The sequence below is a fragment of the Typopeltis vanoorti genome, chromosome 4 (assembly GCF_054136105.1).
Source record: "Typopeltis vanoorti isolate ZY-2024b chromosome 4, IOZ_Tvanoo_1.0, whole genome shotgun sequence".
Taxonomy (NCBI): domain Eukaryota; kingdom Metazoa; phylum Arthropoda; class Arachnida; order Uropygi; family Thelyphonidae; genus Typopeltis; species Typopeltis vanoorti.
In genome coordinates this window covers 20202899-20347077 of record NC_143552.1, presented here as the reverse complement: position 1 = coordinate 20347077, position 144179 = coordinate 20202899, and positions in this window count along the sequence as shown.

Sequence of the window (144179 nt, the reverse complement as noted above, 5' to 3'; positions counted from 1 at the left end):
GGCAGTTGGACGTGTCTTCAACAGTCCCTCTGTTGATTCTGTGTTTTGTGCAACATGGTCCCCAACACGCACAATCAAAAAACCTAGTGAAGAATCACGGAAAAAGAGGCGCGCAATTGATCTTGCAACGAAGTTGCAAGTTATAAAGCAACATGAAGCTGGTAAGCCCGTCAATGTGATCGCGCATGACTTCGGATGGTCTCATTCTACAGTGACGACCATTTCGAAAAATAAGCATAAAATCGCAGAGGCTGTGAAAGGATGCTTCCATTAAGTCGACGATAGTGACGAAGCAACGACAAGGTCCTATCGGAGATATGGAAAAGCTACTTGCATCATGGATAGAGGACCTGAACCAAAAGCGCATACCCCTTCACCATAACTGCTAAGGCGCTAAGTCTCTTCAATATGCTGAAGGAGAAAGTAAAACCCGATTGACTACGAATTCAACGCTTCTTCCGTTTAGTTCACGAGTTCAAGCAGCGTTTTGCACTGAATAATGTGAAAATGTATGGTGAATCCGCAAGTTCCGATGAAAAGGCTGCCGAGGAGTTTGTGGAGAAATTGGATAAAATTATTACGGAGGAAAATTATTTGCCATAGCAAATATTTAATATGGATGAGACGTCCTTGTTTCGGAAAAAAAAAATACCCGAGTGGACATTCATCCACAAAAAGCTAAAATCTATACCTAGTTTCAAAGCTATTAATGCCTTTATTACGATTCTGTTAAGGGTAATATGGCTGGATATAAACTGAAACCATATGGCAGAGTGAGAATCCACGAATCTTCAAAAACATTAGGAGGCATACTCCCAGTTCATTATCGTTGCAATAAGAAGTTGTGGGTGACTCAAAAATTGTTTGAGGATGCCTTAATCAACTGTTATGCGAAATAAAAAGCTATTGTGTGAAAGAATATGTAGAATTAAAATTCTATTAATTCTAGATAATGCTCCAGGTCATACGTCTTATAGCGGTGATCTTCACCAAGTTCAAGGTCATGTTTCTCCCTCCAAACACTGCTTCATTGATCCACCCGATGGATCAGGGAGTTCTTGCAGTGTTTAAGGCTTATTATCTACGGAGAACCTTTTCACAAGCCATTTCTGCTACCGAAGGAAATGACCACCAGACTCTCATGCATTTCTGGAAAACATTCAATATTTATCATGCTATTAAAAATATTGCTGTGGCTTGGGACAAAGTGACCTCTCAATATATGAGTGGCATACCTGGAAAAGGCATTAAAAAGGTTTGTGCATGATGTTGGAGGTTTGTAATAGTGGGACTAGCAAACAATCTGAATCTCGAAGTGAATGATGACGACATAATTCAACTCATAGAAAGTTCCTCTGCATAGTTGACCAACAAAGAATTGGTCGAACTGGAGGAACGTGTTGCAGAAGAGGAAAAACGAGAAAAGGAAGAGAGAAAAGAGAAACAGGTAGTTAAACAATTTACAGTGAAGGGTCTTGCAGAAATGTTCTCTGCAGTTAGCGATGTTCTCAAAATGGCTAAAGACATGGACCCCAATGTTGAACGCGACTTAATAAGAGAAACGAAAGTACATGATGCGTTCGCTTGCTATGAACAAATTTATGATGAAAAGAAGAAGAGGAATAAGCAAAGTACATTGGACATTTTCATCAAAAAAACAAAGGTTACACCATTAGAGTCACAGCCTGATCATTCACACAGGGAAGGTAATGAAGATGTGAGTGGGGGAAGATTTGGGTGATTATTCTCCTGTTTTATAGTGGCAGTAACACACAGTACAGTTTTATAATAAGATTTAAAAATTAAAATGACAGTATACTTATTACGGTTAAGTCCCTAACCCCTATAACTCTGTTGATTTAATGTATTGACTTACGTCCTGCCGGCTGGAACGGAACCCGGACGTAAGTCGAGGGATGACTGTATTTGGAGGAACGTCGTCGGACATGCAAGTCGCGGAGTGCCTGATTTCTTTCACTATGCCATTACTTACTTCCCAATCATAAATCTCATCGTTAACTCCTGATCATAATCGATTATTTTTTTATTTAAAAATTCTTGATAACCTAATTTCTCTTTTTGACTTAAATCAGTGTTTCTTAAACTTTTTGAAGGTGAAGAACCGTACCTAAAAATATTTATATAGGGTTCCTCAAGCCTCTGGAAATTTTCATTAACAAATTCTCCGAAAGTAAATTCTGATAAGAGACGTTACGGGCACAGTATGTTATTCAAGAAAACATGTGATAAATAATAAAGTGTTCTAGACGTAAGTCGGTTTAATAATAAAGTCTCGATGCCTCAGTGGCTGTTGGGAATCCACTGTCATATATGCGAAAGAGAACTCTCCGCAGGCACATCCTAAATGCCCCTTCACTTCAACAACCGTATATTCGCCATAATTTTTTTTTATCCACAGTTTATTAAGTGAACTGTTGTTCAATTTTTTTTTTTAATGTTACGACCTTCAAACAGTCATAACATTATTAATGCCTTCACTGCCGTCCTGGCGAACAGATAGACTGGCTCTACACACAATTTTTGTATTTTGTGTATTCACTGAGTTATTTTTCAGAAATTACATAAAATACAAATTATTTATGTCGGCGTGCTCTTAGCAAACCCTACACTATCATCTCTTGAAACTAAGATACAAATCACTAACAACATTCTGTTTGTATTCGACTTTTTTTTTCGTATTATAAAAAATAATTCTTTTTTTTTTCACTTTGTAAAAAGCAATTATCATGTTTTAAAAATCCCTAACCATTATTTTAAAAAAAAGATGAAAATAACGTCTACTTAATTTGGGTATTTTATATGTAACTCTTTATTATATACTAAATAATTTAGTTTAGTTTGATTATTATAAACGTAGCGTTATATTCCAATATTTTCATAGCTAAATTCTGTTTCGTACATTAATCTACTCTATCAACCAAGTGATAGAGTAGATTAATGACGTCACGAAACAAGTGACGTTTCAGACCGCTACGCCTGCCGAAGCTCGAGTTGAATTGCATAAATCAGTGTGAAAATTTTTACTGCATTTTTTTTTAAATTTTAGTTTTGACATAGCATGATGTGGAGTAGTGAAGTTCTACAACATCCTGTGACAGAGGGGGAAGAACTTATTTAAACAAAATCAACAAAATATTACGAATTAGTTTTGGAATACTAAACTATCTCTGGAAGTCCTCCTCTCACCACCTCTAAAAAATAATTAAAGAAACCACTTAGTGTATGAAATATTCTCATAATGGTTTGATTTCTCTATTGCTTTTTCTCCATTGCGTTATCTGGAAGCTTATTAGATGAAAGACCCTTCGAGCATACAAAAAAAAAACAGATTTGCCGAAACAGCGACGAGGAGTGCACTTCTTGTTACGACCATAACCACTTCCACGCACTTGACCTTGGGATACGTCAGGTGTGGTTCGTCATTACCTTGCCCTCAGGTCGCGTGTGCTAAAACCGGTTACATCTGAATGGAGGCGGAAACTACGGGACCCACTGGAAATTTAAACTATGACCAGCAGCCTCAAGTTCGATGCGAATCGAGATTCGAACTTCCTTTCTGCTTTTCACAAAAGGTCCGTTTTCTTAAAGAAACTATTACGGTCGTCAACACAGTATCGTATCGTTCGGGAACAGTTCGATTAGCTACAAAATACTTATTCACAGAGATACTTCAGTCCCACCCACCTGATTTAATTCTGTTAAAAAACTGCTACCGCACTACATATTTAAGATGCATTAACATCTTGTCTTTGAGTAGTTTCTCCTCCCATTCCCCCCCCCCCCCTGTCCCCGAGCAATTAGCTCGCACGTGACAAGTGTGGTTATACTTCAGTTCTTTATCGCCTTCCCAAACACCAAGGTTACACCATATGGCCGCAAGAGACAACAGTTCAACTTTACTGTCTGAGATAAGATTAAGTTCTTGCAGGCAATTCATCATTACTCTAGGCAACCCAGATATCGAAACAAAAAAACAGCGATTTATTTAGTGCACATGAGATGTCATTCCTTTTAAATATATGAGTCTGTCGATAACCGCATATTGGACTGAGGATTGAATTTAGCTTCGATCTGTTTAACAAAAAAAAAGTACAAAATGAAAGAATCGACAATAGTGGACTGCTAAACTTACGGTACAGATATAAAATAAAGAACACCAAGAAAGCCATGGGATGAGACGGAAATAGGCCACTTTGCATAGGAAGGTGATGATGAAAATGAAACGATAATGAATCCAAATATGCCTATGATTAATACTGTGTGTGTATTAATTTTATCTCGATAAGAGCACCATTGAGATGTCGGCTCAAATGCTAGAAATCACAATTCACTTTTTTCTTTTCTTTTTTTTTTACCTATTTACTTCGTTGGTGAGAACAAATTCTGATCTTCCCCTGGGACGTATAAATCATCGCGTGATGTCACAGCACTGTTGAAAAGACACGGAGAGATCAAAAAAGTACCAACTTGATAAGGGCTAATCCTCTCGCCCTAAGGGACAATCGATTTCCCTCTCCCGCCAAAATCTCTGAGAAGCAGCAGGAGCAGACCGTGAAGATGTCGGTAGGATAAGCGATCTCCCAGATCACATGCAGCTAGTTAGGAAAGTGCAAAAACTCGGAATTATGGTGAAAACCTTATTCTTGAAATTTTCATTCTTCGTGGTGATCGCGTGTATCAGTGAATAATTAAACAAACTTCTGTTCTCGTTATTAAGGGTGTAAATGGCAGGAAACGAGAACCTTAATGCCTACTTTTCTCAGAGTTCTCACACAACTCTTACTTCGGCGGTAGGGCGGCATTTTAAGGCATTCAAAATCATTCCAGGTTTGGTCAACGCAATGACCTTAAAATCGAGCGTTTTATTTTACACCACTGCGTGCATTAACACAGGGAAAAAAAAAACAAAAAAAAAAACGACCCCTCATTGTAAGATGCGACATAAAGAATTATATATATATATTTCTTTGTCTTAAAAGAGAGGGGGGGGATGTTTTGATATGAACAGGTTAGATAGAACAGCAGCACATTTTATTAACAGGCTTGATCTAAAGGTTAGATGAAAAGTGACTAACCTAGGCTATGGCACATGACCATTTTTACCGTCTTGTGGGATAAGAATTTGCAAGAGGTTTTATCACTACTTCAGACTCCTTTTAGAAGGACGGTGGTCTCACGCCACACGATGAAAATTATTGGCTACTTAAAACTACACAAATATTCGTGCTATAGGATTCGAACCCAGCGCGTTAACGGTAAGTCTCAGCCTGTAATTCACTAAGGACTGCACGTTACATCCCTCTGCGTATGTTGGAGAAGAATGTCTACTCATCATTGTGAAACACAGTGAACAGAATGACCAACTGGCGATGCCTTCCCACAACTGGGTTGAATTTTTGACGAAATTCGAGATATAATTTGTCATCAGATTCATTTCGGAAAACTTTTAATACTTATCATGAAATTCTATGAACCGTATTAATGTTATCAACAGCTAAGAGAGCTCGCATCGCTGCCCTCGCTGATAATGTTCCCACTAATAGCAGCAGCAGGTCATAAATAGGTGGGTTGTAATCGTGTGGATTAGTAGGCGTTCGCGTGCCCTTCTGTCGATGTCTACCAGCTGGCTTCATACTCGGGTTTGCTTACTGAGGGAAATGCCTCATTTTTTTTTCTTTTTGATAATTTAATATCGTAATACTGTTAATAGAGAAGATTTGATAGTTCCAACTACGACATGGTCATAGCCAGAATGCAATTACTGTTTTTAGGCTGGACATTTAGAGTCAAGAGTGCTGATTGTATACCCTTTTAAGGTAACTAACAACAACAACAAAAAAAAAAAAAGATAAATTTTCTTTAGTAGGACAGCCATCGGTAACAGCGGTAGCATTCTGATGGTGTCCTAGCTACTGAACACGACAGTTTGCAGCTGAAAAGCAAGCTGGGATATGCTTTAAGCCTGGCACGGTGCCACAGTACCTTCTCCCTCCTTTAACTTGTTCTACAATGGAAAAACAGCCCGGGAGAGATTGCAAGCAGAGAGCCGACACACGGAATTACTAGGATCGACACACACGCGCACTACTTCAATGCTTCAGATAAAAATCGAGAACGAAATCTCAGGATCAAGAACTGCAGGTTATTCGCAGTTGTTGTTAAGGCGTCGGATTTTGAACGGATAGCCTTTAGATTCCCGCCCCCCCTTCCTGTTGACAAATTCTGACATCAAAAGATCATTGTCCAAAAATGTGATGTCACATGACTAAGCGATTCTATCGTAAATATTAAATTACAATCAGTGCCATAAAAATATATTGCAAACCGCCGTATAGAAAGACTCTGCATGACTTTAACCCCTCCTCTACAATATATATATATATATATATATATATATATATATATATATATATATATATATATATATATATATATATATATATATATATATACTGTATATATACATACACACACACACACTGTATATATATTGAGATCTTTGTCGACATTTGTCGAGCGTCTTCATTTTTGGCTTGGACTGTTCCATTTTTTTTTATTTTGTAGATGAAATTTAGCCAAACATTTATAAAATGATACCAAGTAATGTTTCCGATTTCGGTGAATGAATTTTCATAATTACGATGTTTAATAAACTTCCTGTCATATAGATTTTGATTTTAATCGGAATTTTAAGCAGGAATTAATCATAAAGAAAATTACATATCTAATGAACACGGCAGAAATAATTTCAGTTATGGTGACTGAACGACTTCACTATAGAAGACTGCTAAACAGAAAAATGAAATCCACCTTTTTTTTTTTTTTCCATTGTCTAAAATCATGTTTCTTTCTCATTGTTTATATACCGTACATACATAATGAATTACGTCACTATACAAGAATGCTATAACGAAATCCACCTGTTTTGATTTTTAAAATAATTTTTTTTTTCCTTATCAGCTTATATATTGTACACATATAATGAATGACGTCGCTATACTGGAATACTATAATGAAATCCACTTTTCTTGGTTAGTCATGTTTCTTATTGGCTTATATACTGTACACATATAATGAATGACATCACTATCCAAGAATGCTATAATGAAATCTACTTTTTTGATCATTTATGTTTCTTCCTTATAAGGGAGGTTTTTTTTTTTTTTTTTTTTTGTATTGGCTTATATATTTTACATACATAATGAATGACGTCACTATACAAGATTGCTATAATTAAATTCGCCTTTTTGGATTGTTTAAAATAATTATTCTTCCTTACTAGTTATATATTGTACGCATATGCTTTTCCTATTAAATAATGGTTGAATTAAAACTAAAATTTAAATTATCTGATAAACTTTAGCAGACATCACAAATATGTAATTGAACTAAACTGAGTCCAACCGGAGGTGCATTAAAATGTGCGCACAGACTGACAAAATAAATCTAGTAAGTTTATTGGTGGAACGCACTCACGAAGCCTAATAAAACAAATTCAACACTTATTTTTGCTTACCTCCTATCAACGAAAGTAACAGCAGAGTTGCTAACATCGGCTTGGCTCACCGAGAACTGCAGACGAGGTAAGCGAATAAAAACATTACAGGTGCAGACTCGTTATTCTTAAATAAACTTGTTTTATTTAAGAATCGTTTTTAAGTAAATTTATTCGCATCGTCTTGTTATAGAATTACTCAAATCGTTCGCATTTCCTAAATTAATTTTCTTTTTCTCGTGATTGTTTTCGGATCAAAAAGCTTTCGTTAATCTTATCAAGACGATTCGCTTTCTAACACTATGAATTCTTAAAAAGCATTATCCCCTTTATAAATGTTAACGTGTGTTTTCTTTGAGTAAACACAGCTGAAAACATCGGGCACAGTGGAAGCGTGGCGATGCAGCTTTCTACGTACATTGGGCCTAATCGCTGAAATAAATTTCCGTCTCTAATTCAATGGAAAGCGGCCTACAAAGTGGGTAGAAGGATGACAAGCAGGCTTCAGATATTTAATTACAAACTAATTAATTTCTGGACTTAATTAGTTCGAGGTTAATGGTAGCTGCACTCTGATGTCATTGACATTTGTTAAAAACGAAGTTCGCAGTGATATTTCAACTACGATATTTTGAGGAGCTGGCAACAATGTATTACGTGCTTCTCCAATAATAAAAGACAAAACTTTATCGTTAGAATGGGGGACGCGTGTCACGTGGTATATGCACAAGCAGGCACGCACAAAAAGAGTGGAGAACGAATTATTATTAATTTTAAGAATGTTCTTAAACGTGTGCAAATTCGATGGGCACATTTTACATGCCGGAAGCACTCGACGAATTAAATGTTTCTCTCTGCGGCCACTGCCATTTGCGAGCCAGTTTTATGTTAAAACTGCCTTCTTTATGCCTCTGCATAGGTTTGAGTGATCTGCAGGCCAGCTGAGAGTAGGGAAAAAGTCACTCTATCATTTCCTTTGTAATTTTTCCCCATCTGCTCGTGTGCTTGGAGAGCACCTGGCTTTCCCCGGATTGCGCCCCCTTTTGGCTATTGAGGAAATCGTGTTCCCATTTCAGTGGCTTGGAACGTGTCCTTTTACTTCGTTTCCCTACTCTTAAGCAAGCAATTCACAACTGTCTCGATCCCCCAATACGACATCGAAGTCGTCCGATGGTTTAACTGCAGGATGAGTGCTTACATTTATTTCTTTTACAGAACCATCCGCTTTTATTTATTCTCCTTCAGATATCAACCAGGAATTTAAAAAAAAAAAGAAAAAAGTTTTCAGTCAATTTTAAAATGTACAAGAATGAATCACAGTGTCCTTGAAAGCTGTCCAAATTTTCCGCTCGAGACAAATTATTTTTTCTCACATTATCTGTTTATTATACCTCCACGAATGATTCCCATAGACCACTTGAAGCAGATACAGAAGAGCAAGTCAACTAAGTTGGCTTCAAACATTAACAGTTTGTACAAAATTACCAAGAAATGATTTAAAGCCATAAGAATTTTAACCGAAACAACTTTTGAAAGCATCTATTTTATTCAAGTCTCACAATATTCTATATACTCGAATCATATAGCTTCCAATTCTATATTCTTAAGATCAGAAGCTAAATCGTCTACGAATTAAGACTTGTGATAAAGAAAACCCAGTTTGAGTAAAAGGCATTTGCTGAAAAGGATTTTCAGAGTTGACAACACTGGTGTTCTTCAATCAACTGTCCTGTTAGTAACAAAAGTTCTTGAGCCTCAAGGAGTCAGATGTTGAAGAGTGAAGTCAGAAGGTCATCTTTTCGTTATTTAAACCAAATCGCTTCTATTATAATTTAGGTATGGGAAAATAAACTTAAAAATGTTTAGACTTCCCCCCATACCATTTCTGATATGTAAAGGGATGTACACGGCGCTATGACAGTACCACATGGGTAAGCTGACATAATCACTAATCTCTTGTCAACAATTTCCTTCTAAATTAACTTATCACTTGTCAAGACTCCAATATTGTCAGATCTGATATATTTATCTTCTAGGGTACTGCTGCATCAATTTAACTATATCTTGTCTTCCTCTGGGTCTTTTCCCCTGCCATCTTGGCATCAAACACCTGTGTTGCGAACCTTTCCTCTGATAAATTGGGAATCCTCAAGCTCTTATGCAGTCTTATTTGTCGCCAATCATCGTCCTGTATCTTTCCAATATTATGACATACAGATTTATTGTGGTATAAGAGAAGGGGCCCCAATTTTGTAACTCCAAGTGGATGCTGCTTATATATCTGCAAACATTCAGCTCGCTACATATGCGTCGACTCACCTCCTGGAAATATTTTGAAAGAGATGAAGACGTAAAGGCCAAAATAAGCACATAAAGTTCTTGTCTAACCATCTTTATGTTAGCAGGGTCCACACCAGTCATAAACGAGGGGGTGATTGATTTATGACAGGAAACCGCTGTAGGTGGCGCTTCGTTCTTCCCATTTTTGCAAAGGACGAAGAGCGGTCGTCGGAGTTAAGGAGCCCGCGATGTGTACCGAACTACGGACGTGCACTCTCCTCGCCTCCCTGTCTCAATTTAATGACACCTCAGTAGCCCGAGGGTGATCGTATAACACGGAGGCCGCCTCTCCCCACAGCGGTTGTTGGTTTAAGTGCAATACTGAGCAATTTTCTAATTCCCTTCCAACTGCGGTGCTCAAAGTACTGAGAAGTGATAGCCGCAAGCAAGTGCTGGTGGAGATCTCGGTTACCTAGGGAAAACTTTAAGAATACCACAGACTACCAAAAAGTGTCGTTTCAGATACACGAGTTTATTTTCCTCAGGAGTTGGTCGCACTACTAAAATTACTTCTCAATAACAAGCAAATTTCCTTAAAAGTTAAGATCTAAGAACTCGTTCGGAAACTTAATTTATGCAATACGGACTGCTCAAGTTACGCTATCTAGGGTTCTCTGTGCGCGTGTATATACAAGAAAGACAACACTTCTCCCCTCCCAGCTAATCGAGGGGAGGGAAAGCATTCGCAAGAATAGCAAGCCAATATCGACATAAACTTATTTTAGAAACATTGAAAAGAAACATAATTTGTTACTTTGGTATATTCTTAAAAGCAGAGAGACTTAATACTAGTGCTTGTAATCAATAATGCATTTAATGCATACAGTTTGTACAATGAAGATTATGTAAAATTCATTTTGATAAAACAGGATTTTTTACACAAATCTCTGTATAACTGTTTGAAAGTTCGATGTATCATTGCATATATCCTCAGGTAACTGTTTCATACAAATATGACCACTGAAAAATAAGGTTTGCCAATGCAATTTATATTTTTCTCTGAAATAATGATGTAACTTATATTATACTTATAAATTATAATTCAATAATAAAAAGGTTTAAAAATTTTTGTTTAATTTTAAAAACACAGAAGACATCTTTAAATTTCTCATATCGTAAAATTACAAAAATTTTGACACGAGCGCTTCTTTTGTTGTTGAGGAAAATTTGGAGATGCGGTGATGATTAATACCCTTGGAGGGTAATGGATGGCAATGCTGTAGCCAATGAAGTTCTAACTGAGGCTCGGCTATTGCTGTTACCCTCCTGCCATGATCAGAGCTTTAATAGCTCAATAACAACTTATCCCTACACTGTCCTCTACAGATAACGGGGAAGATGAAAAGCATTCTTGCTTCGCCCCTTTAAGCCAGTCCTTATAAGGATAAGGACTTCTTTTGTTGTTGTAGATAGAATGAATTAAAAGTCCTATTTAGGACTTCCAGGGTAACAAATGGCAATGCTGTAGCCAATGAAGTTTTAACTGAGGCTCGGCTACTGCTGTTACCCATCCATGACTAGACCTTTTTAGCTCAATATCACTCCATCCACACAGATTTTCTTCATTCAGATGACGGGATAAAGAGTCATGGACTCAGTCCATCGCCCAGTTCTTTTACGAACTTCTTTTGTTGTAGCCAATGAAGTTCTAACTGAGGCTCAGCTATTGCTGTTACCCTCCTGCCATGATCAGAGCTTTATATTCATTTATTTATTTTGTTTAATGGGTTGGGTCGTCAAGGATCTTCTATTTAAACTATTTCAATGTTATTTATGACTTTTATGTGCGTGTATTTATTACTATTACTATTATTCGTGACACCTCCAAGGAGTCCGAAGACTCATCCCGGGAGGACACCTATTGTACAACTCTCCGTCTTCACTACTACACAGAACCTCCACCTTATGTTTAACAATGTTTTTCTGTAAGTTAACGCAATATAATACTAGCATTTATTTATATTATACGACATTTAATTATTAAACATCGTACGGTGAAGTTATTAAAATTATGTAATGTATTATGTAAAATCCAATTTTACAAAATATATTTTACATAATCCTCCTATGAATAAAGCAGGGTTGTTACACAGTTCTGTGTATAAGTGAACAAGATGCACTTTATCCATGTATTTCATTCTTCTTAGAAATAATGATTTTAATTTTTTATATTTTTAATAAATATTTTTAAAGCTTTTTTTTATTTATTTAAACATAATATATACTTTTAAATGTCCCATATCCTTAAATTACAATTAAATGTTGACATGAGCTTTAAGGGTCTGATACGGTTCTTGGATATGTTTATATTATATAACCGAGTCTTCTTCCAAACTAACAACAAGACATTTTGGAGAATCTTAGTGTTTAAACTATTGCAAAAGCACGTCGGCATCTAACCGGAAAAGAAATGGACGAATATATACAGCACAGTGTTTCTAGGAAAGATAAAAGAATAATGCAAGTACCGATAATGATCACTGAGGCAGAAGTGATCATGGATGAGAGGGATTGAGGCGACGCAAGCCGAACAAGATATACAACGGGATCGATACAATGCGGCTATAAGAATGCAAATGAGCTTGGCGAGAATAATCATTGCGTCTGGTCTAGGATGAGTGCAAGAGTTTTGGATTTGATAATAGCATTCCAGGATGTAAAAAAAAAGTGTCGATTTTTCCGTAAGCTGATGAGAGGAGTCGTCAAATCCCCGTAAGGCGGTTAGATATTTGTGGGTTTCAGCAGCTAAGATATATGTGAACTATAAGCAGGGCGATTATGACGCGCTCAATGGGGGAAGCGAGGTATAATACAAATGAGGAGTGGGAAGCGATCAATAGTGCCTGGGGGGGGGGGGGAGAAGAGTAGTTGAGGAACGAATGAAAACAGTTGTTAGAAGGAAAATATTGAATAACGAAATAAAGCAAGCATTGTGGATAAATATGGTTTTATGGAAAGGTGCAAGGTGGTGAGAGAAAAATAAAGACTGAATTCAGGGCCGGCTGGAGGTTTTGTGGAACCTCGGGAAAATGTTATTAGTGGGGCCTCATAATATTTGCAAAAAAAAAAAAGAATTTTATTTTGTAAAACATAATTTACAAACATTAAATACCTATAGTTATATACTAAAATATTTCCCATATCAATACATTTCTGAAACATCAAAAATTCTATTATCAAATTTTCTTAGAAATTTGAAAGTGCGGGACCCTCTAAGCGCTGGGCCTCGGTTTGAGGCCAGAAAAACTGATGTCTGAGTCAGCCCTAACTGAATTAAGAAACACGGAATGAGAAGAGTACACGAAACCAAGAAATTCTTTCGTTTTGCGGCCATTAATGACAGTCTCACCCAAGTCTGTCATACATTAGCACTATGGGTGGGTTAGGAGTTAGTCATTGAGGAACCCCGCTCTAGAAACCAAGGATCATTTCAAACCAGTGGCGCACCCAGAGGGGGCCAAGGGACCCTGTCCTCCCCCCAAAGAAAAAGGAAAAAAAAAAACACTTCCAAAAATCTTTTCCTAATTAAAATTCATTTTTTTTATTTATGTTGTGTCGTGTCTTCTATTTCTATACTACTTATGAATTAGCGATCACTGCAGATGCTCAGTCATAGGTCGCATGCGATGCGTAGTGTGTATTCTCAAATCGTCTACTCAATTTCCCCCCCCCCACACACACCACCACCCAAGATTAAATCCTGAGTGCGCCACTGTTTCAAGCCATTTCGGGATTCCGATTAGCGCGGTGTCGTCTCACGCTAATTGGTCATATTCATCAAATACTTAAAGGTAAAATCTTATCGGCTAAGATTAAGTCATATATTCCGATGTGTTTTTATTTGTTTTTCTTTTTAGTGTCATTTTGAGATTTACAAATCAAAACGTCAAAAGTGGTATAATAATTTGGAAAAAAAAAATACCTAGAAAGACCAATCCGTCTAAGAACATATGCAGAATGAAACTAGACATATCCATATAAAAAGCATTACCTTCAATTACACAAATATTTCCACTTCTGGACACACAAAGGCTGTCGAGAAAGCCATTCGCTTCTCATCAGCAAGTCTCAGTGACATCGTACTTCCTAACGGGAAATTTCTAATGTATTCTGCTTATTTGTTTTGTCGTCAGTTGTTCGTGATGGCTGAATTATTACTTAAAAAATAGTGCCCAGGGTATTTCCGAAAATACGGTAATACGTGGCCTTAATCGAAGCCGAATGAGACCATCGAGATGGATGAATCCCTGGCAGCAAACAATGATGTCCCATTGGCTGTGAATCAATCAACGGAATTAATTTAGATCGACCGAACAAGAATCTTTTTTAAAATCTGCGTAAGTGCATCAGTATTTATACACTAATGATAACACGTGCTTATTTTTGTATAAATTTGGCGTCTCGACGTTGCTGCATCCAAGGACAGTGTCTTGTTCGCTCCGCCCTACTTACGGTTCTTTTCACAGGGGCACGCATGCACCCCACTTTTAAGAAACCGTGCGGAAACAATTAAGATGCCTTGAAGGTATTCATTCGTCTTGAAGTACAATAACAGGGGGGGGGGAAACAAACTATGAATAGGAGTTTGTAGGAATGTATATTCCTTTTATATCACTTGATAGGTCAAAGTGTTATCAAGTAATCGTAAAAATACTTTCAGTCTCACTTCCTCAGAATGTTAGCTTCTATAAGATGAATCTAACCTTAAGGCCAGTAAGTATTCCCCTTCTTAATATTTTATTTGGGAGTCTCTTAAAGAATATATTTATAGTCATTTGCTATCATCAGCGAGTTCAAATGGAGAAAGGGGTTATGTTCGCTGTGAATGAATTCTTAAAACGCCATCAACGAAGATGTTGAACTGCATACAGATGCAATGAAGTGCGTTGTGTTTTGACGACACCCTGCCTGTTATATTAGCTCCTCCCAATTCCTACTGTTCAGGAAGATATCCTGGCTTCTACCGATCTTGAGGGACGGAAATTTAAAAAAAAAAAAAATGTAAAAAAGAAAAAAAAGTTTAAACAGATATCAGATTACAAATATGTGTGTGAATCGGCGCCTTAAAATCGTCTAACCCATTTTCAATTCTTAAAAAAAAAAAAAAAAAAAGAAACGCGTGACCTGATCTCAAACTTAACTCCTTTCGCGTGTTGCAGAAAATGTGGCCGAGTTTCAAGCTGTTGTTATTCCTCTGTTATATTTATTGAGAAATATGTAAGTCGTGGCAGTTGTATATCTTTGAGCGACCTCTTGTGTCTTGTACATAAAACATCAGCATGTAGGGCACGTAACGCCGAGAACATTTTTTAACTCTATCGACAACAGAATGTTGGAAGTAATTTTTGTCAGGACCTCCCTCATGCATAATGCAGGGAGTGTTTTCAGCCTTGTCATGTAATATCGAAAATACACACGGACTATTCACATGGCGATTCCTTGTAGGCGAATATGATGCATGTGAGAAAGAATATATTTATGTCCGCAGGTAGGTGTGCTAGAATAACCTACAAAAAGCATTTATTACTCGTTCAACTCGCAAATGCCTAATTACGGCACACTTAGTAGAAATAGTGTCAGCTGCTTATGAGTTTACAATAGAACAGCGTAAACAATGCAGTATTTTCATTACTCGCCCAACAAACTGTCTGCTTCCTGAAGTAACCTATCCATCTTCTCCGGTTAAACAGTAAACAAACCAGTTTACTGGGACAGCTTAGTAAAGACAAATTATAATTGTTACAGCAATGGGCTAAAAGATATTTTAGTTGATATTAACACATTGCTCGAAGGTGGAATATGAAGCTACTAGCATCTATGTGGATTTTTTTTTTTTTTTTAATCTACAGAATGTCTCTGTTTCTGCAAAAGTCATTTCGACGCTGTGTCTGTGGCTCCGCACTTTGTTCTGTGTATTGGTAATACTCAATTCACGGCTCACGTTTCTTAAGTGCCTCACTTCACAACAAGGATGGAAAGAGCGTCAAGACTATGGAAATGTGACCTACCTCAGTAGGAAGAAGACTGAGCTAGACGCTGTCTACGAATCGGTGAGAACCTTTTTTAAAAAAGAAAATTTGACGTCGAGTTCTGATTGTATTAAATGTGAAATAGTTACAGCAAAAGCAAAGATAGCTAATCTTTCCTTAATATTTCCCGGATATTAACTTTACTGATGATTTTTTTTTCCTCTAATCTGTCTTTTATGGGACGAAAAACTCAAAAACTCGGAGAACTCCCGCTGTCACCGCATGGGATCGGATAATTCACCTTCAAATATAAATAATTCTTCATTCGTATTTTCCATTATTGCACGCGCAACATAATTTCGAACTTCTTTACATCTAAGAGTGGTTTTCATGAACAGAAGATAATCCCTTTGATTAAGTCGCGCAAAGTGTTTGAACTGCGCGGTCACCAGCGGTGCAGCCAGATCAGCAGACCCGAGTGTCGTTCTGAGTCTGGCCACGTCTCGGTAACGGAGCACCACGATGCTGATCGCAGGAAATGTTAATGGAAAATGGGTGGAGGGTCTGCCTGCGGAATAATTTATTGGTCTCTATACCTCAAGGTCCCCTATTTAAAAAAAAAAAAAAAAAAAATCGTGTGCAGCAATTTACCTGTTGGAGGTGCACTTTTCGGCCAGAAGTTTCTGACTCGCTACCGTTTTCTGTCGGTCACTGCCGCAGTCTGTCGGCCTCCTAATATCACGACACGTTCATTATCCGAAGGGACATTTCCTCGTGTGGCGTCTTGTGGGAAAGTGACCTGATGGCGTCGAGTGAGCTGTCTGAGGAGCGAGAATTCGGGTGCGTGGTCAGGGTACCGATAAATGCACGGTAGGAAAAAGGGGGGGGGGTTCAAAACTTGATAGCATTTCTTTTTAAACTTCTAACCGTCACCTTGAGCGAGTACACGAGTGGGCTAAAGGATGTTAATAGTTGTCGGTTACCCTTCTGTTATCTCACTTCTGACGGTGCTAAGTTAAATGGACGGGGAGGTCGAATTGCACCTTGAAGCCAGGGCAGCCTTTAAAAGAACAGCTAGGGACACACACTAACACGGGGTTTTCTCAACAGCCCTGGGACCCCGCGGAATGTCGCGGTCAGTATTCTACTTTAACGGTCTTTTAATTCCAGGATTAAAGACGCACACAGAAATAATATTCTGTTATCTGGGGGTTTCTATTCGTGTCTGGACCACACAGATCTAAAATACGCGATAGTTTTGAAGAAGCAGGAATCGCACAGCACGCTTTTGTAAAGAAAAGACTACTGCATCGGCTATTTTGACACAAGTTTCTGTTACAAGAACGAATGTGAGAGGTTGTAGACTCCTATTTAATTTGTTTAGCGTAATACAGATGAAGTAGCGTTTCATAAAAAGGTTTCGAAAGAAAAATCAATCCTGACAAGATTACGCAACTCTCTTCTCGGCCTGGGAAGAGTTGCATAGAAACGATAAATGCTACGTGAGAAATATGTTACACCTAGAAGAAGAAAGATGCCGTGTTTCTAAAAGCTATTTTTTTCTGTGCGAGGAGGAGAAATGTTTGATATTGCAGTTGAAGCAACTGAGACTATGAGGCTGGTGTGCTCATGTCTTAATTGCGTGTGTTGCTCTGTCCGGTTTGTCTGCCTTGTCGGATAAAATAATAATAATAATAATAATAATGGCGATTTCTCCTGCAGGAAAAAACTGGCCAATTCGCCTTCAGTTGGGGGAAGTGTATCGCAGTTTTTTCCCGTCTCCTCTTTGCTCCACCCTTTCGTTCTTTCACATTTTCATGAGATGAAAAAAAAAAAAAAAAACTAAAGTCAAGTGAGTGGGTTGCTAAGTGTCTGTTGAGCAGCATCTCGTTTTAAGGATTCATTCAGCCGTTGATTGCATTTCTGACGGTGTGCTAAACGAGAGGAGATAGAATACGGCACAGCACTACCACCACCCCGTATTCCAATACAAACTAGCAAAACTAGAGGATGGGAAAATAAAAATTCTTAGCAAAACAATTTCTGTCACCTGCTTAGAATCCTCAAGAAGTTTCACAGCATCTGCCTTTTAGTATCCAATCAGACTTCACACTAGAAATATGACGAGTCTCACATTTCTTCTTAGATTCCGGTTCACCTTGAAACGTCTTAATGGCGTCCACATAAATGCCAAAGCTTTACGTGTCTGAATATAGGAATGCTCGTTATATTTCTTTTGTTTCCTCCTTTTAATAGCTTATTATTTCCACTTTTAAGAAATCATTATGGGTGCTTTAAGAAAAGTTTCAGCTTAAAAATTTTGGTTAGTGATTCCATGCTTTGTTTCATTGTTCAAAATCTTTCCCAGAAAGCTCAAGAAAAAAAAAAAAAAGACAAAAAAAAATCAGGATCACGGTTGTGCTTCAATGAATTAACATTCAAAAATAAAATACCTCGAGTAAATATGATAAGACTTAATTGTTATTCTTAAGGCGTGTTAATTTCAGTTCCTGCGTTAAAAATTTCTGTAAGTACTACATTTCATTAAAATCTGCCGAACTTGTTATATGCGTACGCACGTACGAACGAAAGGAATTTAATAGGATACTCACTCATTTCCCGAAATGCACCTAAGATCGACACGTATCTAAATTTATATGGGCCGGAGATATTAAGATTCGTAAACACATGAATGAAGAACCGACAGTCCTTTGCCATCTTTGTACATAAAAAAAAAAATAAAAATAAAAAATGAATAAAGCACAGCTGAGTGACCTTGACCGCAGTATAGCTGGCATTGATTTGTTTCCTTCCTTTCGCCAAATACTTGGATCCATTTCTCTTTAACAGTTCCGTTCGCATATGCTGCCATTAAACTAACCAATCAGACTGCATTCGTACGCATTTCTTAATCTCAAGAACTTCATCCCTGACTTCCCCTCATTTCTTACATGCGCGATTTCTTTGTTTGCACCATTTATCTTCGTATGGGTTGTCGCGTATTCTTTGACGTCATTTCACTCGAGGCACATCTTCAAAGGGCGTTTAAGAGTGAAAAAGTTGTTAAAAAAAACTCTTTTGCCCTTTATCTTGGAGGATCATTGGGAATACGGTGTAATTATAAGAGGCCTAACTCATGACAGAGGACTTAAGAGAGGATTACGACCACCAATACAATAAATTGCGACAGGAATTTTTTTTTGTTTTATTATTTTCACCTTTTAAGCACTTCGCCGCTGCTATGGAAAGGATCTAATAAGAGAGAGAGAGAGCTAATTTACCGCTTATTATCAACGTACGGATAACTGCAGCAAGGTTATTTTGTGGCACGCGTCAGACACACTCTCTGGACAATCAGCAAGTTTCTCAATAAACCAGACGGGAAGATCCATCAGAAATTATACAAGAAGGTATAAGTACAAGAAATCTGACAAGAACGCCCACAGGAATAAATAAATCGCCGCTTGTGACAGTTTCATTGTACTCACTGTTTGTGCTGGCCCTGCCAGGAACTTCAGAGTCCTTCTGTTTGCTATACGGCAGTCGATAGCAATCGAGAGTAGGTTAAAAATGAACTAAAAGGATCAAAGATTAAAATTAATATCTTAGGCTCTATATTTCGTTTATTGGAGAAATCTACCTTTCAAGTGCATATAATTCTGGGCTACTGCAAACTATACATAGACAAGAGTCATTTCAGCAGGTCTGCACAGCACGCATGCGTGACCAGTGGGATTACGTAACAGTTTGCACCTTCATGTCTGCTGTAAGCCAGACTGAGTGAAAATGTCTACTCATTTTCTCTCCATGGGAGGGTTACCACCTGTTCATTTCATGACATCTCTGCTCGGAGGAGTTTCCGGTTTAGATGAGGATTTGCATAATTTAATAATATATGGATATTTAACTGATTCATAATTTAAAAAGTGCCAAGCAAAGTTTCTAATATCGAAATGTTGAGTAATTTTACAATAAAACTCGCAAATATGGAGAAATAATAACTAAACCTGGAGTCTCTGGACTCTAGGTGAGGTGGTAGCCCATTTTTGATGTGCTGTTGTTGTATTCAAACATTAATATCAATAGCAAGATCTCTGTTCCGATAATATGAAACAAGTAGAATAATTACCATATCAATTTAATTTATTATCTTAGAAATAGGAGTGTAATTTGAATTTTAAATAGAACATATGGCACAAAATTATGAATAGTTGAAAATACTCTTTAAAATTCTAACACTTTAATATATACCCATAAATATTTCATATGATATTATTACAACATTTTGTACAACTTCCCACATTCTATGGGATGATGGAATCAATCGACCGTGAGATGCAGTGATTGATTCATTCAATCCAATACCCTTGGAGGGTAATGGATGGCAATGCTGTAGCCAGTGAAGTTCTAACTGAGGCTCGGCTATTGCTGTTACCCTCCTGCCATGATCAGAGCTTTAATAGCTCAATAACACCTTATCCCTACACTGTCCTCTAGAGATAACGGGGAAGATGAAAAGCATTCTTGCTTCGCCCCTTTAAGTCAGTCCTTATAAGGATAAGGACATTCTATGGTTGCTAGGTAGTGACAGAACCGAGGGTAACAGATGGCAATGCTGTAGCCAATGAAGTTTTAATTGAGGCTCGGCTATTGCCATTACCCAGCCATGACTAGAGCTTTTAGCTCAATAACCCACGCATTCTCTGCAATCAGATGAAGGAATAAAGAGGACTCGGTCCATCTTCCAAAAAAAAAAAAAAAACATTCTTTGGCGTTTGCAGAAAATTATGAGCATGTTCTCATAACGTTGCTTTTTTTTGTCAACACTGAATATGTCAAAGGGCGCCTTCAAAGGTCATTAGCGATTACTAATGCAACTGATGGTGTCTTTATCATGATAACTCCGTTTCAAGCGTACAGTGTATTCTAATCTAATTTTAGTTATTGTTTCTGAACTATGAAACAGTAATAAAACACGACATAGATATATTTCGCTAAGTAAATATCAGCGCAGATGTCGGTGATAAAGGCCCATTGTCTTTGTATTTCCAGTCCACGATGAGCTGTGCATAATAAATACCAGATGACATTTTCCAAACAGATTATATCTGCTACAAATTGACGCAAAATTCGAGCATTGCGACGAATAAAGTCAAAAAAAGAGACGGTCTCCTGGTGTGTATATTTCTAACGAAAATGTGAATAATCTTAATATCGTCAGCGATGATAATCTCTACGCCAAAACCCCTTTTTTCTAACCATGTATCAGCAAGACAAAATGTACAAGTTTCAAGGAAGTTTTCGTCGTCCGACGGCGACGCAGGTTTGAAAGCACAACCGTGACGGCAGTCATGAAGGAAGACAAAGGCCGACTCCCTAGAAATAGGCCTGGAGCCTGTAATTTCTGGCTGGGAATTAGGGGTTTCACCACGGAAGGTCGTTACCAGTTTGTTTCCTTCCCCCCTTCGAGTTCTTCCTGCACGGTTATTATGATGCTTTGGGGGAGAGTCTAGAATTTTGAAGGTACGTATTAAACCCACGGAACGACTCTCTTAATTTGGCTTGATGGTCGCCAGCAGGCAAAAAATAAAATGAATGGATTTCATTTAACTCGAGGTCTGTGGTCAATTTCTTGTTGATAAGAAGATAAACGGAAGGGAATTTATTCCGACATTAAATAGCACCTTTCTGTAAGCAGTCAAAATGAATAGAATAGGGAAACCGAGTGAACGACAAGATAAATTATGTAAGAATGGTGGTGCTTTGCATCCTGACCGTTTACTCGAGTTGGAACTGTATTTCCATTGGGATTCGATTCCACGAACACTGAAACAAGAATTTAGAGTAATCGAAAAAGAGTTTATTATTAAAAAAATCCAATAAATAACAGAATATCGTTTAACCCTAATTTATTTAATATTCGATACAATTTAATCCAGCTCTCTGGATTAAAAGACATGGATTTAGATGTTGGACGAAATTCAAATCCTGTCCTACATTAGGATACTTTCTACCTTTGGGACGAATTGGCCGATCGCGGACGAAGACGATATTTTATTTATTTTGTGAATGGGGATACTTGCAACATATTTGCTGGTCTTCCTGGACGCAATAGAACCCAATCTTCTGAACTGGAAAGATCTGGGTTCAAAACCAATACACACTGATGTGTGAGGAAAAAATCAGTGGAAATTTAAAAGACATTTCTCTAGTCAAGCATTCGGAAAATTATATTAAGTTAATCATCGTGGTTTGGCTATTTTGAATTATTATTATTCCTGTTGATATTTGGGATTTTTTTTTCCCGTTGCATACAGTTATTACTTGATTTACTAATGAAATTTATTTTCTTGTAAATAATAATACAATTTAACATTTATTACGTTTTGTTAAAGAATAATTTAAATATTTTATAAAATTCTAAAAATATAGAATACACCTTTAAATATCCCATATCATCATATTACAATTAACTTATGCATATATAGCTGATTCCCCGTGTGGTTGCCGGGATAAGAATAGCGTCGACGTAAATCCATGCGTGTCGTAAAAGGCGACTAAAATGGACACAGAGATTCGAGAGTTTGAGTTCGCTCTCTTAAGGTTTTTGCCTTAAGGGAGCAAAATTTGAGTCTCCGGGAAAAGTGTTTTCCGGCACGGTCCGGTGAGGGGCTTTGTCGGTGAATGCTTATCTTCGGAATTTGAGCGGTTCTGCTCGGTGGTGGTGGGTGGAAGGCCATCACTGAGTGGAGCCAACGCTGAGGTGGACAGTCTTTCGCCCACAATTGAGTGGCCTAGGGATCGTCCGAATTTTTAGAGACGGCTTTACTTAAACATCGCCGACGTAAATCCATGCGTGTCGTAAAAGGCGACTAAAATGGACGCTGAGTTTCGAGAGTTCTCTCTCTCAGGTTTCTTCCGGAATTTTGCTCCCGGTGAGAGGGGGGGGGTTGCCCTGAGAGAGTATTTTGAGTCTCTGGGGAGGGTATTCTCCGGCGTGGCTCGAGAGGGGCCTTGTCGGGGGATGCTTTTCCCTGGAATAAGAGAGGTTCTGCTCAGTGGTGGGGTACTCGTCATTGAGTGGAGCCAACGCTGAGTTGGACGGTCTTTCGACCACTATGGAGTGGTCTAGGGATCGTCATAATTTTTAGGGTTTGCTTTACTTTAACACGTTCATTGCCAATCACGCGATGCGAGTTCTCACCAAACGGCCAATCACGCGTTATCGCGTGGACGTCGCTAACTAAATAAAAAAATAAAAAAAATTTGGCCACCACACGAAATTCCAATTTTCAGCTTGGCAATGAAAGTGTTAAAAAAGCAGCAATGTAGCTAATGCATGTCGTACGAGGCAACTAAAATTGGTATCCAGGGAGGGTAATGCTGTAGCCAATGAAGTTCTAACTGAGGCTCGGCTATTGCTGTTACCCTCTTGACATGATCAGAGCTTTATAACTCAATAACACCTTATCCTTACACTGTCCTCTACAGACAACGGGGAATATGAAAAGCAATCTTGCTTCGCCCCTTTAAGCCAGTCCTTATAAGGATGTAGCTGATTGAAATGTATACTCTCCAAGCTCACTAAGGGCGAGCAATTAGCTCATAAAGTTTTATCCACTCACAGTTTCTCTCAAGATAGCGGGGAATATGGAAAGCATTAGCTTCAACCCTCGGGTCAGTAATGTTGTAAAAAAAAAATAGCTGGTTTGTTTCTGTTATTTCAAAAAAAACGATGCCTTTTTTTTTTTTTTGTAACTTCTGTTAGATCTCAGACTACAACTTCAATATTCAGGTAATAAAAACATTATTTACTATAAATTATACGCTTAATTGATCTTCTTCCACTCGCTGAACCTCCAGTTGGCTAAAGTAATAGCTATTTAATTTTTAATGATAAAAGTGTGTGTGTGTCTGGTTCCTTAATATTAAATGCAAATTTTAACTGAACAATATCTCGCTCATTTTCTTTGCAGATCGAAGTACAGTCTTCTTTTCCAAATGGGATACAATTGCGGTTCAACTTCCGCAGTATTGTCTAACAACGCTGCATGCAAGTTTCGGTGTACTCGCAGACAGATCTATAATTTATGTTTTACGTTTCCCTGCAGAACCAATCATCAGAGGTTCGTAGACTGCTAGTAGATCAATATGCCGAATGGCTTCCTATCTTTCTCCGGATCTATGGATAAAGCACTAATTGTACCGTTTGCCCTTTGTCAGTGTTTTTCTCTTCGTTCATCGCGCTCTCCTCAATCGGCGAAATCGTTGACACAATAACATTACGTTGTAAATTCCAGGAGTTCAATTTCCCATGACCTTCTGTTCTAGCTCAGCGATTCCCGATGTCCTCGGCCACACTGATCGTCCTGACCGCCAATGTAACGAAGGGATAGGAGCGCTCCCTGGCATGTAAGAAATTCATGCTTGAAGAATTTTGTCCCTCTCTTCTCTTTCGAAAGGTAGTTGCTGTGGCAACGCAAAGATGAGGAGCAGCTATATTAGTAGAGCAAAGTAGAATTCTGTCACCTTCAGTTCATTTCTGCCGGAAGCATTCCATTTGAGGTGTGATTCTGCCTCCATTTCATGAAGCAAGAAAAAGAGCTCGAGAATGTTAACACCAGTATGATCCTTGAGTTAAAATTAGAGATTAAAAGCATTCTTTTTATTTCTTATTGTTTTACGTTTATGTAATATAATAAAATAGTTTTGTGTCGTTATGCTATCATGACAACAATAGGCGTATACCAGGCAGCTGGCTGAGGAATTAGCATATACTTCCGCTGTCAGCAGCGCAAATATAATGCTGTGTTATCAAGATAGAAATCGGCGATATTTTAGCATGTCGAATGTATAGCTGAAAAACAGCGAAAGTGATTTTAGGAGCGCACTTTTTTTTTTAATGTGAATCTTTCTCTCTAAAGGGTTTTACATAACCTATCATGAGAATTCTAGCTAGAGCCCATACATGGAACTTTTTTCTTTTTTCAAACTACTTCGAGTTCTTAATAAGCATGGTGTCTTACACTGACTGATGAAATTCATTTACTACATAACCCTGCGGAGGTCGCGGCTGATCTGACAGATACATGCAAATTGTTTATATAAATATTCTTACACATATCCAGTGTATAGCTTGGAGGTCATGAGTAGCTGCGCATGAATATATTACGAGTGATATTCCACACTGTTTATGCGGTCAGTTTTGGTTTAACACGTGTTATGCAAAGGTGTGTGATATTTCACAGTAAATTGTATCTGAGAGATACCGCAAACTTCGATGTCAGTATACTATCGGTTTAGTTTTTTTTTTCTTTATTCAATCATTTCTAGATTTTAAATGAAAATAAATAAACCATCATGTATTATATTTGCAGTGTTTTTTTTTTGTACGTTTTATCGCAATTTAGCACATACTAGTAATTAATGTATCTCTCAGATGCATTGCAGCGACCTACGCTGCAATTTTTTTCGACCACGACCTCCGCAGGGTTAAAGATATTCCCCTAAGATCCGTATCTGCATAGGGGGGAGGGGTTCGCACCCAAGACCCTCAGAGCAAAAATGTTCTTCAACTTTGCAAACCAAGCCAAACTTGAACAGATGTGACGTAATATTTTCTTGAAGTCCACAAATAGTCGTGCGTCCATGAATACACAAGTAATAAAAGAAAGAAAGATCAGATGTAATTTATTTCACTGACTTGGATGATCGTTTACTTTTCTGGATTTGAGTCGTGCAAGCAGAAAGAATCACCGCGAGGAGAATTAGAAGATCATTTTAGTGGCATGTTGGGACAGAGAAGAGGAAACACAAGCAGCCCATGATTAGCGGTAGATGATACAAAAATTTAACCAACCATGCCCAGATATACATGCTATTTGAAAAGATGTCAAGAACGACAGAAGAGCACTTTTTTTTTTTTCCCTGATCATCATAAGAGAATATAAACATACACTGGCCAGCCATCTTGAAAGACTACATTGAAATCTATCAATATAATTTAGATACTAAAAACCTTCGAAAATGTTTCTGGAACTTTTACACAGAACTCTGTAATAATCTTCTTTTTTTTTTTGTAGTTATTGAATCAACCCTTCTCAACTACCCTCAAATTTTGGGGAAATGACATTGGCCTTACTTCTTGTGAAGCCGTCATTCTAGCCTGTAGGATTTTTCAGTCCGTAGAGGTGAACGTACATTTTAGTGCATCTGTTAGCTCTTGGAACTGTCTGGTGGTTGGTGAAGGATCGATAAGAGTGTTTCCAGGAGACTTACTTTTCGTAACAGCGCGAAGGCATCTTCAACAGCTAAGTTTTCTTCGACAAACATATTTATGAGACCTTCTAACACACACTTTTATTCTATGCACTGCACCCTGCAGTTTACGCAGTTATTTTCTGTAAGATGAACACACTGATTAGTCCTCTAGATTTCTGTACTGGTTAAAAAAGGTACTTGATGATAATAATAAAACCAGCTCAGAAGAATTCACTGACGAATGTATTAGCGTGAAACAAATACATAAAATAACTTATAGTCCTTATAAGGACTGGCTTAAAGGGGCGAAGCAAGAATACTTTTCATCTTCCCCGTTATCTATAGAGTACATTGTAGGGATAAGGTGTTATTGAGCTATTAACATAAATTAAAGCTCTGATCATGGCAGGAGGGTAACAGCAATAGCCGAGCCTCAGATAGGACTTCCTTGACTACAGCATTGCCATCCATACCCTCCAAGGGTATTAATCACCGCATCTCACGGTCGATTATTTAATTCAATCACCAATGCTCCTACCCTCATAAAATAACTTATAGTCCTTATAAGGACTGGCTTATAAAGGGGCGAAGCAAGAATGCTTTTCATCTTCCCCGTTATCTGTAGAGGACAGTGTAGGGATAAGGTGTTAATGAGCTATTAAGCTCTGATCGTGGCATGAGGATAACAGCAATAGCCGAGCCTCAGATAGAACTTCATTGGCTACAGCATTGCCATCCATTACCCTCCAAGGGTATTAATCACCGCATGTCACGGTCGACTACCATTCTGCGGTCCTTCCCATAAAATAACTAAAGACGTAACAATAACAATAACATTTCTGGCTAGATGGGTGAAGCAAAATTGCTTTTCATATTCCCCTTTGTCTTGTAATGAAAGAACTTTGAATGGAGTGTTTGTGAGCTATATGATCGCCCATTGAGGGCAGTGAAATTAGTTGTGTTCAGCTGAAATTAAAATATACTTTGGTCTTTTATATTTGTTAATTTCTGATTCATTATATTCCGAGGTTTCCTTGATTAACGGGTTTGGATGGTTAACAGTAAAAAGGAAGAGATTGACACAGCAATAAATAACTTAACCATAGAAATTCAGAAAGCAATAGAATCAGTCAGACGATCCACTGTCTTCCACCCAACCAACAGTATCCCTGAAGAAATCATGGAGCTTATCAGAGCAAAAAATAGAGCCAGAAAGAGATACCATAATACCAGAGCCCCCACAAGATAAAACAGTATTGAATAATCTAAACGGGCAGGTCCGGAAAGCTCTTCAAAAACACAGAAACCTTCATTGGGAAACCAAATTGGCTAACATCAATACTGAAGATCATTCTGTATGGAAATTGTTAAGAGCAATCCGCACCAAAAAGCAACTCATACCCCTATTCAAATCAAGAAAGGGACAGTTCACAAAGATGAAGAGAAAGCCGAAGCACTAGTAGATAACCTAGAATCTCAATGCAATCCATCTCATACAAATCTAAATATCAGCCTTATGTACAAGATTCATCGTCATGTTAGGACAACCTTAAGTCAGAACACTGTTAACTCCGAACATATCACTCCTACAAATCCGGCAGAAATGATAAATATCATCTCCCATCTAAACAGTAAAAAAGCTGCAGGACCGGATGGCATAACCAACAGAATAGTAAAACTACTTCCAAGAAAGGCCATAGTCCATCTCTTCAACATTACAAATGCCATCTTTAGATTCCAGCATTTCCCTACTTCATGGAAAACAGTCACCATCATGCCACTGAAGAAGCCAGGAAAAAATCCTGACCTTCCCGAAAGCTACAGACCCATAAGCTTATTGTCCAGCCTCGGAAAGGTGACAGAGAAAGTGATCCTCTCAAGACTTCAAGCAGAAACAGCTAAGTTAGGAATTTTGCCTAATGAACAGTTCGGCTTCCGTATGACCCACAGTACAGCTCAACAAGTGCACCGGCCGGTAGAAATCATTATATAATGAACTCGTATATAAAGAAATCGTAATATAATGAACCAAAGACGTTTAACATTAATGTTTAACATTTCTGGCTAGATGGGTGAAGCAAAATTGCTTTTCACATTCCCCTTTGTCTTGTGATGAAAGAACTTTGAATGGAGTGTTTGTGAGCTATATGCTCGCCCATTGAAGGCAGTGAAGTTAGTTGTGTTTAGCTGAACTTAAGATAGACTTTGGTCCTTTATATTTGTTGATTTCTGCTTCATTATATTCCTAGGCTTCCTTGATTAACGGGTTTGGATGGTTACTTGTCTTGGTAAAGAACTTCTCAGCTAGATTTATGAGAAAGGAAGACATATAAGGGATATTAACTTCTCTATGGATCTGGGTGTTTCTTATAAACCAAGGGGCTTCCAGAATCATCCTCATGCACTTATTCTGTAATCTCTGAAGTTTTAGAATGTTTGAATTTGCGGTGTAGCTCCATGCTGGGGTAAGTGATAACCGGTAGAATTACCATCTTGTAAATTTTTAATTTTGTTTGCGTGTCCAGTTTACTTTGTCTGTTGATCATAGGGTAGAGCTGTGCTAAGACTTTGGATGTCTTCGAGGTAATGTAACTAATATGTTTGCTGAATAGGAGTTTACTATCAAGAATCAATCCAAGATATTTAACTTCAGTCTGCCGTGGAATCTTTACTCCCAATAAATAAATGTTCTCCATGGTATGGATTTTCTTTCTAGTAAACAATATAGCTGAGCTTTTCTGGGGGTTAACTTGGATCCTCCAATCTGCCATCCACTTTTATAAAGTGCATATGCTAGTTTGTAGTCTTTTAGTTGCCAGTTTTGGGCTCAGTGATCTTGCCATTAGTGCAGTATCATCTGCATATAATGCAGTGAATGTTGTTCTTGGGTTCACAGGGATGTCTGCTACATAGATCGAAAACAGGAGAGGTCCCAGAAGAGATACCTGAGGTACGCCTGCCGAGATCCTGCGTCTGGTCGAAACCGTTTCGCCGACCCTGACCTGCATATATCTGTCTTTCAGGTAAGAATGTATTATTTTTATTAACTGGACTGGAAAGTTAAATTTTATCAGTTTGTAGAGAAAGCCTTGATGCCATACTTTATCAAACGCCTTCTCTGCGTCGATGAAGATGGCAGCTGTCTTGAGTTTCCAGTTATAACCGTTAGTAATGATTTCTACGGCATTGCCATCCGTTACCCTCTAAGAGTACTCATTTTAGTCGCCTCGTACGACATCCATGAGCTACATTGGGGCTATTCTTATCCCGGCCACCACATGGGAGTGCTTCAGTTATTTGAACTTTGAACTTAATTGGTTGATGGACTGAGTCCTTGACTCTTTATCCCTTCATCTGGATTTTAGATTGTGGGTGATGAGATTATTGTGGGTAATTTACCCGCTCATTGTGAGCATTGAGGCTATATCAGCTTTCTCTTGCGATGGAGGATTTCGGTTTTTTATGTTTGAAACGATCTGAGGGCTTGTAGTCCGCTGCCTGTCGAACTAGCTGATTTGGGTGATTATGAAGAATTTCTCCGCGATGCTTGTCATGTAGGTCTTAATATCTGGAAGATTTTCTTCTTGATGTAACTGGATGTTTCTGATGAACCATGGGGCATTAAATGCCATTCTTAGGCATTTATTCTGTATTATCTGAAGTCTGTTGATGTTGCTTTTAGTCGTGTGACCCTAGGTTGGAGAGGCGTAAGTAAGTTGCGGTCTGATTACCGATTTGAAAAGGAGGATTTTTTTTGCTTATGCTTAGAAAGCTGTTCCTATTCAAAAGTGGATATAGCTGTGCTATGGTCTGACTTGCCTTAGTGGCGACACTATCCATATATGACTTGAAGTTTAGACCTCTATCAAGATGAACTCCCAGATATTTGGTAGAATTGCGCCAAGTGATGATTTTACCAAACATTTGTATGCTTGTATTCGGTTCTGCTTTACGTCTGGTGAAAAGTACTGCAGAGCTTTTGTTTGGATTAATTGCGATACGCCACTTGGTGTACCAATCCTCCAATTCAGTGACTGCTCTCTGCAGCTTGATTGTGGCCAGGTGTGGACGGAGGAATCTGGCTATAATGATTGTGTCATCGGCATAAAGAGCGGTGATAGCTGCGGACAGTTTGGGGATCACTAAAGACGTCCAGACGTCCAGAAAATAAATAATATATCGAAATAAATAATAAATGGGTGTATTAGCAAAAACGAAATACAAAAAATAAGAAACGTCTAGAATGCAAATAAAGTAGTACAGTATGCATATATTCTGATTTGCATTAATATTTATTACAAAGTGGAAAAAAATAATATTAACAAAATTATACACTTGTTCATTAAGGATTTCCTTATTCTTAAAACACTGTATTCTTGTGACTGAAGCAAACAATGGGTGTAGAATTCGGCAACTTGTGAATAATTATTCTCCGTATACAAAAAAAAAAAAAAAAAAAAAAAAAGTTCTGAAGTTATTTTAAAGCCTTGCGCGAACTTTTCTTGTTTGCTTAGGCTACATGAAATATGAATAAAAAATAAGGATATAATTTCTTGTCAAGTATAATATGCTGTTTAACACAATGGAAAAAGTTTGACTATCTTTCTAAAATGCGTAGTATAGTGAAAATACATTGAAACAGTACTAATATATTTGTATACTAAATTATAATATTCAGCATCATAACTGGACTGCGATGTTTGTTTTACATTAACGATTTGAAATTTAGATTGCGAATTATATTTTCTTTTGAAAGTTATACTAGATATTAGAACTATTTTCTGGCAAGAGTGAACAAATAAATAATTTCTCGAATTTAATCGTTCAATCAATACAGTGAGTCACAGTTGTGTTTCTAAATGCTTAATTTCCGTCATTCCTTCTTCAAGAAACAGCTGCAACCTTCCTCGTTTAAGTGCGCAACACGATATTTCGTTGTTAGTGCTTCGAAGTGACTTACAGGATTCCGCGAGAAGCTTGTAGCGCTCGCATTCTTGGTTACTGTTGCTAAGGCGCCATTCAGGTCGTGAAGTTAAACTTTGTTCCAGTCGACTGAGTCGCGGAGTGTTTGAGCTACTGTTGATTACTTCCCAGACTCCTATCCAGTTCGGCTGGTTGCTTCGTAGAGCGAGCTACTTACTAATATGACCGTAACTCCTTCCGCTACGTATCGTGTTTGCCGTAGCTTCCGTGAACTCGTGATGTCACAACACACACACTACGAAGAACACGGACGGACATTTTATAAATAACTTCGTTATTTTATGACGTACATTGCAGGACACAAGGGGTGGGTTATTTTTGTATTATCCGCTTCTTATCGTATTCATAAGCTACGTTTCGATAGACTTCGCTGTTGTTTTCGATGCACGTAACGTGTCAGCACCTCGTTAGGCGGCGCTCCATTACATTAACGACATTCTCTGTAAATATAACCATTTAAGATGGATGAGAGGGAATGCTTCTTTTAACTCTTCATACCCCAAAATCACGCCAGCAGTAAGGATGAGCCATGTGTACGTGGGGAGGGGGGGGGTATATTCGAAGCTAACAAGTGCACTTTTTTTAAAAAAAAAAAAAAGATTAGGTTATCTACAAATGAATGAGACAGCGTGTGAATCAGTTCGAAAGAACGCCTTCTGGTTGGAACGCCACCTGGTATGAACGTGGGAAACACTTATGAAGGATTTTCATTAATAAATGAATTGGCCACTCTGATATGGAGATGGGTTTCTCTCACAAAAAGTCTTTATTCAACTCGCGAAACAGACAAACCAGCCGGAGGATACACACGACATTAACAAACAAATTCACTTGTTCCCGTGCTCGCACGGATACAAATAAATTACTTTAAAATTAAATCTAATTGAAAGAATTATAATATTAATTATTTTAATGGTAACTGTCTTATCAGATGGCATTAAATTGTGTGACAAAACCTTTTAACCATTTCAATGAACTCACAAACTTCGCACATTTCTAGCTTCATCTATATTGCCCACCGACTTGGGCGGCCGCAGAAAATTTTCCAGAGAGTGGAGGGGGGGAGGAGCTTGGAAACAAATAATTACATCAATAAATTTTTATTTATTTATTTATTTATTGGTTTTTCTTTCAAACAAGTAGATTAAAGAATATTGTATTGTTGCATCGACACAAAAACACATACATAATGTATATAAATTTACAATATAAAGGAAACAAGAATTAATATATATATATATAATTTCAATAATCACGTATCGTATAAGAATTGAATTCTCCGTCTATCGCTTGCAAACCTATTGATGACATTTTCAATACATTTTTTCTTTACCGCTTCCTCTTCTAGTTTCTTCCTGTGCACACTAATCACACAAAAATGTGATAAGCGAGTTTCTGAGATAGTTTCTGAATTTTTACGATTATAATTTGTGGAATTTTTTACCCGATCCCAGCGGGGGACAAGTTACCCGTTTTCCCCCATCAGCGGACACCCATGCCCACCGACATGAAATTTCTCAAACTTCCTCCGACCCACTTTCCTTTTCCCTCTATTTCCATATCTATTCCTTAAGGCTGGTTGCAGAAAAGGGTTACAACACACCGTTCTCTTAAACCTAAATATTCTTGAAACTGTTTTGAGAAACTAATTTTTAATTCTTCGGATTCCTGAGACACAAACACTTCTTTGTTGGCAAAGCTTGCACTGGAACTGAATTTATTTCCAAGTCAAAGAATGGCACCTGATGGGATGGTTTACAGAGTTAGCTTTTTTCCCACTAAAACATGCTCTCATCCCCAGATGACGAGTATTTGTTTATAATTTTATATCAACACACAAAACCTCAACGGCCGATTAAAGCGAAGAACTTGTGCTGAAGAAGAGAGAAACAATGATACGAGAAAGAGCGAAACACCGTGTATACATGTGTGAAGAGTGAAGATCAAGAGTAAAATAAACAGAGAGAAGAGAGGCGTATGCCGATAGGTTACTTCGGGAGAGGGAAAATAGGAAAAAGAGAGAAGATCAATACAGAAGTAATAGATGGTTCACGTACTCGCCTCGCGAGACGTGTATGTGGCGAGGCAGTATTGTAGCGCTGAGAGATCTCAAAGACGTCGCTTTCGGATCATGTTACGACGTCAGTTTCACAAGAGGAGGAAACAGTAGTCATGTGATCGAATGGGGGTCCATCATCCCAATGGACGTCTTTCTTGCCTCTAATGGTGTCTTCAAATATGTACGTCTCCTCCTTCATTGCCCTCTTTTACTGTCAAGATTTTAATAAATTCGTCTTAGTTGCCGAGAACGAGAATTCCCAAGGAGGCCTGCATCTGCACAAGTCCTCGGGGAGATTCTCAGCGAGACGTGACGAATATTATATATTTTTTAATTGTCTCAGACATGCCGACAAGCATCGAAACCAAACAAACTGAGGCTTTGGCAATTATTTTTATTTTAAACGTGTTTGTTTCTAAATATGAGCCAGAAAGATTCGTATGTTGGCTACAATAATATTCTAGCCCACTAACGATATGACGTTGAGAACCCTTTATCTTATAAAGTGTCATGTGATCAGGAGTAATGATAAATCCCACAAATGGAAAAATCGCAGCCATCATCTGGTCCGTAATGAGTATTTTTAGTAATTGACATTACAAGAGTTATGAGAATGGACAAGAAACGAATTCAAATCAAAAATAGTTAAGATATCCGTAAGATTATTATTTGAGGGGTCGTTCATAAATCACATGACACTAGGATCAGCTTCATGACTAAGGAGAGTCTGTTATATCTAAATCTACTGCCTAATAACTCCTTCCTGTATTTGTATTCTACGTTTTCTGGTGATGATTTATTTAAAAAATTTCTCATTAGCCGTACTTGTATTCCCTACTGGATTTGTGGTCAGTCAATATTCGAGTTAAACAGCCACTGTTTGGTTAAACATTGTAGCCGACAGTACTTTCGACTAGACGTCTATGACCCCCCCCCCCCTCCCGATAATTCAGAGTTGGATTGGAAATTACAGTTTTTTGATTTTATATTCTGATTTTATATTATTTGATTTTATATTTTTATATTTATAAGTTAACATTTTAAGTTAAGTTTATGGGAATAGTTTACGTCCACTGATGAGCTTGTAAAAACGTAATTAATCTTTTGATATATTTAAAAATTATGAAATGCAAAGATAATTAAAGAATCGCGTCTTAAAATCCAAACAAAGAATAAGTGTCTCGTTATAAAAAAATGACCGACATGCACAAATATTAATCAGTCACTGATTTGTTTTCATAATATTGGTTAAAATGGTTTCACATGTCTTGGTGAAATATAAGTCAGAAATGTTTCCGGAAATAAATATTAAGGTGAGCCGACTCAATCCATAACAGGTCACACGATCCGTGGCCCATCTTTGATAGAGAACAAAAGAAAGCCGATTTTTAAAACAGCCACCATCTTAAATGCACTTTTTTGCTTTTAAGCATTCAAGTGGTATTTTATATTAGCATACAGAATGTGTTGCTAGCTCAAACTCCGGAATTTTAAACTGGCGTGGAAGTATCATAAATATTTATCACCAAATCCGAATATGCCACGTTTGGATAATGAGATGGAGCGAAGAGATAAGAAAAGACATATGAAGTAAAATGCCGGATTCAGTTTAATGAACAAATTCCTGTACAGAATTGTGAGCTTGATGCGAACTCTCGTGGAATCACAGCCGATTGTTAAATCTCGAGATTTGTCACGACAAAACGCCACAAGTGACTTAAATTCGAAATCGATATGGAGAATTTTTAAGTAACGTGTTTCTTGAATTGATCAAAATAATTCTTCACCATCTGAAAATGGTGGCCAGTAAGATATTACAGTTTACTATACTGCGATGAAAAATTAATAATAAAAAAAAGGAAAAGGGGATTGAAATAATGACCTTCTAGGTTTATAATAACAAGCATTCACCCATCAACCGAGTTGCATGTACAAGCAAGATTATGGCTATCCATTTCTGCTAATTACAACCTTGCAGTAAATTTAGTAAGTAATATATATAAATATTTATATTTGTTATTAATTTAAATCAGTTTAGTCATCTTTCTTTTTTAAACGAAAAAAAAAACATGTCAATGTTATTTGAAAAGTATCCTGCTTTTTATTACTCTAAACTCATATAAATAATAATTAGAAGAGGACACTGTACTCGATTGATTAATTTTCTAGTTAATGCCACTTTTCTATCTACACGGTGTAATTCTTGTATAGTTCCATTTTCCTTATCATGACAGTTTAATCTGAAGCCATTTACGGCGCGCATTGTAAACATGCTTTTCTTTTGCTTCTCAAAATGGTCCAGCTGAAGTCGAAATTAAAATGACGACAAATTTTGTAAGAATCTCTATTCCTAAATTTCATTGAAATCTGTCCAGCCAGAAAAGATGCGCAGTGACAGACAAAAACGAATCTGATACGAGCACAATCATTTTGTGCTTAAAAGACGATAAGATACGAGTTGAATCCAGTTTGCTTACGGTTACACCGAAGTAACTAAGGCTATTAGATGCCAGTATTTTTGAAGGGATGGGGGGGGGGGAGAGTTTGCACCTTTAGTTGAAAAGAATTAATAATATAATTTTTATTTTGATAAATTTAAAAGGAATAATTCAGCATTCTGATTTATCCTTCCCCGGATACGTGCCTGATTAAAAAATAATAATAAATAAATATAAAAAAAAAACAGTGATGAAGGAAGTATATTAACCTCAAAACAGATATTCACGCTTTTATAGAAAATTTCTTTTTTTTCACTTAGTTACAAAGTAAAGTTAACTTGTCAAGAAAATAAATATTCTTTTTTAATCATTTATCCAATGTAAGCAAACAAAGTTTGTTTGTGAAGTCACTTGTGTATAGAGGCTGATATTTCATATCAATTGCTTTCGTATCCCATAAGGCAAAGCAAAATCATTTTTGTGTCTACGTATCTTTTTGAAAATTAAATTTGTAATATGAGTATATTTATTTAAATTGTATTTGCTTGTTGTTCGATCCAACTTTGTAAGCAATCTATATACAAATATTTATATTTCTTATTAATTTTGATTAAGTACTTTTTTTTTTCTTAATTAAAAATAACAACAACAAATTAATGTAATTAGAGAAGCACACCAATTTTTTATTATTATAAACTGATATGAAGAATTATTAGAAGAGAAGGTCTGTATATTCGTCCATTAGATCTAGTCCAAACAAATATTATAAAGTCTTTTCTTAGTGGCAGACGAATGCAAGTCAAACTAAATGATATATTATCTACCCAGCGACGCATCTTGGCAGGAGTTCCTCAAAGGTCCCTACTGGCACCGATACTTTTCACGATTTACATGGCGGACATTCCGCACAATCCAATGTCATCTATCATTGCCCTATACGCAGACGACACAACTATACTAGCCAGATCTATTAAACCGCACCTTGTCACCAAGAAACTGCAAGAAAACCTGCAGAGATTAGAGCACTGGTTCTCGGAATGGAGATTGCAAGTAAACCCACAGAAGAGTATTGCCATGCTCTTCACTAAAAACTCAATATCTCCCGAAGATGACATCTTCCTATTTAATACCAAGATTCCCTGGAAACCAGAAGCCAAATATCTGGGTGTACTGCTGGACAGAAAACTAACCTTCAGTCCACACACAAAAGCTTCATGTACAAAAGCATCAAAAATAATTGCCCAGCTTTACCCTCTTATCAATAGGAATAGCAAGCTGGATACCAAAATAAAACTGCTCCTTTATCAGTTGATGATTCGACCCATTATTACGTATGCATCCCCAGCCTGGAGCCACATCTCAAGTACAAATATCCTCAAACTACAGAGAGTGCAAAACAAATGTCTCCGCATGATCTTAAACGCACCATGGTATGTCAGAAATATCCAACTCCACCAGGATACAAATATCCCCTACATCTACTCTTTCCTGCAGTTTTCAGCAGTAAAGTGCTTCTCAGCATCCTCATCACATCCAAATGAATTAGTGAAACAAGCAGCAAATTATGATGAAACTGACTTCTCAAAATACAGGAGACCCAAGGCCATCCTACTTCCAAATGAAGATCTTTAAATCGCACCCACTCAGGCAGAGCACTTAGCTCATAAACGTTTCCTCACACAGCAATCCTTATCAGATAGCAGGGATTATAAAAGCATTTTGCTTCACCCTTATAGTCAGCAACGTCTTGCGTCTGTATATTCGGACAAAAAACCTCAATGCGGGATCGACCGTGAAATGCGGTGATTAATACCCTTGGAGGGTAATGGATGGCAATGCTGTAGCCAATGAAGTTCTAACTGAGGCTCGGTTATTGCTGTTACCCTCCTGTCATGATCAGAGCTTTAATAGCTCAATAACACCTTATCCCTACACAGTCCTCTACAGATAACGGGGAATATGAAAAGCATTCTTGCTTCGCCCCTTTAAGCCAGTCCTTTTAAGGACCTGTATATTCGATTGCCGTTGATAATTTTCTTGCTAAATGCCCTGGTTTTTTGGATGATTTTCTTTAAAATCTTAAGGGAATCAATTGTCGACGAACATTTATTTCTTATCCGGTAGTCCAGTCCGAGTACTTTTAATATACCAGCAAATTTCTCCTTTTTCTCTTAAATACCCATACGTTAAAGAACTAGCTTTGGAGTGCACACACAAGATTATTTAATAATAGTAATAAAAATAAAAGCAATGAAATAATAGATGCTTGAATACACTGTAGTGGCGCAGAGTAAATCGCGTGGCTTAGATACTAAAAGTGGGTTATTTTTCACAACAACTTTTGGATGACTGCCTCGCCTTTAATGCTACCATGTTATTATAATGCATGGCCATTGCCTAGCAATTACCGACACTTTGGCTCTAGCTGTGGAGTTACTGGCGCCCCAAAAACTTTACTGTGAAATAGTTGCTCATCGCCAGGAAATTTATATCAGGCACAAAACATAATCGCGCAACAGCAGCTGCACTGAGCGGGGAAACATTATTGTCGGCTTGCTGGGCGAGAAGATGTAGTGTGTCAATAAAGGTGCATCGTTACATAAGTAATAGAAAATTTAACACACTTTAAATGAGCTATATTTTATGTCGTAATTCTGCTCAATGTACCTAGAGAATTGCGGCTCTAAAAAAAAAAAACGAGGAAATAAAAAAAATTGTAATACTCTCTTTAATGTTGTCTCATTCGATTGATGGCTTCTGCTTTAGTTATTTGCGTGGTTACATTTCTGTATTACTTCACTTTTTTTTGCATGCATTTGAGCACGTGATATAATATGCTTTTGTTCGTGATGGTTTAAGCACGAGAGAACAATGTAACTGTTGAACAAACAGATCTGTTTAAATTCTGAATAAGTGGAGGCGCCAACATAAATAAATAATACTTATTTTTGTAATAAAGTGAGTGCCGGCATAACGCCAAAACTTTTGGATTCAAATCGGGTTCTACTTAACTGAGACCTATCGCGTGAAAGCATTTGAAATATTAATTAAATGTTTTAGGAAAAACTCTGAGTTGCAAAAATTAGATAAATGGAAAACTGTTACCTAATGTGTTATTGCGATGAATTTTGCACACCACTCGAGGGAATATATATTTAGAGTTCAACTGTCGTATTTTATCATATATATATATATATATATATATATATATATATATATATAACCAGGTTTTGGAATGATATCCAGGGAGGATAATGTATGGCAATGCTGTTCCAATGAAGTTTAACTGAGGTTCGGCTGTTGCTGTTACCCCCCAGGGGCGCTGAGATTCGAGAGTTTTGCGTTCGCTCTCTTAGGGTTTTTGCCTTAAGGGAGCAATTTGAGTCTCCGGGGAAAGTGTTCTCCGGCACGGCCCGCTGAGGGGCTTTGTCGGTGAATGCTTTTCTTCGGAATATGAGCGGTCCTGCTCGGTGGTGGTGGGTGGAAGGCCATCACTGAGTGGAGCCAACGCTGAGATGGACGGTCTTTCGCCCACGATTGAGTGGCCTAGGGATCGTCCGAATTTTTAGAGACGGCTTTACCTTTACATATGGCAATGCTGTAGCCAATGAAGTCCTAACAGAGGCTCGGCTATTGCTGTTACCCTCCTGCCATGATCCGAGCTTCATTTATATAGCTCAATAACACCTTCTCCTTACACTGTCCTCTACAGATAACGCGAAGTATGAAAAACATTCTTGCTTTGCCCCTTTAAGCCAGTCCTTTTAAGGACATTTATAACCAAATTACAACTGTCAAAATTTAGTGTAATATCGCTTAATGTTTTGTATTAAGGAATGCATAAATTCATTTGCTGGCTATGAATGGAAGTTCTGCAGACTCAAACAGCTACATGATTTGTCCGATAATAAGTAGCAAATGAAGTAACGGAGTGTTCTAACAAAAACAAACATGTCCTTATGAGGAAGTGCTGAAAATTTGTGATAATCACCATGAAGGAATTGAGGTAGAACCGTATAACTTACATTACTCTACATATTCCCCACGAAGTGTTACAACGCTGCTGCATTATTTGCAATCAATTTTCTGAGAAAAAAAGTCTTTCCCTTGTTGCACAAACCAGTCCTCAGGTGCAGATAGGACTTCATCATCGTGGTAAATTTTGTTCCTTTCAAGTGTTTCTTTAAATTTGGGAACAGGAAATAGTCAGATGGGGTCAGGTCTGGCGAATAGGGTGGGTGAGGTAGACATTGTAAGTGCAAGATGTGCATTGTCTGTTGTGTTTCATGAGCAGTGTGAGCAGATGCGTTGTCCTGAAAAAGCAACCCGCCTCTGCTCAGTTTCCTGCAGCGTTTTTCCTTCAGTACCTCCTTCAATTCCTTCAGAGCTGTTGAATAAGCTGCTGCTGTAACAGTTTTACCGTTTTTGAGGTACTTGGTAAGGATTACACCATTCATATCCCAAAAGACAATGAAAGAACCTTCCCTGCTGACTATTGGGTTCGGAACTTCTTTGGCCATGAACCTTGGTGTCTCCGCACCATTGACTATTGTTTGGTGTCTAGGTCATAGTGATGAAGCCATGTTTCATCAACAGTCACAATACGAGCGAAAAATTTTCTTTAAATTTGGGAACCTGATTTCTCAAAATGACTAAAAATCCCTTGAGATGACAGCACACGTTCTCTCTTTTGGTCTGCATTAAAACATTTGGGGACCCACTTCGCTCATGCCCAGATGTTGGTGGGTAATGGCCCAACTCGTTCCCTGGATATCCCCCAGAATCTCTGTAATATTTTTGGCTGGTATTCGTCTATCATCAAGGATCATGGCATGCGCTGCACGATGTTTTCAGATGTGACCGCTGTGGAAGGTCTTCCTGACCTCGGGGCGTCTGTTGTCACAGGATGCCCAGTTTTAAACTTAGCCATCCATCTGGCAACTGTTGTATATGCTGGAGCACAGTCCCCTAAAGTCTCACACGAAGTTTGGTGAATCTCAGTTGCAGACGTTTCTTGCAGCACAAAAAACTTGAGGACGGCCCGCACTTCTTCGTGTCTTTGAATTTCTTCAAAACCTCTTACATATTTTCTTATATATCCTAAAAGAAAAAGAACAAAAATTTGATGACGCATGGCGATTAAAGGGTTTTAAGATATGTTCTTTCCTGTGGTTATATCAGGCTTTAATATCATTTTTGTTCTATCAGAACTTTTCAACCCCCTTCGTAATTCTGCTTTCATCATTTATGATACGTTTATTTTGAACTCAACTCTCTCCGCGGTTGCGTTCAGTTTGTGTTGCATTAGTTCGTGCGATGGTTGATGGTTATTTTATTGCAGCGTAAATGACCCGTTCAATTTATTATTAAGGACGGCAGTCCAAAAATATAGAAAAGTTTTCACTGCCGCTCTGTTGTTCGATAAATAAGGTTGGGCTAGTCCAGTTAAGCAGGCGCGTTAATAATTACCGAGCAGTGGGTTTTCGTGCTCGATTGTGAAGACCGTAACAATCTCCTTGGGTTTGTAGCGCTCTTTTGTAATCGCACAGACTTGATCACACTGATGGGGGGGGGGGGTTGTTTATTCCCGTGCGATGCGAGAATTGTATTTATATTTCATGCCAAGCTGATGATAATTGTGAAACTCCCCCCCCCCGCCATCCCCATCCCGAGCATGAGCCTCGAATACAAGGTGTCTCTCTCTCTTTTCGGATGCGATCAATCTCTCCTCCGAATCCCTTTTTATCTCTTGTTGGAAAGTCTCTTCATCTTTAAAATCTAGAAATATCTGTAAATCACAAGTCGGTCTCCAAACTCGATGCTCTCAATCACTTTATGGATGTCCCTGATGGGTATAATGTGGGTAAGACGAGGAAGCTCGCGGCTCAGTTTCGTATCTGGAGATGCAGTGATTTTCTAGCCAGTAGCATGTCCGCGGTGTGATGTCGGTAGTTTCACGTAGGGTTTTATTGTCGCATCTGCCGTAAACTAGCGCGTCTAAGGTAATATTTTATTACTCGCAAGCAGAATATGTTCACATTGAAAACGGCATTTCTTCAAGCGCTCCGGAATAAACAGAATTCGTAATTTGGTTGAACTTGGTACTTCACGTTTATTCCTTTATTACAGAAGATTCCGCAATGGATGCTCGATGTCGGACCGCTACAGCGATCGGGCCCGCTCACTTTACGGAGGACCTTGAGCAGTTAGGTGAAATAAAATTATCCCTCCCTGCCCCTCCCGAAGTAAAAATATAATGCGAAGTTCTCTTGCGTGCCTTCTGATTCCGGATTGCGCACTATCGCGATGGCGATTTGCTCTACTAGAAGACTGCGGTGCTTTGGAACAGCCATAAAGGTTTTTTTTTTTTTTTTCCCGGTCGGTACGAGCTGTTTTTTCGTGAGCCGTTTCGAGTGCTGGTTTTTCGTACCTCTGTTCAGAAGAGTTGATGGACGGTTTTTAGCTGTCGCTTATTGGATGGTGGACATTAAGGACGTCATACCGCTCCGTAATGATTCTGCCTGGCTGGTCAGTGAGTTGCATCCCTCCCCTCCATTCCACCTGGACTCATTTACATGTTTGCGATGCGATTCATTCGGAGAAAGCCTGCTAAGTGTTTGCTGTCGTGTAATGTTTACTTTTCCAGCAAACAGTAATTGCTGTTAGAGAGTAAAAGGGGTAATCTAATTAACCCCAATTAGTATTATTATCTCTCACTGTTCATATATAGCTAGTGTTTCATTAGTTGTTTTCTCAATACCTGATTATTTAAGGGATGCCGAAAGGAATGTAATGCAAGGGCAATTATAAATGAAAAAAATAATAATAATAAACATAAATAAGGTGAAGTTACAGCTGTGTTGTTAGGTGACGAAGTTCTAGTGGAGAAATTATAGATGAGCCTATCCTTTTTTTTTTTTTTTTTACTTACGTTTTAAGTCAAAAAAAAAGGATTTACAAGGATTTGTGGGTGTGTACAGAGGATATTAAAATAAATCGGAATGATATGAAGTGCAGAGAATTGAGTGGATCGAAATGAGGAGCGCTTGGAAGAAGGATGTTGATATGCGTTAGATTGAAATTTTTAGTTTGCGAAGAAGAATACTGCCTAACGTTATTAAATTCCTTGAAGAATTTAAATTTCTGTCAACGACTTCTTGGATAACAATGCAATATTTTGATACTGCATTCGATAAGCTGAAAAATGAATTCGAAAAGAGTGTGTGCGTGCGCGGATCAGCAGTAGACACATCGCAGATCTAAGAGATGAAACAAGCACATTGAACAAATAACGATAAACTGCAATTTGTTTGAAAGACTGTTTAAAAGATGAAATATCAAATAAATCTTAAGAAGCCGTTAAACTTAAGAATATTTCGCTCCCATTTGCTCTAATTATGCAACAGGAAACGGAACTAAATTATGAGGATGGAATGGGATGGTCAGAAATTTCCAAACAAATCATTTCGAGCATTTTATCGAGCACCCTTTCAAGAGACAAACACACCGGTTTTAGGTCATGCGTGTTATACTCGCTAGCTCCATCCTGGTCGTTGTGTACTTAACTGGCAGACACATTGCGAACTGTCATCTGCCAACGTAAACAGGGGCATGTCCCGACTCTCGAGATCGTTATTCCAACTGCGTCTTCACTGTGGTGGAGTTTATTGCCTATGGCTGAAATGCGAAATTTCCGGTCGTATTTGAATGCTTTGTGTGCCTCTCTCGGCGAGTGTTGTTGGAATATTTTGTCGCGATCATTTCGGCCAGCCAGTTTTGAAAGTGATTCTTTGCGTCCAAGCCGGAATACAAGATTGACTCCCACTTTGCAGACAGTTTCTATTGTGGTTGCTCTGCTTTTAGAATAACACTGATAAATATGCATTTTACAGCGTACAAAAAGATAGATCGTATTTAGAATACTTCACTGATGTGACAACTGCGCCATCTGGTGGAGAACAGTGCAATTTTCATTTTTTCCCCCGTTGTATTTTTTAAATTGAAGTTTTTTTTTTTCGATATTTCAGAATGTCTAAAATGCGATTAAAGTCAAGAAGTTAAAATCGAAAGGTAAAAAAAAAAAACTTTTCTGGAAGAAAACGGGTTTAAAATATAAACTGAATGACTGTATATAAAGATTGTTTTATACGTAAAGAATATAGAAAAATTTGCAGGAGGAAAAAAAATAGGAAAAAGAGAGATCACGAATTGATTGATGTAGAAGAGAAGCTATTTTGATGCAGATGACAAAGCTATCGCGAATGCTTCAAGATGGGAATAATACTGAACTAAATATTTGCTTTAGCATACGATGCACAATGGGACAACAATATCCACGTAAGAAATAACGAGAAACTTAAAACCCATTGAACAGCACGAGATATCAACTCTAAACCACCCCCCTCTCAAATCCTCTTTACTTCTAAGGCCATCATCCGAGTTATCCGGTCTCTGATGGATGTGGCAGAGTTCACTTTCCACAAAAACAGATAAAACCGGCTGGTGAGCACGTGCAGTGCATCCACCTTTTGTGCAGCTAAGTTAGTGAAGGGAGTGTATTGCAAGCTTCCAGCTATCAATTCCTAATATGCCGATACCGATGTGGGTGAGAACCAACTAATGTAGGGGTGGAAGTATAGCAGGGTGAGCCTTCGTGGTACCAAGCAATGCTAAACGATATTTCACTGCTCGAGGCATCGCCGAGACGATTGAATAGATGAAACGATGTTTGGACTTTCAGAGTCAAGTTCTTAATCATTTCTTTTTTGTTTTATACCGAGACCTTTTATACATTCACGGCTTCAAAACAGGTTCGTAGACAGGCTGCCGAATAAAGAGATTGAACAGGACCAAATGATCTTATTTATCATGCAACAAACAATCCTTTGCCAACATTGGCAAATTGTTTATAGAGACAGACTGCAAGAGAATATCAGAACAGTTTTCCGTACATGACTTCACATAATAACCCCTCAAACTTGGAGGAAAACGAATCAAAAGGTAAAATCACTCCCAGAAGTCTCCTCAATAAAATTCATTTGCAAGTAATTTTATTTAACTCAATTTCCGACGACGCATGTTGGAATCTATTTGTCCCCAATGTCAGAGAAGGTGTCACCTGGAATGCCTCTTCTTTGCTTCGAAATCACTTGACCTTACTTTGAGCTGTGACCTTCTGTAATGTACCCACTCTTACAATGACGTTAACTTCAACTCTAACTGGCTTCGTTTCTCTGACCTTTGAATCCCGCTCGCTACTGCATCCCTAATGAGCCAATAAAGGATGGATCAGCTTTTCCAGAACTCTCAAGCACATCTCGGACAGTACCCACCCGCAACCGTTCGTAGGCGATAGTGGTCAAGTGGCAATTTTAGGGGTTCAGTCAGCGTGGCGTCTCAAATACTCGCTCCACGCTTCCTGGAAGGATCGCGTGTATAAAGTGTGACTGCTCAGCCCAACTGCCTTATAATAAGCAGACTAATTGCGTGGGGAGGGTAGTGGCAATACCAGAGCCTTAAGGGGAAGGGAGAGAACCGATCTGGTTTGTTTTCTCATGTTCCTGCTACTCTTATACTATGTTGTCGGTATTAGGAAAATCTTAAATAATGTCCCCTCCCCCATATTTATGGGATTGTAAAACGTGGATGAGATGCTGGAAAACAAAGGAGAAATTTAAGGATAATCATGTATATGTCGTCTGCAATATATGTCTACATAACAATGTATTGTAGTCCTGAGAAAATATTGCAGCGGAAAAGCAGGCTAAAGGATGCCCTATTATTCAGTAATAGAAGATATGCGGAGATGCAGTTTGTTTTTATCATTAATTTTAACTTCGCATGACTACCCTAATCTTAAGATGTTTACTAGATCCCCCTCTTTCGGAGAAATAACATTGAGCGGTCATTAGGAGTAGGAAGATAGTCTGGATTCAATTTTTGCTTACAGTCGGCTCCTTTGTTGTGTTGCTCTTTTGTTTTACTTATGTTCTGCTTATAATTTTTTTCTTTTGCATTCATCCTTTTTAATATGTACGACTTTTAATTTTTTTTAAAGTCCTATCCCCTTCTTTTTTGATTAACTAAATGAATAGTCAAGCTAGTACGTCGTAAGGAATTCAAGGAAAGTTGTAAAAAACTCACTCCTGGAACACGTGACATCATAAAAAATACGAGATTTATTTTGAGGGGTGGACAAAACCAACGATGACTTGGTTATTGAATTTTATGTCGCCGGTGATCCAGCTGGACGAAGTTTTAGAGAAAAATGGAAACAGCAAAATTGCAAAGGAAAAAACGGAGTAGGGCTTAGAAAAGGGGGCAGACGGTGAGGATATTTGCGTGGAACAGTCGCGACAGTACAAAATACTCTTGTAAAGCAAAAAAAAAAAAATAAAAAAAAAGAGGTGTCGACAAAATTCGGTGAACGAAACTTCATTCTGTAGGATACAAAATCGGCGATATTAGGATCAAATGGATTTGCAAAGGGAAGTCTTTGAAGCAACCCCAGTACTGAGCTATAGAGCAACACTGGTCGAGATGTTTCTCAAGTAAGAAGTATTGTACCTGATGACGCACTACTCCTTAGATGGGAAGGTCATCGTTTCGTCAACATTCTTTGTTGTTTCATTTGTCAGCATTCTCCAACAACAAGAAACAAAGTTGATGCAACTCCATTGCCAGTAAGTCTGGAACTTGCAATTCGAGTTGCACGAAGTATAAAATCAGTTTTCTTTGTATGCTGATGTTCAGACATCCTACTTGATTAGCAGGAAGTAAGGGTGCACAATTTACAAGCGATTTTCAGCTCATTTTCAACCTGATCCTTTAAAACGTATTATTATCTTACTAATGGCTTGCGCGTAAAAACTAAAAACGCATCCCACTCGCTATTGTAAAGCACAATTAGCTTTTTTTTTTCTCTCCTCGCCTTTTATTTTCGTCATATCTTTTTTTACTCTCACATTCATTTGCAAGGTAAGTCATCGATGCATTGTTGTCTGACTTGAGAAATGAGGTCAACGTGAACTGCATTCTTGCATCAGCAATGGCAATCAAGATGAATCTGTAACATTAAAAAGAAAGGGAAGCCTGTCTCATAAAATCATCCATTCAAATTTTTATTTGTTGCCATTCCTTATCTTTCTAATCTGCATTGCTTCGATTTTTTTTTAATGAAAGAAATACTTCCATTATTTCTAAACAATCAAAAAAAAAGTGTTTAACAGAAGTGAAAGTTAAGAATGACTCGAAGTTGAACGCATCCGCGAGAGTTGACGTAACTCCAACTTTGACCATTAGATCTTCGTATTGTTGTGCCAATACAAAGGCCACTCACCAGCAAGCAGAACAACACTGTGTTTTGTTGCCGATGATAAATGAACTGTTATAAGACACAAAAGCTGCATGAAACTAAATCCAATGATAACGCGAATTAAGAGAACCATTAAACTGATGACTGTGCCTTGAAATGAACAAGGTACAATCACCGTCGCTTTACCATACTACCGGCGTAATTAAACCATGACGTACAAGATGTCAGACCCCCCACCTCCCCCGTTTCTATTTAAGGCACGAGCTTGCACATTACTTGCGATGCCTAGAAGGTGACATTAACGAATACTGTAAACAAAGGGGAAAATATTGTCCTTTTGTCACTGGATTGTCTTTCCGTGTTGGCCATGCTGTTTTCATTCCGCATGGGAGGACAGTTTGTCCCTAGGTATTGCGATCGATGCTCGGGGCATGTCAGTACTGACGTCTGCTGTGGGATAGTGATGTCAGACAACGCTAACAATCAACAACTAAGACCGCTTGTCTGTTTGCGGTTTTGTTCATCTTGAATCAGACGGAAGGTTGTATCCTCTTGCATGTTGCTATTCGTTGATCACAGTTAAATACGACGAGGAGGAGGAGGGAGAAAAGTGGAATTTCTTCCAGATACTCCCCTTCCTTCCGAACAAACCGACCTTGGTACACACGCATGCTATAGACAGACGCCATTTGCTGCAATACTCGTTTCTCTCGCAGTGCCATTTCTAGTACTGAAGACACGTCAGAGCAGGGGGGGGGGATGGAAGGAGCGCGCGCACATCCACCACTCGAGAGAAATCGAAGCAATACGTCAAGCTAAAGAATGCAAGATCGGCCGTATGACCAACGGCTCGCACTGTTCTCAAAGATCGGCAGTCTCTGCGTTGTAGGACGAGTCCGTTTGTTGTTGCAGAACTTTCATCAACGCATATTGGTTGCCATGCCAACGGCCATCCATTTGTAGAGCGTGCACGACATGATCTGGAAGGGTTCTAAATAGCTTGTTCGCTTCTCTCGGCAATTGTTGTCACGTGTAGCGCATATTGCCTCCTCCTCTCCTCCTCCTCCTCACTCTTTTAAAGAACAGTGGAATTTTTACTCCCAACTATGTATTAAAGTGGGGTGGTTACGATAACACGTGCCTCTAAGCGGAACCGTGCTCGAGGGCTTGCGGTAAAAAGGAAAAAAAAAAAAAAAAAAAGCTGTTGGTGCCGAAGAGAAGGAAGCGCGTCGAAGATGGGAGAAACGTTCAAATATGTAGAATGTTGCGAAGATAAAATATTCAGCGAATGTTTGTAAATAAACTGCGCGCATCTTTGAGAGCGTCGAGAGAAAAAAATACTTTCTTTTCAGGCGTACAAACAGGACTGCATAATACACGGTGCGAATTTCACAGATTCGAATCCGAACCACTTAATGTCGCCAAGAAGCACACTCTCGTGCTCATTGCACAAGCGAACAACAATAAAAAAAAAAAAAAAGCGCATGGCGATTATTTTTAAATAATTTGAGCGCGTGTTTCTTTTTTCTGTATAGTAATTAAATTTGCTGTTAAGAAGTGTGGTTGTTATGGTTACTAACGCGCTCTTGTGTTTATTTATACGCGCCAGAGCTTCGAAATTCTTTTAGTGTTGGATCAATGAATTAGCTTAATTGTGTAGTACGGTGATAATTATAAACTGTAGACAACACCACAGTTTCTATTAGCGGTAATATCTTTGATTTTTTTTGTCTTCTCTAATAATTAGCTTACAGTTTAGAACTCCATTCTTAAAAAAAAAAACTACACTGCATAAAACAACCATCGGAAGATTTAAAAAAAAAAAAAACGAACCACTTCTCCTTCCTTAAAGTGTCAAGAAAACTAACTCTTACACTTCTTAAAAATATCCTTCCAACCTACAACTTTTAAACAAGCAATCCCCCCCCCCCAACTTTCCCTTTTATTTCAATGGAGGTTTTAAGAAAAAAGAAGTGTTGGGACTCATGCATGTGCTGCATTTTTTATTTCGCGCCATTTTTCATGTCGTGTTTAGCTACTTGCAGGCAGATAACGACTTTGAGCTTCTTAATCTCCGCGTTTTAATTAATTTTATAATTAAACCAACTTCCAAAGTAAGATAAACAGTCGCAAACTTTGCCACGTCGCTGAGTAACGTACTCCCCTCTTCGTCTAGAGGAAACCCAATATGAAACACTTGAAATTAATACCGAAAATGAACATTGTAATTAATATTTAATTACCCTAGCATTTAATTAGTGCTGTAATTAATACTTAACTAATGTCTTACCTAATATTAATTACGGAAATTGGTCTCATATACACTGCATTAATTCAATGATTTGCAGATCGGGAGGGGAGGTATGCGCATTTCTCACCCTTTTTTATAGTCCTTTTCACTGAAACTTAATTTGTACAAGTGTAAGAAACTAAGTGGTAGGACATCTCCCCTTAATCCACCAAGGTTAATGACAATCATCGCAATATCTAAGTGATCGTACTAGAGATTCAAAACTTCTGTCTGAGTTGCGTTTTACTCAGTCTGGTTATGAAATCCATATCAGAAAGAAAGCACATCGCTGTTCCTGTGGCAACAAGAAAAAAAAAAAAGGATTAGGCTTATATTTATTTCCAACTAATTAATCTAAAGCGAAACAAACGATGGCATAAAATGAAACAGGTTTGGCTGGTCACCTGATTTTGTTTAGCAACAATGTGTGGTTCATTCTCAAGTACTGTTCATAAACGTGTTACTACGAGTACATCGTATTGTAGTTTAATATTCTGGCTTAAAATACAGACAAATTAACCTCATTAACTTTACAAGCAGCAAAAAAAAAAAAAAACTTTTAATCTACTGTAGGATTAGTTTCCCAACCAACTTCCTTCCGAGATTGGCAATTATGCCGTAGAAATGTCAATAGCCAGTCGACTGTTGTTAACCAAGAGAATACGTTAAGCATTGATGAACATATTTTGATAATTACACTGTTAATTATTAATTTTATTTTCATTTTGCATACAGGCGCCATTATTTTTCATACTAATTGTGCCTTGATGTTTCATTTCCTTAATCACAGGTGTGTGTGCGTGAGCACGTATTAAGTTTACATGTGTAATGGTAGCAAAAGTAGGCTTAAAACGAGTGCAGTGCTATTAAGTCTCAGGGTTCGTCGCATGATTTAGGCTAATGGCAAATTAATTACCGACAGATTGCTTCCCTGGTTGTTACTTAGATTCGATAATTTGGCGGCCTTCTTACGCTCCGTAATATGGCATCCGTTGCCCTTTTCACTATCAGTCAGCTGTATTAGCACATGTGGTCACTAAATAGCCGCCGATCGATCGGCTTTATCGCAACAGAGCGTTCTGTGGGCAGACTGATGGAAGCGGTGACGTCACCGCCAGAATTCGCATTAGAATGGCGAAGAAGAGGAGATAGAATAGCGGAAACGCTTTGTTGAAAGACTATCATGACGTGGTAATGCTACGGGGGTGACGTGTAATTAGCTGTCGGGCGATGAGCATGCAGTGGATGTTAGCAGTCTGGTTCAATGGACGGTGTCAATCATGGCAGGGCTCTTTGCGGAGCCTCCGCTGACTCGATCGCAGGGTCAAGTAGATGAATATCTGAATATCCACGATGTTGTGTTTGGTTGATGACCACTCGTCACAGAAATAGCGACACACGGAGCGAATGCACATTTAAAGACTCGTCCACCGAAAGGCCCACCCAGAAAATAGCCCTTGTCGGTTCCATTCGTCGCGATTGCGGAGTAGGCCTAATTGGTGAACGTACCGCGAGGCAATAGCACGGATATGAATGGGGATAATAGACATTCGTTTGCTATTGACCAAAGCCATTTATAAGCAGCTGACGGGCAACACGTACCATGCGCGAAACACAACCCAGCTTGCGAGTTTTGTTGATCTTAATAACTGAATCGATACGCAACTCTTTTATGTCCGGTAAACTGTTCATTACCGTTTTCTGATTAAATTTCAATCTGTAAACCGTGAATTAAATTAAATTAAAAAAAAACTAAAATGCCAATTAATTTTATTTTTAATTTAATAAGGACGCAGGACATATATGGCGCAGAGGGTGACGCTTTTCATATTCCCTGTTGTCTGTTTCGGGAGCAGTGATGGGAGAGATTTGTGAGCTATTTTAGCTCGCTCTGAGTGGGCAGAAGTGGTGACTCGTCGTTGAGTGTTAGGATGGCTTTCGGTCTTTTGTTTCCAGTGGTCATTACCGTCATAGTTTCCGGCTTGTTGTATTAGTTGGTTTGGATGGATAGATGTCTTCATAAAGAATTTTTCTGCTAGGGAGCGTAGTAGTGGAGAGATGTAGGGGATATTTATGTCCCGGTGGATCTGGGCGTTCCTGATGAACCACGGGGCGTCCAGTATCATTCGCAGGCACTTGTTCTGTAGTCTTTGTAGCTTGAGGATGTTTGTCTTGGAGGTATGGCTCCAGGCTGGGGAGGCGTATATGACTGTGGGACGGATCACTGTCTTGTACAGTAGTATTTTGTTTGTTGCGCTTAGTTTGCTGTGTCTGTTGATCAAGGGGTATAGCTGGGCGATAACTTTTGAAGCTTTGGTGCATATGCTCTTGATGTGGCTGTTGAAGCATAATCGCTTATGGAGAAGTATTCCTAGGTATTTTGCTTCAGTTTTCCAGGGAATTTTAGAGTTGAACAGGGTGATGTCTCCTTTGGGGGGATGCTCGTCTTCTTGTGAAGGGTATCGTTGTACTTTTCTGGGGGTTTAATTGTAGTCGCCAGTCTGCAAACCATTTTTCTAGATTCAGGATGGTATCTTGTAGTTTTTTCGGAAGTAGTGGAGAGTACTTGCAACTGAACTACTTTATTTATTTATTCGTATGGAGTTTCCTCCCTTTTTCTCCCCCGTCCCTTCTGGGGCGAGTTGAGCCCCCTCATGGGGGGATTAAGAATTTATGACTGTAGATCCGTGTGTGTTCACGGGGCCGGTTTGTCTGATTGTGGGATGAAAAACCCCAGATAAACTGGTGGAAAAAACCCTGCTGTCCACGCTCGGCTAACTTGGCTATGGCTGAGGAAGATCCTAAAGCTCCTCGCGTCACTGACGGAAATCGAACCTAGGACACTTCTTCCCCAGGCATATGGTTGCGAAGCGCATAGCCACTAGGCTAACCGCGCGGACACCGAATTACTGATACTCGTCTTCTGCCTCAAGCAGAACTTGTTCCCATGGAAACTTACGTCACAATTCACACTGACAAAAAATAAAGTTATTTTATTAATTTTTATTATATCGAGAGACGCTTATAGATCTTACTGTAGTGTGTTAAGCTGGTTCAACAATCACAGCTGATAATTACAAAAATATATAATTTTTAACTCTTTGTTTTTAACACTAAATTTAATTCTCTGTACGCAAAACCTGCACGTCTGCAGGTTTTACATAGGCATATTGAGTTACTTCTTTGTAATTCAATACAAGTTTGTATAAGAGAGACGAATACCAGTTTGGAAAAATCGCTCTTAAAAAGATAAGATACAACTTCAAGAATTTAAAGATTTCTTGTAAGCTTCAAACTTTTACGAAAATGCTATTAAATCTGTTGACACGTACTTTATTCTAACATGTCTCAGAAACTTATAAACAGATTGTAAGCACGCCGTCTGTGGGAGATTTTTGCATTATTCAAAAAAACATCTCAACAGTACCCTGTGCAAAATCTGTTGATGTATGGCAAGCGGGCATTGATCACCTGTGGCACCTCGCGGAACAACCCCGCGTGAGGAGGGCTGGCACACACCAGCGTGGCAGCTGATAAAATATTGCTGGCCGTGGTGATACACAACATTTCTTGCAGACACGTTATGCCAAAGGGTAAATTTTGATTACCACAAAAAAAGATGACTCAAAAGCGCTGGTCCAAGGGACGCTTAATGAATTATGCCTCACAACTTACTTGGGATATGTCCGTAAAATTCGTGGAGGGAAAATGATTTGCTGGTGACCAATAAAAAAAAAAAAGATTCTGAAAGTCAGTTCTGAAAATAAGAAAATCAGAACAGCCATATTTAAAACTCGTGTTTCGGTAAATTATTTCGTCATTCGATGCATCCTTTTAAATGTAACAAACTGAAATACACTTAATCTTTCACAGCGCATCGTTTGAGAAAAAGCTAACTCATGCCACAATCTAAAAATAGGCTCAGATAACCAAGATCCTAAACAATCTTGAACAGGTGTTACAGCCAATCATTTTACTTTAGTTACCATCAGTTCAGTACAGTACTGATTGTAGTGACTTTAAATACAGGACATTTCTTAATTTTGACCCGATGCTCCACGTGGTATGTCGCCAGAACAACCCCTTTTGGTAGAGGAGTGGACGAAAATACCCGGATCCAAAATGAGCGAAAGTCCACCTAGAAGAGAATGGCATCTCCGCTCATGCCCAAAGGTGGGCCAACGATGTACTGCGATTCCTGTAAAACGATGCTGGTGTTCAAATAATTTGTGCTGCGCACAGCCAATCAGGAAAATCGTGTAAAATTCACTTTACGATACAGTTAAGATTTTTGATCTTTTAGTCAAATGACAAAGGTCTTTAAATAGAAGCTTGTCAAATGAGGTTGAATACGTTTGTTAAAGTGATTTAAAAAAAAAAAAAATTCATCATCTGTTTTATTAATTTCTTTTTCGTGTTATCTGAAATATATTATTTCTGAAATGTATAAAAATATATTTCTGAAATCTATTTTAACCAGTCAAGTGGCTAGCATATCCACTCTCCAACCAAGAGGCTTCGGGTTCGAATCCCGCCACGGGCATAGCTTGTGGTTGTCCTACTAACTTAACTCTGTGAGGAAAGGGCATCAGCGACTCCACCACTTCTTCTACTAGAAGGCTTAATTAACTCCAAAAACTCTACGAGGTACGGAAGCGACCATACGGACGTCCAACTGTGAATAAATGAACTGAACTTGACCTAAGGATCCGCTAAGCAAGACTTTTTTTACATATAATTATGGATAAAATGCATTGGAGACAGAAGATAAGAAAAAACGTTTATACAAATTTGAATGTTTAAAATGAGTTACGAATAAAGAACATCAGCTAATATGTTGACGTTTTGGCAACCTCCCCTTTTTCTTTCCATTTTTTTTTTTTTTTTAATTCTTGAGTACGCTTTCAAGTCTGCTTTTGAACTCAAGATGCTGTTAACACTCAAGATTTTTTCTGCTTCTTTTTTTACAGCTGGATCTTCGTTTCTTCTAAAAAAGCGTCATAAAAATGTTTTCTTTGAGCAGACATCAGCAAGACGTGGAAATTTCTAGTAACCATACATGAAATTGTGCTCGTTCTTGTCTACTGCCTGAAAAATTGCTCCACTGACCTTAATTTTGTATGAAATAATCTTAAAAGAACTTGATTGGGATCCTAAGACTTTTATGGAAACCTGCTTTTACTGTTCCTCAGTGGGTTGCAAGTTCAAATATACCACTGCAGTATACTAGTGAACCTTCCTAAAAAAAAAAAAAAAGTGTGACGTAATACAATCTTCCCAACTTCAGAATCTGTACAGAATTCTTTGGTAGACTTAAATTACCCCCCCCCACACACACACACATTATTTAATTAGACTGTGATGGAGAAGAGATGTTTTCTGTGGTTTTTTAGTGCGCGCGACATCATTGGAATAGATAAATGAAAGGACTTTGTTCCATTGAGTCCATTTCCTAAGTTGTTCTTTACGCTTATGAGTGGAGGGGGGGGGGCAACTGTATGTAGCATTCACGATTTATCTGCAACTATCCTACGTCAATATATTTTTGGCACATGTTTCGTTGCTTCTTTTCCAGTGGCGGCCGGTGAATATTTTAAGTGAGGATGCTGCATTATACAAAAAAAAAAAAAAAAAAAAAAAAAAACATTTTTTTCCCTAATCAGTAACGAATTTATTAATAAATAAGTTTACATATTAAAAATTGCTTTTTAAAAAATATTTCATCCTCACCACAAACAAGCACCAATAATAAAAGTTTCGTATCAAAGGGCAAGGGATATCGGCGTTAGATCGCAATGCATTTGTTTCGTGTAACGATAATTGAAAAAATATAATTCTTTTCATGTTTTCAACAGTGACACTCGTCATAATTCAGCCTTGTATCTATAATAAATAAATAATTATATGTTATTTTAACAAAATAAAATAAGATTTACAAAAAATAGTTCACCACGCACCAATAATAAACGTTTCATATCTCACAGAAATAACGCGCGTAAGCATAGTAAAGATACACTGCCGTTTGAGCAGTGTGGGATGACGTAAGTGCAATGACAAGAGCAAACGAATATCGGCGTTAGATCGCAGTGCATTTGTTTCGTAATCTAAAGCGTTAATCGAACAATTCCAATTATTAACTATTCAATCAATGTCAAAACATAAGCTGTAACCTTTAACCTGTTTTACTGCATTTATAATAATGTTGTAGGCATTGTTATTATTTATAAACACAAACAAAATTTAATTTTTTCATTTTTTCCTTGGGGGTGCTGCAGTGTCGGCAGTGCTTATGTACGGGCCGCCAATGCTCTTTTCACTACAAAATGATCACACATAGCAAAACGTGGTGAAAATGAAACACGAGCGATGTTCTTAAAGAGAAAGCATCTCATACTCAAACGTCACAATGAGTAAGGAATGATTAGCGTTGCCACTGTTACGCAATCCGTCACTGTTACTGCTCGTTTGGACGAGAATGTTCTTCCACCGTGAACTTGCATACTGAACTTCACCACGACAAAATATTTCTAGTAATTGTATTAGAATATATGAAAGTTACGATATTTGGTGGAGAATCTGTACGCAATAGAAGGAAATGGTTAATATCGTGGACATTACGTGTCCACGATATTAAACGAGCCATTAAATGATGTAGGTCCATGTCTCAATGAACTGCAGTAATCTGTGGGTCTTCTACAGACGGCTGAGGTTAAAACTGTTCTTGGACAAATAATACCAGAAAGATTTCGTGCCTAAAGTAGGCCCTTAAATAGTGGCATCTCTTGTGAAATCAGACTATTTATATTAGTAGATTTTAGAGGTCTTTAAGCAATGGAAAGATACTTTTCTGTCCACCTAAATAAAAGTATATTGAAAGGATTTCAGTTAAAAAACACTTGTCATGAGTTCGACAAGATTCTCGGAGTTCGAAACGCGTCACCTTCGGGTACCTGCTAAACTAAAAAGAATGCATTTTACAGAATATTTTCGTATTCGAGAACTTGTAAAATTCGGACCCAGGACCGAAGTCTCACATTCAGGGTAATTTAAAAAAATAATAAAACACGGACCTGCTTTGCAGTTGTATAACAAAAAAGTAAAACTGCGAGTGCAAATTAATAGATAAAAACCGGGCGAACGTGACCTTCGCAACACGAGCAACTCAGGGTGGGGAGAAGAGCTTATCAGCTGATCTTGAGTCGAAGTTAACTGACGTTACTTTCGGTGGGGTGAATAACATCGTCCATTGAAGGTCAAAGGAGCCATGCCTCGGGGAGGGGGAAGGAGGGAACCTGACCTGTTAACAGAGGATCTTGTCTATTTATTCAAGTCGCCAGTAGTAAGTATGAAATGTACTAGGGGGGGGGGGGGAGATTGTACGAACTTCAGCATTCCGTAACATGCTGTGCATGACTCTACCGATCTCACCAAGCCGTAAGGCAACGTCACTTCCGTTTTCATAATTCACATGAACTTCGCGAGATGTCCGTAGAATCCATACTTCCTCAAAGATAACATTTATCTCTCTCTGAGCTGGTTTTAACCCCTTTACCGGGCAGGGTCATTATTTCACGCAAACATCCCTCCCTCACGGGGGGGGGGGAAGAGAAGCAGTCAAATAAGCCATGCGTGTCGCGACTGAGCACGCGCGCGCACACACACACACATACTTGGTTCTTCGCCCCGATTTATTTGTAGTGCAGGAGATCGAAAGGACTAGTTCTGATATCCTCCGCACAAAAATGTCGTCTCCGACTCGAAGATAAATATGAACGAGAACAAATAATGCGCTGCGCAAAGTTTATTGTGTGTCAGTTGATGTATTCGCCTCTCATAACCCTAATAATGGCATGCACATATTGACCCACTTTACTTAACTGGCAACGTGCCAAGAGCGCACGTGCATGGCGACCAGCTGTGTTCCTGTGGCAGCTCCTGTCAGGATATTGATAATGTCTATTACACGGGGAACAGAGAACTGCAACGTCGACTTCGAGACAGGTAATTGGGGGAATCCTAACAACTTGAGAGGCAGCTTCTAGATTTAATCATCGGAGAGAAAAGTGAAATCGGAGAAGTTGAGAAACATCTTTTGCCATCTGATAACACGCACCCATCTTCGCGTTATTCGACCTAGACGAATTTACGGGGCACGCTGAAAGAAAGAGAGAGAGAGGTGGTATCACAGCTAGCACTACTGGGCGAAATGTTCGCAGCTCCATATTTCGCCATTTCCTTCTGTTTTTCCTCAGGACCACGTCAATTAGACTGATCCAACTTTTTTTCTTCTTTTTTTTTTTTCTCGATGTGGTGCTACTCATGGAGAATAGCAATTCGTAGATTACTAAGGAGTTAAAAAAATAAAAAAGTCTCATAATAAGTATATCATGCATATCGCCAATAAATATCACGCAATAGCAAACATTTCAGCGTGGTATGCGCACTGAAAGTCTAGTATAAGACAGGAATTTTGCTCGGTCTCATTCGCTGATACATAATTTGAGAGTTTTTGTTTTCCCAGTCATCTCTCGAAGGGGGGGGGGGGAATTGTCCGGGTTATGGTATTTGCACATATAGATATTAAGAAACTATGGAGTAAGTCTCACAACACCAGTCATAATCTTAATATCGGTATTTTAATTTATAAAACCAAACATTACTACTTGAATTCATAGTTTAAATCAAACTTTTATTACAATAATGTTCTGAAAAGATGTTAAAAATAGAGAACAAAAAAAAATATGCATATTAACCCTTTCTGCCCTAGTGATTCCAATTGGAATCACTAACTTTCTTGGCCTTCATAGCCCATATTACGTGCGAATGATTCCAAATCTGAAATGATTCATTGAAAATGAAATTTCCATGAATCATTGAAAAAAAAATACATTTTCATTTTCTGAAAAATGAAAATGTATTTTTCAGAAAAATACTTGATGTCCTTGCTTTTTTAGACCTAAAGACAAAATAAATAGAAAGAAAATTTTTTTTCACTTGTAAAAAAAAATTCAGGTCAGAAAGGGTTAATACTGCAGTTATGTTTAAGTATCCACCCCCTCCCCCGTCTGAATAAAGTGAGCTCTTAAGAAGCAAGCAAACAATAGTGGAATCGCTTCAACTGGGTCTAATTTTAGTACATATTTGTACTAAGTGGCAGAAAGCCCATTTCGGATTCAATACTGGGTGGCACTATTGTACTAAGATAGTCGAAGACGAATGCTTTACCCCTCATCTTCAGTCAGAGATGCAGACTCAAGTCTGCTTCTCAGACTGTATCTCATTACAGTCAAGCAATTTCTTATTCGGGTAAAATTTGAGGGAACACTGACGTTCTGTTCCATGTCGGAACAGAACATCAGTGTTCAACCTTAGAAGGCTGAATTCTGTTCATCATTTCCTAAATCAGATGTCTGCACGTCTCTCTTTCTTATATATATATATATATAAGAAATATAAGATATATATATATATATATATATATATATCATGTATCGTCTTTAATTGTGTGTGCAGGGCCGTACTTATGCACAAGCGCAAGAGACTCTGCTGGAAGGGGGGGGGGGCAAAAATTAGGACCAATTTAAGGGCCCCAAACAACGAGATTTAAAATTGAAGAATTAAACATAATTAATAATTAAAACCGAACAAAAATCATAATTGTTTTCCGTTAAATTTCTTGTATCACTATAATATATATCCAGCGCAGAAAAAAAGGTGTCGTAGCTTCAAGCCAATACTAAATAGATCACATGACTTAAAAAATAAAAAAAAAAAGAACGCCAATAGTATTTATTTTCATGTATTTTTTGTGTCCATGACCTGTTTGCGGGTTCTTAATCTTGAAACCCTATTGTCACTTATCTATTTGTCACTAAAGATACCGTATCAAGACGCTAATCTATTAATCTGTTTAAAGCTTAATTTAACTCGATTTTTCATTTATGTATTTAAGGAAAGATCGTTTGAAATTTATTTTTTTGCTAATTCTTAAATTGTTCAGAAAGATTGATGATATCTTTATTTCAATACAAAAATCAATCAATAAAAACGAAATTGTATTGCAGGGAACAGAAAGGTTTGTTATGAATACAATTTGTGATAAATTAGTTCCAGAGGTAAATCGTCGATGCGAAGCACATTCAGAAGTGTTGGATCATTTTCAGATATTTCATCATCATCATGCCTATCAAGGATTTAGGCCTAGAGTGGCCTTAGAAGTCATCCTAGAATTTCTTAAGAGGACGTCCTGGTTTTCGTTTTCCTAGTGGTTAGTAATTTAAGGCGTGTTTTGGTAATCTTTCTGTCTTCATTCTTTGAACGTGTTCCATCCATTTATGTTTATATTTTTTAATTTTTTCTGTTACTGGTTCTTGGTTTAATTCTTTCATAATTTTTCTTCGTTTCTTTTGTGATCGAATAGGGTATACTTTGCAGTTTTTCTCATAAACTTCATTTCTGCTGTTGTTAATCTTTGTTTGTCTTTTTGTTTTATTGTCCAGATTTCGCTTCCATACATTAAGACCGGTAGGGCTAATGTATTGTATACTTTTAGCCTGGTTTGTTTTTGAACTAGGTTTGATTTAAATATAGAGTTAATTACACCTGTTATTTTTAAATATTTTGCAATTTTTACGTTTATATCTTTTTTTCATTTTCATATAACCTAGGTAGTTAATGAATTCACCTGTTCTAAGATCTTGTTATCTACTACTATTTTAGTTCTTACTGGATCTTGTCCTTTAAAGGCCATCGTTTTTTATTTTTCTGTTTATATTTTAGTTCTTACTGGATCTTGTCCTTTAAAGGCCATCGTTTTTTATTTTTCTGTTGATATTATCATTCCATAATAATTTAAATCTAAATGAGATAGACAAATTCTATTTGGCTATCTCATTTAAATTTAAAATAGCTTTCTGTAAGTTATCTTCGGAATTTGTAATTATTATTTGGTCATCGGCAAAAAAGGAGAGTGTTTAAGCTGGCAGTAGGAGAAAGTTTAATACCTTGATGGGAATTTTTATTCCATTTTATTATTATTTCACTTAGATAAATATTAAAAAGAGTTGCTGAGAGGGGGACATCCCTGTCGGACCCCTTGGTTTATCTCTCTGGTATATGATGGCTCATGATTTAATCTTATTTGTATTTGATTATTTTCATATATACTTGTGATAGCTTTTAGGATATTATTTGGTATTTGTCTTTCTTTTAATATGTTAAATAAAATGCGTCTTTGAACTTTGTGAAATGCTTTTTCAAAGTCAATAAATGCAATATGTGTTTCTAAATTGTATTCTCTTCTTTTCTTTATTATTAATTTTAGGCAAAAGGGTCTATACATGATCGTCCTTTCCTAAATCCATTCTGTACTTCTAGAATAAAGTTTTCGGAATATTTCATTAGTTTGCTATTTAAGATTCTGCTATATATTTTGTAACAGGAATTTAGTATACTGATACCTCTATAGTTTTTAGAGTCGTCTCTACTAGCTTTTTTAAAGATAGGGATCACAATTGCTTTTTTCCATTCTATTGGGGGTTTACTTGTTGAATAGATTTTATTTAAAAATAAGAGGAGTCGTTCTTTGAACCTTATTCTTGTCTATTTATATAATTCCGAACCTAGCTTATCTTCTCCAGGTGATTTCTAATTCTTCTTTAGTTATTTCCTTTTCATTTTCATTAAATTTTTGCCAGTTATCTTTTTTAAAATATTTGTCTGTCCACAATTCTGTGTAGTAATTTAGAAATTCTTCTAATTTCAATTCGGTGTTTAATTTTATGTTTTCTTTGGTATCTGCATTTAAGTGTTTCAAAATCTTATATACATTGGGTCTTATTTTATATAAATCATGTTCTAAATTAGAAACAAATTTGTTCCATGATTCTCCATGTCTTTTTCTGACTTCTCTTTTAGCAATGGCTCTTATTCTTTTATATTTCTATTTCATCTTCTAATCTTTTACTGCTTAACCATTTGTAATAGGCTTCTTTTTCATTTTTTGATTATTTCTTTCATTGTATCGTCCCATATCCTCATTGTTTCTTTTTATTGATTTTTTTCCCTAAGCTTTCATTTGCAGCTGTATTTAGTATAATTTTTATATTAAGCCATTCTATTTCTATTCATTTTGTTTTATTTTATCTAGATATTGGTTAATTCTTTGTTCATGTAGCCATTGCATATTTGTGTCATTTAATAATCCAATTTTATAAACAAATGTTTTAAATTTTCTTTCTGTTCTTGTTACTTGTAGCCATTTAGGTGGTAATCTTAATTTTATTTTAACGAGGAAGTGGTCACTGCTTATTTCATATCGTCTGTGAACTCTAACATCTAGTGAAAATTTTGATGTCTTTTCATTTAATATGAAGTGATCTAATATTGATTTCCATCCTCTTGTTGCCCAAGTATATTTATGTATGTCTTTATGTTTATAGAAGGAATTCGTTATTTTTAGGTTATTATAAACTACAAAGTCAATCAATTTTTTACCATTTCTGTTTAGAGTGTGTTCTCCATGTATTCCTATATTATTATTAATTTTCGTGTTCCCAATTCTTGCATTTAAGTCTCCTGCTAAAATTACGTAATCGTTTTTATTTATTTTATTATATATGTTTTGTAGCTGATTATAAAAATCAACATTATCCTGTTCTCTTCCTTCTTCTGGGACATATAAACCAATTATTGTTAAATAGCCTCTATTTTTATTCTAGCTTCTATTATTCTTTCATTCCATACTTTATAGTGTTTTAACTGTTTTGAAAGGGTGTTATGAATCCAAATCATGATTCCTGCTTGTGCTCTTTGGTCTCTGTCCACTCCACTGTATATCACATTAAAATTTTCAGTTCTCAGGGTTCCTTTTAATTTCTTTTTTGTGTCAATGATTACTGCTATTTTAAAATTTCTTTCATTTAACATTTGGTCTAATTCTATTTCTTTGTACGCTATTCCTCTTACGTTCCAGGTATTTTAGGAGACCGAAATTGATATTGGTATTAAAATATTGGTAATTCAGATATTGTAAGTGAAATAAATTTAAAGATGAAGTTACCCAGTTTCTGGAACACATAAAAGAAGAAAATATTTATAATGTAGTAGACATGTACAATCTGATAAATAACAGACTCCGATCAACATTTCCTAATGTGGAAACAATACTGAAAATTTTTCTAAGAATGCCCATTTGTAAGGGGGTAAAGAACGTTCATTTTCTGTTACGAAACTCTTTACATAATTATGATGAATTATTGATACATTTACGAAAGAGAAGTTTAGAAAAAAAATTTGTGTTGTCTTTACTTGGCGTACGTTTTTTTTTTTTAATAAAAGTAATAAACATTTTTTTGTACATATTGATTGCTTTCGTCTTTATTCATTCCGTAAGGGAGGGGCGGAGCACTCTCGGGCTCCGCCCCTCCCTTACGGAAAGTGTAGACGGCCTTGTGTGTATGGTTTATTTGTAGATCCCATGCCACTACATCGAATTTCTTTTAACATTTTTTTTTGTTTTTGCATAAGAATCCCTCAGCTGCAAAGTTAATATTATTGCTGTCAATTTTATACCCTTTAACGCGAATAAATATACGCAATTATTTTTTAATAATTGGTAAAAATTGGTATTTTTTATCAATACCGATATCTGAATATCGGAAAAAAGAAATCACCGGAAAGCGGCATCGTAAGCCCCTATGGAGACACTTAAATTCTTACACATCAAAAGGATTCTCTTTAAAAGTTCGAATTTCTCAATAAAGCAGGCGATTAAAGCAACCGGAAAGCAAATAACAACTTAAATGTTAAAATACATTTTACTATTCGAATACCTGATTTTATTATACTACATGTACATCCAGGGGCGGACTTTCCAGGGCGTCAGCTAGCCCGATGGCAAGTGGGCCCCTTAAACGTTAGACAATATGTTAAAAATGTTAATGACCTTTCAGTAGCTTGAAAATATAATAGAAGTTCCAATATTATTACTGAATGCAGCTAAAATTCACGTTGTATTATTGTTTTAATTAAAAAAATTAATAAAATCATTTTTCGAGGATACTTTATATTTAAGAATATAATAAATAACTCTGAAAAAATAATTCTGATTCGGGTTATGTGAGGCTCGGATCTTTAATGTTGCGATTGCACAATGAAGCTTAGCTAGGATCGTGACGTGCAGCCGGAGTCAACTTTGTATCGAGCTATTGCATACATTGCAGAGTTGAATAAATTCAGCTACAACAAAGTTGAAGGAACAAACAAGAACATTTGATAACGTTCACAGCAAGGCATCGGAATTTGTAAATAAATGTAATGACAAGATTTCACAGTTGAATATGTATGAAAATCAAACATTGGAAATTGACTCTTTGGAAACAACATAGAGGCAGAGGAAGAAGAAAAGAATGACAGATGAGCTTATAGATGATGAAGGAAATTCCTTAGATTCTATAGCTGATTTTCGAGTAAATGTGTTTAACCTAATAATGGATCGCATTGTCCAGTCACTAGATTCACGCTCTGTACAACACAAAACGTTGTCTAAAGATTTATCCTGCTTGTACCCAGCAAAGTTTAAAACTATTGGAGAGAAGGGTCTTGAAGATGAAGCATTGGAAGATATTATTAGCTGTCTTCACAAATCAGCAAAGATCAAGTAATATTGGAATTGTTTTCTTTTGCTTCGAACTTTGATGTATTAAAGCTTAATGATGGTGAGAATATGGATCTCAGTTGCAACAAGTGTAAAATTTGTAGCACTTGCCCATCGTGTGTACTTAAAATTCTGGCATCCAACAGACTTCATGACAAGGCACATCATAACCTTTATGAACTTTATAAAGTCAACCGTACACTTATCAATTCCTCAAGTCCAATGTGAGAGGACATTTTCAAAGCTAAAGATCATATAGACAAGGCTAAGAAATTCACTGTCTGAGGAGAACTTGGAATCATACATGTTGCTATCCATTGAAAAGGAATTGTTAGACGAATTGGATGCAGAGGAAATTATTGACAGATTCCAGTGCAGGGGATCTTCAACCTTTCAGACAGTGTGGGCCACATTAAAAATTTCAATGAAGCCCGTGGACCACTAAGCTATACTGCGGTATTTAGAATTGAGAGATGCTTTCCAGATTCACAAGGAACGCTGTGCATTTGATACTTTACATAAAATCCTATAAAAATAAACAAACTCAGCTTTAATAGCGTAGGTAGGAGTCGGGTTCATGATAAGTAAATACAATCAATACTTTAAAAAAGATAATTTAATGAAGAAAACATTCATTTTTTACAATGTCAACTTGGCAATGCTTGACCAGCGAACCTTGACCAGCTTGTCGATGTTGGCATCAATGTTGGAAGTTGCTATGCGCAGAGTATTCTCGAGATGTTGGCCCGTAATCTGAGTTCTTGTCTTGGACTTCACCTGCTTCATTCTGGAGAACTGCTCACATAAGTATGTGCTTCCTAACAAAGCGCACATCTTCAAAGCATGCCGGCGAAGATGAGGGAATGCGTCATCAGAAATGTAGTCTTTGTAAAATGTAAGCAAGGGCATGTTGAATAATTTTTCTCTCAAAGAAGAGTTGTTTTAGAGTTCAAGAAGCTCCATTTGTACTGAGCCTGGCATTTCGGCAGCATTGGCACTGAATGGCATTGAAAATAAATCTAAAAAAGGCCGTCGGTTTCGAAAATCACTAAATCTCTCTTCAAACTCACTTCGCAACACTTTTGTGTTCGCTGGCATTTAAAATTAATTTGGAGACAGTTCACTTTGCCGCCCTTGAAGGTGATCGAAATTGGACGCATGCTTTGTCTCATAGTGTCGTTTTATATTGTATTCTTTTGATACTGACACTGACTCACGACAAATTAAACACACTGGCTTATCGTCGATCGGCACAAAAATGTACAAAGTGGACCAATTTGATCATTAAAAACCCGACAAGAATCACTTGATTTACGCCTTTTACTCGTAGAAGTGATGGAAAGTGAACCCAAAAAATGATCCAAAACGGCCGTGTAACGGTTATTATCCACTGAATATGGCTCACACGAATGAAAAAAAGTCTGGCAATATAAAACCACAACAGGCTATAGCTGACACGACGAACCTGCGTGCGCTTATACACGAATATCACACTATTCACGGCTGACTGTGGATGAGATCCTCTTGTATTTATATGAAAATAACGAAGTATCGAGAACCTTCGAGATGTATCCTGAAGGCACTACTAGACAGCGCACTCGAACGAACTACTGCTTCAGCCTGCGACGTTAGTACTACTACTTAAGTACCGCTTGGCGCTGGTAGATGGCTGAAGAAGCATGTCTATTTAATATTTATTTTTATAGGATTTTATGTAAAGTATCAAATGCACAGCATTCTTTGTGAATCTGGAAAGCATCTTACAATTCTAAATACTGCAGTATAGCTTAGTGGCCCGCGGGCTTCATTGAAATTATTATTTATTTAATCGCGTTTTAATGTTAAGTGCCGGTAGTTATTTTTTTCATAATGGCCGGCGGGCCACGGCAAAGAGCTCCGCGGGCCATGCGTTGAAGACCCCTGATTTAGTGTATTCAAACGATTGCCCTTAATATAGTGGACTGCATGAAATATGCTTTTGAACTACCTGGTGGAGATATTTTTAATATCTCCACCATTTATTTAAAATTTCAAAAAAAATAATAATTTAAAAATTCAATTATAACAATCTGTATTTACATTTAGTATCCTGTATACTGTCAGTAATATGTATAATATATGTACACTGTAATTACTAAAAAATATACATTTATTTCGCAAAAATTTGAATTGTACTTTTTTTCCACTTCTGTATTTTTTGAAAATTTTATTTATTTCTTATAAAAATTAAATGATAGCCTTATAGTTGTGGGTGGCCCCCTTTCTCTCTTGGCAACCAATATTTTTAGACCCAGTCCGCCTCTGTGTACATCATAAACAGCAAATGAGCTCGCTATGCTCAGACAAAAAGTTTTTACTTGTAAGATACGAGAACTTTAAACTACACAAGATTGGAATTCATTTTTAGGCTACGTAAGACAATGTTTAATAACTACGACGTTAATCATAGTTACGTCATAATGGGAAACGTTAGACTGCATGCAATCTTGGCTATTGCGTCGTTTGGTAACAAATGACGTCACACACACACTTGCAATGGACTTATTTTCGTAGCAATTTAATATTTTCTCTCACACAGTTTAGGCATTTTATGCAGTATATTAAATAATGTGGTTTGTGTAGGTTAGCGGTTAAAATTGTCTGATTGAAATGATCTTTTATAGTAACCATCCCAAGTGCTTTATTTCACCAATAAAACGATACCAAGAGTGACCATAATAATGCTTATGCATTGCTAATGCGTAAATAAAAAGGAATGGGAGGAAAATCCAATAATCTGATAGGAAAGTTAAAATTGATTTATTCCCGAATCAAACATCACCTGCAATTTATGAGCAACTTGACAAGAAATTACGTTGCCCCCCCCCCCTTCCTTTCTTCATACTCAACTTCATCACTTCGAAAGCTTTACGTTGAGCAATAATTCCACAAGGTAATGCTTTGTTTTGGTCTTATAAACATGTTTTAGACCAATGAATACAATTTTTATTATTATTTTCATCATCACGAACCACGGGCTCACTGCCCGTTGGTGTCCGATGCCTCCTTCACTGTCTTCTTCCACCTTTCTTTGTCCAGTGCACAGTGTCGCAGTTTCTGTAACCCCATTCCACACCAGTCCTTTATGTCGTCTATCCATTCTCTGTATGGTCTACCTCTTCCGTTGAAACCATCCATAATACCAAACACGAATATCTTTATCTTCCGGTCCTCACTCACTCTACAGATGTGTTCCAAATAATTGCAGCTTCTGTTGTATAATCTTCTGCATTAGATTCTCCTTTGGTTGTATCTTCCGATAGAGCTCTTCATTCGTGATTTTCTGTACCCATCCTATTCTTAGAATCTTCCTGTAACAAGTTCTTTCAAATGCCAAAATTCTTTTTCTTGATTCCTTATTTATTACCCACGTTTCAGATGCGTACAGTACACCGCTGAAGATGCATGTTTCCAATACTCTTAGTTTTGCTTGCAGGCTGATCACTTTACTTTTCCAGATGTTATCCATGGCCTTCAGATTTGTTCTTCCCTTTGCAATCCTAATCTTTATTTCTTTTTTACAGTCCAAATTATATGTCAGTTTGCTTCCCAAATTTGTGAATTGTTCAATGTTTTCTGGATAAATTCCATCCACTTGTATCTTTTGTGTCATGTTCTTCTCACCAAATACCATTATCTTTGTTTTTTCCAAGTTCATAACAAGTCCAAATCTCTTTCCTTCCTCATTTAACAGTTTCAATGTTTTTTTTTTTTTGTAATTCTCTCTCGTCTTCTTCCATAATAACAATGTCATCTGGAAATCTCAGATTGTTAATTCTCATCCCGTGTACAGATATTGCTTTTGCATCTTCCTTCAGTTTGTCCATTGCTCTTTCTAAATATGTGATGAAAATGCTTGGTGATATTGGGTCCCCCCTGTCTAGTACCTCTGCTTGTTCCAAACCAGCGCTTCCCAAACTGTGGGCCGCTGCCCCCTTGGGGTCCGTAGGTTTTGTTGAGGGGGGGGCCGTGAAATAAGGAAAACAAATTTAAAATGTTTTAAGATTAAGTAGATTTTTATCTTAAAAGAAACGTATTTAATTTTTATTATTTCTTTTTTGTTATTTTTTATATTTTAATGGAAAAAATCACACATTGGTTCACAAAATTTGTTTCCTGCATATTTCGGCGGTTAATGAATATTAGTAAATATATGCTTATTTATATAAGTTTCATTTCAAAGCAGAAATCTAAGAATTGCAGTTTAAATATTTCACCTGATATTGGTGTAGCAGTATTGAAACACATCATCACATTAAATTATTATTAAACTTCTTTTATGTTTTTAATTCTTACTTTGTTTATTACTAATCGTTTTTCTTTTCATGTGCTTGTACTGCAAATGTACAATAATATATAAATATATCTATCTATATAAAAATATGAGATAATGTGCTATGTCAAATGTGCATGTAAGATGCTAAAAATGTAATATTTGCATTTGATTTTTGCAATATTCGCTGTGTATGTTTTGCATCGAATATAAATACAGTAAATATTATAATAATATATCTCTCTATTACGATTTTTTTCGAGGGGGAGGGGAGTGAAATATTTTAATTTTTCCAAAGGGGGCCCTGACATCCAGAAGTTTGGGAAGCACTGTTCTAACCATTTCCCCAAATCATCATCTATTCTAACTGCTGCAACTGCATTCTTGTAAGCATCTCTTAATATCGCTATTAGTTTTTTATCAATTCCATAGGATTCCAGAACTGCTAACGTCACTGTCTGGTCAATACTGTCAAATGCTTTCTGAAAATCAACAAAGTAGGTATATATGTTTTTGTTTTTTCTTCTAGCTTTCTCTGCTATTAACCGCATTGTCAAAATCTGTTGAATTGTGCTTCTATTCTTTCTAAATCCTGCTTGCTCGTCTGCAAGGTATGCTTACAATTGTGTTCTCAATCTTTCTGTCAATATGATCATCATCACCTTACCGAGGTGCCTTGTCAAAGCAACTGTTCTATAATTTTTACATTCTAGCTTATTTCCTTTCTTGTATAATGTCACTAATATCGATTTCACCCACTCTGGCATTTCCCCTTCTTTCCATACCATATTACATAGTTGGTGCATTTCTGTAACCATGCTTTCGCCACCATATTTAATCATTTCTCCAGTAATGTTATCATTACCATCCTGTTGTATCTTAGCCATCCTATTGCTTTTTCTACCTCTCCTCTTAAAATGTTCATATTATACTCATTACCTGGTGGTGATATCAGCTTCAATTCTTCAGTCAGTTTCCCAACGCTATCTGAATCTAGTTTTTCTTGATATAACTCACTACAGTATCTTGTCCACCGCTGTACAATTTTATCTTTACTCATCAATACTTTGCCTTTTTCATCTTTAATTGTGGTCTGTTTTGATTGCCACCTGCTATTAATGGTTCTGATCATTTTGTACACCTCCCTAGTTTTATGCTTTCCATAGTGCTGTTCTATATTATTGCATTGGGCTTCTAACCATTTCATCTTTCCCATTCTGACTGCTTTTTTCACCTCATTACACTTTCTTCTATATTTCTCCTCTATTTGTTCTGGTGTATCCCTTCTTATCTTCAACATTCTCTTCTCCTGTACTAACTTCAGTGTTTCTTGTCTAATCCACTTCTTCTTGATCTTCTCATCTTATAGTATTTAGTATTGTTTCTTCAGCTGCATCTTCTATCGCCTGCATTACTCTTTTCACTCTTAGATTCGAGTTTTTTTTCTTTCTCCACAACTTTCTCTTCTAACACCACTGTTAAGTACTTTCTTCCTATTTCTGCTTCACTTGTTCTTGCTCACTTCGCTTCTGATGACGGGGTTTATATTTTCTTTTTTAATTTCAAGCTGATGTTTGCAATCACTAAACTATGATCCGAGTCTATACCCACTCCTTGAAAAGTTCGACGATGCTGTACTGATGTTATCCATCTTCTTTTAATCGCAATCATGTTCTTGGTTTTCCCATCATTTGATCGCCACGTCCATTTTCTACACTCCTTTTGTTGGAATCTTGTGTTACAGATTATCATCTCATGGTCCACAGCAAATTCTAACATTTTTTCACCTCGTTCATTTCTTTCTCCGAACCCATATTTTCCCATGACACTTTCCCAACCATCGTTATCTCTTCCAACTCTGGCATTCCAATCTCCTTCAATAATCAGCACATCTTGCTTTGGTATTGTTTCTACCGTCTCTGTCAGATCTTTGTAGAATAAGTCAATATCTTCATCTGTGCTGTCAAATGTGGGTTATTATTATTTTGGCCACCACAAAATCGTCTTATGGAGAAGAATATAATACAGACTTTCATTGAATGTGACTTTAATAAAAGAGTAGTCTTCCGAAGCGTTTATTATTATTATATTATATTATTTTTATTTTTTTAATATTTTTTTGCAAGATGTTTCGTAATTTCGCTTAACAATCAATCTTTAGGGAAAATACGCTTGAAATACCTCTCTGGCGATCATCAACTCACGGGACATTTTTTAAAAAATATTAATCTCCATTCTCCTCAGAACGTATAAGGGAAACATCTTAGAATCGTTCGGTTATTCTTTTATTGCATCGAATTTATAAGTGCTCTGATCCTCTCGCAGAATAAACGCAATTATTCGCTGGTCATTAAATGAGTTTGAAAAATGTTGTGCGAGTTTTTTTAAGCGATGTTAAGTTCTTTGAAGCAAACAGCTGATATTCAGACACCCCTCAGTAATTTTGACACCGCTCACTCTGGAAACGTAAGCGCTCTGATGTATTATGAATGCAAATACATGCATACGTTGTAGGTTTGTCGGAGGGAAAAAAAGATTAGCTAAACACTCGCATTCAGTTGAAAAGTCCTGAATTTTTTCTCACGTCTAAAAGGGGATTTGAACCCAGACCCTTCCAGTGAAACCACACATTGAAAAAAAAATGTTATAAACCCTCCATAGGCAAGGATTTTTATCCCATATTTAGAAACTAATTCACCAAAACGTAAAACCATTTGACCAATCTGGTTAAATTTCATCAAAATCCACCTGCCCAGTATTATACACATGCAAACACACAAACTGTTGTAAAATACACCGAAAAACGGTGACAACTTAGCCTCATGTTGGTCACGACGAGGTTTAGCTCAAGCCTCTTGTGATCAACGTTCCTGTTTTGTTTCCCGCTGCTTTATCTTTGTTTTCTAGAAATTCGAATCCCGCTGGGATTGAATTACCGCCTCTTCTCAACTGCAACCAAATCGGCTTGCTCTTTTGAGAGATTTGAACGATGCTTAAGATCATCTGTTCAAAGGCAGAAAACTTAAGAATGTATCTCTATCTGTTCAATACCACGATCTCTGTGTTCATCCTTCATTCCAGAGGATGGATGCAGAGATCTAAGTAATTTGATTTCTAATAGATCTAAGATCTATTAGAAATGAAAAATTAATTGATTCCCGCTAGGTGGCGATTCGTTCACAGTTTGATGAAAACTGGAATACACCATACGGTTCCTCACACCAGTGTATTTAAACTTTTCTCTTCCTGACCTAGAACAGGAAACTCTTTTGACCGCGATCTAAAGGGGGGGGGGGTGAAATGACCCAAATTTCATAACAAGGAGATAAAAATTCAACAAATGTGTTAGCTTAGATATACACGTAGGTTCATAAGTCAGCGATGACCCAGTAAGAGGTCGCAGCCTTTTGTATAACCCTGCCTTATAAACCTGTCTTTTAAGAACGATGAGGTCAAACTCCGGTGACACATCATAAACAAAGAAGATGACCGTGACGAAAACTATGTACCACTGAAGACCTTTGGGGACTCAGGGAAAGAACGCGTATCTTTGCCTCGCTTTTGACACAAAGACCCTTGGGCTACAGCCGAACAACAAATAAATCTCGACGCCAGAGGACGTTTAAAATAAAAAAAAAAACGGAAATTCCTAGACGTCTGCATGAATGAATGAAAAATAATTTCGCTTTAGGACAAAACTGGAACGTTTTAACAACCTCGTGCACCCACTTTGGATGTCTTGAAGCGCCTACTTGTCTGGACAAACAGGGATGCTCACTTTGTTCGCATGCACACACGACAGAATTTTTCATTGAACTTTATGGAAATTACCGACTTCCGGCACTGTAATGAAGCAGTTCTTCTCCTCGCCTCTCAAACGGTCTTTACGTTCGAATTAAATTTAAACCAGTTGTGTCTAAATTGTTTACCCTGACCATCCGAACGCTTTGACGGCGAAGGTCTAAATACATACAACCTTCACATGCCGTCCGACTTCCCTAATGTGTGGTCTCTGGCAGACATGTCAGTTTGTGAAACCGGCTGTTTGTGACATCGCGGCACGCATGCGAGGTCATATATTATTAGTAAGCGCAGTCTTTATTATGCATGACAGTTATTTGATGCTAATGTCTTAATATGTAAGAGACTTGTTATCAGCACACCGTGTAATATTTTTCAAGTGCCACTCGATGAAATCAAAGCTAATTTCTATGGGAGAGACTAACTTGGGTGGGGTGGGGTTCCCTTCAGAAAGGACGACGCGCCCGACGCTACAAAGACAGCGTATGGGCTGTCAACTGCATGTGTTCGCTGGCCAGTTTATCTGTGTGGTGGGTGGTAAAGAATCTCAGTAGGGCCGGTTGAAAAGCCTCAGATAATGATACGATATTGTGGAAATAAACTTAATAATTAGAGATCCGATTGGAGTTAAATAAGAGCCACTGTTGAGTTATTTCTGGTGAATCATATTTTAAACATTCGAGAACTGTCCTCAACAGTCCCATAAAAGAAAAAACAAGAATATAAACGAATAAAATTTTCTATCAAGGCGCGCGGGGAATTTACGCAGTCGCTGTGGTACCAAAGTGCAAACGTGGTCTTATTTTTCTCATTAAATAAAATAGCGTCTATTTTTTGGCAACAACTTTGACAAGCTGTATTTATTTATTCAGTACTCCGTCGGTCTCGGATTATGATTGTGTATATATTTCCTCCGGGTGCTCTGGTTTTACCTTAACACACACAAAATCGATCGGAAACAGATTTCACAGTAATAGTAGTACATGTGCAAGAGTTAGATATAAGTACACATTTCGGTAATTCATTGAGTTTGTATCATCAATATATATATATATATATATATATATATATATATATATATATATATATATATATATATATATATATATATATATATATATATATATATATATATATATATATATATATATATCACAAGTTCGTTAAATATAACAGTTTAAAAACTTTAGATGAATGATTTTCAATTATAAATACATAATAAATGTTATTGAATAATGTGTATAATATATGAAGACCACTACGTACGTGGTTATATATTATCTAATTAATTTTTTGCTATATTCTGAGGAATTATAATTCTTTGATGATTTAGTCAAATACTTATAAATGGTTTTCTCCGAGTACACATGGGGTATTGCTGGACGCGGTAATGCAAAAACGCTTCGTATATTACATACGCACACAGGCCAGGTGACCTCCTGTTCTGCAGCTTTGCCGCCTTACTTCAGCGGTGTAATGACCTTGCTGAACTAGAAGGTGAGGACATTGCACACAAGTTCCGCTTATCGCCTACGGTCCTCCGACTCGAAAACGACCGCGATAATTAAAACTCCGTATTAAAACCGATGAAGTATCCGTACGCGTGCTGCGAACTTCGCCTACTCCGGTTATTTCCTTGAAACGAAAATCATTTCACGTGCTGCTGCATGCCGCACTCGCTCTAGTGTGGAGATTTGTATTATTTAGGTGTCACCGTCCGAACCCTTCGTGCAGCTATTTATGCATTATTCAATCGAAGAAACTGGTTCTTCGCATGCCATTATATATAAGATGGTTGGTCTATTCCGTATATAAGCTGCGAACCCATTTGAACCCTGTGTGGATCTCCAAATTTTGACCCCACCGCCCTGGCACATATCTATGTAGCCATTCACCGATGTTTTCGCATTTTATTTCGCAGAATAAAAATTAATTCTCCGAGACTTAAAAATATATTTATTCGAAAAAATTGTATCTATTTTATAAAATAAACGTAATTGGATTAAAATGTGTTTGGTTCTGTTTTAATAGTGTGTATTAATATGCCTATTCGAAGCTACAAGAATCAGAAAAAAAATTCCATCATGGATCCTCAGTTTATTCTGTTTAAAACGGTCATGTGTGAGGCATTTATTTCCCCCCCCATTTCCCCTCCCAGTCACTGTTCCTTTTTTTAAACGTTCATTAATATGCATCTTTATTCGGTGAGACCCAGTTTGTTTTCGACTCAGCGGCAATTAATCTTCGCTCCTTGCTATAACCGACTAAAGGTCTGGTGAGAGGAATCATCTTGAAATTGTTAGTTATTAGTTTACTTACCCCTTAATAAAACTAAAATTCACACATTAAAAAAAAAAGCAATAAAAAAGAACCACAATATTGAGGTGGTACCGGAAAGTCGGGTTTTTTCTCCTGTAAAACGGTCAGAGAGCACAAGCAATTATCAGGCAAATATTATGAAGTGGAGAGTAATGGTGTGTGTGTGTGTGTGTGTGTGTAGAGCCGACGGTGAACTGCGTAGTGTTGGCAGGGGATTTGTGTAGTGGAGAGGGATCGTATAGTATTGAGTCGCCTCCGGTGATAAGCCCAAAGACTCCGTAAATTTGTCACCATGTAATTATAATTATACATTTAGAGTTTTATTATTATTATTATTACAATGGAAATTATAGTTACCTAATGCAGCTACAGTGATTTTGGCAAATATTTTAAGAACTTTTTCTACCGAAGCTTTCAATTCAAGACATTCACAAACACGTCCATGCTTACGACGAGATTCAAGAACTACAATTTGCTTGGATAGACAGTGAAAAAAAGTTAACAAGATCTACAACATGGAATACATAGTCATCATGGTTCAAAGGATCCTACCATAATGTGAGCAGATAATGTGGAAAAAATAAAAATAAAATTGTACATGATTCAATTCAAGACTGCTTATTACCGAGAATCTAAAAACAGCAGCACTTGGGAAAAGGGCGATTGAACTGCCACCACAGCAGCATATTCATTCGGTGATTGTCCTCATATGTAAAAAGTCATATTTCAAATAACTCGTGAATATAATGCTAAGTTTTTGTGATTAAGAACTTGTCCAATAGGTTTGATTTTGATCCACTGATACGAGCTAGTACGAACTCTTGAGATCAATTCTCTTCAAAAAGAGGGGAGGGGAAGGTGATTAGAAGTATCTCGCTTACAAACGGCATCTTAACTTTTCCTTAAGGTGCACCATTATAGGATTGAGATAGACTATGACCAGGATCTATGCTAGTCCCAGAATATCTATCCTTTGCACTCCCATTTCCTAACACAACGTCGCCACAGCGCTTGCAGCATGACAGAACCACCTCAGAAAACGCAGAATTGGCGTGTTTTTTTTTTTTTTTTCCCTCCAAGCACTACTACAAGGCGGGTAGAAAAATCTTCACACCATAACACCAATGCGCCCCACCTCTTACACACGGGTCGATACGATCTGATAAATAACACTCTCCTGACAACCACCATACCCAAATAAGTTCATCCCATTTCGAGTATATCACGACATGTCATTCCATACTACTGGAACTTTCCGACATTCTGTTTTCAAATCGCAGCGACCTCTGCTGGAAATTTATTAAATTAAGAAGACACAACTCCTTTTCAGCATTCTCCTATCTCCCTTACCTTTGATTTACTTGATCCGATGACTGTTTCTTGGATTTCTGCTTAGCATCATTAATGATGTCAGTCACAGCTGAGTTAAGATGCCATAAACACTCACAAGCCAAAACATTACGACTATCTACCTGGTAGCGTGTTGGGCTTCCTTTGGCAGGGGAAACTGCTTACACCCGTCTTGACTTGAACTCCACTAGACCACTGAGGTGTCCTGAAGTATTCTGGATCAATTACACCGAATACTATCCCTGAGGCGACCGAGCGAAACACTGGCGGGTGTGGCGTTCCACATAATCCCCCATGTTCAATGTGGTTGAAATCAGGAGAATTAGGCGGCCAGGGGGCCCCTACGTGATGCCTCTTATGGTCTTCGAATCATGCTTGCACAATACTAGCCATGTGACACGAGTCTTGCTAGAAGAGTTCGGATTCAACGGGTCGCATTGGCACCGTATAGGCAACACCTGGTTCGCAACAATCGCCAGATAAGAATTAACGGTCAAGGGGTGTTCAGTGGGGATGAGAGGCCCACAGTGATGTAGATGAAAACAATCTCCACACCAAAATACCGCCACCATCGGCCTTATTTCTAGACAGCCGTGAGGTCTGACTGGCCGCTCATAAAGTTTTGGCTCACGAGTGTATATGCTCACTCTTTTCTTTAATATGCCAACGATCTTCCGTTTACTGCAAACCTCATTACCTGCAAAATATCTCCCGCTGATGTCTTTGATAACACTCAGATCTCTATATAAGAAAATGTTTTTGTTTCCCCATTTGATTTAATCCAATCTGAAATTCTGTTCGGCATGAACATCTTCACTAGTCAAAGCTCAGCCCAGACGCGTCACTGAACTTTCAAACTATGCAGTCCGTATCCCGAAATGCACACACAAAAACACGAAATATTGTTCTGCCATTCTAAGTAGCAATGTTTCTTAACTTTCTTGTTCTTGAGCAATTATAATTTTTTTTGTTTTTTTTTCTTGGCTAGATGAGTGAAGCAAGAATGCTTTTCATATTCCCCTTTATCTGTATAGGAAAATGTATGGATGGGGTAATATAGAGCTATCAGCTCTGATCATGGCAGGAGGGTAACAGCAATAGCCGAGCTTCAGTTAAAACTTCGTTGGCTACAGCATTGCCATCCATTACCCTTCCTGGAGGCCCATTTTAGTCGCCTCGTACGACATGCATGGGCTACAGTGGAGCTATTCTTATCCCGGCCACCACACGGAGTTAAAGAAATATGAGCCAATTATTAAGTATCCTGTTATCAACAGTTTCTGTTATTTTAATCCATCTGATTACATAAATGGTGTGGCTAAGCTTCTTTCGCTTGAACTGATTCTTGAAATTAAAAAGACTTAGAAGTAGAAAATATTCTTTGTACTTGAATTATGTAACAAGTACTTTTACGATCTTTTTGAGACCGTGTACATTAAAACATTAAAAAAATAAAATAAAGGATGTGCCTTGGTTCGTAAGATCTCAAGGCAGTATTTCTGTTAAATTCTGTGGTCATCTCCTCATCATAAAATTCTATAAATTTTATGATATATGCGTTATTGCAAGCATATTACTTAATCTATTTATTTCTGCATTTTCGTACACTTTATTGTAGATTACTATACTGTATTTCATTTTTTTATTTATTTTTACGCTTGAATTTGAATGCGTATTATATTATCCTATACTGTTATGCTCAGGAGCTGTTTTGGAGTTTGCGGGAGAACCAAGGATGGCATGATGGTAACGTGGTTCTTTCGGTGGATCCCTATGGTGCCTTACCCACGATAACCATTTCATTAGTCTTGCTCTAAGGCCGAACCGATCATGCTCTAAGTCAATGGTTCCCAATCTTTTCCCACTTGTGTACCCCTTTTAAACCCATTTCCATAAATTGTGCCCCTTGTTTTTAAAATAGCGGTGATTCAAACTTAACATTTATTGTTCCATAACTAACGTTTTGCATTTTGTTTACTTTACTTGTTTTTCCGCCATTACTGATATTTTTCGTATACCCCTGAACGGCCCAACACGTACCCCCGGCGTTACGCGTACCACCGGTTGGGAACCGATGCTCTAAGTAAATAAAATAATCACAGGCAGTTTGCGTGCGCACATATTAACAGAGACAGATTTACAGATTTTTGCAAGCCAATGTTTGATTAGAATTTTTATTTATTTGAACCATTTCTAAAAAATAAAAAGGTGCGGGGAAGAAAACTCAAGAATTTTCCAACATTGTCAAAAGTATGAATTAATATTCTTTAGACTTATTTTCTTTTTCTCAGCTTTTTTTTTTTTTTCTTATATAACTTAGATCTTCTAACCTTGTCAGAGCAACTCAATAAAACATGTGTGCACCGTGAGTGGCACTCAGATGCAATCCATGATGGAATATAGTTTAAATAGCAGCGATTCTCATTACAATTTTAATATTAAGGTGTGGAGGGAAAAAAATGAATGTCTTTAAGCTGTTTAAAAGTGTGGTTGCAAAGTCTGCCACATATGAAAGAATAAAATAAAAAAAAAATTAAAAAAAAGAAGTGCGCCGTTGTGCGGAGAGGATGGGTTAAGTCATGATAGGCAGGAAGGGTTCGGTAACACTCTGCCGATGTCATTATGTTTCCGAACAAAGCTACGATAAGATGAAACATCTGGTCGCTTAATGCTGTCCCAGCCTGCTTCCACCCGAAGTGATGCGTGAATGGAGGGGGACGGTTGCCAGGGCAACCGCTTACCTTCTCTCGCAGAGACGTCCGTATCTTGCGCGCGATCGTCGTGGGAGTGTCGGTCCAGTGGGAGTGTGCCATCAGGAATTTGACAAAGGGAATCAAGCCGACGGTGCGCTTCTGACACGTGCGCTACACCGACACGCACAATTGCCCGATCAGTTAAGTGTATTTACATAGGCCCGATGCACTGGGGACGAGATTAAGTAATAATAGAAGTAAATGCCGATTCGATGTTCAGATTAATTAGGTGAAGGATGGAAGCGGATTCGAACATCACGAGAGGGATTTCGGGACCTTAATCTGGACAGTGTAGAATGCATGGATTTATTAGTTTTAGGAACGTTCAGAGAAATACGGGAATATCCGAGCCATAATTGTAACATGAATGTAGCGCTGGGGTCGGTTTTGATCAATCACCACACTTCGTTGAACGTGGACTGCTAGCAAAGGGACAAACATCTTCGTGCAAGATTAATGCACCGTGTAGATGCACCCCTAACCAGACAAAAGTTTGCAAAACTATTTTTTTTGGTTCTTTTTTTTTTAATTGAATGTATTCAATTTGTGAAAGTGTGTTCACCTTCCCAACAGACCTCGTGATGAGGATTAGCTCCTGATTAAAAGATAAAACGGAGATGACTGTTGAAATTAGCGTAATATTCTGAGGAATAAAAAAATCTACCGTAGAAAACAAACAAGCAAACACTATTTGATACTCCCTTGTAAATGTAAATTACTCTACTCACGAACACGTCAAACTCGAGAACTTTTTAACTCCGCAGGTTAACATGACATCGGTACGAACAGTATTACAAGACTGATCGTAACCAACCAGGTCATTTCTAGTTTGTGGACTATTCCGTTCCCAACCATTTTCTGCAAATTGCTTAGCGAAAGACTCCTAAAGCGACTTTAATTCATTTCATGCTGAGCTTTTCTTATCCCAGCCCACGTCATTTACCACTTTTTTGTTATTTGCAACATTTTTTTTTTTTTTTTTTTTAGAGTGGCTTCTGATTTGTATTTCGTCTTTCATCTTGTCTGGTAAATCGCAACCATAATTTCTTCCACGGCTCTTTATGGAGCTTTTTTCTTTTTTAATTTCTTTGTTAACTTAGAGGTTCCTTCTCCATCAAAACATCTTCGCTCTAAGTTGATCAACGTTGTGTGTTTAAACATTTTCTCTCACTTCCCTAAATGTGGCCTTCCCTGATGATTTTCTATTTACTTCTGTCATCATCCCCGAACCCAATTCTATTTCTCAATATTTATATTCTTGTAATTTTCCAAGATTGTAATTTTTTGTGGTTACCTCTTCTCCTTGAACGCATTTATTAAGCAATATTTTCCCCTTATTTATTTTGAAACCAGTCCTGACTGAACCCAGACTTTCAGCATTTATTCTGATTTAGCAACATTAAAATGACGTAATCCGCACATGTTAATGATTTAAAATATTCCACTTCTAATTTGACGATGTTGTATCATATCATGTTTGGAAGATTTTTTTCCCAAACCTGCAGTAATAATTCTGAAGGAGGTGGGGAAGAATCTCCTTATCTAACGCCACTAAAACCGACTAGAAAAACAAAAGTAATGAACAGACAAATAATGGCTTCATAGCCTGAGTTGTTTTGATCTTAATTTCAGTCAACATTACACGTATGCTTTTGAATCGCCAACCCTACCACTTCAGTGACGAAACTAGAAAACAAATAGGATACGAAAGAGTAGCAAAATAAGTGTTTGAGGCCAAAATAGAACCATCAATAAATAGGTGGGTGGGTTAACGTAGTTGAGTGTTTTAATGAAGTTAAACATAAAAGCCGATAAAATATGGCCAGAAGTGTCTTTACTATCAAACAGGTCGATCTTTCTTCTTGATCTCACCCAGAAAGGAAGACCACAGGCGGAAACACTTTAAAGATACGTGGCACACCCACCTGGGTCGCTCTGCCATGACTGCAAGGTCCATCGACTTCGTTCTTTGTACCATAACAGGTGGATGTGGGATGGTGGTGAACAGTTGGGTATCCAACCTTATAAGACTCGAGAGCCATTTCAGCCCATATCGAACTTCGCTTTTGTCTGGCGCCGGAGACAGAGTATGCACAGATGAGTTGCCAGAGGGGGGGGGGGGGGGGGCACACAACGAAAAGTGGTGCCATGCATGTCAATATAAGTATGGTATTCTTATCATGATTTTTGTTGTTTTTAGTAAGATGTGCGTGTATCGTGTAAGACAGACAGGCTTCATCGGCCTCAACTCATTTAGGAGGAAATCGACCTTTCAATCCCCCTTCTAACATGGCTATGTCACTTGTCCAATGGGATATCCCTAGGCCAGTACATTATTTATCCCTCTACATTATGTTATCGTATTTACGCTGATCCTTCTGCAAGTGATATTAAACCAAAAGCTGTTTTGGCTTCCCAAGTTGACGGTGCCCACGTGGTTTTATTAATGTTGGAATTGCAGCACTCCAACTGTTCCTTTATAAGTTATTGCTTCGTTTAATGTCGTCAAGTAATGAGAACGCCTTACAAACAGAGGTTGCTGTCCGCTAATTAGTTTCTTATGTCAGACATTTGACTAGTACACAAGCACACCGACAAGCTGGCAGTTTCCGCGAACATTCCGGGAATTTTTTTTTTCCCGTCACTTAACGACCCCCCAGAGAAGCGCGTGATAATGTTCACTCTCCTGTACTAATTTGCTCACATCATTTCTCATCAGTTACTACATACGTCTTTCGTTTATGAGCGATGCAAATACAAGGAAAAATTAACTCTAGACATTCCCCTCCCCACCCCCACTCCAAGTACATGCTCCACATTTCCGCCAATAACGTTACTCAACAAGAAATCCAAAACGCAATAACAAAACATATTTTGATCTACTAATGAAGAAGCGCATTGGCTTGCACGGCCCACCTTTCCAAGGACAAACTGTGCAATTCAAATTCTGCGTGCTCAATACAAACGTACACAAACGCACTGAGTATAATCTTTATCTCTCCTTCTTCACGTGAATGAACTAAAATAATAAAAGCCAAATCTACAGCCGAGAGTGGACACAGTTATTGCTGACTGTATACACAGACGTGTTCACAATACCTTTTGGCTGTAAGGAAGTGATGCGATGCACCGTTTTGGTGCATTCACGCCTTAAAAAGGCTTTCTTTATGTTGTGGCATGAAACGAGCGGTGCCTGCTCGCGAGAGCCATCGTTATGGGCGTTAAAATATCATTATGGGAGAATAACAACTCTCATACATAAGCGCATATCATTAACGATGGGAGGCGGGCGATATTTACATTCTCTTTACGGCGCTGTACGGATATGGGTGGGAGAGGAGAGCTATTGAGATACGAGTTCGGTGTAATGGAAACGCTATGGGAAGGCCAAATGTTTATAATCTCTCCTTGATAGCCGTACGACGACTACTGATACGTATTATAACTGCCTGCACCTCTTTAATATCCCCTTTAAATATTACATCTCCCTTTGCCTGGGAAGGGTAGACAGAGGAGTCTTAAAATGAGGAAGAAATGAAACTAGAGAACGCGGAAGGAAGCAGAAAAAAACGCGTCGAAAGATTATTCTGCAGTTTAACCAAAGATGTTTTTCTGGTTGCAATATCGAAGAAGGTTAGAAAAGAGAAAGATGATGACTTCGGAAAAGTTAATTCTTTGCATTACGATCCGTGTATCGTTTTCTCAATACCCGTTCCAGTCATTCATCTCTAGCAATTCCTCGTGCATAAAGGTTTCCTAACGCAAGTATTTGCCAGAGCTTCTTTTGTTTCACAGATGAACTCATAGCCACGGAGCGTTTCGGTTCACTTGATCGCTTCCACTCATCTCTGTAGAATTTCACGGAATGCAAAGAAGAGTCCAAGAGCTTCTGCTTAGTCATGAGAAGCCGAGATACGGTGTAATTTTCAACGACCGTGATTAAAACAGCTTAGAACGGAAAAGACAGTGAAATATTTCCATTGCAGATTACTCTTTCTCTTCTTCAGCTAAAATGAGAGCGAAAACAGGCGTCACGCAGCAAGAATAATCTCCATTGACTGTATACGTGGCGATGACGTCACTTCCTGCATTCAAAGCCCCATGATTTACGACCCAGCTAATAAGGAAGAGGAGGAGAGAAGGAAGCACAAGATGTCGAAGCAAGTTATTTCAACGACGGTGTGGATAAATGCGTTTTGTAACAACATGTGTAAACAGAGATCCATTTCCTGCTTTGTAGTTCTTACTCTCCGTGAGCGTCGATTAATTTTACCATCTCCCTTTCTCTCTACTCACGTGGTTTCTTCCCCACGAGAATTGATTCGGCAGCGTGGCGACACTAAAATGATGAACACACAGTTTTGGTGTAGTTCCCTCAAAGAGAGGAGGGACTGACAGAAGGGCTTTTGTTTCCATTTTTACATTGACTGCTCGATCGATATTGTGGTGAGTAAGGGCTCGAGCCTATTTGAGTACTGTTAGAGCTGAAAAGAAATGGGGACTGAATCGACGATAAGCGACACACATCTTGTAGCTGTTGACAACATGCAGATCGTCAGAAATGGAGCTCGTTCGATGCTTTTACGTTTATTTTGACTATTTTAACCTACTGGTGGCTGCAGTATCAAAGTATTTATATGAAGATCCACGAGAAATACGTTGTAGCATTTGAATGAATAGAGACTCCAAAAAAGAAATGATGAATACCAGAGCGATCCTTCGTGAGATATAAAAGGGTCACATGTCAAGACATTTTTGATAACTTAAAGAAGAAGAAAAAGTAAGATCAAGTTTCGCATTGAGATAATGAAGAGATGTACATATAACAAGAAACACGTAAGAATATCTGAGAACATCAGTAATCTTCCCTCATTGATAAAATAGAAAAGATCCTCCATTTTGAAGGGCGGAATGCAACTGTGCAGATATATTTCATTTAAAGATATCGAACAAGAAGTGATCTTCCAGTTAGGAGATTTGATGTCGGCGAAATCTTTTATCAATAGCACGTCTTGGCACGAAGCCAAAACATACTTAGAAATCCGAGTCTTCACTTCTGTCGTGTTTTAGCGAGGTTAGTGAGATGACTTCTGTTTGCAAGCACTACTTGTCGCTAATGGAAAGGCTTCTCGTTGGATCTCTAAATCTTTAACATAAAACATTCGCAATAAAATGTACGAACTTTCATATTCTCCCAAGAAAAGGTAGCTTTAAGGAAAAGGAAGTCCCGTTATGTATTAGATTCACAACTAATAATAATTATGAGTCTTTCACACTCACAACTTTTTATCCAAGTTACGCGTATTTTAAATGCTCTTCAGCACTCTAGTTCTTCCCCAATCAGTTGAAACGATTTGGGTTCGAATCCCTTCTGAGATAAACCATTATAATATTTTTTCTCCCACATTTGAGGGTGATTTGGGTTTACGGCCATAAGTTGATTTGGACGTGATCCCAAATAGCAATATTTTTAACCCTTCCATTATATTTCAATAGTAGACAGATTTCCATCTCATCTCCCCCCACCCCATTTTTGCTTCTGCTTTAATTTCCATTGTCTTCTAACAATGCGATAACAGGGATATTTAAGAGCACAGGAGTTGATTGCAGTTATTTTTTTATGTCCCCACACGAAACCCGGCAGGTTAACATTTTACTTTTGTAATAACATCTTAGAAACCATCTTGATCATTATACCTTTACTACAGTTGCAATTCAAGATGTCGTTTCCTTCTGCAGTTATTGTAGCACATCAATCCCTTTAAACGGCTTTATTTAGCGATATTAACTCCGTCGTTTCATTAACGGAGGTTAAAAGAGCATCTTGAACCAAACGCTTTAATTTGGATAAAGAGAGTCTTAATTTTTGGGAGTAGCTCTTTAGTGCGTTCTTCGATCTAAACTTCACCGGGAACATAAAGACCGTTGCAAGTTCGCCCTTGATTAAAGTGTCGCGTGTGTGTCCTCCTTGACTGGCGAGATATCTTTAATGGTTCCTGTATTTTTAGAGTTGTGTGTGGCTTTATTGACATACTTCCTGGCGCTGCAGTGTCGATAGAACACTGGAGAAATTCTCAGAACCAGAAAGCATTTTGGAGACAAGAAATAAAAGTATAAGGCACAGAGAAAGAGAGAGGATGGAAGAACTACCCAACCAAAGTATGTGCATTACAGTAAGAATATATTATTATTATTATTATTTATTCACATAACTGATATGCATTCAAAACAAGATATCATTTAAACAATAATTTGACAGAACAATTCAAATTCTACCCAAGAATCTAAGAATAGTCCGTCAGGTAGCGTCGTAAAATATGGACTGTTCCAAGTAATGCTGTTTCTTGTAGGTCATATGGGATCACTTCATTGATTTTTAATTGCTGTAAATAGTTGGATAGCTTCTTTGAAGTTGCACCAAGTGTACCGATAGCTATTGGAATGACTCTGGTGTGTTTAAGCCACAGCCTGCCAACTTCGATTGCCAGATCTCGATACTTAGTAATTTTTTCCAGTTCTTTGTTGTTATCACTGGGTACTGCAATATCGATTATCCAAACCTATCGATGATGGATAATTGTGATGTCAGGTCTATTATTATTATTATTTGTCTACAAACGATGTTTTAGGATTGCATAAAATCCTAGACTGAAGCTGTATCCTGAAATAAAACGAACTGTTGTGATACCAGACTACATAAGTTCTTGTGCTTACGGAGATCTGCATCTTGTGCATCTTCATCACCTTTGACATTATTATTATTATGTGACACTTCCAGGGAGTCTAAAGATTCGTCTAGGGAGAGTATGCCAACAGCATCGAACGATTGAACCCCTTCCGACTACTAACCGCGATCAAATTTTCTTAACTTTTTTCGTGAACTATTAGTAGCATAGGCTCTACCAATCGACTAACCTTTGCTGACACGAGACTCCTCCTCATTGGTTTGATAAGTAAGATCCGTTAACTGTCTTTGCAAATGTGGTAAACGAAGATTTTCAAAAACAATAAATATTGCATATTCTGTTTCGTCAATCATAATTATACCAAAGGTTAGCTATAAGAGGAGCTGCTGTAAATGCAAACACTGCGGAGTCATCAACAGAGAATCAGGATGAAATTACCAACAGTTAATTTATTATTATTTTTAATTATTTTTTCGAGGCCCGAAGATATATAAGAATGGTAACAATACAAGCGCAGTATCAGTCATCGTTATGAGACTCCTTATGCCATTTACATCACGGAACCATGATTTTACGTGTTTGTTCACAGGCAGATTACTTTTATTACTCCATAACTGTGTTGTAAATGTGATTAGCGTTCATTATGGCCTTAAGTGTGGTCAATAATTTTCACAACGTATCACGGAGTAAAATGCGTTTTGCATGGGCGCGCTGTAGTGTGCAATCCAACATTAACTGGCGTTTATTTAGTGGAGGAACAGCATCTCTGATTGATCCCTGTTACCTTTTGTTTCCTAATTGGAACGTAGGTGGGGTACTTACGGTGCAAGCACACATCTAATAATCGGGCGTGCTATAGCGCCGTGTGAGATAACCAACATCTGGTTTTGTTGGCTTAATGCCGCTTTGTTTGGATAAACTGCGGCCTCAAGCAGTCTCACACTTAACTGCGTGGCTTGTCCCGTAATCCCCCATGCAGACCGAACGTAGACGAAACATTCTTTCTAGCAACGTAGAACTTTGACAAATAGATCGTTGCTATCATTCGTCCTCTTCCTGCACGTGATGCGAAGCGGAGAGAGAGAGAGCGAAGGAGAAAATTAGACTTGGAGAACGTAATCTTTCTTAACGGCAAGCTCCGCTGGCTTAAGTCGAGGAAGGTCCGGAAACGACCAGGTTTCTCTCTCTCTTTAAGGGGCTGGGGGAAGGGGGGGGTTGATTAAATCTACTTAGACGTCTATTTCAATTAAACCTTCGAGGAATGTGATCAAGAAAAACCTATTGCTGCCTTGTCTGGAACTTCGCTAAACACCACTAATCACACACCAGAGGATTTTGTTCCAACGAATTTTTTCCCACAGAAGTGATCTTTACGCATGCGTAGTGACCAAAGAATTGGCACATTTCGAAACGCTTTGGAAATATAAGGAATACAATGAGGCTATGCGAATATTTTCCCCCTATTCACGCTAATAATAATCACCCCTTTTTTTTGGTTATTTCTTGTGAGGATACTAGAATGATGGTAGGAATAATTTTAGTTGAGTTCCTTGGTTTCAGCTCAAAGGAGACTCATGTGGTTAAAAATCCTGGATCTTTCCCCTTCCCGGTTTCATCTCCTTAACCGAATAACTGTTTATCGATAGCATACCAATATGCTGATCCTCTTATCTTAAAAAAAAAAAGCATCTAAAAGACATCAGAAAGACATTCTACCGAAAGTCATCTGCAAATTTTCTCTGCAAACAACGGATTTTCGTTTATTTCTGGTTATTTAAAAATCAGATAATCCCAGTGCCACCTCCTTTGCGCTCATCATTCCAGCTTTCAGAACTAATAAAGACAATGAGAATTTCTTCCCTTTTTACGACAAAAGGCATGTTTTGTATTGCGTCCATCGACCTCGTTTAATGGTGTTTAAGAGAAGCGATCGCTACTAATAATATTTCAGCTTCTTTATCCAGCGAGCAGTGTTCGCGTGTGAGGATCATTTAATACTCCGACCAATCCTTTAAACGATTGCTATTACAGAATTCTACTTCTTCCATTGTGTAATTGCTAGTTTGACGTTAGGCGGCGCCCTTCACAGCAAAGGAGATCAATGGAGCCTCGATGTCTGTCGGTATTAAACTGAAATTGAGAACGAAGAATTTCTCCTTCTATTCCGCTCATTTCTTTCTTCCTTGCTGTCAGCCAGCAAGAAGGAAGAAATATGTCACTGCTTTTTCTTTCTGCCATCTCATAAGGAGGTTTTTCTTTTTTTCCCTTCTTCGTCGTTTTATGAACTTTTAAACTCGGTACTCACAATGGCAAATTGAGGCAAATAGTCAGCATATTACCATTAAAATAATGACTGAAATATTTCTGTACAAAAAAACAGACAGCAGTAAGAACCCACATTAACGTTGTTAACGGTTAAAATGATTGCAGCAATCAATCATCTGGACAGATTCTCTCCAATGCAGAAACAAAACCACGAAATATATTGACTTCATATCTCTACTATTACGGTTATCGGGTTTTCAGTCTCTTGTTGGAATAATAAATACATTCCACCTTTCCCGTACTGTCTGCGTGGTAGCGTACCTTATTGTCAACGAGGTCAATTCGTTTTTTCAGAGTTAATGTCATTTCGAAGCTACTGATATTTATTGTTGAGGGGGTCTACTAGAGATTTCAAGCAGTTTTATTCTGTGGCTATTTCTGGTGACATTTGTTAGAAATAAAGACCAAACATTAAAAAACACGACATTTTGTTAATAACATTTCCAGCATTCGCGTCATCCTTAAAATTCATATTCCGGTCGATACCGTGAAATGTGTCTTTCCTACTCTCAACTTCAAAGGTTGGGAATAAATGCTCTACAATTATCTGGCTTCATCTCAGCTTCTGAAGATAATGCGAAGCTAAGAGTCCAGCTATACAATCTGGAAATGCGGAAGAATTTCCAGATTCTGTAGATTCGAAATCCCATGCTGGTGGGCATTTTCTTCTGCAATACTAAAGACGAAGTCTTAGGACGCAATTTTTAATTAATAGAAAAGCACACCTGTGAAAATCTAGAACTGAATCAAACCTTCTGGACTATTGCAATTTTCCAAAAAAGTCTGCACTCGCAGGATTAACCTGGAAGTGTTCATGAAAGTGGAAAGGTTTTAAGAAGTCGCTCCTTACAAATGATAATAGAAATATCCAGAAATTACCGAAGAAGTGAATCGATGACTACTCGATCATCTTCTGCTCCAAATGACACTCAGGATCAGGATTTTATCTCTCCTAAATTTCAGCGGAACATTTTTCTTTCAAAGCAGATTTTACTCTTGTCGAAACAGGGAAGTTCTAAATGGGTTTTACTTTCACTACGTCCACTGCAGGTCTAAAGTGTAGTGACCTTTAGTTGCCTTCATGGACGACATTAAAGCGAATAACAATTTTGTCGTTCTTCAGTAGTGAAATAACGTAGCATTACTTGGCGAATGAAGTAGCATCACTGGTGCATTGTTCCATCAGGAAGTCCTGCTGATTTTTCCAGACAACGCATTCTTATTCTAAAACGAAGACACGCAATAATAACTTATTTCACAAGGTGCACAAATAACAATGAAAGTCGTGGTATTTTGCCGCTGGCTACGAGAAGAGAGTGCACTGCTTACGGATCCTCACGGTCAGACTGCAGTCAATTCAAGAGTGTTCTCCTAGAATTTTTTTTTCTTATTATTTACGTCTCTTGGGTATTCAAGATGCTCAGTAGCATAATCGAACGTCCACGAAGTGCGTCTTTCCTATTAACGCATGATTGCTTTATGGAGTCGATCTGAATGGAATGAAAACAGGCCTTGTAAGAGGATGGAGTGAGTGGTTGAACGCATCGCAAAAATTTACGCCAATGGATGCAGAACAGAAATCGCTACTTGACAAAATACCAACGATGCTTAAAGTGCATTCGAAATGGATGAGTATCCCGATGATGGCAACTGCACCCTCGTATTCACAGCGGCGCAAACCATCTCGAAGTAGATTTTAGACAAGGCTGTTGGTCATTTTAGTCTACCATGAAAGTTCACTTTTTCTTTTTTGAATTTTTACGATACAAATGTACGAGACCACGTAATTAATGATTTTAAAATTGGAAAAACACGCGATCTACTGAGATTAGAAGATGGAAATACCGAGGACAAAGCAGTCTTATAGGTTTGAGTTAAAAGCAGGAAAAAAAGAACTCCAATAAAAAGTGATTCATGTGCGCAAGCTGTCCTTACAGATGTCCTCTGTAAGGACAGCTCGCGCACATGACATGCTGTGGACCTGCGCCATCGTCTCAATATCACCGATGCATCTTTCCGATCCGGTCTTAGTTGCCTCATTCCACAACAATAATACAAAATGAACGTCTTACTATTTACGTAAATTCATTTGTCGGAATTGGTTCTGCAGTCATCACAATAACTTCGAGTTGCGGTAATTAAACCTTCTCCAATAATCGTGGCTCAAGAAAGGTGTGCTTACTACTTAAGTAATCAACCGACTGTATCAGTCGTCTGCAATCCGTTGTGGAGGTTATATAACCAACTAGCCATCGACCGTAGTCCTAATACCCCAACGATTTCTATGGATTACCGTTACGGACGACTTATTCCCGTCAGAGCCGAAAGCTAAATTAGCTCCGGGTGATTAGTGCGAGCCATGAAAGCCCAGCAACCGGCATACCTTAAACAAGGCAAACAATCCTTAAACCGATCTACTGCACAAAAGGAGTCGGGCGGCTGTTCCAGTGTCGCATCTCTCTGATTTTACACGAGCGCTTGCCTAGCCGTGCACGCACCAAGAACGTGAAACCGGTGCTCGCGATGGAAACAATACTTCGACCATCGCTCAGACAGCGAGGGTTGCTTGCCAGTCAGGAACCTACCGTTTAACAAAGTGTTTCTGGCATGTTCTTACTATGTTATTACGAGGGCTTGCTTGGATACCAACAGACCATTTTCTCTTACTTGGGATTTCTTATTTAGAGCCGAAGAAAGATGAAAAACATGACAAGTATACTGCGTGACCCTCCCGAAACAAAAATGTGTTCCTTTTATCCCCCCCCCCCCCGTAGCACGTAGATTCCGGCATCGCAGCACGTAGAGAGAGAGGAGGCAGCATACAATCTCCGTCCCCATTCCTTCGCTGAGCCGTGAAGGCGGTTTCCTTAAAACGCAGAAACCTTATTCCGCAGTGCAGACTGTCAACAATCTTTTAAATTAATTATATTGGCGCGTGCTCCTGAACTCTGTCTCCTGAGCGTCTGCCGGAGCATTATCTTTCGTCCGTCGAGGGATTCTAAATGAATTTACATACCAAACTAGTCCGGGTCTGGATTTGCCGACATAAGGAGCTGCCTCCTGGAGTGAAGGGTTCTCGTGCTTCGGGCTCATTTGTATACAAGACACGCACGGCCCGCCTCTCGTTTCCTTTCCTTCCACATTCTCTCTCTCTCTCTCTCACTCGCTTCCTTAAGTAAATTGCTGCCATAGGAAACTGGCGAGTTTCTCACCGAGAGGGTGGGGTGGGGTGGCCCTGCAGCTTTGCTCGGTGACATTGTAGCTAACTGCTACAATGGATTCCAAGACAGATCTGTCCTCGAGTAGCTTCACCCAGAGGTGTTTGCACGACATCTGCATGACACTAAACCCTTTCTACGGTTGGTTCGGCAGAATATTTCTTGGCAGCGAAATTTACATTCCGTCGAGGTGGTTTTTGGTGTCGCTCTTTACCTACACTGCCCGCGAAAAAGTACGAAACATTTTTAAGGCAAGAACAGTATTGGAGAGGCTGTTCTTAGCAAATGTACTGGAATAATGTAGAATTTAAGGCTCGAGAAGGGTAATCCAATGCAGAACGTGCACATTTAATTTCTTTTAACTTTTGCTAAAGATTTCCAGTGCAAATTTTCTTTTAAAATACCCGAGAATTCAAATCGCGCCTTTATTAATGCTATTTCCTATTTCTTATGATCAAAGTAAGGAATAAGTCTAAGTAATGAATAGTTTAATGAAGTACAATTGTTTTTAATCTTGTAGAACCGCAATTGTTTCTACAACTACGAGACTTGTGCATTTTTAAATCGCCTTCAACTGAAAAAAGACTTATAAAGTTGTAGACGAAATTCAAACACGACCTTTTGAACCAGAGGACACTGCCTATACCGACTGAGCTAAGGGAACTCGCACTTGAAGATAATATTACATTCAAAACTCCACCCCTTTTGAACAAATCCTGTCAATACCGGAAGCAGCTCCAGCAATTCCTATTTACAACACAAAGTGCATCAAAGCACGGTGACCGATTGCAAAAGTCGTTTGGTTTCTTTAAGGAAACGAATCACGTGATTAAGTATACACTCAGTGTTCCATCACAAACAGAAACGGACCACACATCGCTTCTTTCAATTTGCATCAAGAGCGAAAGAAAACTAGATTTCATCGTTCTAAGGATAATGTCAAAATATATTTGATTAGGCATTTCGAAAGAGATTATTTTTTCAGTTTTTGATTATTCTAAAATTTCTATGGCTCAGCAAAAAAAAAACTTGAGGATCGCAAGAGTGACGAAGTAACAGCTGAGCGCTCATCACGAAAATGAGTGGATTGCTTGTAACGTCTCTGCTGATTTATTCGCCTGCTAAGTAGCCTGTTTCTGAAGTGTAGCATCGTGTGTGTTCTTTTAAGATGAGGAAAGAAAATTTATGTTGTCTAGACAGGGTTTTAGTGGAAAAGAGCTTTTTCTTTTGAGTGTTATGACTCGGACAAGCAGGTACTGAAAGGCAATTCATTGTCAATAGAAACAATTAAGAAAATGATTAACTCTTCAAGAAACATCAATCATCGTTTTATTAGGCAGTACACACGGCTGGAGTGTCGCCTTCTGCCCTAAGAGTATCCTTAAATGCGTAAATGTCTTGTTAAATATTCCAGGAAGTGCAATTTCGACTGTAGAAATCCTTTGGTACGCAGTGCTCAAGAGGTCGTATGATAACTTATTTAAGTGCCAGACCATAAGCTAAAGTAGCGCGCACAGAGGGCGTTCCAGTCGTCAGAATTAAGTTCAATCTTCATAAACCCAGTTGTCTATTACCCTTTGCATTAAAAGACATTGCGGAATCAAAGAACTTCCTCATCACTGCAGTTTCTCTCCACTCTTCCTGTAAGGTTTTGACACAGAGACATTAAAGCCAGGATTTCTGGTTAGTTGAAAACACTAAAGCGAAAGATGGCCACAACAATTACATTAAAAAATTCTTTTGTAATTCTTCTTTATAACGTGGCTAAACCGGTATTTCTGACATCACATCAACCATCTGTGGTTTCGTGTCCTTACTGAAGTGTAAAAATTATTTATTAATTCTGTATTTCGCCAGCAGAAAAGTCGATTTTCAATTTGAAAATAACCATACGTTAAAAACATTACAGATAAGATATTCATTCGAACACTGGGATGAGTTGTATTTTCAAATCAGTGGAAAAGTCATACATTTGCGTCTGCGGTGGGAGGAGATATAAAAATTACTAAATCCGCAGTTTCAATTTGATGTATTAAAAATTCCATTACATTCGTGTTGAGAAAATAAACAACAACAAAAACTTGTATCGCTGATAAGTCAGACTGCACACATCTTAACTTTCCCATCTGTTTTCCAGGAGCCACAAGTCGTTATCCGCAAGAAGCCTTTGGAAGTGAGGCACGAGTATTTCTAATACACTGCACGTACTGGACTTAAACGAGTTTGTCAGTTAGGCACCTTCTTCATTAGCATAGCCGAATAGATATTTATCGCGAGTTGTTTGGTTTCCTTGGTCCATGGTGTAACACAGAAGTGAGAAAAAAATCCTGCGCTGATTACGTAACATCGTTGATCAAGGGCAGGTGGGAAAACAAAAAAGGAAAAATAAGTGATAGTTGTAGCATTCAACGTTTCCTTTTTTTTTTTTAATTCAACCAATCTTTATTAGCTTGTTTTTGTTAGCTGCAGGAGTGCAATTGTAGAATTTGTGAAACCCTATAAAATATTCTAAATAAAGAGCTGAAACTTAATTTGTCGATTCTTCGCTTCTGTCCTGTGAGACCAGGAATCAAGTTTCCTGATCTCTGAGGACAGAGATATTCCTCTTTGCGAAAGTGTAAATGAAAAAAAAAAAAAAAAAAATGGCCATCATCACTAAATAAAGATTCAGAAAGAAGGCTAACGCAGTGACCCTGAAGAAAGTGAAGTAGTCTTGGCAGATGACGCTAATTCTTGTTCGCCCTATCATCTCTTGTCACGCCAAGCACACAACAGCTTCTACCACTGCAACACTGTCAGGGACACGCCGTAACTGTCGCAAATTTAAAAACGACGTTCTCACGTCACAGTGCCGGGATTAAGGCTCCGTATTCCTCTTCTTGTTTCACTTCAGCCCGTAAACTTATTTGCACAGCAGATTAATTAATTATTCATTAGTCTTGTCTTTCAACACTAAAATTTTTAAACGTGGAATAATGTTTGCTGCTTCAAATATTTCAGTTTATGGACGTTTATACGTCGTTAAATTAAATCCTGATTTTATTTATTATTCAAGATGAAATGTGACATGTAAGACAGAACTAAACAATGTAACCTTTACCTATGAAATAATACTACGAACACCACATCGCCGTATGTAAGTTTTTATAATACTTATAAAAGAATTTTCCACGGTTACATTTTAAATGTTTTTGAAAACGAAGAATATAAACATATTCCAGTAAAAGATTTACGTCATTGATATAATCAGGTTCAATTGATTTAATTTCTTTCCTACACCTCTTTTTTATGCATAATGAATTTACACATATTATTTACGCACACAATCCATAAAAGTCAGGAAAGGGCTCAGCCCGCCCAAAGGACACAATAAAGCAATCAAATAGGCTCCAACATCACAGCAATACTGACTGCTTCGCTAGCCACTATGCTGCAGGAATTCAGCAGAACAAACCCAACTCCATCCTCCACAAAGAGATTCCAGCAAGGAACCCATTCTATACTCACAGCACTCAACTATGAATAAAACAAAAGTAAAACCTAACTCGCTTCTAATTGCAGCCTGGAATGTCAATGGCCTCACCAACAAAACATTAGAACTACAGGAATTCGCACAAAGACACAACCCGGACATAATGCTGATCAACGAGACCCACCTAAGACCTGCCAACAACCCAAAAGTGAGAGGATACACAATATACTGAACGGATAGACTCAGCTCCAGAGGGGGAGGCACTGCCATCTACATCAAACCATACCTCCACCACAATGCCATATCCAACCCACAGACTACAAACCTGGAAACCACAGGAATACAAGTCCACACAAACAATGCTGGAAGCCTCAAGATATTTGCTGCCTACAACTCACCAAGCAATCCTCTACTGACAACAGACCTGGATGCAGTCCTCAGCACCACAGACCCCACCATCATAGTAGGTGACTTGAACGCCAAACACACAGCATGGTTCAGCACCACCAACAACAGAAGTAGTCGCATACTACACAACTATTCAACACTTAACTCAGTTGTGGTAGCAGGACCCACTGAGCACACTCATTACAGCCCTCATGGCAGATCAGATGTACTTGACATAGCTATCCTTAGAAACATCAGTTATCAATACAAACTAGAGACGCTCAGTGAACTATCATCCGACCACAACCCAATCCTGATCAAACTTGGCACGCAAGACCAATTGGCCCACCAGCACACCTTCATATCGTGGGATAAGCTAGCTAAAATCCTACCAGAATACATTGGTCCTGTACCAATTATCCACAAAAAAGAAGAAATAGATGAAGCAATAAGCAATTTAACAAGCCAAATTAAAAAAGCACTAGAAGCAGTCACCAAAACCACAACCAACCACCCATCCGGTCGGCTCCCAGAAAACATAATGGACCTCATCAGAACAAAAAACAAAGCCAGGAAAAGATACCACAACACAAGAGCCCCACAGGACAAGAAAACTCTGAACAAGTTGAACAACCAAGTCAGAAAAGCACTTCAAATCCACAGGAACCAGGATTGGGACAATAAACTATCATCACTCAACCCAGAAGATCACACAATATGGAAATTTCTGAAGATTCTGCGCACTAAACACAATCCCCTACCGCCCATGCAAACTGCTCATGGAACGGCGCACACTGATAAAGAAAAAGCAGAAGCAATAGCAGAAAACCTAGAAAAACAATGCAGCCCGTCATATGATAATATAAACATCACCCACATATATAAAGTCCACCAGCAGGTCAAGCGTACCTTAAGTCAGTCCGAAGACAAACCAGCCAGCATCACCTCCACTACTCCAGTTGAAATAACCAACATCATAAAACATCTAAACAACAAAAAAGCTCCAGGGCCAGATGGAATTACTAACAGAATCATCAAATTACTTCCTAGAAAGGCTATTATGCACCTGGTTAACATAACCAATGCAATATTGAGGATACAACACTTCCCCTCTGCATGGAAAACAGCAGACATCATACCAATAAAAAAGCCAGGAAACAATCCGCAACTCCCGCAAAGCTACCGTCCAATAAGCCTGCTTTCCAACTTGGGAAAGATTGCTGAAAAAATTATCCTTTCAAGACTACAAGAAAAATCAGACCAAATAGGAATAATTCCTAACGAACAATTCGGCTTCCGCCGTATGCACAGCACAGTGCAACAAATACACTGACTAGTGGAGCATATCACTCAAGGATACAACTGGAACCTTCACACAGCTGCAGTTTTTCTGGATATTGCCAAGGCCTTTGATAAGGTATGGCATCAAGGATTACTCTATAAACTCATTCAGGCCAACATTCCAACAAACTTTACCCGTCTAATAAAATCATACCTCACTGACAGATCCATGCAGATAAAAATAAATGGCACCATCTCAACTAGGCGCAAAATCCTGGCAGGAGTACCACAGGAATCTCTTTTGGCTCCTTTACTTTTCACAATCTACGTGGCTGACATTCCACAGAACCTGAGGACTACCATCACAGCCCTATATGCTGACGACACAGCCATAATGACAAGATCTCTCCGCCCACACCTGGCGATCAGTCGTCTCCAGGATACTATCACAAAGCTAGAGAAATGGTTCTCCGACTGGAGGATACAAGTAAACCCCGTCAAAAGCTCAGCTATACTGTTCACCAGACGCAAAGCCTTCATCCAAGATGATATTGAACTTCTCGGAAAAAAGATACCATGGCAGACAGAAGCCAAATACCTTGGAGTACAGCTAGACAAAAAGCTAAATTTCAACAGCCATATCAAGCTCATAGGCACAAAGACATCCAGAACCATAGCCCAACTCTATCCCCTGATCAATCGCAACAGCAAATTGGATAAGCGCAACAAGCTGTTATTATATAAGATGGTAATTCGACCAGTAATCACATATGCATCCCCGGCATGGAGTCACACATCCAAATCTAACATCCAGAAACTACAGAGGATACAAAACAAATGCCTGCGGATGATCTTAGACGCCCCATGGTTCGTCAGAAACACGCAGATCCACAGAGAAACCGGAACCCCTGACATCCGTTCTCTCCTTCATGACCATGCGGAAAAGTTCTTCAGCAAGGCACATTCTCATCCCAATCCACTAATCAGACAAGCTTCCAGTTATAGTGAACATGACTATCAAAAACACAAAAGACCCAGCAGAACAGAGCTAACTCCATAGTTCACAAAGTGCGAGCATAAGTCTCACAACCTCCCCCATCAAGCTTCTCAACACAGATAAAGGGGAAAATAAAAAGCATTTTATGCTTCACCCAGCAAGCCAGTAACGTTGTTGTTGTTGATTAATACCCTTGGTGGGTAATGGATGGCAATGCTGTACTAATGAAGTTTAACTGAGGCTCGGCTGTTGCTGTTACCCCCTGGGACGCAGAGATTCGAGAGTTTTGAGGTCGCTCTCTTAAGGTTTTTGCCTTAAGGGAGCAATTTGAGTCTCCGGGGAAAGTGTTTTCCGGCATGGCCCGCTGAGGGGCTTGGTCGGTGAATGCTATTCTTCGGAATATGAGCGGTTCTGCTCGGTGGTGGTGGTGTGTGGGTGGAAGGCCATCACTCAGTGGAGCCACCGCTGAGATGGACGGTCTCTCGCCCACGAATGAGTGGCCTAGGGATCATCCGAATTTTTAGAGTTGACTTTACTTACACATCGCCAATGAAGTTCTAACTGAGGCTCGGCTGTTGCTGTTACCCCCTGGGACGCAGAGATTCGAGAGTTTTGAGGACGCTCTCTTAAGGTTTTTGCCTTAAGGGAGCAATTTGAGTCTCCGGAGAAAGTGTTATCCGGCACAGCCCGCTGAGGGGGCTTTGTCGGTGAATGATTTTCTTCGGAATTTGAGCGGCTTTGCTCGGTGGTGGCGTGTGGGTGGAAGGCCAACACTGAGATGGACGGTCTTTCGACCACGAATGAGTGGCCTAGGGGTCGTCCGAATTTTTAGAGACGGCTTTACCTTTAAATATGGCAATGCTGTAGCCAATGAAGTTGTAGCTGAGGCCCGGCTATTGCTGTTATCCTCCTGCCATGATCAGAGCTTTAATAGCTCAATAACACCTTATCCCTACACTGTCCTCTACAGATAATGGAGAAGATGAAAAGCATTCTTGCTTCGCCCCTTTAAGCCAGTCCTTATAAGGAGTGAAGTAGTCTGAAAAAAGAATGGTTTTTGAGACTGATTTTGATGTGAACGGACGCATTATTTTAGACTGAGCCTGATTAGTTTGTTTACAAGGTTTTTCACGAAACGCGCATTGCACTGGCGCAGACACAGTTTGTTTCCTACTGTCTCTCCCTCTGCATGAAACATGCGAGAGGTCTAATAGCCGGCACGCCCCACCCGCAATGAGGACCAGTGGTGGAGTTATGGTTTTATTTAGGGAGGTAGGATTTCAATCTGTGGCCAAGTGTTTTCGAGACACTCATTTTTCCTATCATAGGACAGTTAGTTGTATTTTATTGCTGGTAGACACCTAAGAGTGTCTACGGGATTTGCTAGTGGACCCTCAAAAGTCCACAGGATTATCTTTAACTTGCTCGGGACACCTCAGTAATCTCTACTCTTTCTCCACCTGTGTCTTAACACATTTCTAAATTATTGTCATGGCAAAACTTCTGAATGAGGCCAAATTCGAGGAAGTATACATGGAATTCCCCAGATTAGGAAAGCTGCTGAGTGATAATTGATCAGGAAAAGTCAAGCTCTTTGACACATCCCCCCCCCCCACACACACAGAGGACAATATGGATGACATAAGTGAAGAGCCCATAACTCTGACGCAATCAGATTTTGCACACTCCCCAAGTATGGAAGATGCTACATCCCAAGACAGCAGTTATCATACCTTGGAAACAGATACAGAGTTCCAATTGGTCAAAAAGAAGAGGAAAATCTCAACCAATGTGGAAGAACCCAAAACAACAGGGATAGAAGCACTCAATGGTCCTAAAGAAAAGATACCACCAGTCATATTAAGGGATAAGGACAAATGGATTCCTGTCTCGTCCACCCTCAGAGAACAAAACATCTCATTCTCATGAGCCAAAAACTCAGATGAGGGAGTTAAAATACAACCCACTACAGTCATGGATTACAGAGAGATGACCAGATTTATGGACAATACCAATCCTCCATACCACACCTTCACTTTACCCAGCGAAAAGAACCTGAAGGTGGTTCTTCGTGGGGTAGCCAAAGGTATCACTCCTGAAGAAGTGATCACTGACCTCACAAGACAGGGCCTGTACCCGGTTAAAGTCAGCAGGATGCTCAGGTCGGATAAAAGACCAATGCCTTTAGTGCTGGTGGAAATCAGCAATACACAAAAGCAGACCTACCTATGAACTGACAGTAGTATGCGGACTCAAAATATCAACTGAGCCGCTTAGGAAAAGAGAATCTGCAGGACAGTGTTATAGATGCCAAAGGTTTGAGCATGCTCAAAAATTATGTAAGGCAGCCTTCAGGTGCTTGAAGTGCGACGAGGGATACCAGACCATCACATGCACCAAGCCACGCACAACTCCAGCATGCTGTGCAAATTGCAGAGGACCTCACCCCGCCAACTACAAGAGATTCCTTTCCAATCCAAAAAATCGAGGATCAACAAAAGTCAATCTTGCTCCTCCACGTAACAACGTTTTAAGCAACCAAACAGATCGTCATCCAGTCCGAAACACTTCGCCTTCAACCTCACAGGAAGGAACAACCCATGACCAAAACATATGCTGAGGCTGCAAGAACTAAGCCTCCTACATCTCTCGAGCTAGAAAGCTCCAACGTAACTTCCGTTTTAACAGCCTCACTTGCCACCATGCTGCAGGAATTCAGCAAGACATGCTCCTGACCATCTTCCAGAAAGAGATTCCTGCAAGGCACTCAAAACATTATAACAGCCATCTGTCACGAGTAAAAAATTGAAAACAAACACCAATGTTTCAGTCAAGACTTTATTAAGGTTCGTTCATGAGTTACGTACGGTCCTGGAAGAATGCGGGAGTGCTGTGGAGGGATTGGGGAGGGGGGGTAAGCATGCTTTACGTAAACAAGAGAGCTTTTCCCCCCCTTTCTCTTTCTTTAACCTTTCATTATTTCCTAAGTACGATCTACGAACATGGGGTCTGACCATATTAGGCAACTAGGTTGGCCCAGTGGATAGAGATTGTTGACTGTTAAAACGATCTGTAAGTATATTATTATTAAATAAAAGTAAATAAATTTCAGTAATTTATTCCATAATTTAAATGAAACAAAATAAACTGCTTGCATTTAATAAAGTATTTTATATTATGACATTAAAATTATAATAATTCATAATTTTATCGAACTTGTGGATCTGATTAAGGGGGATTTTGAGGGGGGGGGTACAGTTTGTGTCACTAAAAATCTAGAATACAGCGGGACGTAAATCATCAACGAGTACTTGTTACGAAAACTCATCGCAATGAATGGCGTACTCAGCGACTCGTAGTGGCAAAGAACAGCATAACATTAACTGTGCATAGCTTATGGCCGCAGTCATGATTTGTACTTGAACGAATGACTGCCTTTCATGTTTTGTTTCAAGATCTCAATCGGCGCGTGGAAGATGGAATGAAAAATCATTGCGTTACAATGGATGCAGCTTTAGTAAAAAAAATAGAAGAGTGAAAGAAAACTTTATTTCATTTTTATTTTTTTAGTTTTTTTTTTCTTAAATAGAATGCGAAGTAAAAATCTCCCATACAGCGAGAAATTTATTTTTCATCCTACTTTTATCGCTTACCGGGATTGCATATTCTGAAACGAAATCACCCAACTGTCAGAAATTCCAGGGAACAATTTCACTTGGGAAGAATTTATTTCCATCCGAGGACCATCACTGTTTGGACTCTCACATAAACAATGGCCGAATGCGAGCGAGAGCGGAACAGCAAAGCCTGCACACGCAACAGTAGTCACGTGCGTCGTCATGGTAACCGTAGGATCAATCGCATTTGCACATGAATAGAGGAGAAGCGAATGAGAGCTCTGTGAGGAGAAGAAAAAAAATAGCCAGATTCCACATGCATGTAATTCCAGGCAGCAAACTTTCTGCCTCGTTGAACGAACAGTTAAAAGCCGGTGGGGGGGGGGGGGGGGGGGAGAAAAGTGAGGAGGCGGAAAACGGACACTCGCAGAGAACGATTGGAAAGAATGAGCACCACTTTTGAAGCTAAGTATTTGCCTCCAATCCACTTCGGCTCAAAAGCGGTTGAACGAGGAAGCACAACGCTCGCTGGGAGCGGAAATATCTCACTTTTTCTTTCTTTCTTTTGCCTCCCCTCTCTGAGTTCCCCCATTTGGCGGACGGCGACAAAGACCATTTGTCGTATCGCTCCCAGTTCCAAGATTTGATCAGAAGCAACGGAATGAATTCGGTATCATAAGTTTGCTCTTGAGGGGTTTTCTTTAATATTTGGTCGCAAAATTTTACAGCGCTCTCTCTTTCAATGATTATTAAATGCTCAGCGCCGGAGTTTTTATCGCGATGATTGCATTTTCACGATTAGATTACGGCTTCGCGTAATCGCGTGAGTCCCACAAATGGACCAAGTTGGAGGCCATTCTGGAGTGAGTTGCCAGCATAACGAACTCTTATTAGCTCACGCGCCATGATTTTTAACGCAGAAATATTTTCTGTCCAATTTTTCTGTTGTCCACTCAAACAGCTTCCCGAGAGAGAGAGAGAGAGAGAGAGAGAGAGAGCAGAATATACAGAATCTACTCGTGATCCATTCTTGATGTCCACCAACTCAGATATCTATAAAATAATATCCAACCAACCTTGGAATATCAAGTAAGCATAGAGAAAGGGGGGGGGGGAGGAATATATTTATGCAAACTATTTCCCGTTGATATCTTATCCTGAATTGAAAGGTTATCAAGGAAGGAAATTTTTATCCATTTAACGTTTATGTGATGGGTTGAGATCTTCTGAGAATAATTTTGTCACTTAAAGCTATTAAAGAAACCGTCTTATGTTTCTATTTGACTTTTTAACCTGAATATTTAATTGAATAGCCTCAGTAGCAATCGAACCTAGGTCGGAAAGACCTGGGTTCGATTCCCGTCAGTGACGGAAGGAACCTTTATCTGGTCTCTTTCGACGAAAGGTGAGCTAGCCAGTCTCATACGGAGGTAGTTGATTTTTTCAACCGGAAACGTGGGTTCTTCGTCCCCCAGAACAGGTAAACCGGCGCCGTGAACACACGCATCTACAGACACCGGGAGACACTGGCAGGCATAGGGCTAACCACCTTATCGCTGCGTTACGGTTGAGAAGTCCAAAAATACTTGGAAAGGTCGTGGACGCTTAAGTGCCTGTTAGGACCACTGATAGGAAAATTTAATTGAATAATAATAATAATAATAATAATAATGGTATTATTTAAATAAAAAGCGTTGGCTATGAAGAAAAATTCATAATAGCAAGAAATCTCATCTCATCTTCCTTTTTCACCTTGTGGTGTCGAGGGTTTATTAATCATCGAACCTCCAACCGTTCACAGTACAAGGTGATCAACCCTACGCCCCGGTGTATGCTATGTCCGTAGTGTTGAGTTCTCAAGGCCGGTTTGCCTGTCCACGCCCAAGACCGGCTAGCTTGGCTATGGCTGAGGAAGATCCTTCAGCTCCTCACGTCGGCGACGAGAATCGAACCTGGGACACTCCTTCCCCAGGCATGTGGATGAGAAGCGCACAGCCACTAGGCTAACCGCGCGGACAATAGCAAGAAATATGCAACAAAACAACATCCAACGTAATACTTAAATAAATAAATAAAAAAACGTGTTTACTGTCCTGCCATTGATACCCAAATTGTCAAAAGTGTTTTATTTGTCAACAAACTAGTTTATTTACCAACAACACTCGCGATCATTTCAAACGAAAACACAAATCAAACTCACCATCTGTCCTAAGAATGTTTTGTCTCTTTTTAAGTAACGTGTCAAAGGTCGATTCGTTGCTAAGCAACGAACCTCTTTTATGCACTTCGATATAATTGCAATCTGTTCTTTTCTTCCGCGTCTTCCCCCTCTTTCATAAGATGCCGCCATTTGTAAATGCCTGTTCACTTGTCTCGAGGCCGTCCACAGAAAATCGTTCTTTTAATCAATCTTCATTGTCATGACAAGGCTCGATTCTGTCTTATCTTTCTCTCCTTGTGACACAGAGTCAGCTTAATTACTTGCAGCGACGGATACAAGTTTCCTAACAAATGATTATAATAAATTAGCAGAAACTCCATGCTGCTTTGCGAGGGGGAAGCACGCGGGGAGGGAAGGAAGCTCCCCAGACATAATTTACCTAAACTAGAAAGGAGACAAAGAAGGCAGGCATAATTAAGCACCGCGTGCCTCAAAGACTTTCTCCAAAGGTAAGTCACTGCGTTCCACTTACTGACGAGATGTGGCTCGATTGAAAGGAGAAGCACATTTGTGTTTTCGAGTATCGCTCTAATCATACGCACTTGACAGAATTTTTGTAGCTAAATATATCGCCCTGAGGATCTTGAACAGCCTCATCAGCATCGCACAAGTGAAGTTGAACCTTCGTTAACCGCAAACGAACAGCCACAAAGGGAAGTGCGTGTGTGTGTGTGTGTGTTGGTCGCCGTAGCAACTAGCTAAGAAAGAATTTATTTTAATTTCAATATGAAAAATTGAAAATATACTGTTAAATAATTATAAAATACAAACGCAAGTGGTGTTTGAGAGGAGGTGATTAAATGCGAAGGAATTCAACTGGAAAAGTGTTTAAAAGATATTCAAAAGATATCCATTCCTTTTAAACAAATAATGAAAAATATTCTCTTTTTCTGATTTGAATATGAACATCAGACGATAGTCTGGCATCCAGCTAGCATACAAGGATCTGCATGCGAGATCTTTGTATGCTAACTATATTTTATTATTATTTTAAAATATGTGCTTAAACATTTCTTCGTAAAATTAAAAAAATATCAGAAATTTTTTTCTCTTGAGGGGAAAAATAATTTAGCGTAAATAAAGTCCTAATAAACCACAAATAATTCTACTATTGGAGTCTTTCGCAATCCTAACGCCAGGGGGAGTTATGGATACAAAAGCATTTAGCGACATCTGAAATTCAGTTTTTCTTGCTAATAAATTTTTCTTGAATTCTACTGCCAAATTTACGAAAAGCTCTCGTTAAAATAGTATCCTAATTGAGAATTTTTGTCGTGACTAAGTGCCAATTATGTTTCACCCCCCAATGATCGTTCATTTTAAAATTCATAAAAAATCATTAAAATTAATTTTAAAATATTTCATTCCGTTCTTCGAAAAGAGTACATTATAAACATTACGTAAAATAATTTAAAAAATAAATAAATATGTCGGTTCCATGATACACAATAATGCCTTATAATATGATAATATATTAATTTTTAAATCTGTTAACCACGGTACAACACTGTGTGTTGTTCACATACGTATCTGTGCTTGCCTCTTTCCAGGGATTGTAATCGAACCGCCCCTGAAATATCGTCAGGTAATTCTATAGTTGAAGATTGGACGTACAATTGTACAATTCTTCTGGAACATTCTCATGCAATTAAAAACAGGTGATTGCTAAGTGTCATCTATTAAACTATCCGAACCAAGAAACAGAAACCCTGAGGGGATGGTCTGAACCAGTCGAAAGCAATTTAGTAGCCTCAGAACTCATTACAGTTGGTTCTGTTTAACTTTGTTTTTATTCCGGCCACATTATCAATATTTAAAAACGAAGCCACAGCTCGTTTAAAGTCACAAAAAATTCCTTGACGAGTTGTTGATATGAAACATTTGTGCACATCTTCGCCTCGGGAGAAAGTGACGCTCGTGCACTGAAAATGTCTGCTTCTGTCGGGGTCGCGAATGACGAGGTTTTATTTCTGTTGCCAACACGAGACTAGTTCGGGGCGTAATGGCATTAGGGAGAGAGTGTTTATCGCGGTAACCGTGTGTCAGAGCCTGTAGATTGTCTTCTTGACTAAGAATTATGTTTTCTAACATCGGGGGATTTAAATTTGTTAGACATGCTCCGAATGAAAAGAAGTGGGATAGGCAGAACAAAGCTCGCGAAATGACAGATTATGCTGGTGTGAAGGGATTCTAAATTGATAAATAGGCAACACTTCGGAGAAGAAAAATAAATGCATTGCAGGAGAAATCCTAGCGTTATTGGAAGTTAAAGCCTCCCATCGAACAGTTTTATTTTAGGTGGGACGTTATTTAAAAAAGGGAGATTAAGTTCTAGTTACTTGTGTTCCTGCATCACTTGCTCCGGGAGGTTTTTCAATGAAAATTAATTCCTTCCTTTTACATCGGTGCTGCGATGAAAGCAACTTCATTAGATTGGGGCTGCCGTAGGTGAACGCGCGATGCCTTTCTTGGATCGTTAAGGAGAGTCTACGGCACATCGGAATCCATACTTAAGTTATAATTAAATCGAAACCACATTAATCTTACTTTAGACGCAAGCAGTCGCCGAATGCAAGCTCTTTCTTCTTGCACGGAAGTGTGCAAAATCTGATTAAATTTAGACGGTTAACATGCAATTCGAGTCGGAGAGAAATACAAAATGGTAGGAAAAATCTTTGTCTACCTAAAGGCTAGTAGCGCTACTTTTTATAACATCAGTCGGCGTTGAGCTCATTCTAGTAGAAGAGCACAAAATGGCAGAACATTTTATTATTATTATATTAACCATGAAAACATTATAAACGATAATATAGTTAGTTATGATGACGACAAATAACTGCACAATAACAAATATCATCTTTAATGAAACGGCAGTTGAAAACAACAACAAAATTGGTTTCGGAAATCCACATTTGGGCAATTAGAATGTTAGGATAATAAGGCTCCTCTTTTTGTTGTGTCTACCATTTATATCTATTGATGTTTTCCAGACCTCTTCTCATCCGGAGCCTCTTCTTTCTGAACTAATACTCTGTAATTCACACCAGAGATCTTTATCTCCTTCAATCATTTACTGACAATAAACATATCTGCCATCTAGTATACACTAACAGAATCAACGTGCTGTCGCCATGGTAACAAATACAGTATTACATCGTTCCTCGAGCAAAGTAAACTATTTTATGAAAAGATAAGTCTGATGTGAATATAAAATACAAATTCCGTCAATTTCGTACCAGACATCAAAGGTTGCCAGTCTTCTCCAGACAGCATACCTTCTGAAGACAGCGACTGCTATGACAAAAAAAAAAAAAAAAATAATAATAATAATAATAATAAAATATACGTGTGTATATACATATTATTTTCAACGAACTTAGACTGTCTAAATTGGGACAAACACGAGACAAATCGCCAATAATTTAATTAAATGGGATCACGCAATACAGTCTTTCCTCACAAAAATTGTCCGTGCAATTGCATAAGTGCAATATATATATCCTAATAATAAAACCCAAACTACTCTCTAAATTTGAATCGCGTGTAGTGAGTTTATTTCGATCCTTTTGGGCAATTTTATTAAAGAGTATTCTGCTCATAGCTTTTACGTTTATTATTTCTTTCATTTTTCGCTCTTTTTCTCTGCAAAACCAACATTTGTAAGAAATAAAACGCAACTATAATACGGGAATGCATTAAAGCCAGCTCTATCATTAAACTGACAGTTTACCCATCATCCCGTTCGCCAAAGTATGTAATTCTAAACATTGTCTTTTGAACATAAACGGTATAAGGTTTCTTCACTTAGAAAACAGAATACTGAATATCATGCTTGTTAAAATATGAACTGTTGCCAAAAAAAAGGATTTATAATTAAGAATTTGCTGTTAAATGTTTTTCATGTATGATATTCAATCGGTTGCTCGTTCGAGTCGAGAATTATCAGATTAAAAAAAAAAAAAACATTGCAGTAGTGGCAGTGTGTGGAAAGTTATATCCCGTATTTATTTGTTTTTAAGAAATCAAGTGGGGGTGGAGAAAGAAAAGAACATGCTGAATAAGACAGATTCGAGCATTAAACCCTTCGTTAATTTAGATTAGCGCCTCACCTGATACGAAGCGAGCTCGTTAAGACTGAATAACAACGTCTACCTATTTTCATTACGAAACGCAGACTAGCGTTAGTTTCGTAACGGGAAACGACATCATTTAAGGTATAAAGTCGTCCGCGTGGTAGGCGAGGTTAGCAATTCAATACAATTTGTTAAACTAATGGCTTTACACTGTTAACATACGCGCATAAAGTAGAAAGTTTTATAGTACACAACACGAGCACTTATAATGTACACTGTACAAGCATTATTGCGATGTCGAAATACAACGCGTCTGAAATGTTTACTTAGCATGCGAGATGCGAATCAGTAGGATGCATTTTGTGGGAACACACTAGTCAACACCTCGTGGGTGTTCCGAAATTATAGAATCTTTAGAAAAGTGACAGAGGGGAACTTATGGATTGGTAATTGCAATCAAGTGCATTACAAACTTGGAATGGAGTTGAAATTGTTAGACCAGTTCCGTGATTGCTGTGTGAACTTCTTTCAGTAGCTACAAAAGTTCAATTATTTATAAATATATTAAAACAGCACTTGTTTTAATATATTTATAAATAATTTATTTATAAATAAAAAAAACGCGCGCGCGCGTGTGTGTGTGGTAAGCAGATGCGTATATAAGCAAGTAGCTATATTTGCGAAGTGTGTGTATATTTGGTAAGATGAGGATTTGATGCTATGCGCTTTTACAAGTTCACCAATGTAAATTATTTCATTTATCTTAAAAATAATAACGTAACCGATATTTTACTAAAAAATTTTGTTCTATTACTTTAAATAATTTAAAATACTTCCATATTTTTTAAAAAGAAAACACACCTTTATTCATTCCATATCATAATATTAGAATTACAATTATGGGATTAATATTTTTTAGGAGGAGAGAATCAAATCGACCGTGAGATGCGGTGATTGATTCATTCAATCCAATACCTTTGGAGGGTAATGGATGGCAATGCTGTAGCCAATGAAGATCTAACTGAGGCTCGGCTATTGCTGTTACCCTCCTGCCATGATCAGAGCTTTAATAGCTCAATAACACCCTATCCCTACACTGTCCTCTACAGAAAACAGATAATGGGGAAGATGAAAAGCATTCTTGCTTCGCCTCTTTAAGCCAGTCCTTATAAGGATTATAAGAGCCTATTGCTCGTCCTGAGTGGGCTTGAGGATAGTCATCAGAATTGAATATAGGGAGAAAGAATTAACATAAAGTTAATAAATATCAGTTTGATGCATTTTGGACTGAAGACATGAATTGAATATAGGGGACACAAATGTCCCCTATATTTACACCTTTATGCAGACTATAGCAACAAAGTTCTTCTTAAAAGCATCTGTACACCCTAACAAACTGATTCAAGTAGCTGCAAATTACGACGTAAACAGATTACTTCAAACATAAAAGACATCTTAAACTTCAATTCTGATGACTAATCCTCAAGCCCACTCAGGGCGAGCAATAAGCTCATAAATTTTTACCACTCACAGTTTCCTCAGCAGATAGCGAGGAATATGAAAAAGCATTTGCTTCACCCTTTATCAGTAACGTTGTTGTTGGGTATAGCATTCATTCCTTCATTCTCTGTATGTCCAATTTTATCATGCGATTTATTGAAGTAAAAAAAAAAAAATGCTCAGTTTTGTGCGTAATTACTAGTACCACTTCGCAATTTTATACAATTCCAGATATACTACTTTTTTTACCCTTAAATAAAAATCAATAGAATTATATATGCGTAGTTGAAGCTTAAATGTACATAAAGATAGCTTTTTCTCAACTAAAACTTTTCAATAATAATAATAATTTAAATGGAAATGCCATAAAAGTGACCTTTCTCCCATCCAACATTAATATTAGGGTTTTTTTTATTAATAACCTTGAAATTTCAGCAATACCTTTACAAAGGGATCTCGTGTCGTCAGTTTTTTCTTTGGTGTATGCTAATGATCGATTCAATGAAGCTTTTGTTTTAGCAGTTGGATGCCCGTTTTTTTTTTTTTGTTTAATTTTCTTTCTTTCTTTTTATTTTATTTATTTTTTCTCGAATTAATACACTGAAAAACGGAGGGAAGAATCTTCTTTATTCATATATCCGAATACTGTAGGATTCATGTTATGTTACAAGATTTATTGATCAATAAACATTTCAGGCCTTAAAATTAGGCCTAAGTAACTCATACTGCGTAAAGAGACATCAAAAATATATAAAGGACCTTAAAAAAAAGAGCCACAAAGAAACTTATTTAACAATTAAAACGCATTTGATGAGATAAATGAGGGGAGGAGAAACTGTAGGAATAATAAAAATATTTTTATCTAAAAATCAAACTATACAATTTTAATTACTGATACAAATGAGTAAAGCATTTAAAAAAATAAAAAAATAGCAAAAAATACAAATAAATTATTTTTATAGAATCGTTAAAAATACCAATGAGTGTTTTATATACACACACACATACATTTTTTTCTCAACTAATTTCAAATAGCAACATCGCATTGCAAAATAATAATAGCTATAATAATTATGAAAAGAGCCACGAGTTGCTCAAGTCTAGTCTAAGAAATGAAGGCATCACTTGACTTCCAGTTCAACAAAGACTACAATATCAGCCAATTACAACAGACAACAAATGGGCGATGAGGGGGGGAGGGGGGGGGGGAGACAGAGAGAACATTATACAACACCAGTTGTGTTTCATCAATGACTTGATCAATTTTCTTGAGAATAAACGAACAGCTGACAGAACTCGTTATTGTCCGTATATGATATTCTGCTCTGTAAAATAACCTTCGGCAGACACTAATCCATTATAAAAGTTCCACCTGATCTGTTTGACGCTAGAAATGTCTTGCGATACTGGTCGACAACAGCACTACTGTTAGTACGTGCATTTTATCTCATTACACACGCAGCCACACTTTTGTGATGTTTGAAATGCCAAGTAATCAGACAGGTTTAGGTATTTACTGCACGTGATTCCCAACCACTACAGTTACATTATTCGTCTTTCAATTTCTCTTTCTAATTATTAAAATTCAGGATAATATGACACGATGAAGTTGTTATTGAAAAAGTTATTAAAAAACGCTGTTCAAGCTTCCATCTTCAAGGAAGTGTTCTTATTACTGTATTTATGAAATAGCATTATCATAAGCACGGAGGAACAGTATTTATAGCAACTGTTCTGTAAACAAGTGCACCGCTCTCAGGTAAGAGAGGCAGTGACCTCAATTGATATTTTTGTTGTGTGCTTATGACACATCAATCGGACGCCCACCCGGAGAGCATCCAGCTACTGAACATGCGCAGCCATCGCCATTTCATTGTTATTGGGAGTGCGTATCTCTCTCTCGAGAGAGAGAGATGCGAGGTACGTTTCGTGGTATTTCTACTCGAAAGAGTTTTGGAATTTAAAAAAAAAAATAATAATAATAATAATAATCAAGATTTAAAAGACTAAAAATTGGAGGATTTTAGGAATATAGAGAGCATCTAAGTTGACCTCTTTTTTTCCTTATCTGCACGTATTTGAGTTGACTAGATTAGAAAAGGAGCGGTGTTTAAGAAAAGAATAAAAACCAAAACGCGACCTCAAATACTTTATATTCTGCGCCGAGCCATTTCAAGACAGCCTTGTTTATTTCGAAAACGCATAAAACAACAAAACAGTAGTTCGAATCAGTGGTTCGAATTTATAAGCAGTGTCCGCATATTTGTGAGGTAAGTTAAACTTAGACTCAAGTACCTACTGTCAAGTACCTTCACTGAGTTGTAGACGGTTCGCCTATTTCGTTGTTGACACTACCTATTTTAGCATGTGGAAAAAAAGTGTTACATCACTTCCGTCTTAAACAAACAAAACAGAGCCATATGGAATATTTAAATTTATTTAAATTCTTGTGACCCGAAAGTCATCTATTTACTTTTTAAAGCTGTAAAATTGCAAATGACTCTCAAAGAAAAACAATCTCAATACTAAATGAATATGTGTGCACTTCTCGGCTCAAAATACGTCTTGAGCGGTGAAGTGCATCAAATTTCTTGGTGGGTGAAATGCGTTTATGGAAAAGCTACAGGTGTAAGTTAGCCCGGGTAGAGACTGCACAGTAGAAAGGTTTGACAAATGATGAACAGGAATGGAATGCGTCACTTTGTCACATCGCTATGCGATGAATATGATTTGAGATCGGTGAGAGGAGGTCATTTACGTACAAAAAGAAAAGAAAATGTGAGGTGAAATTATCGAGCCTTGGGGGTGCTCCGGCATTAGCGAGGGAAATTTGAGGAGAATATAAACCATGGCAATTAACGATCAGAAAGGAAGCTGGCGACCCAGCTATAAAGGGTAGAAGGCGGACCATAAGATGACACTTTGCTGAGCAGGCTTCTGTAGTAGACCAGATTGAATGCCCAGAAATACGAAGAGCGACCGATCAACCAAGTGAGTTTCTTGCGACCTTTGCATGGCTTGTCCAAAGATGGCTGATGGCTAGGAGATCCGCTGTGGATCACCAGTGGTGAAATCCGTATTGCTCCAAGTTGCGAAAGGGTTGTTGTTGGTGACAGTCCTCATGCATTTTGAGACAACTTAAGTAATTGGACGACAATTTCTTGGCTGGTTTTTTACCACTTTTTTTTTTCCAATGGGCTAAATACAGGCTTGTTTCTATGCTGTAGGTTAAATGCTAGTCGAATAGGAAAGATCGGAAATGTGTTAATTCTTCTACCGCAGGCTTTTCGCTCAATAGAAAGGACATCACCAGAACTGGATGAGAGAGAGGTGAAAACATGGATGGAAAAAGTTGCATCCAATGACCTTACCGAAGACCGGACTATCGTTTGAACAGGAAGCAAAGTTTCTGAATATTCTGCTTGCATAAAACTCGGATTTGGATTCGTTGATATTCATTTTACAGCAGTTGCAAGCTGCAGTTTTTTTACTAAACCATTTTTGTGTTGTGCTGAATTTTTATTCTGGAACTTTTTGACATACTTGTTGGAGAACAAAAGTTAGGCAGTAGTTCAACTTTTTTGGCGGATGAAGGCCTTCATTCCTGTAAGAATTATTTCTGTTACTTGGGAACAGCAATTCGATCATGTAAAAGAGAAGTACACGTCACGAGGTCACGTGACATTGAGAATAACTGGGAGATGAATGCTGTGTGATAAAAGCACTCGGTTGAAGTCGTGGTCTGAGTTACCAAGTGAAGAAGTGGCATGTTCAATGTATTTGGAAGGAGAGCTGGCGAAATGAAGGTCAAAGGCATTAGCAGTGTGGAGACTGGGGAGGATTACCGTATTCTAGCTAGTAGATGGACTGTCTTTGTTAAGTCGTTACTAACGGCAAATATCTCGGCATCCCAACCAACTTGATGAGTAGAAATGGAGAAGAGAAATCAGATTGAGTCGTATTTTCTTGCATGTATTTCGTGTGATTGCCGCTGTTTAATTCCAGAATAAAGTTCAGTTAATTTCTAACATTACGTAGAGGTTTAATTTCAACAAAAGGACTTGTTTCGATATTGAGCCATGCTCATCGAACTATCACAAGTCAAATCTTTACTTCAGTATCCTTCTGAATATCATAAAAATTGATTTGTATGGAGAAAAATATTCTTTTGAAAGGGAATAATATTTATAGTGGAACTATCTGTAAGGTTAAGTTGTCAAGAAAATGTGGAGCGAACAAAAAAAAAAAAAAAAAAAGATCTAGAGCAGAAATTATTCCAATGCAAACTTTTACTGCTTTTGACATGCACACGTTACAAACGATTTGTTTCTAACACAAGCCTAATTTAGTGCTTCTCTAACACAGCACACACACAAGTAAAAATGAAGGATTGCAGTCAATAATCAGTTGGACTCGTGTAGTTTCTGAATTATTGGGTTACCATTCTTCTAACAATGTCTAGCACATCAACAATTCGACAGCAGATGTTCCTTCCATTGCATCTCTAGAATGTTTTCCAAATATGTTCGACAGGATTGAGGTTAGGGATTGTGTTGTCCAAATGCACCTTCATGGACAGTGCCATCCTGAAATATTTCATCTCTGAGAGGATGGAGAGGTGTTGGATGTTGCTGAAACTGGAGCATCATCAGGTATGCTTGCCAAATTTCATTATATCAAATAGCACTATCGCCTTATTGTTTTAAACAACTGAAAATTCCTCGATGTTCTCTCTTCCCTGCCTTTAGCTAAAAGGAAACGCATCCAGAATCAAGTTTTATTGGCTCTGGTCGTACGATCATTTTGAATTATTGGTAGAAGGATGACGCATCGGATCACAGAAACTTCTGTGGTCTGTCAGTTACGATCCCATATTAACCCCATCGTGTAGTTCGAAAATATTACTATAATATTTGCCATTTACTTCATTTACATTCTGTTAATATTTGAAATAGCTTTTGTCAATATGATGTGTTTTTGAAAATGTACACTTCTGCAAACAGCATTAAGGTTAAATGCATTTAGCCAGAATGGTTATTGTGAGTAAAATTACATTTAAAAGAACAAATGGAACGTGTTTCTGGCATAGTTGAAAGCGTAGTCAGCTCCAACTAAGTGGGTTCGAATCCTATTCTGAGCATGGATGATTATGAATGTTTGTCTTTGGGTAGGGATGAATTTCGTTGCTCGGTGACAGATCACCATGTTTATTAGAAAATCAAGGTGGCTCGAAAAAAGAAAAAAAAAGGGAATACCATGTTACTAAATGTACATTTTTTTCCTTTTTTAATGTGGGATCCATGAGCCTCCGTAGCTCAGTATAGACGAAGTCCTTTAGTCGGAAAGACCTGGGTTCGATTCCCGTCAGTGATGTGAGGAATTTTATGTGGTCTCTTTTGACTAAAGGTGAGTTAGCCAGTCTCATAGGAAGGTAGAGAGTTTTTTTCACCAGGAAACTCGTCCATCAAAACAGCCAAACCGTCTAGTAGAACACAATTTAGAGACAAGAATACTTGGAGGCATATTTCATCTCTGAGAGGATGGAGAGGTGTTGGATGTTGCTGAAACTGGAGCATCATCAGATATGCTTGCCAAATTTCATTATATCAAATAGCACTATCGCATTATTGTTTTAAAACTGAAAATTCCTCCATTCTCTCTGCCCTGCCTTTAGCTAAAAGGAAACGAGTTTTTTCACCCGGAAACTCGTCCCTCAAAACAGCCAAACCGTCCAGTAGAACACAATTTAGAGACAAGAATACTTGGAGGCATAGGAGTAACCGCCTTATCCTCGTATTATGGTTGGGAAGTCCAAGGATACTTGGAAGGCTGTGGGTGCTTCAGTGCCTGTTAAAGCCACTGATGATGATGAATGTAGAATCCACATTAATTGGGTATTATTTCGGACTCGCTAGGGGGCGCAGCACACCATTTGGAAGCTGCCTCAGACAATGATCAAGGTTTTGTGCTCGTGTGGTTTCATGTCATTTGAAGCCTGCATTCCACTAAAAATAGTTATAATAATAAATCTCATCTGTACCAAACGAGTTTAAGAGTGGAGATTTGAAGATTTAGTTGTACACAAGGTTAGCTGACGACACTGCCAGGGACCGACTGTGAGATCCCCTTCCCTCATTCCCCCCTCCTTATGGATCCCAATTTTTAATTTAGTGCGAATATGAAAAGAAAGCTCGGTGTTCACGTAATGCTCGTGCGAAGTGGCTATTACTTGCATACTGTTGAAGAAGGACGCACGTGATAAGTGGGGCTTGTCGCTGTCATTTCTACAGAAAGCGTTTCTCTCTGGCGGGCTTTATTAAATTCATTGCGAGGAGAAGGGGGGGGGGAGGAAATGTTCAAGAAACGATTTTGTTTGGCTCGTGATAAATTTGATCTCAGGGCGTGAAAGTAATGGCAACGTGAGCGCGCTGGGCGAATACGTCACGTTCTATCACTTTGTTTCAACGTCACACGCGCGTTGCTAGGCAACCCCGAAGAACCGTAGATAATTAGCGCATTCTGTTGCCCGAGTTCGTTTTAATGAAGCCGCGTCCCCTTTTAATTACGAGAATAAATTATGAAAATTCGAAGCAAAAACCAGCGAGGTGTTTATTATCATCGGGGGTTGTTGCCTTTTATCTGATCGGGTTCGATCAAACAATTACCCCGCGCAGATTCCCGATAAAATTTTAATTACTCCCGAAGGTATCGCCCTCCGGAAATGACACCGGCAACCGAAGTGGACACGCCGCACACAGTTCGAACGAGGCGAATGGACAAGAATCTCGCGACAAGCGCTTGTTAAGTTTGGTTACGCAGATAAAGTCTTCGCAAAGACAGGAAGCCGCAGTTTTCTTCGTCGGGATTACTGTCCGGACATGCACGTTTGCAGTTATGGCTGCAAAACGATGATTTTTTTTCGGTTGTTGCTTGTCTCTTTCGATGTCCACAACGAACTTGAGCGAAAGTGAGGTTGGCATGCACGTGATGTTGACTTCAGTCCGTCAACGGAAATGAGACTTTACGTGACTCTGCTAAGGATCTAACAATCTGATAAATATTCTTTCCGTAAAATACACCGTATGAATACCCTCCCGTAAGCAGTGGTTTATTTTTTTTTTCCTTTCCTGCTATTACGAGTTGGGCAGAATCTGATCTGTCGGTGACTTTAATGCGACTTAGAACTGCTTGCTATCTGTAAGTTATAAAGCCGCCTGAAAATATCCGTAGATCAATCGATATGCGTGTCACCAATTCTTTTCCAGTCGCGCTTCTACACCGGGATGTATTAATAGACGTGTTCGCTTAAGCAAGACAATCTTTTCCGCATTTACTTTGTTGGATCGCCAACTGCGTTACATTTCGGTCTAATTATCTCGACACAATCATTTCATTTAATTCGTTTCGTGACAGCGATTGATACTTCAATGATCATGTTAATGGCTTCTGTCAGTATGAGCGTCGTCACATTCAGATATCTCTTCGTTAAGATTCATTACATCCTTCGCAGCGCGCAGCGTCTTTTCACCCCGTGATGACCTTGTTTGTTTCCTTCCCCGCTAATCTTTTGTACTCGGTCGCTACGTGAGAACACTCACATTCAGATGCGTGCGCGAGAAACGCAAAGAATGGAGAACACTGGAAATGGCGTAATATATTTGTTTGCAGACTGCGAACGAGGATATCCCAAATGATGTCTTCGCCCCAGGAATGCGCAATCGGTTATGAAAGTGTAAACAGACTCTGCGATGCAAATCGCGCTAATGAATTTTAGCGGCTTTTATCAAACCAGATAACCGTTAATCTCCGCACGCCTTCTCCGATTCATGACGGTGATCACGTGATAAATTCGACACCGGAAAATCCACTCCTTCTAGAAAACAAAAATTGATAGTTACAACAATACACCGATGCTAGCAGGAAGTTGTGCGCATCAAAATTAAACATTTTCGAACTGGATCCCCACCGCAGAATAACCACGTTTACTTAGGGGTTAGCCTGGAAGTTCTCACTTCTGGACAGAAAATTCCCCACAGACAAAGGCAGAGTGCATATTTTGACACAAAGGTGCTCAGGCGCGATCCAAATCGGACAGCAATGTATGTCCCTTTTCACACAAGTTCTTCCTTGGTTAGCGCCATATTTTCATTCGTTTTGTGCCGAATAGAGAAGATAACAGATGCAGGGAAATACTTCAAGGAAAAAGCACAAAAAAAAATTAACGTGGGAGGATTGGATTAACGTAAGCAACAATTATAAAATCAATATGAAAAAAGAGATATATAACTTTTTTATATATACATTTTTTTTTAACTGGTCAGATTTGATAGGACCAGTACATTCAGAAGAGACGAACACATAAGAAGAGAGAGAGAGAGGCCGTAAACACATCCAGCCGAACGACACGAAACCAAAATGTCTTACACATACAACGTTTGCACGTAAGTTTAAAGAGCCAGAGGTGATGACAAGCGCGCGCACACATATATGAGCTCAATGCAGTAAAAATCGAGTGTTGACACTCACCTCTTTGTGATCATGTCAGCCGCTGAAATGGAATACGAAAGAGAAATGGACCAAAATATCTCTGTATGTCTGAGAGCATGTCAAGGCGATCTGGAAACGGATTCAAGTATCGTTCATTGTGACATAGATGGTGAAGCTTTATTGTAAAAGTTAGCTCAGTTTTAAACATTTCGGGTATGTTTTGTGAATACAGTTTTTCTACAACACATTTTTCTGAAATTTTATTTTAAATAATAACAAAATGAGCAAGGTGTGTTCGCGTCTTAAAACATAACTCCCCAAATCCACAAAATATGAAAAACTCAAACATTTCGTTTTCACTTGACAAATGAGAAGTGAAATGGACCCTGGGGGGGGGGGGTCTTATTCTGCCTCTACCTATCACATTTCGCCTGAGACTTAGTACGTCAAAGACATCTTCCAAGCAGGGGAAAGAAGACTGCATTGGGCGCCGGACACACGTAAGTAGATCCTTTTGTTACCTTGGAAACATGGGTGCATTACGTCACAACTGTCTGTCGTTAAACAAATAACATCACTTCCTGTTATGCAGAGATAAAATGGATGTAATTGTTGACTGCCTGGAATTACAGTCAAAACACGTGACACTAATTTAGTATGTGAAGAACGCACACGCTAACTGCATGTGCGTTCTTCTAGTCGCCTGGTATGTTTACTGGGATAAAAAAACCTGAGGTTTCCATCTCATTCAGAGATGGAAACCCTTCCATCTCTGAATGAGACTGAGTGACTAAATCATCTTCAGCTGAAAAGCCCTGATAAAGGTGCTTCTCGTTCTAGACGGGATTCAAACAGACAGACTGAGTCTTTCCAGCGATTTAGGGACGACCTTAAGCTGATGGGATGGATTGGGCCCAGTGGTCCAGCAAAATCTTCTAAATTATGGAAGATTTTGATGAACAAAAAAAAAGCAAACAAAAATTAGTTTTTAAAGTATAATGAAGTAAATCTATTATTTAATTTTTAATATTGTGAAGCTAGGATCGCCCCCCCCCTCCCCCTAAATGGTCTCATTTAGCATCCTTCGAACAATGCAAATGGATTTAAAATAAAAAAAACTTATTTAAAATTCAAATAGGTTTTTTTTTTCGTTTTCATTTGTTAAATCCAAAACTCGATGTATTTCACCTCCCACGCCGAAACATCGGCGCTGGCATTTGGCCACAACAAGCACTGAAACACAAACGGAAAGTTTTAAGACGAATGGCGGGAGCGAACATTCAACGTTGTGTATCTTGTTGCCATAATAGCCAAGATCCAATAACTTCTCTACAAACAGAACATACGTTTCTGTATTCCGAGGATAATGAAGCAGAAAAAAAAAAAAAAATTGCTTCCGACAAATTTTGAAGAATTGGAACCTTCATTCCAATAAGGCCATTACTGTCTTTTACAACGTATTTTATTGGAAAAAGTTTTTGTTTTGCCAGCCAAGATTTTCGCCCAAAGAATTTTATGTTCCTCCTAACCATAAGCGAATATTTATTAAGACGCAGCCTTCGAGCTGCAAGGAAGAGTTATATACATGTCTGACGGAACAGTCGTCCTTAGCAACAGTTGACCGCTGACCGGACACAATAATACACCGCCATATTTTATGTTCGCTTCTTATTCTAGACTCTCTTTCTCCTCCATTGGTCTCTAAGAAATTTGATTTATTGGATAGATCTGTGACATTTTCAGATGCTCCATAATGGGAGTAAGAGAGGGCGCCATCTATCACTGGTTTAAACTGGAAACAGCGGATAAACTTCTGATAAATCAAGTAAAAAGCATATTTTCTTTTCGAGAAAAAGCAGCCATTTCTTAGAGAAAAGAAGCTTCGGGAAATAAATCCCTTAATGTGACACCGAGAAATACCAGAGAGCAATATTTTACCCAGAAAGTAAAGAGACTTGCAGTCAATGAGTGTTGGGAAAGCAATGATCAGAAAACGTAAGAAAAATACAAAGAATTTTTTCGTTGATGAGAAATCACTTAGGTGGGAAAACTACAGCCGTCCATCACCTTTAACGTATCAGTGAATCGGTACCGAAACTGCAGCAGCGGATCGGCCTTTGAAGTATGAATTGGTTTAACAAAATGCTGTAGGAAATTTGTACTTTGTAAATATTTGCAGCTCCACCACATGCACAGAACTGAAGTGGATTTCAAGAAGTATTTATTTGGTTATTCTCATCTACGAAAGGTTCTGGATCGTGCATTTCAGTACCATTTGTGGGCGAAGGGTTCAAAACCCCAATTTTTTGATTTAGAGATGTAACATGGAATTTTTTCAAACTATTTTTCTGAACCTCATCTACCATCTAAAAAAACTACAAATCCACAGTGGGATTAGAATCCATGAACAGTTGGTTGCACATCTGGTACCCTATCCACTCACTCACCCAAGCCGACAAAGTAGAATGACTATTGATAAAAAATATGATTCCACCTCCGTACGAGACCGATTTTAGTGGGTAAATCCCTTATAATTGGTCCTTGCATCCTAAATGAATTCAAAGTATTTCCAATCAAAAAAGGCACATTACTGATTGTTCAGACGCTGCTACCAATGAAGATGTTCAGCGATATCCATCTAGCTCGATTACGCTTCCAGAAATAGACGATTACTTAAAGCTCTTAAGGTGTGGCTCACAGTATGCGTTGTAGATGCAAATGTTATCAAAAGCCAGGCAACATCTATCCAATTTTTTCAAACCACTTTTCTGAACCTCATCTACCATCTAAAAAAACCACAAATGCACGTCCACAGTGGGATTAGAATCCATAAACAGTTGGTTGGACATCCTAATCCTATGGCGAATAACCAAGACGACAGAGGTTTACGTGACGTATCGAGTGCCACATTAAACATTTTAAAAGTGTAAAAGTATTTTAACCGCTTGGTGGCTCTATCGTCGATACATGTTTGCCTGAATGAGGTCACCAATTAATTTGTCTAGTCTGAGGGTGGCTCGTTAATGGTCGGTAATCAAACCACGCAAGGTTGTTGTTGCGCGCGCGCGCACACACACACACACACACACACACACGTAATTTTTCGTCGATTCGGTACGACCACGAAATGCGGCTTGCCCGTAACTTGCAACGGAGAGTTCAACGAACTCTTCCAGTGTCTCTCGAAGTCTGTCTGTTACTGTAGGCAAACAAAGTTCATTCAACTGCACATTTCTCAGGCGACACAAGTAAATATTTCGCTATTTGGCCTTGTAAGGATCTTGATTCCGTCTCAGACTACATTCTTTCTTTTCCAATTTTTTTTTCTTTTCTTTTTCTTATGCAAGTCGCTTGCGTTACTCCACAAGCTTCGTTGTGTTTAACCTGAGAACAGTGAGCTGTCAGACAGTTTTATAACTAGTTCTACAATTGCGTGGGGCTAGTGGCGCCCTCTGGTGGAATCGATAAATAATTTATGTTCCGAGGGTTTAAGTTGGAAGTCTCGTTTCAACAAAATGTTTTTTGAAGAAAAAGATACTGAAGTTTTTGATATCGTTTTCAAGAGTCAGTAAAAACACGTAACATCATTTTTAGGTTTACAATCACTGCATGCAACATAAGACTCGTGCTGTTTTAGATACAAGGAAACTTATTCATCCAAATACTTAATTTCATCACAGGAGAATTCCAATTAATTGAGACTCACAATCCATTCACGAATGGCAGATGGAATGAGGATCTTCGATAGATTTCATTCTTTTCTATCCGAAACTCTTAAAGCACGTCTCAAATTAAGTGGATTCATCTTACATATTCAAGTCTCCATGAGCGAATGAAGCACAGCTCTTCGATTTTCCGACGCTCCCAAATCGATCCTCTCGCAGCATCAGTCATTGAGGTGTTTACAAGAGTTCCGTCTTCATTTGTTCGGCATCAAAGCCCTAACATGGCTGCTCCAGCATGCCTGTGGCAATCCATCTGATGTTGTCCCACTCGAGTAGAGGTCTGGTCTCTGGTATTCTTCGCATTTCTAACTTCGAGAATCTCCTCCTCGAGGTAGTGAAAAAAAATCTTCACATGTTCCCATCTGGAGCATATCCCTCTCTCTCTCTCTCTCTCTCTCTCTGTACAATTTAAGCAGAATGAAACCAAACTGCCGCAATGAGGCTTCCTCAACATCTGCTGGAAGGAATTTGATGTTGAGATATGCTCTGATGGTTTCGTAGTGACTTCTGTTTCTCCTAATCTTTCGTTTTATTCTTCGAAAGCGCATTGTATTCATTGCCTGCAAGTGGCTTTGATGTTAAAGCACTCGTTGTCGAATGTTTCCAACTTCAGTAGACACAAATGTTGATGGATGGACTGCCAGCTTTATTTTCACTCACATCGACTAATCTATTAATAGCATATTTCACTCTGCTTCGCCTCTGTGCTGCTTTATGTACTCGGGTTTCCAACAGCTCCTATTTCGGTCGTGTTAAACGTTCGTTTGCCATTTTCTTTTCTAGATAAAACTCGTCTTTAGTTTGCATTTCGTCACTAATTACCAAGTTATTTACTATATTTTGATCTTTGTGGACCGAACTTGTTTCGCATAACTCCGTTCCTAGCATCCAGCAAAATCAACAGAGGTCGCTCAACTTTTGAATAAATTTGAAACGAATCCTTTCAATCTGAAGCAGAACTTGGTGTTCTTTAGAGTGTGCCTTTTCTTGATGGAGCCGAAATACGTAGCAAAGGGAGACAACAAGCCATCGTACTTTATGAATTACATCTAAATTCTGAAGCCAACCTTCGAAATAAATGACAACGACTCAGCCCATTTTACTTGACCAAAAAAACTTAGCGGAGTAGCTTTGAAGTAACTATAGTAGTGTCATCTGGCGGTCAGTCTGAAACATTTTAGATCGCACTCCATGAACACTTTTTCGATTCTTCATATTTTTCCGAGGCAGACTTTTTTTTCTCTTCTCCATAAAGGCTTTAAACTCCTTCCACGAGTTCTTATTTAACTCCAGCTCTGACTGTTCTTCGTTTTTTATCTTTCATTATTTTTTGTTTACTGAAAATGAAACGCCTCTCTCAAAGTAATTTTTACTTTCTTACGTTTTCCTCCTTCGCTTCTTCTATCCACTAAATAGTCTGTTTTGTTCCATCTTGCTTCTCTCATACTTCCGCGGTTTAAGAACAAAATTCTTGAAGTAGTAACTAATCTATCCTTAAGATCAGTCGAACCTCGTAACGTCAGAGATTCCTTACTTTTTTCTTACTTGTTTCTTGGAACTTCTTTGGCTGTTTTTCAACTTATAGGTCTTGATTTGAGCCTTTACACTCTTCCGTGTTTATGGTCTTTGACTTCAACCACTTTTTCAAACACAAGGGGTTGTTTTCTTGCGAGTTCCACTCTGGTAAATCTGTGCATTTCTTTGTGTTTAAACTTTGTTTTGGCGATAAAGTTGTTTGTGATAAATCAGGGTGGCTTTTCTCAATTACTGTTCAGCAGTTTCTCCCTGAAGCTACCGATTTTATTTTCCCATTCATTGGTGTTCTTTCACTACAACAGTTTTTTGTGCGCTCCTTTGAATACTTTTATTTATTCTCCACACGCTTCGTATACCATTTTTGATTGTTGGTAAATACCATTAATGCCATTTTTAGTTATTTAATTCTCACTACCATTATTATTTCAATGCATGTAGGACATTCTTCATGGCTATCCTGATATTGTAATCCATCCTGTCTTCGGCGCAATTAGGGTTTGTCGGTTTTAAAATCGGGTTTAAAAACCGTTTTTTTTGGATGAATTTGTAAAATTCGAAAACCGGTTTTAAATTTAAAAATCGGTTTTAGATACTAGAATTAATATGTAAAAATTAATTATTTAATTAAAAACGTTAATATTTTGACTTGAAACTGATGATATGTTACAAGTGAGGAATCGGAAGATGACGTATGAGTGTGAAGATGGCTGTGGAGAGGATTTTTTAAATTCGCTTGATCTACATAACGACTGCTGTGTTGATTCCCTGTGTTGCCTGACAATTACCAACAATAAATTTCCCAAATTAGAAAAATGTGCAAACTTTTTAGAAAATCCCCCGTAAGAGATAGCATCCTTCAGAATTATGTAAAAGGAAAGGAATTAAGTCTGATTCTTGACTGCCAAGCGAGGTGGAATAGTTTAGAGGCCATGATCGAAATATTTTTAACATTAAAAGAATGGGTTGTTTAGCTTTGAATGATATTGGTGCTTCTTCTCGAATGTGGAATGAAGCTCAAGATCCTAAACTCATGCAGCTTCTTAAAGTGTTGGGACCAGTGCGTCTAGCAGCTGAGGCCTTAGGGCGGCGAGATGCCAATTTATTAACAAGCGAAGGCATATTTGAATTTCTGTTAAATGAACTAAAAAATGTAAAGACTGCAATTAGTTCCAAATTATTAAATGATTTAGAAGTAATATTTGCAAAATCCACAAAACATTTCATTTCAACGAAGAAATCTCGTGGATTTCCACTAGCTTCAAAACTCGATATTATTAAGTTATGTGGAAAAATATTGTCTAGAATATATCCAAATTCTTGTATGGAAGCAGATTCCGTTGATGAATATATCGGAGAAATGATAAACTATTAATCGGGCGGCAATGCTCTAAAAGAAGCCACGGAAAAATCAATTCATAGGTTTCTTGTGGAACCTGATGAAATAATATCAAATCCAAAGACACTGAAGGCCAAATTTTCAGTATTTGAGGCAACCAATAAAAGAACAAAGAATTTAGATTTATTATTTGATGCCTCGAAAACGATAAAACCAAGTTCAGCAGCCAGTGAGAGAGAGAGAGAGAGAGAGAGAGAGAGAGAGAGAATTTTCTATTTCAGTCAATTTTGTATCTAAAATAAGAACAAGATTAAGTAATCGTTCAGTGGACATTTTATGTTTTTAAAATCACATTTCCTGAAGAAAAATACTGAATGAAATAAAAATTTATAATTTATATTTTGTACGGATTTTGGTTGTTTTAGGTTTTTTTTATTTATTTGGTTTTTGTATGGAGTATATTTTATTTTATTATTATTTTTAGTTCCATAAATATTAAATAAACTGGAAGTTTTGAAATAAGTATAATTTTTTTTATTGTTTTAATTATATTTTGTTTTTTTCTAAAAATTGGAAAACCAGTTTTTTTAAAAGTCGTTTTAAAAAAACGACTTTTCTGTTTAAATCCAGAATTTTCACTTATTTTTTTATTTCTTTAATCAAATATTCTTTTCCATTTATTCCTTTAATATTTGCTGTCACATTAGTCAAAATAATCCCTTGTTTTTTTGATATTTCTCTGCGAATAATGATGTAAATGCCGAATTATACAGTTTAATGGACGTATTTTATTTTCCTTTGCCAAAATATCTTTTTTCACAAAGAAAATGAATGTCTTTCTGGCCTAACAGAGCAAATTTTAGTTGTGAGAAGTGGTTTTAATTCCTGGCAACTAGTTCCATATAGGTCTGATGATGGAAGTATTCTCTAACTCGCCCTCATATCAATGTGCTGGTCTCCGATAAAGAGACAGTTTTCCGCGTGCTCACTGCTACGTTTCCTGGTTGGAATATTGCCCAATGTGCACTCTACGTTCTTCTGTCTTCAAGTGGGGTTCGCCGCCGAGATTTATTTCATGTTGATCACGGACCTTCTTGTTAGCATTTCCACGAAAAAAGCAATACATCATAAGCCCCTTAAAAGATTTTATGTAAGAGGCAACGGTCTCAAGTAACGAACAGACGTTCTTACGATGCTCTTAAACAAATCGATAGGATCGCGAAGGCCAAAATTCAAAGGGCATTTTTCGAAACTGATATAAAGAACGGTTCGCAAGGATCATAACAGTTAATAATACAATACAGCAAATCATTTATAAACTGCTCACAAAATAATCTGCGGATTATTCATTCAGGTATGCGACAGCATTTTCCTGATCAAATATGAAGGCCATGCAAGATTGGTGACGGATACAACGTGTAGATTTTGTATAGCGAACAAATAAATATGTAGTCAACATATTTATGTCTGAAATGCTTTTCATGTAAAGATATTTAATGCTAATAGAGGCATGTTATACCACATGCTTTATTTGTTGGGTTTGGCAGTGCGTGCGTTTTCTGGCCCGATTTTGTCTGTTTTAGAGTAGCAAACCCATTTCTCTCCTATAAAACCATTTCGCTAAAAAGCTGTCATTATAGATATCTCCGTAAGATACTACGTAAGGCGTCACTGATGGAGAGGCAAGACTCCAAATAAAAAAATATCTCTGACATTTCGTGTTATTATTGATGGAGGTGGGGGGTGATTTGTTGACCAATAAGCAACTTCGAGGGAGTGTAAATAATTATTTTCATTCTGTTTTTTTTAAAACATACACCGTAATCCCAAAATAAACCCTTATCATTCTACCGTACTCCTCCTCCCACAAGAAGTTGAAGGTTATGAAGAATGAATAAATTATTAATATTGAATACAAAGGTTTGCATGTAGTTATTATATTTTGATACGTATTTCTTTCCAAATATGGAAATAAAGAGAACGTAGGCAAAGACGGGAAACGTAATTCTGTGTGTTTCAATTTAACTGGAAATACTCCATTTTTTTTTTTTTTTTTTTTTAAAGATTGAAAAGGAAGAATTTAAAATACACTTCAGATGAATCCTAGAAACTTTCCCAGTACAATCACCAAAGAATTTTTTTAGGAAAGGCTGAATTTGAAGACCTCGGGATACAGAGGGAATTTGACAGAGGAAAAGAAAAACGTTTTTAGAAAAAAATTCTGGGTTTTATTGGTATTAGAAAACAGGCTCACAAAATTATCATTTCAGGAGTTGCTAGCAGCTATTCTAGAAGTTTTAGTTACCAATGCAATGGAAAATGAGGCCTTATTATTATCATCAGCAAATGTTCAATTATCTGCCCCGGTATTGTGGTAGATCAGTGACTAAGTCACAACAAAATATGGTAGAAAACATTACGCAAAGCAAGATGAATTTGAAGGATTTCCTACGGCCTCACCTGAGCAATTGATTTAGTTTCATTCAACTATTTTAACCTGAAGTGCTGCTTCAATGGGAAGCAACTGAAGTGCGTTTTGAAAAATCAAACTGAAATATATTTCCACTCATACGGAGGGTGTTTCCAAACCCATTAATTCTTTTATAAATCGCACTGACAGAAGCTCACACTTCCGAGCAAAGTTCATTTTGTTTAAAAATATAACGAGGATGATTATTTTGGTCAAGCAAATGACATCTGAACCTTTCTCGAATTTATTTTCGAGCAACAAATATTTTATTTTTTAAAAAATGATAACAAAAAACAAATTAATGTCACCAATTTTTGATTGACAGTCGATGTTTACCCTGCCTATTCAGGCGTTCGTTATCAATATTCTTGAGAGACCTGCCTTTTGCAACTAAGAGGATAAACCTGTCCATCATTCCGTGCGATACACTGATGATATTACTGTTCAGCGGGGACTTGCTCTCTGATGATAAAGCAGGTCCCATCAGTAGCCGTAGATCTCAATTGCTCAGGTGTGTACTTCACGTCAATGCCACGTGGATCCTGTTAGTTTCTCCAAGGAGCAGGAAACAGGAAATGTTGACGACTCTCATGCACCCATTCCTTAGTATATAAACTTCACTAGACAGGAAATGACCGCCGGGATATTACGAAAAGAGAGAGAGAGAGAGAGACTTGATGTACTAAGTCTCATATCAGAAGATGGAAAAAATGACATTTTAAAAATTTATCATGGGATTAGTTATGTTAATTGCAAACATTAAATATATTTATGTCATAATCCGAAGTTTCATATCACGTGATTAACATTCAATCTGTGATCGGAGTTGAATCAGAGAGGATAACCACATCTTATCAGCCTACATCCCTGGTTCCTGTAGAGATTCAAGGCAGCACCTTGTAGAATGGGTGGAATTCAAATCATTGGGGGGGGGGGGGGGGAAGCAGATTTCGGAGGTCCGTTTTGAATTTCCTATTTCTTGAAAAATTAAATTATCATACTGATTCTTAAAAATATTCAACTATGCAAAGTCGAAATAAGAGAACAAACAACGTATGATTAAAACAGAATTATACGTTTTTTTTTTTTTTTTTAATGAGGGGCCGGCTTATTAAGAATTAGCCACTTTATTAATGGCTGTTTCAATATTGTTAACCGGCGTATTACTTGATTTATCACATCCTGCGAATAAACACGAATAATCGTGAAAGTAAAACACGCGATGTTGCGTTGCATCCATGGAATTAGTTTGAAAAAAAAAATGTCAAAATCAATCCATTCTTGCAACTAGCACGTGATTAGCTAAACCTCATTTATAAGGCTATACTATACAGAATTACGAAACTTGTTAAAATAATAAAACCACGAAATGTGGAGATCATTAAGGAGAAAATTCTACTGGTGATAAATTAAAGGTAACGACGCTTTTTGAGCTTCTTAATGGGGACTTGGAGGATTACTGCAAAATAAAAACGGTGCTGAGTAAGGAAAATGTGCAAGAGGCAAAAATTAACGGAAAATTTTCAAAGAATTAGAAATTAGGCGTCGGCAAAAGCTAAGAGAAAAATCAATACGGAGCGGTCCTTTTTTATATATATAAAGTTAGCGCGTGGTCCAGAAGGAAAGAAGGAGGTAAAAAAAAAAAAGAAAAAAGTTCAACGATAAGTACCAATTGCAATTTTTATGAACAATTTTTAGAAGCAGTAAAAACGCTTTGAATTGCTGCAATAATCTTATCACATCGTAAGAAAAAAAAAAGGTCACGTACAACTGTTTACTGAGGTGCAAGCCAAATTGCAGCCAAGAATTAATCTGAATTGGGTGGGTAAAGAAATCCGAGTGTTTCGTAAGTATTGAGACTCATCAGGCATACACATTTGCTCCCGAATAAACTCAGCGCTCTGAAAACAACTTTCATTGTTAGTTTTAAAGAGAAAATTGGAATAAAGATCTTTATTTGAGCAAAGCCAAGTAAAGAAGACTTAAAGTATGCTGAGATATTCAGCTTTAAGGTGGTTGTCTGCTGAAACGACTGCTAGATTTCTGACGCTATCGTAAAAATAAAGAAATAAAAAACCATTTTGCAGAATATTGTTATGTGGCAACTGTTGTGAGTGCATTCGAAAACATCGCTTGTAGTCAAAACCCATGTACAGCAAAGAGAGCTGCCTGTCATAACCTCCTGCTCTCTCTCCATTTCACTAGAGGAGCGATCAATACGGGGATGAAACAAGCGGTTTTGTGTTTATATTTCGCCCGAAACGTAGCAGTTAACCCACAGAGGACTGCTGATTCTCATTTTCTCTCCTCGGAGAATTTTTCCACTTCTTATACCGATAATTACTTTACTAATCAACTTCATAAGAGTAGAATTTTTGATCACTGCCCGTGTGTGTGTGTGTGTGTGTGTGTGTGTGTGTGTGTGTGTGTGTGTGTGTGTGTGTGTGTGTGTGTGTGTGTGTGTGAGCGTGCGTGTTTACCTATAAATGTTTACGCATTCTCACGTAGCAGTCAAAAAATACAAACTAAATTTTGCCAATTTCATTTGAGCGAAATATTCCAACTCGGAAAGCAAATACACAAAGCAATAACGTCAGCATGCGTTGTTTTAGTATTGTACTAACTTAAAATGGACGATCTCCATACATTCGCTTTAAGGCTTGTAGGCTGCATATATTTATTGAGAATATATGCATGAGAGATAATTAAAAACATCCGGAACAAAACGGATTTTCTAAGGAAACTAATTCAGTCAGCAGATGAGTTGACATAACGTAAGTATTCTTTCTCTCTGTCGCACTGAAATGGGTGTAGTATTGAGGGCATCTTGTGGGCATCACGTCTCCCTTCGACTAACCCCCCCTCCCAATACGAATCTATCAAAAGATAAAATAACTTACACGTGCTTTAAATTTTCCAAGAAAAAAATTGTCCCAGATAATTGGGGAATTGTGCATTGAACGCATCGAGAATTAATGTAATCATTTGAGAATATGCGCGTGACAGCTGCAATTACTCATCTCCGCAAATGGCATTCGACAGAAAAATCTGCTATGCGCAGGCTGATGTCAGTCTGGTTGATCTCACAAGTTTTAGTTCAATCCGGTGAAGGATTACTAAATTCTGACCGCATGCCGTAAAAACTTACTGTTTATGGTGTGGTTTTCTTTCACATTTGAATACCTTCTGATATTAGTAGCGACCAATTTAAGCTTCCTCTCAATTTGCGGTTCATGGCCAAATTTCCTAATTAACTTTGTAATTAGATCAATGATTAGTTATTCGGACGTTGGTAGAACACTGTGCTTAGCAGCTAAGTTACGTCTAACAGCAATACAATCAAGTGCGTGGCTACAAGATCAGCTTCCCCCCCCCGCCCTTTCATGGGGGCAAGTGTAAACCTGCAATGTTTAATAATTACAGAAGACTTAATTAAAATAAGATATCCAATTACGTGCGATACACTCGCTGTCTATACCATTATGAGAATACATGCAGGAGTTACCTAAAGAGGAGGGAGTGTATCAACACGTACACAGCGAACATCACTAGACTCGAAAGATGAATTCTTTGGAGTCTAGTCAATCCTACATATAATATATACAGACTTTTACCATAACAAAGGCTATGAAACGAGTCTAAATAAGATTTTGTTTATTCTTTTTAATTTTTTTATAGCAAAGACTTCAACAAAGGTACGAAAGTTCGTGAAAACCAGGAGAACTATGGGATTTTCTCCCGTAGTTGATTTGCTTGATTATTTCATATCATTAGTGCAGTCATTATAAAAACAACACAAATCCCGGATTTCCAAAGGGGAATTCTGAATTTTTCTGCTTTTATGAATTATCAGTTCAAAGTTAGTATTTAATGCGAGTTTATTTTTTTTAATCACATAATCAAACTAAATTATTTTTATCCCGAGAAAGTTCCTGTATTTTTCAAATACTGTATTTATAGTATTCGCTATAAGCATTTTTTTAAAATTTCACTAGAATACATATATTTTACGAAATGAACATTTCTAACTTTTCAATATCTATTTAAGCAGATAACTGACACCTGAATATCCAATGTAACGTTATTATAACATCTACCACTGCATGCGCGCATGGTGAAATTTGCGATGGTCAATTTAATATGTTCGCTTCGAAAACAAAATAAAGTATGAAAAGCTTTCGATTGAATGCCTAACTGGTCTCAGACGGAGGTGGAAGGATCGTTTTTCAAGATTCTCGGATTATTCTTCCAGCAAAAAAAAAAAAAACCTCGAAAGAGCACGTCATTACTGTAAATGCACGTGCATTTACAGTAATGACATAACCAAACGTTCAGGGTTAACAATATCGTTTAAAGCTAATATTAGCTGGCAATTCAACTGAAAAAAAAATGTCACTCTTTCTGTCTCATCATAAACTATTCCTGTATTTCTATTCTATTTGTGCCTCTTTCATCGCCAACACACGTATTCTGATTGCTAAGATACTGCACCATAAAGAAATGTAAACAATCCAAATACTTATTATGAAATGCTGCGAACTTATTCTCCAAGAGATGGAAGTGCATGCACTTTGTTATTGTTTCACGGTATACAACTATAAAGGAAAAATTGCTGCTTTTGTCAAGTGACATCACACAGTGATAGAAGAGAAAAGTTGTGAAAAGGTTTCCATGGAAACAAACACTGAAGACCAGGTGGTTGTGATGAGTGATTTCAGTAGGGAACACCAACGCGAAGGAAAGATCTTGGAAAACAAGACAAGTTCGTGGACGAAGTTTTGCAGCAAAATCAATACGATTTATTTCTTGTTGCGAAAACAGTTTTTTGTTTAAAGACAGTTTTAAAGACTTACCGAATCATCAAGACGAACATATATTTTCAAGAAAAAATTTCAAGAGTTTAATAAATGCAAAGTTCCTGCATTTTAGAAGATCGGATTCGTTGTATAAAAATTGATTACAGTAGAAAACCTCTACGAGTTAGTCAACATGTTGGCAGATTTCATTTGTCAGCATCATCACTCATGAGAAACCTCAGAACGAAGCTGTGTAAATGGATTTCGTTTCACTTTGAGTGGCTTAATTCTCATACTGTTCATACTTCATTTCCAAAATAAACTATAATCTTAATATAAAGGTTAAAATTAATGCAAGCATAAAATGATGTAGCCATCTTGATTTTCTGAATATTTTACAAAACTTCCTGACTTAGAGGACCACCTTTATGCGATCGTTTCATTTTGCTATTTCTTCATAATGCATTAATCATATAATTGCACATAAATAGATAGTATATATAATATGTAAGTTTTGCGTAAACATTAAAAGAAAGAATTAAAATGAATTTCGGATCAAAATCAAAACATGACAAAGTGTATACAAAATTTCACTCCCAAACCCAACCATACATCGGAAAGACCGGAAGGTCTCTAATAACTAGATAAAATGAGCCTGAACAATGATAAAAAAAAAACAAAAAAACTTAAGGCTATTTTTTGATATGAAAAGGCATTTAAAAAAGGCTAAATTAAGATATATATTATAGCTAATGTCTCTGATTCCTAACTCACACTTTTCGACAAGTCACTAACAGTATGTAGAACATGCGAAATCTTAGCCTAGCACTAATTGCCTTTTTATTGCTCTTTTGTAAAATGAATGACAGTATATTTTAAGATGATCTTGCATCTCCGCGCACAGTCTGCTCTTGTCCATGCAAACTAGGGTTTATATAAAAACTGACTTTTAAAAAAAACCGGTAAAACGGATTTTTTCAGTACATACATATATATTTTACAAAAAAATATACATGTAATTAATACAGTAAAAAATATTTATACTTATGTAAACATTTTTTAGTTTAGTTAATATTTATGGAACTAAAATTATAAAAAAATAAAATATACTCCATACAAAAACCAAATATATACAAAATAAAATAAAACAACTAAAATTCATACTAAATATAAATTATTATTTCATTCAGTATTTCTTCAGGAAATATGATTTCAAAAAACATAAAATGTCCACTGAACGATTACTTAATCTTCTTATTTTAGATACAAGATTGCCTGAAATAGAAAATTCTCTCCCACTGGCTACTGAACTTGATTTTATCGTTTTCGGGGCATCAAATAATAAATCTAAATTCTTTGTTCTTTTATTGGTTGCCTCAAATACTGAAAATTCGGCCTTCGGATTTGAGGTTATTTCTTCAGGTTCCTCAAAAAACCTATGAATTGATTTTTCGATGGCTTCTTTTAGAGCATTGCCCTGATTAATAGTTTCTCCGATATATTCCTCATAGGAAACTGTTTCCATACAAGAATTTGGATATATTCTAGACAATATTTTTCCACATAACTTAATAATATCGAGTTTTGAAGCTAGTGGAAATCCACGAGATTTCTTCGTTGAAATGAAATGTTTTATGGATTTTGCAAATATAGCAAAAGAGTTCTAATCCAACTTGTCTTCTTTCTTGAATTCGTATTTGTAAAGCATTTAATAATTTGGAACTAATTTCAGTCTTTAAATTTTTTAGTTCATTTAAAATATGCCTTCGCTTGTTAATAAATTGCCATCTCGCTGCCCTAAGGCCTCAGCTGCTAGACGTACTGGTCCCAACACTTTAAGAAGCTGCATGAGTTTAGGATATTGAGCTTCGTTCCACATATGAGAAGAACCAACATCATTCAAAGCTAAGCAACGCATTCTTTTAATATTATAAATATTTCGATCATGGCCTCTAAACTATTCCATCTCGTTTGGCAGTCAACAATCAGGATTAATCCCTTTCCTTTTACATAATTCTGAAGGATGCTATCTCTTACGGGAGATTTTCTAAAAAATTTGCAAATTTTTCTAATTTGGGAAATTTATTGTTGATAATTGTCAGACAACACAGGGAATCCACAGTCGTTATGTAGATCAAGCGAATGAAAAAAAAAATTCCTCGCCATTGTCATCTTCACATTCTACGCCATCTTCCGATTACTCACTTGTAACATATACATCGGTTTCAAGTCAAAATGTTAACGTTTTTAATTAAATAATTAATTTTTACATATTAATTCTAGTATATAAAACCGGTTTTTAAACCCCGACGAACCCTAATGCAAACTACAAAATCCACCTAAGCATATCAAATATGTTATTTATTTAAAATAACATTTTTCAGTCAATTTAAGCTTTATGCTCCACAGGACCTCCATCACCTCTTTGTGAACGTTGGTCTCTCATAGCTACCAGCAGTGAGGAATCGATCTATTTCTGTTACCAAATAATTAAGAAAATTTTAAAGACTGTCGCATTAGCTACTGAAAAACATCTGTTTTCTCAAGACAGTCCAAATGTTAACGGCTCGAAGTACTTCTCTCTTCGCAAGTGAGTGGGCTGCTGAAATAGTTTAATCTAAAGAATTACGCAGACTGTGACCGCAAGCACTTTTAAACCAACTTGAAGTCAATATTGATAGAAGTCTGGATTTCTCCGGCAGCTTCTGGTCGTTAATTTCCGACTTATCTGCAGGTTTTGTGTCATTTTAGGACGTCACATGATTAGAATCAAAGCAGTTCTTTAAATAACTGCAGGGCACGCGCAGATAGCAAAGACGCCAGTGAGAAATTCAGTGTAAAAGAGGACGCAGGTGCGGCGCTGCTTCTTTTGATAATTTTCGTGTTGGGAGGGGAAAGATTGCGAGCATTTTGTTCCCTTCCATAATCTCCTTCGCAATTCAACTTCATTCTCCGTTGATAATTAGCGGTGATGTAAACTGGACATTATAATCACTCATTTCATCCATCAGATGCAGCAACGCCACTGACCATTAAATGCAGTTGTTCACTGGGATCAAAACGTCGCATTCAATAGATTTCATTACTTGTACAAGCCAGAAAATTAAGTGCAAAACTCGTATAGCGGAATTAGAGACCTCTGACACGAGTGTGCTTCGCAATTATGTCTAATAATGAAGTTAGATTAAAGGCTATTTATAGCGAAATCATTCCCAAGTTAGCACACATTTTAGCCTAAATAAAGTTCAAATTAGCTTATCATATTACAATATTAATCCCATTACCTTCATTTCTAGATTACAATAGGCCAGATGTGATTAGGCAGCATGAAAACAACTACAATAAGCGCACTCCATGCTCCTATTATAGCAAGAAAAGCACAGCGTACTCTGACATGTTTCTATCCATATTGTGAAATATTTGTGCATTAACTCAGCAGCCTATTGAGAAGCCTGGGCCTTCACTCAGTAACGACGATGTCGTTTGGTTGAAAAGATCCGAGTTGAAATTCCGTCTAATATCTTTGTAAGGGTCTTTTCAACTGAAGATAAGTTAGCTGGTTATACGAAGGTGGCAAGGTTTTTTTTCATTCTGTAAAACGGCAAACCGTGCGAAAGAATACACGCAGTTAATAGATAGAATGCACTAGCCTTGTAGATTAGTTGCTTCGTCTAATTCCTAACTCAATAACAATGGGTGGCCCATACTGAAATGGGGTCTAAACTAACAGAAGAATATGCGTAGTGAGTGGGCAAAGCGAGTCTTTGAAATCTGTGGCTGAATGAATAGGAATGTGAAAACGAGTTTGGAGAAGGCCAGAAAGACAGAGTGGACGAAATACGAACCCACTAATTTAAAGCAGCGATGATCATGTTAAAACAGTAAGCAATCCGTTTTGTTGAGATGGGGAACATTAAACCTAATTGCACGAGAATTAAAAGAAACAATTAGGTTCAAGTGGCAGCCTTTTACATCAGAAACCTCAACCGTCTTTGAGTAAGTCTTGTTACTCGGCGATGGTTGTCGACTCTTATCTCCCTCGCATCTCTCGCTAACTGCTGGCGCAGATCCTTAGTAGATTTCAAGAAATCGATAGCTTTCATTCAGCGAGTCCTAACCAAAGACATATTTGACAAATTTTCCCCTTCACCTCACAGAGTCCTCTTGTGGCTGGTTATTCAATTAAGACTGCACATATTTTCCGCCATCAACAAATTCTCCACTTTCTAGGCAGGCACGATGCTCGCCTCTGACTTCGTTATATCTGCCCCACTGGAAGCTTGAAAAGGCTCCGCATATAATAATTAATATTCTCAACAGTTAGCTCGAGGGAAGTCTGCAGCGACTACCCCTGGCGGCTGCACAAGTCCGTTTGTTAAAGAAGCCAATGCTTAACAAAGAAAACTCATTACGGCATTTTCCCTTCTTTTTCTGCCTTCCTCCGACAATTCTTCACGTAATTGCGTGCCACTACAGGAGAGCCCCCGCCAGGCACTAAATGAAACTGTCTTGTCATACAAGAAGGGAAATAGAGAAAATTAAAAAGAAAACGACGCTAATGAAACGATCTTTATTCAAATACTGGACGGCTCTTTGCGGGGAAGAAGACTGGTCGATTTTTTTTGTCTTTGTGTGTGCGTGCGTGCTTTCTTTTTTCTTCTTTTTTTCTCCCCGGAAACGCAATGCCATCTTGTCACCGTCACGCACGAGACTGTATCACTGTCGGTGGTGTTTATCTTCTGGTGCACTAAGCTACTCTAATGATTAGAAACTTTTTGTTCTTATTAAAGATCACATCACAGGTCTTGAGACAAACCATTTGTTTACTCCTTGTAGCTCTTTTATTCTTTTCTTTTGGACTGTTTTCTTTTTATCTTTTTAATTGATTTCTTAAACCTTCGCACAATTTCTTACAGGTGCTGTATTTATCTTGAGTATCACACAATCAAGGCGCGCTAGATAAACAATCGGGGCTCAAGTCGCAAATACTTATACGTAGAAAAAAATGATTTCCGTACCGTCACCAATCGTTGCCTTCTCGTAGCAGTTAACTCTTCGAATTCCGAGAAGCGTGTCCGGATAACCAACAATAAAGAGGATAATAAATGATTGACCACGTGTCTGGCAAGGGGCTAACGCAGTTCAACAGCCTCATCAACTATCCCCGTCAGATGAATAACAGCTCGGTGGCATTGTTGACTCCCATTAATGCCACGTTTCAACACGAGCTCTTCTTTGTTCGGCTGACACCTTTCAAGGTTTCGAGTATTGTTTTCAGATTACGTCATTCACTGTTAATGTTGTCGTTTGTTTTTCTGCTTTCCTGTGAAGCAGTAAAAAAGATGCAATTAATAATCTGACTAAATGATCAAACTAAGTCGACGAAGGTTTTTTTTTTTTTTTTTTTTTTTTTTAATCACCAACGTACAAGAGGCTGCAAAACTTATCGCATGTTAGTGCCATGCGTACGGACAAGTGGTCAAGAAAGAAAGCTAGAACCAGTGCGTTTTTATGAACAACTGCAGGTTGTAGTCATTGGGAAAGACAGAGTGAAGAAGGCTGTTCCAAAGGTCAGAGATTGATGGAATAAAAGAGGAGAAAGAGAAGTTGGTTCAGTTTGTTTGGAGCTGGACAGTAAAAGGATATTGAACAGAATTGCTCATCAAGCTCCAAGGGAATATGGAGGAATGACGGCAGCCAGTTCAGCTGATTGTGGTTGTTTGGAAGTACAACCGGACCTATGAGGCCAGTGCATTTTCGTCAGTTAACTGCTTGTATTCTTCTGACCAATTTGACTGTTTTGCTGGCTGATGACAACTCAGCTCAACAACACCAACGAAAATACTAGAAATGGTTATAAGGCGAAAACAGAACTTGTGTCTGTGAGAAAGTGGCTGCAGTGAGTGTGTGATAAACTGGTTATCAGTTAATCGGGCTGCCCATTTTTAGGGATCATTTTTCTTTATTATCCCGAGAGAATAATGTTCTAAAATTAGAGCAAATCTCAGATTTATATAGCATGAGCAGATATCTAGGGGAAAGAAATAATGTCCAGTTCTGAGGATGCAGAGTGGTGTGTTTATGACAGGCAAAGTTAGAGGTATCAATCAGCTCAAATAGAAAGATCCGGTCTCGAGTGGAGGTCTGGGCATTATCAAAGGTGAGAGAGGGGATGAAGGGTAATCTCTCGTGTGTTTTTGTGGCACTGAAGTTCAGACAAACTCTTGCAGCTTGGGATCTTGTAACTTGGGATCTATGAACAGTGCAAGGCTTTTTGTCCAATGAAAAAGCAAGAAATGGAGATGATTTGAAGATTGCTGGGGAAATTTCAATAAAGAAAAAGTCATCCACTATGACATGAGAACGACCAGAAAAAAAAAAAAAACTGGCAATCTAAATGCAACATTGACCATAAGATGGTAATCTGATAAACAGGCGTGTGTGCTAGACAAGATCAAATGCCTTGGAAATGTCTTCAGTTATCCCACAGGTTTCACTAAACTTTTCCATAGCACGGAACCATAGCTAGGTGATGCTGACAAAGAGATCTGTTAGGGATCGACAGTGGCGGAACCCATACCGGCGGGCATTCAGGTGATGAAGAGTTGACGGTCGATGACTTTCTCCATTATTTTCGATAGAAACAAGTAGGGTGCAATGGAATGTGGATGGCTAGCTTCATCTCCTTTCTCGGAGATGAGTGGAACATACGCTGGTTTCCATACTGTAAGAAAAATGCCTGAGTATGAAACATTGTAAGAACTATACAGAGTGGACGGAAATCCTGGAGTACACAAGTCTGAAGTGTAAACGGTGCCAGAACCAAAAAACTCGTTGGTATCCAAGCTATTTAGTACTTTTGAGATGAGAGTAGACATGCGGTGAGCAGATCATGGTAAAGCGGGGGAAGGAATTTGCTTTGATCATCAATGAATGAGGTGGAGATCCTCCTTGACACTTGGTTACGTTACAATGATGCCACCTGGATGCGAGAGATATAAATAAACAGAAGTTACACCCAATTGCTCTTAGCACAGGACTAGAATGGCTAAAAGCTACGAAGAAATAAAAAAGGAGAGCACAGGATAGGACGTTACAGTACTGCTACCACCAAGCAATCTTCGAATTGACACACCCGAGAAGAAGAAAGCCATAATATTGGATTAGCTGATATGCTGGCTCTTATTGTGTTTCTGTTTATTAATATTTGTCTGACTATTGCGCTTTGTGTGTATTAATATGTTATCGTTTCCTAAAGCACTCATCGCTGATGGCCATAATGATGTTCTGAAAATATAATTACCCTACTTTTAGTGAATTTGAGGATTGTGCTTCAGAATAACTTTGCTCCAGATCATCTAGCTAAAGAGATGAATATTTTATGCTGCCACTTTTAATGATGATTACAAGTACATTTTAAAAATGTTCCATTTTACTTGAAATGGAACCCCAAGTTATATGGAAAGCAGAAATCTTCGCGGTATCCTCCCAAACGGCCTCGAAATAATCCAAAATTGACGAATGCTGAATTCCATCTTAGACTGTAACTGTTACTTCGATACATTCAAAAGAATTTACAGCGTTCCGTTCACTTGAACAGCGCTTAGTTAGAGTACGCATGTTTTTAGTCAAAATGATTAGCTCCACTGGGACGACGGGTTTCAAGTTAATGTCCACTAGTGCTACTGTTCGATACCCACTGACATCTACCTAGCACTGTTTGTTGTGATTTCTGCACCGACATTCCTCTGACGTTTCATTTCATTTGGTGTAGCCTTACAATTTGGTAAGTAGTGCTTCTGCTTCCCAGCAGACAGCACTTCCATGTTCCTCTTCACATTATCAGTCTCACGTTTCTCTTGGAAGAGACGTGATACTGTTGAATGATGGAGATACATTTTTTTAAAGCTGATATCTCGCAGTGAACATTCCTACGCACTAAGCGGCATTAAAAAAATGGTTACTGACTGACAACAAATCCATGATTACTTATAGCTTAACTTATGATAATGATGACGTAATTTAGATTCTAGAAGATGCAATCAACTATTGCGGCATCAAAATATACGCAATTTTCTAGGTTTTTTTAGAAATGATTTTCTTTCTTAATGAGAGCAATGACACGAACCCCCCCCCCCTTTACTTGAACCTTTACTTAAAGAAAAAAAAAAAAACAGACTGAATACAAAGTAATTCCCAAAATAAACAGAAGTGTATTATGATAGTGTGATAAGGGAAATGAGGAATAAACTCCAGAAATATTTATTGACGCCACACAATTCCTTTATGAGTGCTACAAGATTTACCAAATTGCAGAACAGGAAGAGGGTATTTCAACATAAGTCCATCGTCTAAGGTTGGATAGACTGCAACACGTCTTGGGGAAGAAAAGCTTACATAAGAGTTAAGAATTTAAAACAAAATGAGAAATAAAAATAAAAATATACATCCATCCACGCTCATAAGACTTTTTTCAGTAATGAATACGGATCAGAAGCCCGAAAGGAAGATTTCATTGCAATTTGCAATGAAATTGTCATGAAAAGTTCATGAATAAAAAACCAGACACATCATGTCTTGGCCTTCGCATAATAACAGACATGAAATTGTCAGTGACAAAGCGAGTGAGTTCCGTGAGAGAATAAATCAACACTATTATGCTACCCAACGGACAATCGACATCTTCACAGTGTACCTAGAAGGGTCACTGGCGAGGAAGCGATCGGAAGTATTTGAAGCGTGATTTGATTCAGGTTATCTAGTATACTGGTAGGTATGTGATCAATTCGTGTGAGATTGTCGGTGATCGCAAATGCTTCAGCTGGATCGGTGCAGTTGATAAAGTCGGTTGGAATTTAAACATTCCGAGGAAGATAAAAGTTGGATTAGTGCAAGTCAAGATCTGAAGAAAATCGAAATGTTCAGGAGAATTTGCCATAAATGAGAGCAGAATGTAAGAACTGTTCAAGAGACCTGATACGTAATAAAACCAGTTTGAATAATCGGCGATGTTTTATGATGTACATATCCCCAAGGAGTATACACCATATAATTAACAGGCTTACCAATGTGTTAGATCAGACCAATGATTTGGATGTTGCAGACTAATTCAGTATACATTCATCTGGAGAAGGACTGAGAGACTATTTCTCCAATCGTTACAGGTTTAGCTGCGTAGAGTATCGTGTATTACATGAAAAGAACATCCACAGTGCATTTTTCAATTGAAATATCTAAAAAATTTCAGTAGATATAAGCGAATATAAAATTCTCCTATGGGATTTTTTTATTGTAAAATAATTTAGACTTATTATGACTTTGTGTCCACCGTCTGACACCCGACTCAGACAACTCCAACTAAATTAAGTTCATTTGCTGACTCACTTTTTACTTTTTTTTTTTTTTAAATTTATTTCAACGAAATCATGATGAGAAACTGGTACTTCCATCGAGCACTTTCGAGAAGTACAAAAATAAGCAAAATACCTGTCGAAGTTAGTCTTAAATATCTCAATGTTGTTAAGGATGAAAGTATTTAGACGCCTGCATTAACGCCAAGTAAATTCGCTCTCATCGATATTGAGGGTTACTAATCGACTCGCGATGGTATCAGAATTTGTTCTTAACGAGAACATCCTAAACGTTGATTTACTTCATTGCTTCTCAGGGAGAATTCGTTAAGTGAAAAACACTTACTGCAGTGTTGGCCATTAAACGAACAACAAATTAAAACCACGCTTGATTTCTTCATATTAGTTAAACCAAAAAAAAAAAAAAAAATGTATCTGTTTGTTCTTTCCCTGTTTGCCTTCCATCTTTTATCGCTGGTCTTTACTTCCTTCCGTTTCTCTATCTTTATTAATTTACCGTCCCCATCCATTCCAGTTAGTAAGTGAAATAGGAGATGTGGCATTCTCAAAGGATTTCCGTGACGTGTTACTATGGTGACGGAGCTGCAGGAGTTATTGCCGCCAGACCTTAGTTGTCAAGGAGTAGTTTCTCTCGACTGCATTGTGGAAAGTAAAGGTGACTCCCTCTTTTAGACCTATTTGTTTTTACACTGCTCTTGGAACGGGGGAAGTGGGGGTGAGAGAAGAGTGGGATGGCGAAAAATGATAAATTGACAATGGTTATCGCACTGCTCCAGTTGGATATTCCAAAAGACAAACTGCAGAGAAAATAAATATTTTATTAAATTCTTCCTGGGAAACAAAACTGCTAGTATTGTAGTTCGTGCAGGCCTGTTTTCTATTCAACAAAAAAATAAGGGGCGAAAAAAGGAATTTAGCTAGGGCTGTTAACTAGTATTCTGAACCCTTGTGTAATAGTTACCATTAGGAGCTAATTTCAACACAGAATATTATCCCACATACATTGGAAAAAACATTCATTAGTTAGTAATTAATCTCTACATCACTCCCAATGTCTGCGTAGCCTCTACACCTTATGACGCAAGACTTAAGATGGAAACAAGTAATAGAGACATCTAGGTCCTTTTTTTTTTTTTAATATATTAAAGTTGATTTATAATGTATTGTCTACTTAATACTTCTGTTTTCCACCAAATTCAGAACTTTAGCGAACCGTTGCCTAGCAACGGCCCAGTGATTTATGACCATTGTTATGATTTGCATCAGAGATGAGTTGCATCTCGAGTGAACGAACGTGAGCTTGCCTTGCCGAGGTAAGATTTATACCCGAGCACCTTACGCATGTGGAGCTCCTATGAATTTGTAGCAACCGGATGAATAATACGGCCCTAAATGGCAGAGTAAACATGGATGCATGGCATCAGTATTCAAGTTGACATTATAAATCATGGACGAAGTGTGCTTCTATTATGTGGACTGACACGCGGGTAATTTATTGTACGCACGCTGCATATACGGCGATTCGAAGAAGTGGAAAAAATGGTGAAAACCTGATTACCGCATTCAGATCTTATGTAATGGGTCCTAAATAAAGACAGATGCACTTTTGGCAACCGGTAAATCTTAAACGCAGGAAACGGTTTGCCTTTGAATTCGGTCATCGCAAATTCTCTTGGGAATGGAAACATACGAGGACAAATTGTAACGTACAGTCCTCCCCCCCCCCCCTTCCACGTTCGCATATTTCTTTCTTTCTATTTGTTCAGAAAGATGCTTAGAAGAACTCTACATGTTGAGATGTAAGATGATACTACATGTGAGATGTTACTCAGGATCACAGTAAGACCACCACGAGTCGTTCTGTCAAAGTCAAAAGTCGTTATAAATGTTAGAAGCACTCGGAAAGAACTCGAATCCAGATTTTTGCTTCTAAAAGATAACTGTTCTTTCGATTGTAATGCTCTCAAGGTTAGAACCATTCGATAAAATAAGCGAAGTAATTGGTGGATTGCACAACCTATTAAAGAAGTTATTGTCTTTCTTTGTGCGAGTTTGTTGATGGAATGGTAACCAAATGATTGTTAGTCTGCTTTTTAGGACCATTCAAAGTTATTCTTTCTCATCGGATGCTGTGCACTCCACAATATTTGTAGCCCGTAGGCCTTAAACTTGTGGAAGTAGATATTATTACAAAAACAGAACCGTCAAGACAGCTCTTCAACGAACATTACAAATGTCATTAGCGAGAGCCAAGAAATCCTTATAAAGACTGGCTTAAAGGGGCGAAGCAAGAATGCTTTTCATCTTCCCCGTTATCTGTAGAGGACAGTGTAGGGATAAGGTGTTATTGAGCTATTAAAGCTCTGATCATGGCAGGAGGGTAACAGCAATAGACGAGCCCCAGTTAGAACTTCATTAGCTACAGCATTGCCATCCATTACCCTCCAAGGGTATTGGATTGAATGAATCAGTCACCGACTGTTTAAGTAAAGGTGATATCTCAAAAAATCGGACGATCTCTAGGCCACTCATTCTTGGGCGAAAGACCGTCCAAATCTCCGCGTTGGTTCTACTCAGTGAAACTCGAGTACCGAGCAGAACCGCTCATTCCGAAGAAAATAATTCACCGGCAAGTACCCCTCAGCGGGCCGTGCCGGAGAACACTTTCCCCGGTAACTCAATTGCTCCCTTAGGGCAAAACCTAAGAGAGCGAACTCATTAACCCAGGATAACAGCAACAGCCGACCTCAGTTAAACTTCATTGGTTCAGCATTGCCATCCGTTACCCTATATGGGCATCTCATATAAAATCAATCACCGTATGTGTAAGTAAAGGTGATATCTCAAAAATACGGACGATCTCTAGGCCACTCCATAGTGGGCGAAAGACCGTCCTAATCTCAGCGTTGGTTCCACTCAGTGACGGGCTCCCCGACCACTGAGCAGAACCGCTCATATTCCGAGGAAAATAATTCACCGGCAAGAACCCCTCAGCGGGCCGTGCCGGAGAACACTTTCCCCGGAGACTCAAAGTGCTCCCTTAGGGCAAAACCTAAGAGAGCGAACTCATTAACCCAGGATAACAGCAACAGCCGACCTCAGTTAAACTTCATTGGTTCAGCATTGCCATCCGTTACCCTATATGGGCATCTCATATAAAATCAATCACCGTAATGTGTAAGTAAAGGTGATATCTCAAAAATATCGGACGATCTCTAGGCCACTCATTCGTGGGCGAAAGACCGTCCAAATCTCAGCGTTGGTTCTACTCAGTGAAACTCGAGTACCGAGCAGAACCGCTCATTCCGAAGAAAATAATTCACCGGCACGTACCTCTCAGCGGGCCGCGACGGAGAACACTTTCCCCGGTAACTCAAAGTGCTCCCTTAGGTCAAAACCTAAGAGAGCGAACTCATTTACCCAGGATAACAGCAACAGCCGAACCTCAGTTAAACTTCATTGGTTCAGCATTGCCATCCGTTACCCTATATGGGCATCTCATATTGAACCAATCGACCGCATCTCACGGTCGATTGATTCATCATTCGGTCCGAGAGCCAAGAAGTCAAAATTGGAGCATGTAAAGATCATTATATTTTTTATATGAAATGGTGTATTAACTTATTACTAAATATTTAGGATCAGAGTTAACCGTTGAAAGATTTTTCAATAAATAACACAAGGAATTATATTTGACAAGAAATCTTATACCTATTTAATATTTTTATTGAAGTGTAAGCAAAGTATGCGCGTGAAGTACTACAGGACTAGGCTACTTGTATGTAGGGATTGTTGATTTCACATTATTCTCCGACAAAAGAAGGTGAAACCGGTCTGGGTACTGGCCCTTAAAAACCTTTCACTAGTAAGATTTCGAAAAATAATTGTGAACCAAATTTATAAATAAAAGCGTATTTATTTTCCGGCAAAAAGTCCAGAAGTAGGTCTGTTGTTATGACCAAGTCTGGTCTTTCTTTTCTTTGTGCTCAAGTCTTATCAGCTTGAAGTTTCTTCAGAGGGCAGCTTATATCTTAATAAACAACACTCCGTGTAATGACTGCGCTGAAACTGAAGCAAAAGGATTTCTACACACACGCGAACACAATGCTGGTAATTGTTGCTGACCCAGCTTTACTTCCTCCTACTTGCTGGTTCAGCACGTGTTATGGGGACGATACCACAAAGAAATATTCCGACTAACAAGGACATTCGCTGCAGCGACATCATTCTAATGCGCCACAGCCGACTTCTCGTAGTTACTGATATTCTTTAAGACATTTTAAATAATTCTTTTCTCCAGGCTCTTGCAAAATGCACAAAG